At 45.6% G+C, this 110,287-nt stretch overlaps 4 protein-coding genes across 4 annotated transcripts; 2 read left to right on the top strand and 2 right to left on the bottom strand.

Moving 5' to 3' along the window:
- Positions 1-1,426: 1,426 nt before the first annotated feature.
- Positions 1,427-5,160, bottom strand: lefty (left-right determination factor). The gene is given in 4 exon segments (NM_001130253.1): positions 1,427-2,414; positions 2,696-2,935; positions 4,171-4,414; positions 4,837-5,160. Coding segments are annotated over 4 exon segments (1,098 nt in total). The 5' UTR covers positions 5,111-5,160; the 3' UTR covers positions 1,427-2,074.
- A 22,150-nt stretch (positions 5,161-27,310) lies between these two features.
- On the bottom strand, positions 27,311-33,437 carry sde2 (SDE2 telomere maintenance homolog (S. pombe)). Its single transcript, NM_001127056.1, is given in 7 exon segments — positions 27,311-27,721; positions 28,751-29,330; positions 29,602-29,713; positions 29,894-30,063; positions 31,297-31,408; positions 31,772-31,889; positions 33,315-33,437. Coding segments are annotated over 7 exon segments (1,410 nt in total). The 5' UTR covers positions 33,417-33,437; the 3' UTR covers positions 27,311-27,505.
- A 16,705-nt stretch (positions 33,438-50,142) lies between these two features.
- h3-3a (H3.3 histone A) lies at positions 50,143-61,583 on the top strand. Its single transcript, NM_001005101.1, is given in 4 exon segments — positions 50,143-50,171; positions 52,932-53,086; positions 59,168-59,321; positions 61,397-61,583. Coding segments are annotated over 3 exon segments (411 nt in total). The 5' UTR covers positions 50,143-50,171; positions 52,932-52,958; the 3' UTR covers positions 61,526-61,583.
- Positions 61,584-66,631: 5,048 nt separating this feature from the next.
- LOC100490733 (nuclear RNA export factor 1) lies at positions 66,632-107,359 on the top strand. Its single transcript, XM_004914799.4, has 24 exons — positions 66,632-66,765; positions 69,601-69,665; positions 75,843-75,983; positions 78,861-78,920; positions 83,512-83,562; positions 84,011-84,104; positions 85,574-85,657; positions 89,134-89,238; positions 90,719-90,832; positions 94,101-94,170; positions 94,878-94,966; positions 96,356-96,463; positions 97,360-97,469; positions 99,184-99,220; positions 99,670-99,735; positions 101,216-101,271; positions 102,068-102,175; positions 102,557-102,618; positions 103,399-103,514; positions 105,048-105,090; positions 105,472-105,544; positions 106,146-106,331; positions 106,749-106,809; positions 106,972-107,359. Exons 1-24 carry the CDS (start codon positions 66,733-66,735, stop codon positions 107,014-107,016), a joined length of 1,977 nt encoding a protein of 658 aa, XP_004914856.2. The 5' UTR covers positions 66,632-66,732; the 3' UTR covers positions 107,017-107,359.
- The last annotated feature ends 2,928 nt before the right edge of the window (positions 107,360-110,287 follow it).

Here is a 110,287-nt window from a genome sequence, read left to right as displayed (position 1 = left end):
AAATATACAGAGAAGGAATGTTCTGGGCACACAATAAGCTGTACCCCCATACTGTACTGTCTAAGGGAAACACTATGGCACCTCCCTCCCATATGTATAAATACAAATATACAGAGAAGGAATGTTCTGGGCACACAATAAGCTGTACCCCCATACTGTACTGTCTAAGGGAAACACTATGGCACCTCCCTCCCATATGTATAAATACAAATATACAGAGAAGGAATGTTCTGGGCACACAATAAGCTGTGCCCCCATACTGTACTGTCTAAGGCAGGGATCCCCAACCTTTTACACCTGTGAGCAACATTTAAATGGAAAAAGTGTTGGGGAGCAACACAATCATGAAAAAGATTTCTAGGAGTAGCAATAAGAGCTATAATTGGCTACTTAATAGCCCCTATGTAGACTGGCAGCCTACAGAAGGCTCTGTTTGGTATTATACTTGGTTTTTATGCAACCAAAAGCTTGCCTCCTTACCAGAAATTCAAAAATAACTACCTGCTCTGAGGCCACTGGGAGCAACATCCAAGGGATTGGGGAGCAACATGTTGCTCACGAGCCACTGGTTGGGGAACACTGGTCTAAGGGAAACACTATGGCACCCCCTACCCATATGTATAAATACAAATATACAGAGAGGGAATGTTCTGGGCACACAATAAGCTGTACCCCCATACTGTACTGTCTAAGGGAAACATTATGGCACCTCCTACCCATATGTATAAATACAAATATACAGAGAAGGAATGTTCTGGGCACACAATAAGCTGTACCCCCATACTGTACTGTCTAAGGGAAACACTATGGCACCCCCTACCCATATGTATAAATACAAATATACAGAGAAGGAATGTTCTGGGCACACAATAAGCTGTACCCCCATACTGTACTGTCTAAGGGAAACACTATGGCACCCCCTACCCATATGTATAAATACAAATATACAGAGAAGGAATGTTCTGGGCACACAATAAGCTGTACCCCCATACTGTACTGTCTAAGGGAAACACTATGGCACCCCCTACCCATATGTATAAATACAAATATACAGAGAAGGAATGTTCTGGGCACACAATAAGCTGTACCCCCATACTGTACTGTCTAAGGGAAACACTATGGCACCCCCTACCCATATGTATAAATACAAATATACAGAGAAGGAATGTTCTGGGCACACAATAAGCTGTACCCCCATACTGTACTGTCTAAGGGAAACACTATGGCACCTCCTACCCATATGTATAAATACAAATATACAGAGAAGGAATGTTCTGGGCACACAATAAGCTGTACCCCCATACTGTACTGTCTAAGGGAAACACTATGGCACCCCCTACCCATATGTATAAATAATTAAAAAAAAAGCAATGGAAGAAGAGACCCTGCTTATATTTCTCAATACAGACACAAGGCAGAACCTGAATAATTTCATCACAAACTTTATTGTTTGATTAAACTTTCCATTATATATATATATATATAGAATTGAAAAATGATGCTGAAACGATCTTCCAATAGAAATACCTCCGTCATTAATTCATATTTTATGAGCCATCTCCACGCCGCAGTGTTGGCTGGGTCAACAAGAGATAAATATCTATATCAGTCTATTTACAGGTAAGTGCTTCTCTAAATGCTTCTATCGTTCTGCCACAGACATTACTAAGATTGTAAATCGTCGCTGCTTTTTTTTTTTTACAAACTCCCGGGGGGAGCGGTAAGATTTTGCGCTGGGTAAAACCGTGGGCTTACGGTTCGGTTACTGACAGAGCTGCCTCGGGGTGGGTGCAAACAGGGGCGACTGCACGTCTCGTTTAAGCAGAAAAAGTCTGAACGTGCAGCTGCACCTATAGTAGTTACTATAGTAGTAGGGCATGATGGTGATAGTAGGGAAAAGTGGCAATACTAACGCATTACATCAGTTTGCCCAAACTGCATCCCTTCAGTTGGTGTTAAAGCACAACTCCCAGCACCCTCTTGACAGCTGGAGGGGCCCAAAGGTGCCACTTTATATAATGGGCCCCTGCCTGGTTACTAAGAGCACATTTGCAAGTACTACACACACCACCAATCATATGATAGCGATATTGTCCATGGTGCAACCGCATTTTTCAACTATCATATTGGGGAATTCCGCCACTTCGATTTCCGTGTAGTCGCCCTTTTTGACCAGGTACATGACGGGCAGCGGGGCGCTTTCCACCACAGCGCACGTTCGCTGCCCATAGTGATAATGGGACAAGGGGAACTTGGGTTGCTTGCAACTTCCTGTGCAGTGAAACGCGTTGTATCCCGCCGGTTCTATAATCCAGTACTGTGTCCAGGTAAGCTCCCGGAAGTTAATGAAATGTTCCTCCCTGCAGCAGATGTGGTCTTTTTGGGCACCTGATGCCGAGCAGTCGCCGCGGGCCCTGAACGTACAAAGAGAAATTGGTTTAGAACAAGGAAATAGTAAATGTATATTGGTATTAAGGCTATTGTATGTATGTATGTATATCTTTATAAAGTGCTACTTATGTACGCAGCGCTGTACAGTAGAATACATTAATACAAACAGGGGGTTATTAAGAAACTCATGACTAGTTTGGAAGCTAGGAGGCGCCATGGCCTAGCCCTTAGTAAAGAACATTCCTAGTCTGGTCAACTGTATGGCAAATCCTAAAGGGCTCCGAGTAACTAAGGATACACTTACCCATGCTCATCCAGGTTGAGTGTGTATAGAACAAGTTCTGGTTTCCCCAGAGAGTTATCCGAAGCGCTCTGGGTGGTGAAACGAACCAACTTTGCCATCTCAGACGCATGACTTCCATGTCGCTCCCCATCCACCCGGATCTCTAAGTGCATCGGTGACTGCCCCCCGCTCCTTGTCCAGTACTGCACAGCCTGGGTCACGTCAAAGCTCCTCCAGCCCGACTCCATGATGGGCACAAGCCTGCAAACATAAACGGGAAGGTGTTAGTCCTATTAGCATTATAGTCACCATGTTTATGTATCTGGGCATTCTATATGCAAGATTATAGAAGGAAGGAATTGGAAATACATATTATATTGGATAGATAGATAGATAGATAGATAGATAGATAGATAGATAGATGGAGAGAAAGATAGATAGATAGATAGATAGATAGATACATAGATAGATAGATAGATAGATAGATAGATAGATAGATAGATAGATAGATAGATGGAGAGATAGATAGATGATAGATAGATAGATAGATAGATAGATAGATAGATAGAGAGATAGATAGATGATAGATAGATAAATAGATGATAGATAGATAAATAGATGATAGATAGATGATAGATAGATGATAGAGAGAGAGAGAGAGAGAGAGAGAGAGAGAGAGAGAGAGAGATGATAGATAGATAGATAGATAGATAGATAGATAGATAGATAGATGATAGATAGATAGATAGATAGATAGATAGAGAGAGAAAGATGATGATAGATAGATAGATAGATAGATAGATAGATAGATAGATAGAGAGAGAGAGAAAGATGATGATAGATAGATAGATAGATAGATAGATAGATGATAGATAGATAGATGATAGATAGATAGATAGATGGAGAGATAGAGAGAGAGAGAAAGATGATGATAGATAGATAGATGATAGATAGATAGATAGATAGATAGATAGATAGATAGATGGAGAGATAGAGAAAGATGATGATAGATAGATAGATAGATAGATAGATAGATAGATAGATGATAGATAGATAGATGATAGATAGATGATAGATAGATAATAGATATGATGACAGATAGATAGATAGACAGATGGAGAGATAGAGAGAAATGATAGATGATGATAGATAGATAGATAGATAGATGATAGATAGATGATAGATAGATAGTCAGGAAGCCAAAGTAAAAATTTTTTTACAAAAAGTAATGTATATAATGATGCAGAGAGGCACTCAGGGACTTCAAAATAAATGTAAAAAAAATAAACCACTGATTTTTTCACATTTATTATGAAGTTACTGGGTGAAACCCCTCTGTTCTTTCTATTCTTGCTGGTTGAGAGGATCACTGACTTTACTAATCAGCATCATAGAATCACAAAGAGAGATTTCCAAGATAAGCGCTAATAATCCCTCCCTATGGCTCTGGCTATAGCAGCGAACAGGTGACTGTGTAGCCGGTTGGTCTGACCTACCTAGAGTCCACCAGGGAGGTTCTGTTGGTCCCATCTGTGAGCATCTCCACATAGTACACACTGACTCTGGCGTTATTGACCGGTCGGTGGAATCTCCTCTCTGGGACGTTCATGATTTGGGGGGGTTTCTTGAAGAGCTTGAGTTCAGCCATAGTCACCTCACTGTTCTCTGGGATTCGGGACTCCATTCCAAACACCAAGGTTTGCTTGCTGGAGTCTGAATACACAATCTCCCCGGCAATATCTAAATGATGGAATAAAGATTATTATTATTATTGCTAAAATTATTATTATTATGGATGACGTGTCTAGGTCCGGGATCCCCAGCCAGTCAGGGTGGAGCGGCCAAGTTGGGCCATTAGCATAACAACTGGGGACTTCCAGGCAGCAGGAACCCAGACATGAAAGGGTCAATTAGAATAAATCCCCATATACACAAAAAGTGCACATCAAGAGGTCGAAATATCAAAATGCCACATTCACCCAGCTGCGCAATCCACTAATGCCCCAGACTATCAATAGCCCCCTGTCTGGAAACTCCCTGCATTCCAGACTGACACACAGGTACCCGGCAATACAGAATAAATCGGGGTACAGTCGCCGCGACCGCAGTAACGTCCTATCCCAAGGTTACAATGAGCAAGTCGTGAATAGGACTCGGCATACCTGCATTGCCAGAGATGCCCCTGAGGATGCCGGCCAAGCTGGGCAGGGATCTCCTCTTCCTCTCCCTGTGAGTATGAAGCATAGACATGTACTTGGCTTGGATGTGCCTGGGGATCAGCAGCTTCTCCACGTCCCTTTTCTCCAGCTTGGGGGGCTCCTGGAGGTTGAGTTTTCTGAGCAGAGCATCTCGGATATGGTCGGGGCTGAAGGCGCTGCTGGCAGCCAGGCACAGGGTGCTGAGGATCAGGCAGAGACATGTGCTAGTGACACCCATCTTGCTGTGACAGTGATCAGGGTGCAAGTGCCTTTCACTCCTTCCTTCCCTCAAGGTTCTGTTGTAAAAGCCCTAAATCCCTGGCCCTTATATAGCAGCCCCCTCACCCCCCGCTGGGCTGAGCCAATAATGCAAACGAAGTTGTGTCGCTCAGACAAAAGCGCTGCAACACTCCCATTAGGAGACTGACACTTTCTGTGCCTTTCTTCTCCCCCCCCCCAGACTACTAATACACTAGTTACCTTAATATCTCATACATAGTTACCATATAAATATTGAAGTCCAGTTAAATATATATAAAGTTTCTAGTATTGTCCTAATTTATTTAATATAATTTATATCTAGTTTACTTTGAATTTGAACAATATAGTTTCTATATAGAGCTGGCATTATAGAATTGCATTTATTTAAACATAAACATACAGCATATTGCACCATGACACTTTGTATGTGTTTTATGGTTATTACATGTATCCAGAAGCTTTATACAATGTAACAAGCTGCACAGACATAACTATTTCTTGATTAAATAAATAATATTATGTAGCAACCTAGTTATAAGGAAAATACATCAATATGCCCTATATTCCTTATTTACAGTCCTAATAGTGCCCTATGTGTTCTTTGATTACCAAGTGTATGACAGTATAGCAGTAGGGTTTTTACAAAGGGTAACAGACATTAATATAAGTAATATATTGGACATTAGGACATATAATGACATGAATATAAGTTTCTTGCAGATTCCGTACAAAAGAGCTTACAATCCAGATATGTTGTGTTCACTATAAAGTTATGTCAGTGAGTTTTATGGAGATGCCACTGTCTGGCTTATGTGTATAGTGCTGAATAGAGTTAATTTAATTAATGTCAGGGATCACTATAAACATAAACAGATAGATAATAGATATATATGGATGACTGGACTGACAGATGGAATATAGACTGATAGATGGACTAGATTTATAAAGGAATATATATATGATTGATACAGACAGAGGAAACAAGGAAACACTGGGAAATAGATGATAGATAGATAGATAGATAGACAAGATAGATGATAGATAGATAGATAGATAGATGATAGATAGATAGATAGATAGATAGATAGATAGACAATATAGATGATAGATAGATAGATGATAGATAGATAGATGATAGATAGATAGATAGATAGAGATAAATAGATAGATAGATGATAGATGATAGATAGATAGATAGATATAGATAGATAGAGATAAATAGATAGATAGATGATAGATAGATAGATAGATAGATAGACAGACAAGATAGATGATAGATAGATAACTAGATAGATAGATAGATAGATAGATAACTAGATAGATAGATAGATACATTGTGATAAAGGAATATATATGATTGATACAGACATAGGAAACAAAGGAACATTGGGAAATAGATAGATGATACCTATAGATATATTGTGATAAAGGAAGATATATGGTTGATAGATATGAGATAGATAGATAGATTGTGATAAAGGAATATATATGATTGATACAGACGGAGGAAACAAAGAAACACTGGGAAATAGATGATAGACAGATTATATAGATAGATACACTGGTATAGATATAAAAATAGATAGATTGTGATAAAGGAAGTTATTTGATTGATAGATATGTGATAGGCAGATAAATAGATAGATAGATATGATATTAATATATATCAATTATTTACTTAATTATTAACTTTTTGCAACAGAAAAGTAAGTTAAGGAAGATCAGGAGGTGAGTTGGAGAGGAAGGGGGGCGGGGGTGTAGCTCCATCCCAGTAGGAGGATAATGTGTTATATTGGGCGGTTCTGCTGTTACAGGTTACAGATCTGTGTGAATAAAGGACATGGGTCTTTCTCTAAGTGTAAAGGATTATAGTACATTAGGGGATTAAACAAAAGCAAGGCCATGGGGTGGGAGTCCCTCAGTACTTGTGCAGCTTTGCATGCTGGGAATTACAGGCAGAGGGGGGTACCACTTAGAGTAAGGGGATGCCAGGATGCCACACACGTCAGCCTGCCAGTGCTCCCAGCCCCGCTGCCATTTGCTGCACTTCCCAACGCATCCTTAATTATTATTAACGCACTGACTGAAGTGTTAACTCTATGGGGGACTTGTCAAGTCTGCGCTTTGTAAAGATAGGAAGTGGATAATTTATCTGCAAATAAATGGGTCTGCCTCCCCTGCTCATGGTATATCTCTAATGTATGTGATACAGGACTTCCTGTCCCCCATTTCCCCCATATTGCTCAAGGTATAAGCCTTATGCCTTATCCTATTAGTGAGTATAGATTATATTATATAGGTGATGAGCAAGTGAAAACACCCCCATATCCCATGTTGTGCTGGGACTAGTAGTTCACAAATGCTTGTGGCACCTGCATAAACCTTAGTATATATATATATATATTTGTAGGAACCACTGATTCAGTCTCTAGATAACTATGGAATGAGCCCCTGGGCCAAAGCGCATCACAAATAGCAGATCCATGAGACACCTGTATGTCAGATTGTATACTGGTGCCTTTATACTATTATTGTGTGCTTGTGTGGCAATCTGTCTAGTTATACTCCAACCTGTCTACTTATACCCCAACCTGTCTAGTTATACCCCAACCTGTCTAGTTATACCCCAACCTGTCTAATTATACCCCAACCAATCTACTTATACCCCAACCTGTCTATTTATACCCCAACCTGTCTAGTTATACCCCAACCTGTCTAATTATACCCCAACCAATCTACTTACCCCAACCTGTCTAGTTATACCCCAACCTGTCTAGTTATACCCCAACCTGTCTAGTTATACCCCAACCTGTCTAGTTATACCCCAACCTGTCTAGTTATACCCCAACCTGTCTAATTATACCCCAACCAATCTACTTATACCCCTACCTGTCTATTTATACCAAACCTGTCTACATAGTAACATTGTAATATAGTAAGTTAGGCTGAAAAAAGACACACATCCATCAAGTTCAACCATAATGCCTATATATAACCTGCCTAACTGCCAGTTGATCCAGAGGAAGACAAAAACCCCATCTGAAGCCTCTCTCAGGGGGAGAAAAATTCCTTCCTGACTCCAAGATGGCAATCGGACCAGTCCCTGGATCAACTTGTACTAAGATCTCCCATACCCCTGTGTCTATTTATACCCAACATGTCTAGTTATACTCCAAACTGTCTAGTTATACCCCAACCTGTCTAGTTAGACTCCAAACTGTCTAGTTATACTCTAACCAGTCTACTTATACCCCAACCTGTCTATTTATACCTTTATACCGAACCTGTCTATTTATACCTTTATACCGAACCTGTCTAGTTATACCTCAGTCTGTCTAGTTATTCCCCAACCTGCTCTCTAGTTATACCCCAACCAGTCTACTTATACACCAACCTGTCAAGTTATACCCCAACCTATCTAGTTATACCCCAACAAGTCTAGTTATACCCCAACCTATCTAGTTATAGCCAGCAGTAGTAGCCCAGGCAGTGACCATGCCATGCTAGCCTTGGCAAACTCCGGTGCTGCCACAGGAAATGCACATCCTCTGGGTAAAACTTTAGTTTCTTATCACTTTAGTCAATGGGGGACCTGACTGATGGACATGCAAAGTCTCAGCCCAAAATGTTTCTAAATATGTCCCTGGTTTATGCACTTTATGTACTACCAGAGCCATAAAACAGACAGGTCTTTTTACCTTTAGCAACAGAAACCCATAATCATATCTCTGTGAATGTTACTAGTTGCTCTAGTAAGTCATTTGCATTTAGTGTTCCTTTTATCCATGGTCTCCCTATTGAGTGAGGGTGAGGTGTCAGATATGGACTGGTTAGGCTACCGTATGACCAGAGACTGATAGTATCACTGAGTGAATAGGACATGAAACAGAAAAATCAAAGGCACAGTCTGTTTGATTTAATTGGGTCCATATGTGTTTGATGCTATTGATTCTGAAGTTGACTAATAGGGCATAACTGGATATAAAGGTACTGAAGCTGTTGATCGATAATAGATAAATGATGATAGATTGATAGATAGATAGATAGATAGATAGATAGATAGATAGATAGGCACCCATTGGATCCTTAACTCTGGAACTTGTTGCAGTAGGGGGGCATCATCCCGGATGTGTTTAATGCTTTTAATTCTGAAGTTGACTAATCAGATGAAATAAAGTAGAATAATGAGAGATAGATAGATAGATAGATAGATATATTGATTGATTGATTGATTGATATTAGATAATGTATAGATAGAAGGATAGAAAAATAGATACAGGTACATAGGTAGGTACATAGAGAGATTTTCAATAAATAGATAGATAGATAGATGGATAGATAGATAGATGGATAGAATGACCAGCCATTGGGTCCTTGACCCTGGAATGATTGCAGTAGGGGGGCATCATTCCAGATAGCAAATAGCATTTAGTATTCTGCATTGTGTAGTCTATCCCCCCCAAAAAAGAGCAAATAAACTAAATGCACTGTGGGCTTGATGCTCGTGAATGGTTAAAATGCAGACGTCTGAGCCAGGACATTGTAATGGGCCAACCTAGTACAGCAAGTTAAATATTGGTATTTGCACCTGTGTCCATATAGGTTGGGGCATAACAAAAGAGGCAGCAGAGACAGTAGTTGCTGGGGGGGCCCAGTGGTACAGAGGGCCCAGTGGGGGTTCTGACTAATGCACACTTTAGATATATGTGAATAAAACAGTTCAGCTGAGGGTGGGGTAAATTTTCATTATTATAGTGCAGGTGGAATATCTGTACCACTCATAATACATTGTCCAGTCTACTTATTGCCCCTTAAATGTAGCAGTTCCTATAGTTACCTATGAATAGGAGCTACTATAAGGCTTATATTCTCCACTTAGGCATTCCCCATACTTTCCATGTAAAATAATTGGGGTGCCCAGAACAGTCCCTGTATGCATAAGTGCAATATGAAAATGAAATGGGGCTACTATATATCTCCCAGTTATGAAGTGCAACAGTAGCCCTATATATTAATGAACAATACTGGTTTGGTTCTATTTGGGTAAGTATTGGGAGCAAACAGTACGGCAGCTCCCACTTGCAATTTTTCTTTGTAATCGTAAGAAAAAGAGAATGGGGTGCAAAATAATAAAACAGTACCTGTACTTGATCCCAACTAAGATATAATTACCCCTTATTGGGGCAGAACAGCCCTATTGGGTTTATTTAATGCTTAAATGATTCCCTTTTCTCTGTAATAATAAAACAGTACCTGTACTTGATCCCAACTAAGATATAATTACCCCTTATTGGGGCAGAACAGCCCTATTGGGTTTATTTAATGGTTAAATAATTCCCTTTTCTCTGTAATAATAAAACAGTTCCTGTACTTGATCCCAACTAAGATATAATTACCCCTTATTGGGGGCAGAACAGCCCTATTAGGTTTATTTAATGGTTAAATGATTCCCTTTTCTCTGTAATAATAAAACAGTACCTGTACTTGATCCCAACTAAGATTTAATTACCCCTTATTGGGGCAGAACAGTCCTATTGGGTTTATTTAATGGTTAAATGATTCCCTTTTCTCTGTAATAATAAAACAGTACCTGTACTTGATCCCAACTAAGATATAATTACCCCTTATTGGGGGCAGAACAGCCCTATTGGGTTTATTTAATGGTTAAATGATTCCCTTTTCTCTGTAATAATAAAACAGTACCTGTACTTGATCCCAACTAAGATATAATTACCCCTTATTGGGGCAGAACAGCCCTATTGGGTTTATTTAATGGTTAAATGATTCCCTTTTCTCTGTAATAATAAAACAGTACCTGTACTTGATCCCAACTAAGATATAATTACCCCTTATTGGGGGCAGAACAGCCCTATTGGGTTTATTTAATGGTTAAATGATTCCCTTTTCTCTGTAATAATAAAACAGTACCTGTACTTGATCCCAACTAAGATATAATTACCCCTTATTGGGGGCAGAACAATCCTATTGGGTTTAATTGCTGTTTAAATGGAGATCTGAATTAGGGAAAGATACCTTATCTGCAAAACCCCAGGTCCCAAACATTCTGGATAACGGGTCCCATAGATGTAAATGGGCTATCCCCCCTTATACCTCCTGGGCCTCCAGCGGTCACAAGGTCTGCTTCCTTCATGGTAGAACCCCGGGATATGGCATAATAAAGGGCATAACCTCTTGTGGATTGCCCGTTGCAGTTAGGCTAGCCCCAGAAGGCCATGAAGTGGATATGTTTATTGCCTTTAATGGGGAGGTTGTGTAATTGATATGATATAGGACATTTTCTGAGAACTCAGACTGTCCTACATTGTCCATTTCAGTCATAGCTAGCCATAAAGGGCCATCAAATGCCAGCTGCTCATTGCCTATAATGGTGAGGCCATGCAACTGGCATTATATATATATATATATATATATATATATATATATATATATTTTTTTTTTTTTTGGAACCCCAGACCAGCCACATTGCCAATTACAGTTATAGCTAAGCCATCAAGTGCCAGTTGCTGATCGCCTTCCATAATGTAGGAGAACCTAAAACTAAGGCACATTGCCCATTCCAGTAATAGCTAGCCCTAGAGAGCCATCAGATGCCAGTTGTTGATTGCCTATAATAGTGAGGCTGTGCTACTGGTATAATGTAGGGCTTCTTTTGTAAAGCCCAGACTGAGTAACCCAGACAATTAACCATATAGACACTGGGTTCTTTTGACTGCACTTCCCCCTGTTTGCCTTTACTGGGGGCACAGGGCCGGGGCTAAATGCCTGACTTACTGGTCCCAGATCATGTATGTTCTTTTATGCCTATGGCCCAGGCTGTGGATTGTAAGGCAGGTTTACAGGCTCCACAAATAGCATAAAATGGCCGAGCAAACAGACTGAGCAGAGGCAAGATGTGTATTGGGCACTTTTCACAGTGTGGTGTTCCAAGCGCTGGATTTGCCCTTCTCTGCTTGTCATGCAAACAAGCCAACAGGAATGTGAAAAGGGCCCTTGTGCAGTTTGTGTATTGGGGGCTACTGGCTGCATTTAGCTTGTCAGACAGGAGATTAAATAGGCTGAACAAACTGAAATATGGCAGGGAAACAGCTTGGGGATATATTTGTGTTTAGATCTGGCTGCTGCTGCTGCTGCTGCATTCCTCTTTATCATCTCGATGTCTGATACCCCTCCGCTTTCCTGTCATCACCGCTCCTGGGCCATACAGAAAGTCTGATTTTCCTAAGGGCCCATCTGGGTTATGGCAAATAACTGGTCATCAATGTCATCAATGTACCCAACATCATAGGCACTCATTAACATTTAAGAAAAATATTTTTTCTTTTTCTGTATATTCATATTCATTCATATGGATGGGAGCTGCCATAGACAGTACAGTACGGGGGTACAGCTTATTGTGTGCCCAGAACATTCCTTCTCTGTATATTTGTATTTATACATATGGGTAGGGGGTGCCATAGTGTTTCCCTTAGACAGTACAGTATGGGGGTACAGCTTATTGTGTGCCCAGAACATTCCTTCTCTGTATATTTGTATTTATACATATGGGTAGGGGGTGCCATAGTGTTTCCCTTAGATATTACAGTATGGGGGTACAGCTTATTGTGTGACCAGAACATTCCTTCTCTGTATATTTGTATTTATACATATGGGTAGGGGGTGCCATAGTGTTTCCCTTAGACAGTACAGTATGGGGGTACAGCTTATTGTGTGCCCAGAACATTCCTTCTCTGTATATTTGTATTTATACATATGGGTAGGGGGTGCCATAGTGTTTCCCTTAGACAGTACAGTATGGGGGTACAGCTTATTGTGTGCCCAGAACATTCCTTCCCTGTATATTTGTATTTATAGTAGGAGGTGCCATACAGTACAGTATGAGGACAGCATATTATGCCCACAGAATACCCATTCGTGATTCTATTTATAGATGTTGGAGAGGGCTATTATATTGCCCCTCTTAGATCAGGGTATTTTGAAATCCTTCATAGAAATGATGGCAATAGCACCCCTTGTGGTCATACATAGAGACTGCTGTTGCAACTGGGGGTATTGGGGGTATTGTGGATATTGGGCAGATCTAAGGCAGCTGCCTGTCTGTTTGGTCTCATTAGGGCTGATTCTCTAATGTGTATTAATGTTGATCTGGCACTAATGTCAGGGAACACCCAGTGCATTGAATAGGCACAGACACCTTTAGAAGCAGCCCCAGCGGGGGGTCCCACCTCACACACATGGGGCTATTCCTACTATCCCCTTTAATGTAATATAATCCCACACATTATGCAATTCTACCCACAACTCCCTATAAATTCTGCATACGACCTCATCATAACATAGTGATGTCATCCCAAGTTGATTTTTAGTTTCCATTTGTGTTTTAATGCACCCATACCCATTATAAAGGGATTTAACAATCCCAGCTGTCAATCATATATTGCCTAAGGCATAGAGGCGGGGCAGATAATAACTTTAACTTCCCATTTAGTACTTCCTAGATGTCCCTGCACTTCTCATATACTCCCTCCCTCCTCACCATTTTATTGTGTAGCCAGTGCATAAACAAGCTTGCTTTACTAACAGGGTCCACAAAATGGCAGCCGCCTGCTTGCTGTGATTGTGTAATTCCAAGACCGAAGGTAACACAATTTATATTATTTATATAGTGTAAGTGAAGTTTATTTTTTCTCAATTAACATGATAGAAAGAAATTTGGAATTATTTCTTAGGGTGTCAGGTTCCCTTTAACACTATTTTATATAGATATATTGTATTTGCATTTCATGAAAGCAGAGGAACAAGATCTTACAAAGGAGAAAAATGTATATTGGCGTATGAGGGTATAGCTTAGTGTAAGCTCATAGCGTTTCTTTTTTGTTTTATTTAGCAGTAATGAATGGGAGCTGCCATGTTGTTCACACAGAACAGTATAAGGCTATAGCGTCTCTTTATATATGTATTTATACTATGAGTGAAGGTTTCTCTGTGAGCATTGCTTGTTATTAGTACAGAACTTTACTTACAGTAAAGTCAATCAATAAGAAATATGGACCGTGTGACTGCCAAGGGTCAAAGAGTTCTGACTGAGGGGCAGTTCTGATATATTATAAAATAATTTTATGCTGTGGGTCCAACTAACATCTATATACACCATCATTGTCCTGCTTATTCTGACATGTTCCCCATAAGCACTAATAGAACACTGCCATCTAATGGTCATCTGGATTGTACAGCCTCTATAGCAACTGAAAACAATATGGCATCTCCTACACATGTCAACTAAATTAGGGTAATGCTGGTTCATCATCTCCTTGATAACCCTTCAATACAAGTAATTTGGTCCAACTACTCCCTGTTAGTATTTGCACTGAACCAGGGTGGGGGTGGTCATTCTGGGAGTTATAATTTAACAACTAAAGGGCCCCAGTAGTATAGGATCAATAAGGGGATCCTATAGAGTCTGTTTTACCTCAGACACCACTAGGCAAGTTATGCCAGTTCCCATCTTGACACCTCAATTGCAGTTAATGCTCTTGAATAACAAAGATTTTCTAATGGGGCATTTATTCAATTACCCCTACTTGGCATTTCAAAAAGATATGTAAATAGCTTCTCTCAGATCCCCTGTCTCACCATTTGCAGCTCTCACCTGGCAAGTGAAAATGTACTAACCATAACATCTAATGAAGCAAGGGGTCCAGGATGGGTGGGGGCTGCCTGCCATGTATCCCCATTCTGTAATGGTAGCACCCTTACTAACACCTTGCATAGTGCAGTCCTGTTAACAGTCCATTTTAATCTGCTACCTACTACTACTACCTACAGCAGTTTGAGGGGGTAACAATACTGATGTTAGGTGCCAGAAATTAAAAAGAAATGACAAATACAGGTATAGGACCCATTATCCAGAATGCTCTGGACCAAGGGTCTTTCCGTAATTTGGATCTCCAGTCATTAAGTCTGCTAAAAAATCAATAAAACATTAATTAAACCCAATAGGGCTGTTCTGCCCCCAATAAGGGGTAATTACATCTTAGTTGGGATCAAGTACAGGTACTGTTTTATTATTACAGAGAAAAGGGAATCATTTAACCATTAAATAAACCCAATAGGGCTGTTCTGCCCCCAATAAGGGGTAATTATATCTTAGTTGGGATCAAGTACAGGTACTGTTTTATTATTACAGAGAAAAGGGAATCATTTAACCATTAAATAAACCCAATAGGGCTGTTCTGCCCCAATAAGGGGTAATTATATCTTAGTTGGGATCAAGTACAGGTACTGTTTTATTATTACAGAGAAAAGTGAATTATTTAACCATGAAATAAACCCAATAGGGCTGTTCTGCCCCAATAAGGGGTAATTATATCTTAGTTGGGATCAAGTACAGGTACTGTTTTATTATTACAGAGAAAAGGGAATCATTTAACCATTAAATAAACCCAATAGGACAGTTCTGCCCCAATAAGGGGTAATTATATCTTAGTTGGGATCAAGTACAGGTACTTTTTTATTATTACAGAGAAAAGGGAATCATTTAACCATGAAATAAACCCAATAGGGCTGTTCTGCCACAATAAGGGGTAATTATATCTTAGTTGGGATCAAGTACAGGTACTGTTTTATTATTACAGAGAAAAGGGAATCATTTAACCATGAAATAAACCCAATAGGGCTGTTCTGCCCCCAATAAGGGGTAATTATATCTTAGTTGGGATCAAGTACAGGTACTGTTTTATTATTACAGAGAAAAGGGAATCATTTAACCATGAAATAAACCCAATAGGGCTGTTCTGCCCCAATAAGGGGTAATTATATCTTAGTTGGGATCAATTACAAGGTACTGTTTTATTACTACAGAGAAAAATAATTATTTGATTAAAATGGAGTCTATGGGAGACGGGCATTCCGTAATTCGGAGCTTTCAGGATAACGAGGGATCCCATACCTGTAACAAATAATAAAAATGATAACAAATAATCATTTACCAAATCCATAGTTTTTGGATGATGTCTAATAAAAGATCCTCCATAATAGAATCAAATCTCTACTTTGTATAATAAATGTTAAAACTTTGTTCATTATGTAGTTGTTCTAATGTTCACTTCTATTTATAAGCAGATTTGAATACAAAATGATTCTGACAGGAAAGTGGCTTAGCTAAGCATACAAGATGGCTGACAGGAAATTGCACAAGGTTTTTACTGCTTGCTTAGGGCCTAAGCATTTTATATAATAAATGGGGGAGGGGCTCAGAGGAGCACAAATACTGTCCTTTTAGGGTCCAACTGGAATAAATTTACTTAACAAAACACCAAAAGGGAAGCAATGAGAAGGACTAAATCAAGACATGGGTTGAATGGACTCAGCAATGTTACAGAGAAAAGGGAATAATTTAACCATTAAATAAACCCAATAGGGCTGTTCTGCCCCCAATAAGGGGTAATTATATCTTAGTTGGGATCAAGTACAGGTACTGTTTTATTATTACAGAGAAAAGGGAATCATTTAACCATTAAATAAACCCAATAGGGCTGTTCTGCCCCCAATAAGGGGTAATTATATCTTAGTTGGGATCAAGTACAGGTACTGTTTTATTATTACAGAGAAAAGGGAATCATTTAACCATGAAATAAACCCAATAGGGCTGTTCTGCCCCAATAAGGGGTAATTATATCTTAGTTGGGATCAAGTACAGGTACTGTTTTATTATTACAGAGAAAAGGGAATCATTTAACCATGAAATAAACCCAATAGGGCTGTTCTGCCCCCAATAAGGGGTAATTATATCTATTATATATATCCCTCCCTACTATACCTGCTATCCCCCAGCCCCAGTCCCTTCCCAGAGGCTATTATCCCCCCACTGCTACTATAGGCACCATCTCTCCCTACTATACCTGCTATCCCACAGCCCCAGTCCCTTCCCAGAGGCTATTATCCCCCCACTGCTACTATAGGCACCATCTCTCCCTACTATACCTGCTATCCCACAGCCCCAGTCCCTTCCCAGAGGCTATTATCCCCCCACTGCTACTATAGGCACCATCTCTCCCTACTATACCTGCTATCCCACAGCCCCAGTCCCTTCCCAGAGGCTATTATCCCCCCACTGCTACTATAGGCACCATCTCTCCCTACTATACCTGCTATCCCACAGCCCCAGTCCCTTCCCAGAGGCTATTATCCCCCCACTGCTACTATAGGTACCATCTCTCCCTACTATACCTGCTATCCCACAGCCCCAGTCCCTTCCCAGAGGCTATTATCCCCCCACTGCTACTATAGGCACCATCTCTCCCTACTATACCTGCTATCCCACAGCCCCAGTCCCTTCCCAGAGGCTATTATCCCACTGCTACTATAGGCACCATCTCTCCCTACTATACCTGCTATCCCACAGCCCCAGTCCCTTCCCAGAGGCTATTATCCCACTGCTACTATAGGCACCATCTCTCCCTACTATACCTGCTATCCCACAGGCCCAGTCCCTTCCCAGAGGCTATTATCCCCCCACTGCTACTATAGGCACCATCTCTCCCTACTATACCTGCTATCCCACAGCCCCAGTCCCTTCCCAGAGGCTATTATCCCCCCCACTGCTACTATAGGTACCATCTCTCCCTACTATACCTGCTATCCCACAGCCCCAGTCCCTTCCCAGAGGCTATTATCCCCCCACTGCTACTATAGGCACCATCTCTCCCTACTATACCTGCTATCCCACAGCCCCAGTCCCTTCCCAGAGGCTATTATCCCCCACTGCTACTATAGGCACCATCTCTCCCTACTATACCTGCTATCCCACAGCCCCAGTCCCTTCCCAGAGGCTATTATCCCCCCCACTGCTACTATAGGTACCATCTCTCCCTACTATACCTGCTATCCCACAGCCCCAGTCCCTTCCCAGAGGCTATTATCCCCCCACTGCTACTATAGGCACCATCTCTCCCTACTATACCTGCTATCCCACAGCCCCAGTCCCTTCCCAGAGGCTATTATCCCACTGCTACTATAGGCACCATCTCTCCCTACTATACCTGCTATCCCACAGCCCCAGTCCCTTCCCAGAGGCTATTATCCCACTGCTACTATAGGCATCATCTGTCCCTACTATACCTGCTATCCCACAGGCCCAGTCCCTTCCCAGAGGCTATTATCCCCCCACTGCTACTATAGGCACCATCTCTCCCTACTATACCTGCTATCCCACAGCCCCAGTCCCTTCCCAGAGGCTATTATCCACTGCTACTATAGGCACCATCTCTCCCTACTATACCTGCTATCCCACAGCCCCAGTCCCTTCCCAGAGGCTATTATCCCCCCACTGCTACTATAGGCACCATCTCTCCCTACTATACCTGCTATCCCACAGCCCCAGTCCCTTCCCAGAGGCTATTATCCCCCCCACTGCTACTATAGGTACCATCTCTCCCTACTATACCTGCTATCCCACAGCCCCAGTCCCTTCCCAGAGGCTATTATCCCCCCACTGCTACTATAGGCACCATCTCTCCCTACTATACCTGCTATCCCACAGCCCCAGTCCCTTCCCAGAGGCTATTATCCCCCCCACTGCTACTATAGGTACCATCTCTCCCTACTATACCTGCTATCCCACAGCCCCAGTCCCTTCCCAGAGGCTATTATCCCCCCCACTGCTACTATAGGCACCATCTCTCCCTACTATACCTGCTATCCCACAGCCCCAGTCCCTTCCCAGAGGCTATTATCCCACTGCTACTATAGGCACCATCTCTCCCTACTATACCTGCTATCCCACAGCCCCAGTCCCTTCCCAGAGGCTATTATCCCACTGCTACTATAGGCACCATCTCTCCCTACTATACCTGCTATCCCACAGCCCCAGTCCCTTCCCAGAGGCTATTATCCCACTGCTACTATAGGCACCATCTCTCCCTACTATACCTGCTATCCCACAGCCCCAGTCCCTTCCCAGAGGCTATTATCCCACTGCTACTATAGGCATCATCTGTCCCTACTATACCTGCTATCCCACAGGCCCAGTCCCTTCCCAGAGGCTATTATCCCCCCACTGCTACTATAGGCACCATCTCTCCCTACTATACCTGCTATCCCACAGCCCCAGTCCCTTCCCAGAGGCTATTATCCCACTGCTACTATAGGCACCATCTCTCCCTACTATACCTGCTATCCCACAGCCCCAGTCCCTTCCCAGAGGCTATTATCCCACTGCTACTATAGGCATCATCTGTCCCTAAGTACTTTAACTGACTCAGTTACTACAGCTGTACTTAGTAGTCTAACTTGACATTAATGGGCCCTACAGCAAAATATTTTTAGGGCCCCATATATTAGGAAGATGCACTTTACAGTCCTGCCCCCCCCCCTGGCTTTACAGGTTGTACTATTGCTACACAAGTTGTGAATTGCAAGCTCCTTCATAGCCAGCAGCTGTGACTTTATATCAGCAGCAGATAAGGGCGATGGGGCAGAAGGGCACAGAATGATGTGGATTGTGAGTGTAATCTAGTTACATGGAGGAAGTGAGCAGCCAGTGGAATAATCTGTTTACTTGCCAGGAGCCCAGAAATCCAGATCCCAGGCTGTGCTGAGTCTATTCATTAGGGGGGGGGGCTTATTTATGTGCCCTGTGGGGGGTAACTAGGCACTTACACAGGGACAGAAGCCCTCATGCCGAGGCTCATGTTTACAGGTGGACAGAGGGTTACACAGAGCTACTAATTATACACTGTAATGTGCGTGGGCATTGGGGGTCCCTATCCCTGGGACTTGGGACTTTTTGGACCCAGGTCCCTCTTTCCTGGCCAATTTATTTTTTTCATTCATTCATCAAAAAGTGACTGCAGGGGAATGCAGGGGTTAATCTGAGTTGAGATGCTTCATGTTGCAAATAATGGGATCTGTTAACTCCTGCAATCTTGGGCAGTGACATGCAGTCAAAAGCCACTCCATGTGAACCCATCCAGAAATGTCCCTGTGTTTGGGCCCCAAGGTGCCCTTACAACTATAAGTATGTAGATATTAAAGGGGAACTCCAACTTCCAAACCAAAATTTGTTAAAGAGCCCCACACAACACAGAAACCCCTAATATCCGTATCCCTGTAATCTGTTCCTTCACAGTAGGAATAAATACCATTTTATATGCTGAAACCATTTTTGACCAGTGCCATTCTCTGGCTCCATGGCTACAATGACCAGTGCCATTCTCTGGCTCCATGGCTACAATGACCAGTGCCATTCTCTGGCTCCATGGCTACAATGACCAGTGCCATTCTCTGGCTCCATGGCTACAATGACCAGTGCCATTCTCTGGCTCCATGGCTACAATGACCAGTGCCATTCTCTGGCTCCATAGCAACAATGACCAGTGCCATTCTCTGGCTCCATGGCTACAATGACCAGTGCCATTCTCTGGCTCCATGGCTACAATGACCAGTGCCATTCTCTGGCTCCATGGCTACAATGACCAGTGCCATTCTCTGGCTCCATGGCTACAATGATCAGTGCCATTCTCTGGCTCCATGGCTACAATGACCAGTGCCATTCTCTGGCTCCATGGCTACAATGACCAGTACCATTCTCTGGCTCCATGGCTACAATGACCAGTGCCATTCTCTGGCTCCATGGCTACAATGACCAGTGCCATTCTCTGGCTCCATGGCTACAATGACCAGTGCCATTCTCTGGCTCCATGGCTACAATGATCAGTGCCATTCTCTGGCTCCATGGCTACAATGACCAGTGCCATTCTCTGGCTCCATGGCTACAATGACCAGTACCATTCTCTGGCTCCATGGCTACAATGACCAGTACCATTCTCTGGCTCCATGACTACAATGACCAGTGCCATTCTCTGGCTCCATAGCAACAATGACCAGTGCCATTCTCTGGCTCCATGGCTACAATGATCAGTGCCATTCTCTGGCTCCATGGCTACAATGACCAGTACCATTCTCTGGCTCCATGGCTACAATGACCAGTACCATTCTCTGGCTCCATAGCAACAATGACCAGTGCCATTCCTACTATTGGGCAAGGAACAATGTTTAAGGATTTGGTACTATGAACACATATATGCACTGATCTCATATTGTATTGACTGTTACCTAAAATGTATTGGGTACAGCAGGTATACACCCTCATGCTAATGTAACATCCGGTAGCACTATACATTGTGTTAATTATGAAACAGTATTTTGATGCTCTTTATATGTGTCCGGCTGTGAGCAAGCATACTCATTACAAACCGAGCAAGCATACTGGGTACAAACCGAGCAAGCATACTGGGTACAAACCGAGCAAGCATACTCGGTACAAACCGAGCAAGCATACTCGGTACAAACCGAGCAAGCATACTGGGTACAAACCGAGCAAGCATACTGGGTACAAACCGAGCAAGCATACTGGGTACAAACCGAGCAAGCATACTGGGTACAAACCGAGCAAGCATACTGGGTACAAACCGAGCAAGCATACTGGGTACAAACCGAGCAAGCATACTATACTGGGTACAAACCGAGCAAGCATACTGGGTAACGGCAATACTGGGTACAAACCGAGCAAGCATACTCGGTACAAACCGAGCAAGCATACTGGGTACAAACCGAGCAAGCATACTCGGTACAAACCGAGCAAGCATACTGGGTACAAACCGAGCAAGCATACTGGGTACAAACCGAGCAAGCATACTCGGTACAAACCGAGCAAGCATACATTTTGCATTGGCTGAAGCAATACTTGTAGCAGCGTTTGCTTTCCTGTGTGTCCTGGGCCATACCTGCCAATGAGATGCACATACTAATGACTGTTTTGTGGAAGAATTAAGGGAGGAAGGAAGAGCTTAGGCCTGAGAATAGTTCAAATTTAATGCTACGACAAGCAGGGGGAACTGGAGTTTTAAATAAACACAAATATCTCCTTAACCTTCCTGGTGCTGGAATGAAGTGTACAGGGTGCATAATGGTGCGGGGGCACCCCTGTGGGACAGAAGCCTAAGTCAATAGTTACAGAAATGCAAGTCAGGGCTCCTATTCACACACGCACCTAGGCCATTTCCCTTGGCTCGGCAGGGAGGCATCCCAACACTGAGAGGCCACCTGCATCCCAATGAATATCAGGTCTGGGGCAACCTTGGCTCCTCCGTTGATAAATCAGCTCAACCCCCTGCCGTGGGCAAGCAACAGGAACACACGGGAGCTGCGGCCCCTATACTGGAGGAAACAATTCCTTTTTTATACCATTCAGCTCCCAGAAAGGTTTTTTGCACCTGCTGCCCAATATAAAAATGGCGCCCCATGCCTACCTTTTCCCAGCATGCACTGTGGGCCTGCAGGGTGAGTAGCAGCTATGAAAAAAATAATAATAATGCCTAAAGGTGAAAAGAAGGTGCTAACCATATAAGAAAGCAGGCCCGGGTGTATGAACCCAAGTCAAATCAAAACCCGTACTGGCAATGAGAAAAACTCACCAAATTATGTCCATGATAACTGATTGTGGGGGTAACTTGCTCTAGCAACCAAGAAACAGATCAACTGTGAGCAGGCCGGACTGGCAATCTGTGGGTTCTGGCAAATGCCAGAGAGGCTGCTGTAAGGTGCCATAAGCAGTCGCTGTTTGGGCCCCTGTGTACTTGCTATACCAGGGTCTAGTTTGAGTCCCAGTTCAGACCTGTGAGGGTTCATTTTTATTATGATTAGCCGAGCTGAGAGGAGGGTGCAGGAGATCCTTATGTGACACAGAGCAAGTATGGAGCACAAGGAATTGCTGCACCCTCATCTGCCCCCAGAATCCCCCCACCATGCAGCCCAGTCTACATGACAACCCCCTTCCCATTGGTCAGTCTACAAACTAATCCCCTATTGCTCGCTCTGCACAGCCGCCATTTCCTCCCCACTGCCAGTCTCTTCTTGCTCTCCCTCCAATTACCCCCAGAATCCCCCCACCATGCAGCCCAGTCTACATGACAACCCCCTTCCCATTGGTCAGTCTACAAACTAATCCCCTATTGCTCGCTCTGCACAGCCGCCATTTCCTCCCCACTGCCAGTCTCTTCTTGCTCTCCCTCCAATTACCCCCAGAATCCCCCCACCATGCGGCCCAGTCTACATGACAACCCCCTTCCCATTGGTCAGTCTGCCGTCTAAACCCCCATTGCTCACTCTGCACAGCCGCCACTTCCTCCCCACTGCCAGTCTCTTGGTTTCCCTCCAGTTACCCCCAGCACCCCTTCCAGCCCTGGCAGCGGGGGTCACATAATGATCCTGCCATCCATGTGTAGCATCTAGAAAAAGAGAGCAGGTGCAGCAGGAAAATGTGACAGCAACTATCTATATAAAAGGCCCATAAAGGAGCCGAAACACTGTGTATAATGAATGATTTCTGTTGAGAGGCCACTAAATCTAAGATAACATTAAAAAAGAACTCCAGTGGCTCTTTCCAACCCACCCCCCTCACAAAAATAACCTGATTTTGCACCAAATAGCTTGCTAAGCTATAATACCGTTCATGGACTGTGGGATATCTTTACCTTTTTCCTTATTTCTCATGGTGTATCTAATTGATATTGATAAGACCCGCGCTGGCAAATAATAAGGAGGGAGTGCTAATTAACCCCCTGATGCCTGTTTACCTAACACGATGTTAACAGCACAAAGTGATTAAGTAAAGAAATCAGAGCAGATCATTTGCACCGGGGAGATAACAAGCCTTAAACAAACCTAACGAGAGGGAGAGTAATTGCCCCTATGCAGTTAATCCCAATCAGTGGAGAATGAACAATCAGCACGTGTTTCTCTAAACAAGCACCAAGTATGGGGGGGTCCTTTATATAGAGGCGCTACAGTGGGGTGCTCCGAGGGGGAGGTGGCAGTGCAGGCTCATAGGCAGCTTGCATACTAATTGGCTGTGTACTCATAGGCTGCTATATAGGTGTATGTTTATTGGCTGCCTGAATGCTCATAGGCTGAATGTACACTAAATGGTGTTTTGTATCTACTCATTGGCTGAATGCAGGCTTACAGAGTGGCTGCATGCTCATTGGCTTTGTAAAAAGCATAAATTTATTAATACACTGAGTACCCTATTGCACTCGGGGAGAGCAGTCAAAACACCACTTCATGGCTCTTATATTGTCAGTAGGCCAAGTGACAGATTGTAAGCTCTTTTGGGCAGGGCTCCCTTCACCTCTTGTATTGGTTACTGATTGCTTTATATGTTACTCTGTATGTCCATTGTATGAAACCCACATATTGTACAGCGCTGCGGGGTATGTTGGCGCTTTATAAATAAATGTTAATAATAAAATAGGCCAAGTAACATAGGTCACCAAACACCAGGGTGTTCTATAACATCCATTTTAGTAGGACTGCCACTCTGGAAAGCCAGATGTGGCCCTGTGTGTGTATATATATATATATATATATATATATATGGGATCATCCTTATTATAGCCTGTGGGTATATGTGCCCTCCCCATAGAAAATATTGGAGAGATCATATTAAAATATAAACATTAGCACTGTGTAGTGCCAGTAAGCAATATGGCCACTCCTAATCCTAATACTGTATGTGAGCAGGGATGAGAGAGGGAGGGCGCTGGTTGGGGCAGGCCTGAGGTGCCTGATCGGGTTGGGCCAGCACTGCCTGGGATCCATATAAATCTCTTGGAGAAGGGGCCACATCTTGCCTGCAGGCCTTCATTTGGGGTGAGGGTTTTGAAGTTGCAAAAAGAGTCTGCTTAATGGTGAAGACACATGGAGCTACTAGTAGCAGCTACTTGTCACGGCTACTAAAATAGACAATGCTGATCATTTACTGATAATTGTCTCTAACTGTGTTTTAGCAGAGGCAATTCTCAGTATTGTCTATGGCAGGGTGAAGACACAGGGCTACTTAGCAGCAGTTACTACTAAACGCCAGAAAATCCCCTGCCATAGACAATACTGAGAATTGCTTCCGCTAAACACACGTAGCAACAATTATCAGTAAATGATCAGCATGATCAGCGCGACAGGTAGCTGCTACTAGTAACTCAGTGTGTCTTAACCCTAACGGGAAACAGAGCATATGTCTAATTTTTGTTCAATGAAACATGCAGATATAGGATACTCTGTAGCCAGCGCAGTATTTATCTCTGAAACAGTGCCCTCCAGTGGCCAAATCATCACAAACATGATGGAAGTTTTGAGGATTAAGGTTAAACAACACCCTCTCACGGATACAGAATTAACTTTGATTTGCTCAGACACAAAAGCCCTAAATATTTATTATCTCCTGGATTTGTCCTTTTCCAAAAGGCTGACAGTAGCCATATAAGTAGCCATATATGAGGGACACAGACACAGAGTTCCCATATTCTACAGCTCAGCTGAAATTCATAGCAGAACAATATGTTGAGGATCTCGATAGAACCCTAATGTTTTGCATAATGCAACTTACAACTGAAGCAGCCAAGGACTGGGACTGCAGCACAACCTCACATCAGCCTTAGGGAGAGAAACAGCACCACCTTCTGCCCATACAGATGAACTACATTCACTGAGCAAGGTGTAGTACACAGTACCTGTTGGATGAAGCTCTTCTACACTTCCACCTGTACAGCAGCTCTGTGCGTGCATAATAGGAGCTCTCTAAACTCCTGGGCTTTGACTGAGTTTTTAATGGAAGTTCTCCCATGGTTTTAAGCACCTCCAACTAGGGCAGTATAGGGATTCCCCTGTACTAAGCACAATTCAGCAAGAACAGCCCCCTAAGTTTGCTCATAGCCTGTACAGAGAGATACCATAAAACTATGGCACATAGGGATTCCCCTGTACTAAGCACAATTCAGCAAGAACAGCCCCCTAAGTTTGCTCATAGCCTGTACAGAGAGATACCATGAAACTATGGCACATAGGGATTCCCCTGTACTAAGCACAATTCAGCAGGAACAGCCCCCTAAGTTTGCTCATAGCCTGTACAGAGATATACCATAAAACTATGGCACATAGGGATTCCCCTGTACTAAGCACAATTCAGCAGGAATAGCCCCCTAAGTTTGCTCATAGCCTGTACAGAGAGATACCATGAAACTATGGCACATAGGGATTCCCCTGTACTAAGCACAATTCAGCATGAACACAAATCAGCTGTACAAAATAGATGCCCAAAATATTTCATGCTGTTTTACTGGACAGCGAACCCAGACTGTTAGCTAGTTATGAGCACTTGATGGGGACTTTCTCGGGGACTAGGTTACTATAAAAGATACAAAGTTCTTGGACATCCTGGTGGCCCCTAAATTCTCAAAGAAGCCAATATGTGTACCTGTAAGCCTCAGTTTGGATACTGCCTCTCTGCACATCATACTGAAGGTTACTTTTAAAGGTAACCTTCTCACCTATGAAATGATATAGTCCTAAGCACTAAAGCCCTGATTGGAGCCAGTTTGACCCTCCAACCCTCCCCCCTGGCTAAAAATGCATGCCTTTTAAAAGGCACCTATCATAGCAAACTGGTTTCCCTCACCAGAGGTGCTACTAATGGGGCCTGCACTCTGGTTTGGGCAAACATTACTACATGTCCCTTACAAGCTCCATGCCTTCTGCATTTCGAGGGAGTACCTGATACAACTGGCCATGTTGGGGGACACGCATGAGTATAATGACGAGCGCCCCTGTTTGGCATATTACGCAGGTGCATGTGAAGTAGGATTTTTTGACCCCTCCCCCAGTCCTGATTAACCCCCATCGCAAAAAAGCCAATAGAAACTTTACAAGCCTAAAGGTGGCCATACACATAGCCATTTTGATCTTTTGTGCGACTTGTTCCCACCCCCCACCGACGTTCAGGGCTGAATCGTTAGATATGGAGGGAGAAATAATAGAAATTCTACCTCCTTCTGCCGATTTAGCCCTGAACGTAGATTTTGCTACATAGACTTCTGCGATATCAGTCTCCCCGTCGAGCCGCTATACACGCACCAAATATCATATGAAATGAGGTTTTGTACAATATAATCGGTGCGTGTATGGCCAAGCTTGAGACAGCAGCCATGAGTGAAGAGCTGAAGCAAAGCAAAACATAGGAAAGGAAAAATGACACTGTCTCTACCTGAGCATTTGGTGAGTAGTGGCTTATATTAAACACCCCTACAATATGTATTGCAATTTCTCCTTTAAAGCTGGTTCAAAATAACTTTATTTCCAGATGATATATTCCATTTCTGAAATCAGACGAGCAAAAGATGAGTCTGGGATAGATATGCAACAATGAGCCAGGAACTGTAGGTAAAAAAATTAAGCATTGCTGTAGAAAAATAAAAGATGGGGCTCATAAAAAGATGGGCAGTAAAAACTCAATGGAGCCATTTCATTTCTTCTTTCCTTTGGCAGGTTTGGCAAACAGCGACGGGTCAATCTGGTCTCTGGAAAGTCCGCGCACAGAAAACAGCCTTGCCGCCCGCTCTTGCAGGGTTCCGCCACATTTTAGGGCAAGAGCCCCCAGCTCCAGTTTCAGCTTCTCCAATCCTAGGGCTTCCAGCTCCGCCGCAGTCTTAAAGGCCAGGAGGTCTATAGGCAACGTTTCCTATAGAGAGAGAAGAGACCATTTGACTACAGTGCAAATGTAACGTACAAATGTCCTACTGTAATGTTCAGATCTAGTGACCTACGGTGGGCAATCAGCAGCTTTCATCACTGTTAACTCCAACTGCACCTTATAAACATAACAGCGGATTGGTTGATGGACTGGGGCAAAATGTAACTCCTGCTGTTGTTTGCAAGTAGTCCATTGGTAGAGAAGAGCAGAGTAACTGGCAGCTGCTACTCAGGTATAGTTTAGGGTGAAGACACACAGAGCTACTAGTAGCTGCTACTTGTCATGGCTACTAAAACAGACAATGCTGATCATTTACTGATAATTGTCTCTACCTGTGTTTTAGCAGGGGCAATTCTCAGTATGGCAGGGTATTTTATGGCGTTTAGTAGCCATGACAAGTAGCTCTGAGTGTCTTCACCCTTAGCGGTGACTATTTCAGGAAAGCAAGCAGACAAAGCAACTTGGTAAAGGCACAGTGAAATTCCTGCACGTTAGAAGCCGGTAACTTCAGAAAATGAAATTATATTTACTGAATTGATCGCTTTAACCTTTTCTTGATCATGTCTGAATGTCCCTTACTTTCTATATCTTGAATAGGAATTATCTTACATTCCACCTAAAACTATAGACTTGAGATTAAAAGGAAGGGGGGTTTGTTAGATGTTCCAGACAGGAAGACAGAAGGTTGTCAGTCATCGGTTTGGGAAACACAAGACTTTTGTAGGCACCAGTATTGACGCTGCAATAAACACTATACCTTTGGCTGCAAATTAAAGGGGAACTGTTGCACAAAATAAGTAATAAAAACTGGAAGAATCAAGTTAAATAATCAAGTTCTCTTTACTATTTCCCTCTCAGCATTTGTCCTTTTTCATTCTCTCTTCATGCAGAAGTCGGGGGTCAGATTTTGATTAACATGTAGGTCTAATACATCTTTTAGTGGGGGCTCCCTTTCTTAACACAGGGAGAAAAATGGATAGCAATCTGCACTGCACACACCACACTACATTTACTCACAGCGTTTGATGGCTGCTGAAGTTCCTGTTTGGATATCGGGATACTGGGAGATGCAGGTCTCAGCCCATCATTAGGAGTCTGTCCGTTCTGTCCAGTACTGCCTGGGCTGGTTACATTCTCACATTCAACATTGATTCCACTGTTGTTGAAAGCTGTTGTTTGTTTTGATTCATCTGAGCTGTTTTGAGACTCCATATTTTGTTCCGATTCTACCGGAATGGATTGCGACTCCTGAACTAGTTCAGTGCCTTTAGAACTGGATTGCCACTGCGCTCCAGCAGAACTTGAAGGCCCCTCTAGCATTTGGTCTGAACCACTGCAACTGGCTTGACCCTCCAGCATTTGGTGTGATCTATCAGAACTGGAATGCCCCTCTAGCATTTGGTGTGATCCATCAGAACTGCCTTGCCCCAGTTCCTCTGGGCTGCTCTGAGATTCAGGGCTTTGTAGTCTCTCTTTAATGTTCTCATAGTATTTAGAATCTGATGATGACGAAGATGATGAGCAAGGAGATTCATCAAGATCACTGTCACTGGCAGAATCAGAGCTTGAAGAGGTTTCTAACCCTTCCAATCCCGTCCTATAAAACATTAATCGCATATTACATATAGAATGAAAAACTGAATTTCTTTTTAGTAGCCTGTAATATCTTAGACATCTTTAAAAGCTAAGTTTCTCCCCAGGATAGCAAATGAACGTCAAACTTCAATCCTTATATTTTCCCTATTTAAATACTGTCCCCACCTCAGGAACCTGAAGAAAACCTTAACCCCCTGCCCTCTATAGATTTTGACATTTCCCTTTATAATTCCAATATTACCAGACTGCCCAAAGTGAACTGCTGTACCTACCAAAAGCATTTCTTTTTGCCAGGTGTCCCTTTGCTAGAGTACATGTCCTTCTTCCGTTTCCGGGTATCATCGGACTCTGCAGAAGCCATGCTGCTGGAGGATGCCTGTAACCCTAAACATACAGAAATACAAAAGGACAACTCTTCACTAAAAGGAGAAGGTCCACGCAGCCATTATGCCAAAAAAAAAAAAAAAAAAATGATTTTGTCCCAAGTTGAGACTATCTGCAGGAACTTTTTAGCCCTAAATGGCTGAGTGGCTAATGTATAAGCAAAACCATGGGGTCTCCTACCTTTAATTACTGCTTCTTCAAGTCTCTCGGACATGTCGTGGCACTGTTTGTGGTATTCTGGGTCAGTGAAGTAATGCTTTGGCTCTGCCAGTTTACGCTGTAGCCTCTCCAGGCGTCGCTGCTCTTTCTCTGCTTCCCGATCTGCCTGTTTCTTTATCCATTCTGCCATCCTACAGTCAAAAGAGGACAACGTGTCGCCATCTTGCCATAGTATGCCAGCTATTTACCATGCTTTCAACCAGGGCAGCCATCAGGGGGGCACAGGGGGGACAGTCGTCCCGGGCCCGGACGATTATAACTTTAAAAGGTGGCCCGGCATGTTTTCTTAGTAGCCCGGGCCCCCTTTAATCAGTTCCGGGCCCTGTCATTGGTGGTCAGCGGGTGATCCTATTGGTTGCGCCCCGTGCGTACATGTCACGTCAGTACGCATGGGGCGCAACCTTATAAAATGGCCTGTCTTCTTTCGGCACTCAGGAGTGCAGAGGTGTCCTCCAGGAAGGACTTTGCGGGGGGTCCGAAGCCACCCTGAAGGAGCCGCCACCGCTGAAGACGCCAGAGGAGCCGAACTAGACGCGGAGGGCTGTGCTGTGCTGGCTACCAATGTACTGGGGGGGGGGGGCCTGCTGGCTACCAATATACTGGGGGGGGCACTGCTGGCTACCAATGTACTGGGGGGGGGGGCACTGCTGGCTACCAATGTACTGGGGGGGGCACTACTGGCTACCAATGTACTGGGGGGGGGGGGGCACTACTGGCTACCAATGTACTGGGGGGGGGGGCACTGCTGGCTACCAATGTACTGGGGGGGGGCACTGCTGGCTACCAATGTACTGGTGGGAGGGCCCTGCTGGCTACCAATGTACTGGTGGGAGGGGGGCCCAGAAAATGTTGCCAGGGGCCCCGTGATTCCTGATAGCAGCCCAGCTTTCAACCAACAAAGTCTGCTCGGCCCAGCCCATGGCATTTGTGCACCAAAACTCTAGTCCCAGACAAACTTTTCATTTGGTCATCATTATTTATTTCTCATAGTTTTTAACTATTTGCCACCTTCTTAAAAAACTCTTTGTAGCTTTCAAACAGGGGTCACTGACCCCGGCAGCCAAAAACTATTGCTCTGCGAGGCTCCAGTTTTATTACTTTTCTCCCTATTCAGTCCCTCTCCTATTCATATATCAGCCTCTTATTTGAACCACTCCCTGGTTGCTAAGGTAATTTGGACCCTACCAACTAAGTTGTTGTTGTTGAACAATTATTACAATAATTGAAAAACTACAAATAAAAAATGAAAACCCATTACAAATTGTCTTGGAATATCCCCCTCTACATCATACTAAAAGTTAACCCCCCCTTTAAAGAAGAACAAGGAACAAAACCACAAACATACATAAGCATAAAGCACTCACGCTTTCTCGTGGTTCACGTCTCGAAGTCGCCTCCCACTGAGATCACGACAAGCCTCGCGGTTTGTGGTCTTTTCAATCTGAGCACCAAGTGCCCTGAGCATAGAACCAAAGCCTACGGCCCCAAAACAGAAATGTAGTTAAATTTTTGACAGGAGAAAAGAGAGTTGAAAGTCGCAGGCATACAGCGCTGGGAGCTGCACAAGTGCACACAACCATCCTCTACCTACGGCTCCTTTTGCAAGATTTTTTGAGCAAAACTTTAGTTCTGGAACTTACAGAACTATTATTTTTCATATTTGTGTTCTAGTTACCCTCCAGCATCACATAAATAAATAAATGTATTCTTAAGCTGCCCATAAATGCTTGGATTTGATTAGGTTGACCATTTGGGCAATGCAGCCACGCGTGTACATGGTATCATCTGTTCAGTGAATCTGCTCCTGCTAAGTTTTTGCTCAAAATAAAATGTACTCACCCCCTTTACCCCCACACAGTCGAGGTACAATGCTGTAGGTGCGTCCATCCTGCAGCTTCTCTTCAAGGTCTGCCAGGTGCCCATTACACGTGATATAAAAGTCAGTCAGTGGTATTGCCTATAGATAGAACAGTTAGTGCCAGTTAATGGACTGATACAGAGAATAATGTTGGAAAGGCACGAGGGGGGTACCCATATAAGCACTTACCCCAAATCCCCCCTAACTGGCCTTCAGGCTGGGCCCCCTTAGCCCATAACAAGGTTACAGATATATAGAAACATTGGGGTAACAGTCACCCCGCTATAGTTCCAGGGGTACCCAGGGCACAAATAAGCACTCACCCCAAATCCCCCCCTAACTGCCCTTCAGGCTGGGCCCCCTTAGCCCATAACAAGGTTACAGATATATAGAAACATTGGGGTAACAGTCACCCTGCTATAGTTCCAGGGGTACCCAGGGCACAAATAAGCACTCACCCCAAATCCCCCCCTAACTGGCCTTCAGGCTGGGCCCCCTTAGCCCATAACAAGGTTACAGATATATAGAAACATTGGGGTAACAGTCACCCCGCTATAGTTCCAGGGGTACCCAGGGCACAAATAAGCACTCACCCCAAATCCCCCCTAACTGGCCTTCAGGCTGGGCCCCCTTAGCCCATAACAAGGTTACAGATATATAGATACATTGGGGTAACAGTCACCCCGCTATAGTTCCAGGGGTACCCAGGGCACAAATAAGCACTCACCCCAAATCCCCCCTAACTGGCCTTCAGGCTGGGCCCCCTTAGCCCATAACAATGTTACAGATATATAGAAACATTGGGGTAACAGTCACGCTGCTATAGTTCCAGGGTTACCCAGGGCACAAATAAGCACTCACCCCAAATCCCCCCCTAACTGGCCTTCAGGCTGGGCCCCCTTAGCCCATAACAAGGTTACAGATATATAGAAACATTGGGGTAACAGTCACCCTGCTATAGTTCCAGGGGTACCCAGGGCACAAATAAGCACTCACCCCAAATCCCCCCCTAACTGGCCTTCAGGCTGGGCCCCCTTAGCCCATAACAAGGTTACAGATATATAGAAACATTGGGGGTAACAGTCACCCCGCTATAGTTCCAGGGGTACCCAGGGCACAAATAAGCAACTCACCCCAAATCCCCCCCTAACTGGCCTTCAGGCTGGGCCCCCTTAGCCCATAACAAGGTTACAGATATATAGAAACATTGGGGTAACAGTCACCCCGCTATAGTTCCAGGGGTACCCAGGGCACAAATAAGCACTCACCCCAAATCCCCCCCTAACTGGCCTTCAGGCTGGGCCCCCTTAGCCCATAACAAGGTTACAGATATATAGAAACATTGGGGTAACAGTCACCCCGCTATAGTTCCAGGGGTACCCAGGGCACAAATAAACACTCACCCCAAATCCCCCCCTAACTGGCCTTCAGGCTGGGCCCCCTTAGCCCATAACAAGGTTACAGATATATAGAGACATTGGGGTAACAGCTTTACACTCCCCTGTGCCGCTGCCAAACACTTACGGTTCCTGCCTGTGAGAGCAGATCCAATGCCGCGGCCCCCGGAGCCACTCTGACCAACTGCAACCTGCTACTAAGCGCATCTCTCACCCACACGGACGCCATATTGCCCAGCGCTTCACTGAGACTTTAGCCCCACCCAACTCTTACGTGTCTGTGACGCCTAATGAGGCGGAGCCACAGCGAGTCACCTTGACGTCAAACGTTCTTAGAGCCCCTCAGTCTCCATCTTCGTTATTGGACAAATATCGCCCACAGCCAAAAAGCGTTAGGTGGAAATTTCTAGAAACAGAAGAATTAGGCAATAGTTGGTGATGTAAACATACAGTTTAGGCTTAGGGTTACCAAATCTAGTCAAGATATAAACACTTGTACGAGGCTGATTTTTGATAGAAAATACTTTTATTTGAGCAGATACATTCGGGAACAATTGTTTTGTTTATTTTTTTCTGAAAGAAACGTCTAATCCTCCCCACATGAGGCTTAATTGCCCTTTTCCCGTAAGAAAAATGGCGGGGCCGCTTCTTAAACGTTGTTTACATGCGTACGTTTCCTGCGTCGTGACGTTTGAGTAGCTGATTGGCTCTGAGCCATCCCTGTGGAATAGAGAGGGGGGGCTGGGGGCGCTCTCTTCTTGTAATAGGGAGGGAAAGAAGGAATAGAGGGAAAGTGGGTCTAATAAGTGCTCTGGTGCATTGTGGCCGACTAGCTGGAACCGGCCTGGTAATGGCCGCTATGAGGGTGGGATTTGTGAGGGGAGAGGAGAGACTGGAGTGAGGTCATGTCAGGGCAAAGCTGGGCAGGAGAATGCAGGGAATAGGGGGAGTCTCCTGTCAGGGCTGAGCATTCAGAGGGCTGGTTATTACAGAGGGGGGAGAGGACTTTACCCAGAGGGAGAGCAGCTGGGGAAGGAAGGAGACAGAGGGGAGGAGGCATGTGGTGCCTGTGCTGCTGTGGCTTTAGAGGCCCATTAGTGACCAAAAACTCATCAAAAGAGGCAATTTATTGCTACCCACCAAGGAAATTCTCCTGTATTTTTAGCACCCACAAACAGTACCTCCCATTGCACAGATGGTAAAAACCCAAACAAGATAAATATGTGCACAAAGAGGTGTAATGATAGGTGGAGTAGGTCCCACAATCCCCTGTTCCTGCCCCTCCCCTCCTGAGTGTCGGTGCGGGCTGGGGCAGGCCTGCAGGTGTGGGTGCTGGGTGAGCCCAGGCCATTCTCCTCTATACTCTATGTACGTACATGTATAGGTAATGCTATGGAAAGCGTGTTAAACAGTTTAATCCAGGGAGGAGTTTTCCTTTAACCCTGATATTCTCAGACAGGGTCGCCATCTGAGTCAAATACCAGTAATTTACTGGAAAAATGATGGTTGATACCAACAGTGTTGGACTGGGACCCCAGGGGCCACCAGAAAACCTTAGGCCTTAGGGCCACCAGAAAACCTTGGACCCTAGGGGCCACCAGAAAACCTTAGACCCTAGGGGCCACCAGAAAACCTTAGACCCTAGGGGCCACCAGAAAACCTTAGGCCCTAGGGGCCACCAGAAAACCTTAGACCCTAGGGGCCACCAGAAAACCTTAGACCCTAGGCCCACTCTCCAAATTATTTTTCCTCCTTTCCTCACCCAACCTATATATTCTCCCAGTCTCTTTTATTTACACACTAGCATTTATCCTTCTATCTATTTCTCCTCTTTGTTCCCATTCAGAAATAGGGAATGGCCATGAAACAGGCCAAATGGTTAGAAGCAAGAGGGCCCACTGACACCTGGGCCCCCCGGGAGTTTTCCTGGTATCCTGGGCCAGTCCGACACTGGATACCAATGATATTAATAGTGAAGGATGGTCAGACTGGGCATAAGGAGGGCTCTATACAAGGGCCAGTAATCTGCCAAATTAGAGTCGGGGCCAAAAATCAACTATATCTGTCCGGCAAGTCTGAAAACCCAGTTGGCGAGGACCTTGCATTGAGGTGGTTTCTCGATAGGTCTCCCCCATTATGATCTGATTGTTGAATGACAGGTTAATGGCGGCGTTACGCAGAGTTACTAATGCAACAACGCTGTAAAGGTCTAATTTTGGATGATTTTTAACTGCCCAGGTATAAAGAGGCACAGTGACCCTCATGTGCAGACAGAAAGTGGTGCAAATTTGGAACAATGTAGTAGCCATAGCAACCAATCATATTTCATTTGGAAGCCTGACAGCGCTAGATGCGTTGCTGATTACGGCAGTTGTTGGAGGAGTAACTAAATTACAGGGCCCCGCAGAAAAATCCTTTTAGAGACTCTCACGTGTTCTGCACATAATTTAGTTCTCCTTATGATACCCCTAGCAGCAACGGGGGGCTGTTATTCACTTGGCTCTGTTTATCTGTATCTCCAGTCTGCCCTGGCACTCCGTTTCTTTGCGGCTTTTCTCTCCGCTTTGTTGCCGGTGTCTCCCAATAGGAAAAGCTCACACCATTGCTAAGTGCAGCGGCACACAGGGCAATTTCTGGTGCTTATGTTTTTAAGTATTTCAAAACTACCCTCATTAAATTTCATGTGGCTTGCCTGCCAACAATGGGCCGTCCAAAAGGTGCTGGGTCTGCTGTCTCTATTGTGATGTCTGCCATTGATATTGGAGGGAAAGGGGGGGTTTCGCCATCAGCATAGGGATACATTCTTTCCAGTGTAGCTATGAATTTGCAAGAGGGGATACAGGGACAGGAGGAGGGGAATAGAGATATGGAACAAAATCAAATCCTATTGCTGATAAAAGCATGGAAGTAAATATAGCCGGAGCCACTCAAGGGATTGTTAGACTTGGAACCTCACCCAACGTCCTCTTTATAACTCCCCTGATCTAGTGGTGTACCATGTAGTCTTTTTCTCCTTGTTTCCTTCAGTGCCCCCACTCATCCCTTCATGCAGGGGTGAATCACGTGACAGTGCAGTTAATCCCTCCGGCCCCTAAGAAGAGCTGCCAGCAGAGCATATGTTAGTGCATTAGTGCTGGCTGCAAGCTGTGTGCGCTGCAAGTCATTGGGAACAGCAGTGCAACTGACAGATTAGAACACATGAAGATATCCAAGCACAGATGACAGCATGTAGTCCATGATTTCATGTGTTTTACACATGCTGTGCCCATGTGTGTGTTTTTTTTTCAGCTGAAACCCTGGTACCTAGGTGGCAAAAAATATGGTGGACCTGTGTAAACTATAGTGATTTTTGTTGGCACTTCTGTCTGCCAAAGTCTGGGGCATTAATACAAGGAAGGCACAGTGTCCAGGCCTGGACTGGCAATCTGTGGGTTGTGGCAAATGCCAGAGGGGCTGCTTTAAGATGCCATAGACAGTCACTATATATTGGGCTGGGGGGGCTGTTTGTGCCTCTGGGTACTGGGAATGCCAGGGGGGCTGTAAGGTGCCACAGACAGTCACTATTTATTGGGCTGGGGGGGGCTGTTTGTGCCTCTGGGTACTGGAATGCCAGGGGGGCTGTAAGGTGCCACAGACAGTCACTATTTATTGGGCTGGGGGGGCTGTTTGTGCCTCTGGGTACTGGGAATGCCAGGGGGCTGTAAGGTGCCACAGACAGTCACTGTTTATTGGGCTGGGGGAGCTGTTTGTGCCTCTGGGTACTGGGAATGCCAGGGGGGCTGTAAGGTGCCACAGACAGTCACTATTTATTGGGCTGGGGGGGCTGTTTGTGCCTCTGGGTACTGGGAATGCCAGGGGGCTGTAAGGTGCCACAGACAGTCACTATTTATTGGGCTGGGGGGCTGTTTGTGCCTCTGGGTACTGGGAATGCCAGGGGGCTTTAAGGTGCCACAGACAGTCACTATTTATTGGGCTGGGGGGGCTGTTTGTGCCTCTGGGTACTGGGAATGCCAGGGGGCTGTAAGGTGCCACAGACAGTCACTATTTATTGGGCTGGGGGGGCTGTTTGTGCCTCTGGGTACTGGGAATGCCAGGGGGCTGTAAGGTGCCACAGACAGTCACTATTTATTGGGCTGGGGGGGCTGTTTGTGCCTCTGGGTACTGGGAATGCCAGGGGGGCTGTAAGGTGCCACAGACAGTCACTATTTATTGGGCTGGGGGGGGCTGTTTGTGCCTCTGGGTACTGGGAATGCCAGGGGGGCTGTAAGGTGCCACAGACAGTTACCATTTATTGGGCTGGGGGGGCTGTTTGTGCCTCTGGGTACTGGGAATGCCAGGGGGGCTGTAAGGTGCCACAGACAGTCACCATTTATTGGGCTGGGGGGGGGCTGTTTGTGCCTCAGGGTACTGGGAATGCCAGGGGGGCTGTAAGGTGCCACAGACAGTCACTATTTATTGGGCTGGGGGGGCTGTTTGTGCCTCTAGGTACTGGGAATGCCAGGGGGGCTGTAAGGTGCCACAGACAGTTACCATTTATTGGGCTGGGGGGGCTGTTTGTGCCTCTGGGTACTGGGAATGCCAGGGGGGCTGTAAGGTGCCACAGACAGTCACCATTTATTGGGCTGGGGGGGGCTGTTTGTGCCTCTGGGTACTGGGAATGCCAGGGGGCTGTAAGGTGCCACAGACAGTCACCATTTATTGGGCTGGGGGGGCTGTTTGTGCCTCTGGGTACTGGGAATGCCAGGGGGGCTGTAAGGTGCCACAGACAGTCACTATTTATTGGGCTGGGGGGGCTGTTTGTGCCTCTGGGTACTGGGAATGCCAGGGGGGCTGTAAGGTGCCACAGACAGTCACTATTTATTGGGCTGGGGGGCTGTTTGTGCCTCTGGGTACTGGGAATGCCAGGGGGGCTGTAAGGTGCCACAGACAGTCACTATATATTGGGCTGGGGGGCTGTTTGTGCCTCTGGGTACTGGGAATGCCAGGGGGGCTGTAAGGTGCCACAGACAGTCACTATTTATTGGGCTGGTAGGGGCTGTTTGTGCCTCTGGGTACTTGGAATGCCAGGGGGGCTGTAAGGTGCCACAGACAGTCACTATTTATTGGGCTGTTGGGGCTGTTTGTGCCTCTGGGTACTTGGAATGCTAGGGACAATTTTGAATGCTAGTCTGGACCTGACACTGTCAACTCTTCTTTTAGCAGGGAGACCAGATTTTGGCCCTCCATGCCATGACAAGGGCCGTGTTTCTATTTAGGCACCTGTGGGCCTGTGCCTAGAGCAGTAGCTTTGGCGAGGGGGGCAGCCCTTGGGTGCCTATATAATAGATACCACTCGCAAGGGGAAGAAGTGTGCGAATTGCATCACTTTTGCAAACTGGGGCTGGGGGTGGGGTGCATTTAGGTCCAGTGCCTAGAGTTCCACCAGGCCTAAATGCAACGCTGGCCATTATTATTAACATTTGTAAAGTGCCAACATATTCCGCAGCGCTGGAATGACCTACTTAAACTCCCCTCCATGTTTGCCGATTTTGTAGCACAGGCCTGAGAGGAAAGTAACCCCCTGTTGTAAAAGTTCTGCATTCTTTCTGGGCCCCCTACCAAAGCTGTGGGGTCTTCTTGCCCCCCTATCATTATGCCACTGATGAGCCATGGGTTAGACAACACTGATATAAAGTGCTACAGCTGCCATTTTCCACTATGGCTTGCATCTTGCCATTGTATAAACCACTTTCCCCTTAAACTTCCTACCTACAACTGGTCATTGGGACCACACTATGTGCAGGGTTCCTGGCTGTCTCCCCTATTTGGACCCCCTAATTAAATCACTATCTGTTATTTTTAATAGGAAATTGTCTGAGGGAGCCCAGCGGAAATCTATTCTCGGAGAAAGATACACAGGATCATGTTACCATTCTCTGGTCCCCACGGGTCTCTGAGCTGGGTTTGGAGACATTACGGATTCTCTGAAAAACAAGGATAAGTCTAGTTTATTGTGATAATTAAGTGTGTTTTTATTTATATTTGTAATAAACTAGTTTTACAGAAAAAAGTATCCAACTGACCTTAACAATCTGTATTCATACTGCGCATTGATTGCCTTAGGTAATTAATTGTGCTTGACATGTCGCTTTGTTAGAGCATTCAGGAGGTATATAATTATTAATGCACTGTATAGACACGGGAAGCAGAGTGCCGTAGCAATAGTCAGGTAATCTTCAGGGATTGGCTGGTGGAAGCATTGTTGCTTGGTTGAAGGAATCTTGTGGTTTCCAGGATGTTAATTTAACAATAAAAACCTTGTAACCCTGTCAGTTGCTCCTGTTTAAGACTATGCACCTAATAGGAGTCCTCAGTTGATGCATAAGGGTTATTATGGCACTGTAGATGTTATTTTATATCCATAAAAGGGAGAATTGAATACAGAAAGTTTATTTTGTATGAGTTTGTGTATGCTGGCCAACTATCCCACTCGATAACAATGTTCTACGTTCCAAAGAGATGGCTACCATGCTTGAGACCATATATGTTACGGCTGCCTTTCTATTTCACTTTCAAACCTGCCTGATCCATGAACTAATGTTCATGGATCAGGCAGGTTTGAAAGTGAAATAGAAAGGCGTCCGTAACATATATGGTCCCAAGCATGGTAGCCATCCCTTTGGCACATGGGCCAGTTGGCTGCCATCTGAAGAGCCACACACCCTATGCATATTGCATCACAGGCACAGGATGGTCACAACTGCTAAAATCTTTTTGTTTTGTTTGCAAACAGGACCCGGCTCTAGTGGGCCCCGGTGGCTCAGACCCGATGCTTGCTAGCACTCCCCCTGCCCGGCCAACGTTCCTCCCCTAACGCATTAAACTTACGCGCGCTCAGGGGAGGACGTCGGGTGGGGGGTAGGGGATGCGGCCGGCTGGGGCACCTGCAGGGCCCTGAGGCAGGAGCCCCAGTAGGCCCTGCACCCCCCAGTCCGACCCTGGCTCCATCCAGGCTATAATAAGCATAATTATTAACTTCCTGGAACCTACATTGTTGGGTAAAACTTACTAGGCCCGGACTGAGAATCAAAATAGGCCCAAACAGCCCGTCACCAACCCTATAAATAGTGTATGGCTATGGCATCTCTCTGGCATTTTCCAGAATCCACAGATTGCCAGTTTGGCTCAAAGCTGACCATATATGCGCTTATACTCCCTGCCCACACTGAACAAGTCAAGAGCCTATTTATGGGGCTAAACCAATAACCAGCTCTACGTGGGATTGGTCGTATATCTATCGGCAGGTTTAAAAACCTCATTGATCTTGATAGTTGGCCAAGGTGCCAAGCCATAGCCAAACAGAACAAAGACCTGCTTGTTTGGCTACTTCACCAGGTGAGATAATCCCTGCAAATATTCCCTGCTTAACCAAGGAAACCAAGATTGAAAACAAGTAAATTCCTTATGTCCCAGCTGGCTGGCTGACCACTATAAGACTTTATGGTTTTATTGCCACCACCTGCCAGAGATGCCTTCAGGCAGTACAATTAGGATTGACTGTTCAGGGACCATGGTCATAAGGGAAGCTCTGCAGAGAAGCAGTTAAAGAAAGAAACACAAAAAGAATAAGGGTGAAGACACACGGAGCTACTTGTAGCACCTACTTTTCCACGACTACTTAACGCCAAAAAATATCCTGCCATAGACAATACTGAGAATTGCCTCTGTTAAAACACATGTTGAGGCTGTTATCAGTAAATGATCAGCATTGTCTATTTTAGTAGCCATGACAAGTAGCAGCTAGTAGTAGCTCTGTGTGTCCTAACAGTAACATTTCATATTAGGGTTAACCAGGCAGCCCTAGGCAGCATACAAGTGACAGTGTTATATATTTACCAGCAAAGAATAGGGTGTTATCCCTTCAATACGTAACTTTATATTATATTATGCTTTGTGTCAATATCAATATATATCATTATTTGCTGTATTTGGAACCACAGCAAAACCTCCCTTAAATGAGACATAAAGCTTAAAAAAAGAATATGGATTAAAATGCCGGATTTTACATATTAAAGTTCCACAACACATCCAGCATTGAGGACTTCAAGGATGTCCACAACATCTTCTCACCTTCTTGTCTTTTGTGCGTCAGTGGCACTGCACATGCTCATTGTGCTCTTGGTCACGAGGCACCTCACCCCCTGGCAGTGAAAAGAGGGGAGGTTGTGGGGGGACATGGGTCTGAACTAGGGGCTGGTGACAGAAGTGGTACATGCCTAGTATCCCCCCACAGTTGCACCCCAGGTATTTGCCTCTTCTGCCTCCCCCTAGTTCCAGCCCTGAACTGGCACTTATATTGTAGTCACCCACTGTGACCTACAGCACTTATATTTGCCTATTTGTGTCTGTAAAAGTGCCCATACACGTGAAGATTCGCTCGCTTGGCGAGGTCGCCAAGCGAGCGGATCTTCACCCGATATCCCCCACCTACGGGGAACATGTAGGCAATAGGGCCGTCGGTTCGGGGACCGCATCAACGAGCCAATGCGGTCCCTGATCCGACTAAATCTTTTAACCTGCCCGATATCGCCAGTTACAATTGGCCCGTGTATGGCCACCTTTAGTTACCCTCCCATATAGATTGTAAGCTATACGGGGCAAGGACCTCCATCCTCTTTGACTTATTGCAACTGTATCTTGTATTTATTTGTATTTATTGTTATACTTTGTATTTATCTATTATTATCTTCATAACCCCCTGTTTGTATTAATGTATTCTACTGTACAGCGCGGCGTACATAAATAGCACTTTATAAATAAAGATATACATACATACATACAAAGGGAGCACAGACCTGTGATATATTAGATATATCTGTCCATCCAAAAACTGACTCTGATACCAAGCTCTATATGTAGAGAGACAGTCTGCCACAAAGTGGGATTATTGAAGAGTAACAATGATTCAGAAAGGGTGCCACATTTTCAATTAATCATATTTTAGAAAGTTTTTCTATGAGATAAAGCTCATATTGAGTCTTTGCTTGCATAATAGGTTCCCTTTTCGAACTGAGCGATTGGAATGATATGTGATCTGTAAAGGCTGCAGAAACACGTTATATAAAACATCAGGAAATAAATAATGTCCCTTTATGCTGTGAAGTCACATCAGAGTGTTCTAGTCCCACCCACTGCTTCAGTTAAAAACTCCTTGCCCCACCCCCTGTAAATTTCCATCAGCGTTCTAGTCCCACCCACTGCTTCAGTTAAAAACTCCTTGCCCCACCCCCTGTAAATTTCCATCAGCGTTCTAGTCCCACCCACTGCTTCAGTTACAAATACTTTGCCCCTCCCCTTGAAGATGCTATCAGAGTGTTCTAGTCCCACCCACTGCTTCAGTTACAAATGCCTTTGCCCCTCCCCTGTAAGCATCTACTCCAGTTTACTTTTTTCTTATTACTAGCACTTCACAGAACTTGCACCCTGCAATCATACTGCTGCGGCAGTGGGTGAGCTGGAAGGATGCTGTATGTGTAACCTGCTATGAGACAACTTAATTAAGCTGGTAAAAAAGTTGCCCAGCCAGTAATAAGAGTCATACATTTGTTCTTGCCCCACCCATTGTGATGCAACTTTTTGGTGAGTAAACAAACAAGTGTTTCTAAAATGCTAGTATGGGCAGTTGGACTGTACTATTTCCTCTAAACTGAATTAGTCACATGGCTGTATGTGGGGCAAGGTGGCCCCAACGTTAATGTAAATTCCCAGCCATTACTAACTTTATTCTTTTGGATATCAATTTTGAAATAAGATCCCAGGTCCCTCTTATGCGATGCCCTTGACCCAGGATCCCCAACCTTTTATACCTGTGAGCCACATTCAAATGGAAAACGTTTTTGAGAGCAACACAAGCATGGAAAATGTTCCTGGAGGTGCCAATGAGAGCTATAATTGGATATTGGTAGCCCCCTATGTTGACTGGAAGCCTGCTCTGTTTGGCAATTACACTGGGTTTTTATGCCTTTTAACCAGAAATTCAAAAACAAACACCTGCTTTGAGACCACCGGGAGCAGAATTCAAGGGGTTGGGGAGCAACATGTTCCTAACAAGTCACAAGTTGGGGATCACTGCCCTTGATCTTCCCCTGTCCACCCCATTTGCAGCCTATTTACCATGATTGTTTATATTATGGACACTTGCCAATTGGGTTGCCATCTTTGGCATGTTACATTACCAGTCAGTACTTGATAGGGGTGGCGTGTTAATTCATGGGATGTGTCAGGTGTGGGTCTGTGAACCTGGATGTGTTAGACTGTCCCAAAAGGCAGGGTTAGACTGTCCCAAAAGGTACCAGGAAAAATCTTGGTGGGCTTGTTTATCTTCCAGTGGCAGCAGGACCTTGAGGTCAGGTCCTCTGATGGGCACCACGTACCCTAGTCTGGCACTGGTGGTGAAGGCATGCATCGGGGCAGGTTGAGGCAGGTCAGGGGGCATAGAAGTGCAGGTAAATGAGGGACGGACAGGGAATTAAGGTGACCATACACTGTAAGAAGATCACCAAGCGAGTGGACCTTCTCCTGATATGCCCACCTAAGGGTGGGCGACCAATCAACGAACAATGCGGTCCCCGATCTGACGGAAAAATTAAACCTGCCCGATCAAGATCTGCCCAATTTAAGGCCATATGTCGGTGGGGGGCGCCTGTTGGTGGTGCTCATACACAGGATGAATTAGTCTAGAGCAGCGTTTTTCAACCACTGTTCTGCGGCACACTAGTGTGCCGCGAGATGTTGCCTGGTGTGCCGTAGGCAGGGCCACAATTTTTACTTTGAAAAAAAAATCCGGGCCCTGTCATTGGTTGCGCCCCGTGTGTACGGGTGACGTCAGTACGCACGGGGCGCAACGTTATAAAAGGGCCTGTGTGCGGTCACGTGTAGGCAGAAGTGCAGAGCCGGCGCGCGTGAGGGGAAGATGCTGCTGAAGCCGCCGAAGAGTAAAATGCTGCTGGGCACCAATGTATTAGGGGGGGCCACGGGGCACACTGACTTATGGGGGCACTGCTGCTGGGCACCAATGTACTAGGGGGGCTGGCTCTTGGCACCAATGTACTGTGGGGCACTGCTGCTGGGCACCAATGTACTAGGGGGGCACTGCTCTTGGCACCAATGTACTAGGGGGGCACTGCTGCTGGGCACCAATGTACTAGGGGGGCACTGCTCTTGGCACCAATGTACTGTGGGGCACTGCTGCTGGGCACCAATGTACTAGGGGGGCACTGCTCTTGGCACCAATGTACTAGGGGGGCACTGCTGCTGGGCACCAATGTACTAGGGGGGCACTGCTCTTGGCACCAATGTACTAGGGGGGCACTGCTGATGGGCACCAGTGTACTAGGGAGGCACTGCTCTTGGCACCAATGTACTAGGGGGGCACTGCTGCTGGGCACCAATGTACTAGGGGGGCACTGCTCTTGGCACCAATGTACTAGGGGGGCACTGCTGCTGGGCACCAGTGTACTAGGGGGCACTGCTCTTGGCACCAATGTACTAGGGGGGCACTGCTGCTGGGCACCAATGTACTAGGGGGGCACTGCTCTTGGCACCAATGTACTAGGGGGGCACTGCTGCTGGGCACCAGTGTACTAGGGGGGCACTGCTCTTGGCACCAATGTACTAGGGGGGCACTGCTGCTGGGCACCAATGTACTAGGGGGGCACTGCTCTTGGCACCAATGTACTAGGGGGGCACTGCTGCTGGGCACCAATGTACTAGGGGGGCACTGCTGCTGGGCACAGAGTTAAATTTTTTAACATTTTCTAATGGTGGTGTGCCTCGTGATTTTTTTCATGAAACAAGTGTGCCTTTGCCCAAAAAAGGTTGAAAAACACTGGTCTAGAGGGCTGATACTGGCAGCTAAAATCAGCCGCTGTATGGCCACCTTAAGAAGTGTACCAGCGGAATTAAAAATGTATCAGCAAGTACATTGTATGTATATTTGTAGTGGGCCAGACCTTATCTGGTGATTTACCTGAAGCCACTGAAACTCTAGCAACTGTACATGTATGGATAATGGATGAAATCCCCTTTAGACACAAATGCGTCCAAACTTGCAACTCATGAATCAAAATACAGGGACTCTTTACTAAAGCTGCACTAACCCCAGGGCAGTAACTCGGCAAATCATTCAGCAGTTTAGCTAGAATAGTGAAAGCAAATCATTGATTGGTTACTATAGGTTACTGCGCTGGGGCAAATATCCCCAGTATTAGCAAACGAGTGCCCTTCTCTTTCTTCTGAAACAGCCTGCAGCAGAATATTGTGTAATTCCGCAGCCAGCTTACAAGCCAAGGGGATGTTAGTTAATTAAAAACGTTTTTTTTAATTGAATACAAATGAAGACCAATTGCAGATTTTGTCTACTTCATAAGCAATTAAAGGGGATCTATCCTGAGCTGGGTGTATGTAAATATTTATTATAGGGATGCACTATTTTGGGATTTGACCGAACCCCGTAAGGTTGTGGAAAGGTTAAACAGGACTGCATTGTTAGCATGATTAAGTGCTTATGTGACAAAAAGTCACGTGATTTCATGGATTTGCATTCGGTTTGGCCAGGCACATGGATTTGGCCGAATTCTGTTGTGGATTTTGGCCGAATCCTGGATTTGGTGCATCCCTAATTTTTTAATACTTCCAAATCCAGACAATCTGTTCCCCATAGCCCCTTTTACTGAACTAAGTCACTGGCTCACCCAGCTACTACCCTTCTTCTCTGACTTCAAACAGGGCTAAAGGTGGCCATAGACTATAAGATCCGCTCATTTGGCAAGGTCACCAAGCGAGTTGATCTTTCCACTGATATGCCGACCTAAGGTGGCCGATATTAGAGTAAAGCCGGCCATACACGCACCGTAATTATCATACAAAACCTTGTTTCGTACAATAATCAGTGTGTGGATGGCGGCTCAAAGAGGTGACTGACAAAAGGCTGCAGATAGTGGTCGTCTTGTCGATCGGCCAGGTTAAAAGATTTTGATTGGCCGCCATTCAAGGTGCCCGAGCAAAATCTACGTTTAGTACTGAATCATCAGGTGGAGGTAGAATTTCTATTGTTTCTACCTCCATATCTGACGATTCAGCCCTGAACGTTAGTGGAGGGTGGGAACGATCTTTCGTGCTACGTTTATGGCCACTTTTAATCTGTAATCGAATTACAGTGACGGGAATAGAACCTGTAGGAGCAAGGGCCGCATCAATGAGACGATATGGTCCCTGATCTGAATTCAAACCTGCCTGATCGATATCTGGCTAATTTTCGGGCACATATTGGTCAGGTAGGCCTATTGGGGGTGGCCATACATGGGCAGATAAGCTGCCAAATCGGGCTGTAGGACCCAAATCTGTCCATGCATGGCCACCTTAAGTCCTGACAAATGCATTGTGGGCTCCTGAGACACTGTGTTGGCCAGCAACTCAGTTCAGTAATGAAGGCACAATAGAAAAGAGAGATGAGATCCCAGCTGAGCCTGAAATAGTCCTAACTGGACCCAGCCCAAACTGAGCCCCTCTGCTAACATCACAAGGATGCAAAAACCTCCTTGTAGATTGTAAGCTCTTTTGGGCAGAGCTCTCCACTTCTTGTATCGCTTATTGATTGCTTTATATGTTACTCTGTATGTCCAATGTATGTAACCCACTTATTGTACAGCGCTGCGGGATATGTTGGCGCTTTATAAATAAATGTTAATCATAATAATAAAAACCATGCTAGGGGCACAGCAGCAGGCACTAAAAGCTATGACACGCTCGTATTGTCATGGCTACAGAATACCCTGCCATAGACAATACTGAGAATCGTTTCTGCTAAAACACGTAGGTAGAGACAGTTATCAGTATTGTCTATTTTGTAATAAAAAAAAAAATACAATTAAAACATGATAAATCCCCTTTAAGAAGAATTACAGATGTTTTATGACTACAACTGCCAGCATTTCTGCACTAATCCAGCTGCAATACCTTGATTTAGCATCTGGAGTGCCAGGACAGCCTGCCCCTTATATAGAAAAGTCCCAGAATGCTCAGCTGAAGATTGTCATCAAGAAAACCATGAGTGCCACCAGTTTGACACCCCTAGCCTAGAGTAACTTGCCCCCGTTCATTCTGAAGGTCATTGTGCTGTTAGAATAGAAGATACGCAGCGCCGCTGCCTTTATGTCTGAGGATAACACACCTCAATGCGCTTTATGCCTGTTGCAGTTATTTTAAGCCTCCTTAATTAAAGCAATAAAGACATTAAAGTCGAGGCTTCAGTTACTTGTCAGACATAAATCTGAGCTTCCGTGTCATGACTCTGAATGTCATTTCTTTGCACTTTCCTTGGCCAGGGACAGTTATGAACAGAAGATGAATGTTGCCCTGTACCTACCGGATTCGGGCGAACCTATCCCAAACCAAATCCTGGATTCGTGTGTCCCTACCTGTAATGTGCAAAGTGGTCACTTCACTTATTTGCCATTTTCATTCCATACTGCAAAGTATTGGATCAACATTGGGACTTTCTACTAGTCCCAGGGTTGGACTGGGGGATGCAGAGCCCTCCGGGGCTGCCGCCAGAGGAGGCACCTTAGGGGGTGCATGGCTCCTGTGGCGGCAGCCCCGGAGGGCCCTGCATCCCCCAGTCCGTCCCCCTCCCTGCCCCCCTAAACCCCACCCCCGCAGGGGCCCCTGTCCGACGTCCTCCCCTGAACGCTATGTGAAACGCGTCAGGGGAGGACATCAGAGGCCAGAGGAAGCAGCAATAGGGTCGGGTCTGGGCCGCTGGGGCCCACTGGGTATTTTCCCGGTGTCCCTGTGGCCAAGTTTGACCCTGACTAGTCCAGTGTAATGTCCAGCCCACTAGCACAAAGCCAGGGCAAGCCTTAAGGTGGCCATACACAGGCAAATATTAGCTGCCAATCTGGGTCCTTTAAACCGATTCAGCATCTTATCTGCCCAAGTATGGGCACCCCTGACGGGCCTACCCCATCAGGGGTAAAAATTGGGTAGATCAGGAGAAGATCTGCTCACTTGGGGACCTCGCCAAAATCTTCTAGTGTATGGCAACATTTAGGCTCATGGCCCATGCACATGCAGTTAATCCTGGCTACAGCGGTCAACTAATCTCCCCAAAATGCCTTTCCACCAGCAACAAAGTGAATTACCAGTGGTGAGGAATATGCATCACTTCATTTTCCAAAGTTGTGTGAAGTCGCCTGCAGGAGGAAACTTTGCGTGACTTTGGAAAGTAAATCACCGCGTATGCCTTTTCAGCTGCAATTCACTTTATTGCCAGGGGAAAGGCATCTCATGGAGATTAGTCTCCCCCCCATGTAGCAGAGATTTAACCATGGTTGACTAATCACCTCATGGCTTTTAGCCTTAATGCCTTGATTGAGCAACACATCCCAGGGAAGACAGACTTACCTGAGAAATACTATAGGGCACGACCTAGTCCAGGGATCCCCAACCTTTTATACCCATGAGCCACATTTAAATAGAAAAAGTGTTGGGGAGCGACACAAGAATGAAAAAGGTTCCTGGGGGCACAATTAAGAGCCTATAATTGGCTACTTAATAGCCCCTATGTGGACTGGCAGCCTAGAGAAGGCTCTATTTGGCATTATACTTAGATTTTATGCAACCAAAGTCAGGAATTCAAAAATAAGCCCCTGCTTTAAGGCCACTGGGAGCAAAATGTTGCCCCTGAGCCACTGGTTGGGGATCACTGACCTAGTCACTGGGTCTGGACTGGGATTCAAAATGAACCCTGATATTGAGCTTACAGCAACCCCTCTGGCCTTTGCCAGAGTCCGCAGATTGCCAGTCCAGGCCTGTTAGTCTCCCTTGCTTGTGAACTTGGGGATCGTAGTTGCACCCTAACAATTACACATATTGGTGCTCACTACTGGATCCAGACCTAGATAGAAAGGGCCGAAGGCAGTCTCAGCATATGGCATATTAAATCACACTGCCCAATTCTTATAGACAGTAACGTCTGGAATCGGTTAACTCTCTTACCCCTCAGGTAAATCCCAGTGGCCCAAACCAATGCTGGTATGTAATGGGCTTAACCAGTAAAGAACCAGTAAAGGCAGCTCAGCAATCCAGTACAGGCAGAGCAGCAATCACACATAAACCTAGTAGTACAACCAGTCCAGAATCACAGTACCGCATAGCAAATTGAATTTAGGGCTCTGAAATACTGGTAAGCTGATATTTTTCTCCTGCTGTATATTAACATTACTCATTTATTAGGGTCTCACTGGGCCCCCCCGCAGGGTCTGCTTCCTCTGTAGTCACACCCCTGCCCCCAGTAGCCCAGTTCAGCACAGTCAGTCCAGAGCCCACAGTACAGGCAGCTCAGCCCCTTTGTACAGCCAGTCCAGGGCTTCCAGTATAGGTAGCCCAGCAACCCAGTCAGTCCCAGTACAGCTAGCCCAGCTTCCCAGTACAGTTCCAGTGTAAGCATCCCAGCACCCCCCAGAAGGACAGGCCGGTACCCCCCAGAAGGACAGGCCGGTACCCCCCAGAAAGACAGGCCGGTACCCCCAGAAGGACAGGCCGGTACCCCCCAGAAGGACAGGCCGGTACCCCCCAGAAGGACAGGCCGGTACCCCCAGAAGGACAGGCCGGTACCCCCCAGAAGGACAGGCCGGTACCCCCCAGAAGGACAGGCCGGTACCCCCAGAAGGACAGGCCGGTACCCCCAGAAGGACAGGCCGGTACCCCCAGAAGGACAGGCCGGTACCCCCAGAAGGACAGGCCGGTACCCCCCTAAGCAGCAGTGAGGAGAGTGAGTATGTGAGCGTGTCTTTGTGTTTGTACACAGAGCGTTGGTCCCACCCCCCATTGTTCCTGATTGGCTGAGGCGCGGGGAGGCGGTGCTTATGGGACCCGCCAGTGGCGGCCATTTTCCGATTGTGTGTGCAGCAGGCAGTATTCTGTGTTTCCAGCCAGCCGGGAATCGGTAAGTTTTTATGTGGGGGCTCCTGGGGCCAAAGCTACCGGAAACCCCCCAAACCCACGCCGGGGCCCCGCACAACCACCAGGGGCCCTACTTGGCCTCCATCTAGCGGCTCCCGGAAACTTTCCGGCCCGGGAATAGTTGGTGCAGCCGGGTATCCCTCTCCTGCTCTCACCGAGCTGCCTCGTCTGTGGCTCTGTCCCTCCCGGGCCCCTTCACTCGGTCACATCCCGCCCAACTGCCCCCTCTCACCCCCGGGGGGACCAGCAAGCTGCCCCCCGCACCCCCGGGCAGCCCCCCGGCCGGGCAGGAAGGGCTTTATATCGCGGGAAAGTGCCCCAAATCGGCTGCAAATGCCCCGGGGCTGTGCCCTGCGCTTCGGTTCTTGCTTCTCCATCTTGTCTCGGTCTCCATGTTCCTCCCCCCCCCCCCCAGCAACTCCCAGCCGCCTGGCAGCCACAGGCCGGGGCAATTGGGGCACTTATGGCTGGGGCTGCCCTGTGCTCACTGTACCCCACATTGTTATACTTACCCCTTCCCTTTATTGGGGAGCCCCCCCCCCACATGGGGCACATTGCTGCAATGTTACAGTCACAGGCAATAACCGGCTGGGGCAGGAGGGCAGAGTCAGGCTGGAATTGCCCCAGCCCCGCCCCTTCTTGGCACTTACATACCCCCCATAGTCCTACAACCCCCCCCCTTCCCTTTATTGGGGAGCCCCCCCCCCCATGGGGCTGCAGTGTATAAAGCATAGGGGTTAATGGGCTGGGGCAGGAAGGCAGAGTCAGGCTGTAATTACCCCCTTATCCCCAGCTTGGCACTCACATGTACCCCTCATAGTCTTAGAGACCCCCTTTACTATATTGGGGAGCCCCCAGCCCCCCCCCATGGGGCAGATAGCTGTAATGGTTCTCTGTAAGTCATATTGGGGCAGGAAGGCAGAGTCAGGCTGTAATTACCCCCTTATCCCCAGCTTGGCACTCACATGTACCCCTCATAGTCTTAGAGACCCCCTTTACTATATTGGGGACCCCCCAGCCCCCCCCCCCATGGGGCAGATAGCTGTAATGGGTCTCTGTAAGTCATATTGCCTAACAGGCTGGGGCAGGAAGGCAGAATCAGACTGTAATTACCCCCTTATCCCCGGCTTGGGCATTCATATGTACCCCTCATAGTCTTAGAGACCCCCTTTACTGTATTGGGGACCCCCCAGCCCCCCCCCCCATGGGGCAGATAGCTGTAATGGGTCTCTGTAAGTCATATTGCCTAACAGGCTGGGGCAGGAAGGCAGAATCAGACTGTAATTACCCCCTTATCCCCGGCTTGGGCACTCGCATATACCCCTCCTAGTCCTAGAGACCCCCTTTACTGTATTGGGGACCCCCCCTCCCCATATGGGGCAGATAGCTGCAGCTTTACACTGGCAGGCTGGGGCAGGAAGCCAATATCAGGGTCTACTTACCCCCCCCAACTGGGACTCCCTGCACTTGGTCTTCACCCTCCCACTACTTCCAGTGGCACCCCCAAAATATTGGGGTACCCTATAAGTGGGCCATAATTGCTGCTTTGTTGTTCTGTAATTTAGTGTCAGGAGACTATTGGGGGGCTGAAAGCCTTTTTCTGGGGTACCCTGGGTTTGCCTCTTACAGATACCCCACTATTAGCCCCCCATTTTGTGGGTAGATTGCCCCTCCGCTTACAATTGGGGTACAAAGCTGCATCGCATTGAGTGTGTATCTAATAGGCGGGAAGCCAGAGTCCGGCGGCTACTCTTCCTTATGGGATACTTGGGGGGGCTACTTGTGTGATCTCACAGGCACCCCAATACTACTGCTCTTATATTGGGGTACAGTACACCCCCTGACCCCCAACACACAGGACAGGGGTCTGCGTGACATGGTAACCCATTATATGCCACAGAAGTGTAGAACTGGCTTGGTATGCCTTGACTAATATACCCCTTACACCAAGTGATGGGGACCCCCCAGTTTTAGTGCACCCCTTGTTTTTTTTTTTAAATAGAGCGTTAGTTCTTTGCGGCAGAAATCTGCTCAGTATGTACTGTAGCCATTATTATTATTATTTAACCCATATTACTGGGCTCAGGGTGTCAGCGGAAGGCTACCCATATCCCACCCACCCCCCAGGCACCCCAGTTTTATACCCCCCCCACCCAATAAATGATACCATTATACTGCCCATTGCTTTACTGGGGTGCTGTGTATGTGATATTGTACTAGTTGTGACTTTAGCAGGACAGACAGTGGGTGCTGCATTTAATTCACTCCCAGTATATTAGTAGTTTGGGTGGGTGGGGGGGGGGGTCAGCTTCAAACACCCCCCCCCCGCCCCCCCCAATAATTATTTCTCCACTCATTTTCTGTGTATCAGGGAAATGCTGGAAGTGCTGAATGTTTCTCCCATAGCAGTGTGGGTGCCAGGAGCAGGGCTCAGGCTGGGGTTCCAGGGTCCCCCTTGTTCCCAGGGGTTGGAGGGATGGGTTGCCCCATTCTGAGGCGGGCTGTACCAATGCAGGGGCGGGGGGGGGGGGCAGGTTGGGTATCGGTGAGTAAAGGAGCAGGCTGATAGCGCCACTGTTTGAAATCAGCTCATATGGGATGAATGGAACCCCCGCCGCCGCCGCAGCCTGTGCCTTCCGCTCCCGTCCCGCTTCTCTCCTATTAATTCTCCTCTTCTGTTTCTGCCCCCCCCCTCTCCCTTATCTACCGGTACCCCCTCACCCCCTCTCCGCCACCGGAGCAGCTCTAGGACTCATCCGACTAAAGGGAAATGGCCCGTACCAAGCAGACAGCCCGTAAGTCCACCGGTGGGAAGGCTCCCAGGAAGCAGCTGGCCACCAAGGCCGCCAGGAAGAGTGCGCCCTCTACCGGAGGGGTGAAGAAACCTCACCGTTACAGGTACCGGGGGAAGGGAGAGCCGGGAGCACGCATGCGCAGTAGAATCTACCTGTTCTTATAGGATTTCCTAATGCAGAAGCGCTTAGTCCCTGTTAACCCATTCACTGCCGCACGGAATCAGCACAGACAGGCCTGTCTCCCTGCAGGCTCATCCCAAGCTGACATTTCCCCCTGACATTTTATTTATTTTTATTTTTTTTTACATTTTATCTTTTATGGAGTGTTTTTAAACCATTTTTAAAGCAATTTTCTTCTCAGGAATGAGGTGACATAGAATGGGTTTGGCCCCTGGGCAATGCCTGCAAGGCAGATAGGCCTCAGTCTCAGTGCAAGTCTATTGGTTGCACTATTATCGCTTCATTTGAGCGCATTACTAATGGCGAGAAATTATCTTTTTTTTTTTTTTTATAAATTTTTCCATTTTTTTATTTAAAAAAATTATTTTTTTTTGAGGGCTTGGGTTTGTTTATAAGTTGAATTATCCCATTTGCGCAGCCGGCGAGTTGTGACTATTTTGTAATGTCGGCAGTTTATATTTGGGTAGGATATTGGGTTTGCTCCGAGGTCCCCTCAGTCCGCCGGATCTGGCACCGTTCCCACCTGCCATGGGACTATTCTGTGCCGGAGCCGTGCCACAAGCAGCCACTAGAGGGCACCGGAGTGCCTGTAGTCTTACACTTTAACTCTGTCGATGCTGGAATGGCAATGTCTGGCCTGCAGCTGTTCAACTATAACACCCACAGTCCATCAGCTGCTTTCTTTAGGTATTGCTTGAATGAAGTCTGTGAGATTGAAAACATTTTTTCCCAATGTTTCCTAACCGCACCACATTATACTCAACCAGTAGCTGAAATGTATCTGTATTAGGCTTGTATTGAGTTGAATGTGCTGCGACCATGGAGTATTTGAGAACCTAAGGCCAGCAATGAAGACATCTATATATAATCAATCAACTAAAGTTTTCAGTGAAATAAACAACCATTTATTGGCTCCTCTGATGAAGCACCCAATGGTGCGAAACGCTTTAGGTGAGTGGGTACCATGAGGCACTGGAGATGCACCCTATCCATTGTTTGGTATAGTATCTTTGCTTTTTGAATTTTGTTTAATTTTGAGCCAATAAATGGTTGTTTATTTCACTGAAAACTTTTGTTGATTATGTATGTATATATATGTATAGATGTGTATATATATGTATATATATGTATATGTATATATATATATATATTCAGGACCTGTCAGTGGGATATAACTTACAGATTCTCTTTCTTAATCTATCAGTAATATTAAAAGACATCTAGAGTAGAATGTTTTGATTGGAAGGAATGTAGATTTTTTTTTAACTATACCCTTGTATGTTAACTTAAAGGTCAGTTATAGATAGGGATGCACGGAATCCCGGATTTGGTTCGGGATCTGGGCCGAATCCAGCCTTTTTTTTTTTTTTTTTGAAGGATTCAGTTTCAGCTGAATTATTTGCCTTCCTCCTGTACATCTTTACAGCTTTCAAACAGGTTGGGAGGGGTTACCGACCCCCAGCAGCCAAACTATTGCTCTGTGAGCTTACAATTTTATTTTTACTTTTTATATTCATATCCTGTCGGACCACTGCCTGGTTGCTGAGGTAAACAAGACCCTAGCAACCAGTTGGCTTCTGAAATTCCAAACTGGAGAGCTGCAAAAGAGAGTGGTTAATTACAAAAAACACAAAAAATAAATGAAAATCAATTGCACATTGTCTCCACATAGCAAAGTTAATTTGAAGGTGAACAACCCCTTTAAGGCTAGAGTCAAATGAGCTGCAGCGTTTAAATATGGCACGATTGTAGTTGGCAATGCTACCCGAGGGTCCTATTGGGAGCTCGCTTGCCTGTGTCCATAACAACTAGTGTTACCCTAGGTGCCCCCTGGAGAATGCCGGAGATGTGTTTAACCCCAGTGATATTTCCTTGCTGCTGATAATGTGCAGCTCCCTGTATGCATTGCTGGCTATGGGCAGTGCTGTGTGTAGAGCCAGATTAGCCATGGATGCACAGTGCAGCGTGTTGGTGATGGTGGGTTGCCTCCTGGTGTGCCCCCAGCTACAGAATGCCAAGGCTCTCTCCAGAGACTGTGGCTTGCTAATTACCTATACGCTTTACATAAAGGAGGAAATGCAAGACCTTGACCTTAATATGTACTATCTATAACTTTAATTGGCGAATTAAGGTGGCCATACACGCTGAGATTCGCTCGCTTGGCAAGGTCACCAAGTGAGCTGATCTTCTCCCGATATCTCCACCTACGGGTGGGCGATATCGGGTTAATTTGGTCGTTTGGCCCCAGGGAATTAGACGGGCATAGGCGCAGTTGGTTCGGGGACCGCATGTGGTCCTTGATCCGGCTAAATTTTTAAACCTGCCCAATCGATTTCTGGCCGATTTCAGGCCAGATGTAGGTCGGGCAGGCCCATCGTTAGTGCCCCTACACGGGGTGATAAGCTGCAGAGACGGTCTTAGGCAGCGTTTTTCAACCACTGTTCCGCGGCACACTAGTGTGGTGTGCCGTAGGCAGGGCCGCAATTTTTACTTTGAAAAAAAAAATCCGGGCCCTGTCATTGGTTGCGCCCCGTGTGTACGGGTGACGTCAGTACGCACGGGGCGCAACATTATAAAAGGGCCTGTGTGCGGTCACGTGTAGGCAGAAGTGCAGAGGCGGCGCGCGTGAGAGGGGAAGATGCTGCTGAAGCCGCCGAAGAGTAAAATGCTGCTGGGCACCAATGTATTAGGGGGGGCCACGGGGCACACTGACTTATGGGGGCACTGCTGCTGGGCACCAGTGTACTAGGGGGGCACTGCTCTTGGCACCAATGTACTAGGTGGGCACTGCTGCTGAGCATCAATGTACTAGGGGGGCACTGCTCTGGGCACCAATGTACTAGGGGGGCACTGCTCTGGGCACCAATGTACTAGGGGGGCACTGCTGCTGGGCACCAATGTACTAGGGGGGCACTGCTGCTGGGCACCAATGTACTAGGGGGGCACTGCTCTTGGCACCAATGTACTAGGGGGGCACTGCTCTTGGCACCAATGTACTAGGGGGGCACTGCTGCTGGGCACCAGTGTACTAGGGGGGCACTGCTCTTGGCACCAATGTACTAGGGGGGCACTGCTCTTGGCACCAATGTACTAGGGGGGCACTGCTCTGGGCACCAATGTACTAGGGGGGCACTGCTGCTGGGCACCAGTGTACTAGGGGGGCACTGCTGCTGGGCACAGAGTTAAATTTTTTAACATTTTCTAATGGTGGTGTGCCTCGTGATTTTTTTCATGAAACAAGTGTGCCTTTGCCCAAAAAAGGTTGAAAAACACTGGTCTTAGGGACCGATATCGGCAGCTAGAATCGTCCCATGTATGGAGACCGTTAGATTTGTTGCCCAATAATTCAATTTTCGTATCTCACTTGAATTACTATTTACTATGCTAGGATGAAAGATTAAACCAGTAAAGTATTGGCAGACCCAAACAGTACGGGGACCCATGTTTGGGGGTCTTGGCCCATAGGTTAAGAATCCTTTGACTATAAAATATACCTTGAGTAGTTCAGTTACTGTTTGTTCATATTCTTTCAGTATTTCTTGGTCATAAGCAATTAGATCAGCCCATTTTTCAAGGTCGTCAAATGAGCAGATTTTTATATGATTTGGCTCCCTGTGTTCTTGGCAAATTAGTCTAATACAACTGTTTGCCCACTGGGCCAGTGATCATATGCTATAGCAGACTGCATCAATGTACTAATGTGGTCCTCGCCCAAAAGGGTTTTCAAGCCTTCCTGATACATATCTGGCCTATTGTTGGGCAGATGTCAGTCGGGCTGTTGGAAGAGGCCCTTACATGGGGGCCAGTAAACTGCTCTCTGGAGGGGCTGAGTCGGCAGGTTTTATTGGGCTGTATGTGGGCAGCTTTAGAGAGAACCTTGTAAATCAAAACTGCCTTCCCTGCCCGCAGCTGCTTCGTTCCGTATGAATGAGTTCTGTGTTACCTATGGCTTACACTTGCACAGTCAGGGGGGAATTGCTAGGAAATGCCCAAGTCTGAGTGATCTCTGCCTGCCCACGGCTGCTGGAAGGAAAGGAGGTTTGATTGATGCTGCTTTTCTGAGATGGTGGGGATCAATGTGGTGTTCGCCGCAGGGCTAGGTTGTACTATTTGGCATCATGGAAGAGCTGCAAGTAGCCACATTCCAAATGTATGGCTTTATCTAGACCTTCAATCATTGGGAAAGACTGTTGTTACATAGAACAACAATGAAGGCTGCTATATTGGCAATAGGATTCATCAAACTCAGGGGTCCCCAACCACCGGTCCGGGGACCGGTACCGGACCATGGGCTGTGCTGAACCGGGCCACCTCTGGTCCCAATTACTTGTGATCCAAACTCCCTAATGCGTTACACAGCCATGACAAAGCCCAGGAAGATTTCTACTGATTACGACAAGGACCAAAGTACTTTATTAAACTGTTAACTAGCACTAGTTGTGCCTCACCCCCCCATCCCCGGTCCTTGGAAAAAATGTCTTGCTTGAAACCGGTCTGTGGTCCAAAAAAGGTTGGGAACCACTGATCAAACTGGCATGTAGAGGTGCCAGTCGGGAACAGTAAACCAAATGATGGAAAGGAATATTGTTTGAGCCAGACCTGCCCAACTGACAAAACAATGGATATCCCTAATGGGATTGTGGATTCTTTTCATTTCTTGACCTACAAGCCCTCATCCAGAAAAGTACGAAAATGTGTATTGAAAAGCAGAATAATATACACACCTAGTGCTCAGGTTATAATAACTCTAAATACTGTAACACATTGGCAGCCATTAGATGTTCAACATGGTGTTACAGGAGCGTGGTGTGTTTAATATATTCTATCCCTGCATATTCACTTGTGCCCAGGAGTGGGCGCTATAGGCTGAAATAGCAGCAGTGCGCAGAGGTCTGGTAAAACCCACACATTAGCTGACCCAATCCTACTGAAATCATTTTGCTTCACCTTTTGAGTTATGAGCAGTTTTTTTTTAGGGGACTTCACTTATGATGTGAGGGTTCTGAATTCCCCGACCCGGCCCAACATTTACTCTTGCTTTATATACCTTGGGGGGGTGCTCGTCTGTACTTGTCAGCGTGAACCCATGGGTGCCCCAGGTATCGACTGGCTCAGCCCACGCACCAGTAATCTCCTCCCAAAAACTGTTCTGTGTGTAATTATAAGCAAGATTCCATTGTACAATAAAGGGGAAATTCACCTTCAAAACACACAATTTAATTGTTCTCCTGAAATGCACCTTAAATGACTTTCTATTTTTATTTTTTTTCTTTCCTGAAAATGAGTTTTTTCATTTCCAACCCTCTGGTGTTTCTACATAGCAACATTACAATACAAGTATAGACCATTTGCTCTATTGATAAAAGGCGATAAATGTGTCGATTAGAAGAATATCAATAACTAATATATCAAATCCGACAGTTTAGGGATTTTGTAACTCCCCCCTTTTTAAACTGTTCCGGGAAACTCGAGAGGGTGAAAACTTTCATCCTTAAATCTTAGAAACGTGACTAATAAGCAGCTGGAAGAACGTTTCGGTGTGTTATCTGATAACCACTGAACCACAACATTTTTTTGGTTTTAATGTTAAATATACTAAACATTTTATCCGTTTCCTGGTTTTAACTCTTGACACAGTGTATAATTAATCACAGCCGGCATCTGCTACGGTCAGAACCAGAAGTGCCGAGAATATGCTCAGATACTGCTTACTGTTAATTGAACATTTTACAGACAAATATTAGTCATTGAAATTGTTTAGTGTATTGTAGATTGTAAGCTCTTTTGGGCAGGGCTCTCTTCACCTCTTGTATCGGTTATTGATTGCTTTATATGTTACTCTGTATGTCCAATGTATGAAACCCACTTATTGTACAGCGCTGCGGGATATGTTGGCGCTTTATAAATAAATGTTAATAATAATAATACTCAGTTTATTAGAATTACATTTCATTATACAAAAACAAAGAATCTTTACCAAGGTTTCTGTGCTCTTTTTCCCCAGGCCGGGTACTGTCGCTCTGCGTGAAATCAGACGTTACCAGAAATCCACTGAGCTTCTGATTCGCAAGCTTCCCTTCCAGCGTCTGGTCCGTGAAATCGCTCAGGACTTCAAAACAGATTTGCGCTTTCAGAGCGCTGCTATTGGTGCTTTGCAGGTAATGTCTTTTATGTTGGGCTTATGTACAAGAGGAGAACCCAAATGTCTGCTCGGCTTATTCCATCAGCTTCAGCATTGGGTTCTAAAGGGGGCCATACACAGGCCGATTTTAGCTGCCGATATTGGTCCCTTAGACCGTTTAATCAGCTTATCGGCCCATGCATGGGCAGGAACGACGGGCCTGCCCGACCAACATCTGGCCTGAAACATCAGGCAGGTTTGAAACTTAGTCTGATTGTGATGCGGTCCCCGAACCGACAGACACCTATACGCGTCATTCTAATTCAATTATTTGGCCCCAGGGCCAAACGGCTGAATTAGCCCGATATTGAGATATCAGGAAAAGATCCACTCGTTTGGCAACCTTGCCAAGTGAGCGGATCTTAGCGTGCATGGCCACCTTTACTCTTTCTGCCATCATTCAAGGTTGCAAATATCTTCACCCCCAGCAAGCGTGTATATTCTATATTCATGAGTGTGAGTAGAGGCCTTGAAGTCATCTTGTTTGTTGCTTACAGCAGACTTGCACAATCGTAGTTGCTGTATTAGCTGGAGAGGGTGACCGACTAATTTGGGGTTACCATGTAGAATGGGTTTGTGCTAAGTTTAAAAGTAAAGTTTTAACATTGAACTCAAAACAAACCCTTATCCGCACTTCATTGGTCCTTTATTAACATAGCTGTAACCCCTATAAATATTAACCCAGGTTATGTTGGTTTAAATGAAACATTCCATCACTTTACCCTGCTTAACCTCTTCACTGCTGCTCACCGTAGAATCACTGTTGGTATTGTTATTGTAAACACATACTCTATGGTATTCATATATTAAACCTGATAACCAATACAAATGGGTATAGAGGGCCCTGTCTAGAATTGCTGGATATGATCTCTGCTGGCTGGTAGCTATGGCAGCGTAACTGGCATCAGCACAAAAATAGTGTATTAGGTTAATTGCAGAGATCTGCTGGATACTGACCTCTTTATGTGCTGAAGGGATTAAAGGTAACTAATATAATTTTGCTGTTTACCTAACTTTATATTTAAGTATTTATAAGGCTGTATAGGAAATAATGTCCACTAGATGGTGTATGAGCTGAAAGCTGCAGGAATTGTGTCAAGTTTGGGAGGCAAATTACACACTTATGTCAACATTTTTAGATGATAAAGTGACCATTGTCAGGAGTGTGCAAACTAAAGGGCAACTGTATTACAGTTAAACATTACATTTAAGTGATAAGTATAGGACCAATTATCCAGAATGCTTGGGACCCGAGGCTTTCTGGATCTTTCAGTAATTTAAATCTTCATGCCTTATGTCAACTAAAAAATCATTTAAACATGAAATAAACCCAATAGGATTGTTTTGCCCCCAATAAGGGGTAATTGTATCTTAGTTGGGATCAAGTACAGGTACTGTTTTATTATTACAGAGAAAAGGGAATCATTTAACCATTAAATAAACCCAATAGGGCTGTTCTGCCCCCCAATAAGGGGTAATTATATCTTAGTTGGGATCAAGTACAGGTACTGTTTTATTATTACAGAGAAAAGGGAATAATTTAACCATGAAATAAACCCAATAGGGCTGTTCTGCCCCCAATAAGGGGTAATTATATCTTAGTTGGGATCAAGTACAGGTACTGTTTTATTATTACAGAGAAAAGGGAATCATTTAACCATGAAATAAACCCAATAGGGCTGTTCTGCCCCCAATAAGGGGTAATTATATCTTAGTTGGGATCAAGTACAGGTACTGTTTTATTATTACAGAGAAAAGGGAATCATTTAACCATGAAATAAACCCAATAGGGCTGTTCTGCCCCAATAAGGGGTAATTATATCTTAGTTGGGATCAAGTACAGGTACTGTTTTTTTATTAGAGAAAAAGGAAATCATTTTTAAAAATTAGAATTAATTTCATATAATGGAGTCTATGGGAGATGGCCTTTCATTAATTTGGAACTTTCTGGATAACGGGTTTCCAGATAAGGGACCTGTACTTGAATTTAAATGTAAGTATGAAAGGTGCTTTTATTACCTTTGCTAACGCTCTCCTTCTCTCTGTCTGTAGGAGGCCAGCGAGGCCTACCTGGTGGGTTTGTTTGAAGACACCAATCTGTGTGCTATCCATGCCAAACGTGTCACAATTATGCCAAAAGACATCCAGCTAGCACGTCGCATACGTGGAGAACGCGCTTAAACGCACCCGTGAGAAAACCCTGTCATCTTCAAACCTTAATAAAAAAAAATTTAAATCTCTTCTTCCTGTTATTGGTAGTTATGAGCGTTAGATATTTTTTCCATGGGGTTAAAAGGTACCTAAATATATGGTTGTGAATGGAGATTTAGGGGACAGAATCAGGTTTGGGGCAATTTTCTTCCATTTTCATTTGTGTGTGACTTTTCAGTATAAGTGCAGGGGGGTGTCATGAATAAAATGCAGTAAAAACAAAAAAACAAGGGGTTGGGGGGGAAACAATCATCCAGAGAACAATATTCAACCGTTTATAATGAATTACAAATGAAATCTGTTCGACGTTTCTGGACAATGCCAGCATTTGGGTTTTTTTAAACAAGTAAATTTCTTATCGATGGCAACTTAATGGTGTTTGTAGCATTTTTACCACATAGACAATTCCACCCATTCACAATACTTTTTTTTCTTTTTTTTTTTTTGGTTTTTGTTTTTTTTTTTTTCTAACTGAGTTGTCAGACATGCAAGTTCATGTTTTTAATGTTGTCTGTCTTCTGTGCTGTTCCTGTAAGTTTGCTATTAAAATACATTAAACAACTCCTTGATTTTGCCTTTTATTCAAACCACAGAGTGCAGAGGATTAGTTACCCTTTATCCCTCATTTGGGCCATTGCCTTTATGAGCAGGTTAGTGCCATTTGTCTGTCTATGGAAATGGCTATGGACTCACAGGCAGACAAAGTTGTAACAGAGCTGCACACTCACACAATATATGCAGTTGGGGAGCTTGCCCCCCCCCCCCCATTTATTGTGACCACCTTTGATCAATGTTTTTGGGGGTTTCAACCTCCCTTCATCCCAGAGAGGCATTTATGGCTTTATTGGGGGATGAGGCAAGTCAGAAATAACTTTTTAAAAAGTAATTCACCATCAAAGGGGTATCTTAACCCGAAAGATGAATTGGTTTAACTTGGGGGGTGATTTATCAAGGGCAAGTTCAACTTTTTTTTTTCTTTTCTCAATTCGAGTTATGTTTTGAAAACTCGAATGTCTGGTATTAAAGGAACAGTAACACTAAAAAATGAAAGAGCTTTAAAGTAATAAATATATAATGCACTGTTGCCCTGCACTGGTACAGCTGGGGTGTTTGCTACAGTAACACTACTATGTTTTATATAATAAGCTGCTGTGTAGCCCCGGGGGCAGCCATTCCTGCACTGGTACAGCTGGGGTGTTTGCTACAGAAACCCTACTATAGTTTATATAGATACCCCGCTGTGTAGCCCCGGGGGCAGCCATTCCTGCACTGGTACAGCTGGGGTGTTTGCTACAGAAACCCTACTATAGTTTATATAGATACCCCGCTGTGTAGCCCCGGGGGCAGCCATTCCTGCACTGGTACAGCTGGGGTGTTTGCTACAGAAACCCTACTATAGTTTATATAAATACCCTGCTGTGTAGCCCCGGGGGCAGCCATTCCTGCACTGGTACAGCTGGGGTGTTTGCTACAGAAACCCTACTATAGTTTATATAAATACCCCGCTGTGTAGCCCCGGGGGCAGCCATTCCTGCACCGGTACAGCTGGGGTGTTTGCTACAGAAACCCGACTATAGTTTATATAAATACCCCGCTGTGTAGCCCCGGGGGCAGCCATTCCTGCACTGGTACAGCTGGGGTGTTTGCTACAGTAACACTACTATGTTTTATATAATAAGCTGCTGTGTAGACCCGGGGGCAGCCATTCAAGCTGGAAAAAAGGAGAAAAGGCACAGGTTACATAGCAGATAACAGATAAGCTCTGTAGAATACAATAGTGTTTTATCTGTCATCTGCTATGTGCCTGTGCCTTTTCTCCTTTGAATGGCTGCCCCCATGGCTACATAGCAGCTTATTTATATAAATTATAGTAGACTTTCTGAAGTAAACACACAACTTTTACCAGTGCAGGCAGCAGCACATTATATTTTAGTTACTTTTATACACTTTCATTTTTTGGTGTTACTGTTCCTTTAAGTGCAAAAAACCTGAAAACATGAATAAAAATTCACTAAAAGCTTGTGAGTTTCTATAGAAGTTAATGAGAGTTGCCCTAGTCAAAGTCAAGCCATATTCTGCAATTTGAGATATTGGCATTTTTTTTTATTAATGAGCGAGCATTCGATATGCTAGTTTATTAACTCGAATTCACAAACTCGAAAATTAGGGATGCACCGAATCCCGGCGTTTTTTTAAGGATTCGGTTTCGGCTGGATCTGCGGTCCCTGCTGAACCGAATCTGAATTCTAATTAGCATAAATTCGCGTATGCTAATTAGCATTCCGAAAGGGTTAACTGGGCAGTGATTTTTTAACCCCTTTCAATCCTGCTCGGTGGGTTCGGCTGAACCCAAAATAGTGGGTTCGGTGCATCCCTATTGAAAATTTATAGAGAAGCCCATTAGTGTGGCCCTAAACACTTTAGCAGTTTACATTCATTTTCTATTTTAGCAGTTTCTGGGATATTTAAGTTTTAGGCTGCTTATACCCAGGCACTTGGCAACCCAAGGGTTAACTGGATACAGAAAGTGCATAGAGAGGCACAGACTGATAATGACAGGTTAAAAGCTGACACTCGGAACCTCCTGTGAAATGAATGTAAGCTCATAAGTTTGCATCAATTAGATTTAGATCACCTAAACGTTAAATGTTATAGAATGGCCCGTACATACATACACATACAGACAAGTTGGGGTTGTTTGTGCTGGAAAATAGTGGAGGATATGAGAGCTATGTATAAATATGTAAGGGGGTCATATAATCTCTAATGCTTTATTTACCAGTAGGGCCTTCCAGCAGACACGGGGGCACCCACTCCCATTAGAAGAAAAGAGGTTCCATCTCAATATATGGAAATATGTTTATATAGTGAGTGCTGCGAAGCTAGGACGGTATTTTAGCAAGTGAGTAGATACAGGGATATTGACTATAGTTCTTGGTACAAGGTGACCCAGGGACTGGTCCGATTGCCATCTTGGGGTCAGGAAGGAATTTTTCTGCCTTCGAAGCAAATTAGAGAGGCTACAGAAGAACAGCCCCCTAATTTTTAATTTTGCTGTACAGAGAGATACCATAAAACTATGGTGGGGGGGGGGGTGTTTAGCGTTGGAGTAGGACCTCTCGAATGGGGAGGTAGCCCCCAGGCCGTGTGCCCTCTCATTCCCCTTCTCTCTCCTTCACCCATCTCCGTGCCTTCTCATCCTTCTCCCCTGTCCTTACTCACCTCTGTTCTCTTATTCACTTTCTCTCCTTTATCCTTCCCTGTGCCCTCTCATCCTTCTCTTACACTTATCTATGCATTCTAATGTTGCTCCTCTCTTCAAAAATCTGTTTCATGTCATCCTTCTACCCTTTCCTTCACCAACCTCTGCCCACTCACCCATTGCCCTTTCCTTCACCAACCTCTCTGCCCACTCACCCATTGCCCTTTCCTTCACCAACCTCTCTGCCCACTCACCCATTGCCCTTTCCTTCACCAACCTCTGCCCACTCACCCATTGCCCTTTCCTTCACCAACCTCTGCCCACTCACCCATTGCCCTTTCCTTCACCAACCTCTCTGCCCACTCACCCATTGCCCTTTCCTTCACCAACCTCTCTGCCCACTAACCCATTGCCTTTTCCTTCACCAACCTCTCTGCCCACTCACCCATTGCCCTTTCCTTCACCAACCTCTCTGCCCACACACCCATTGCCCTTTCCTTCACCAACCTCTCTGCCCACTCACCCATTGCCTTTTCCTTCACCAACCTCTCTGCCCATTCACCCATTGCCCTTTCCTTCACCAACCTCTCTGCCCACTCACCCATTGCCCTTTCCTTCACCAACCTCTCTGCCCACTCACCCATTGCCCTTTCCTTCACCAACCTCTCTGCCCGCTCACCCATTGCTCCCTCTCCTTCACCAACCTCTCTGCCCACTCACCCATCGCCCTACCCGTTACCAACCTCTCTGCCCACTCACCCATCGCTCCCTCTCCTTCACCAACCTCTCTGCCCATCACCCTTCCCGTTACCAACCTCTCTGCCCACTCACCCATCGCTCCCTCTCCTTCACCAACCTCTCTGCCCACTCACCCATTGCCCTTTCCTTCACCAACCTCTCTGCCCACTCACCCATCGCCCTACCCGTTACCAACCTCTCTGTCCACTCACCCATCGCTCCCTCTCCTTCACCAACCTCTCTGCCCACTCACCCATCGCTTTCTCTCCTTCACCAACCTCTCTGCCAGGGTTATTGCGATATACTCACATACAGATGTTATATGATAGTACTCTGAGGACAGCAAAGAGAGGATGCACACCGGTTTATCCCACCTCCTTTAGAGTCTGGGCAGGGTAAATGCACCTGGTCAGCTTGGCACCCCAATGGAAGCAGTAAGGATAGAAACCTCAGGTTGAATACCTCTAGCTTTAAGAGTCCTACAGCTGACTCTGGATCAGGGTTTAGGTACTGCCTGTCTCCTATGTCTTAACTGTAGCCCTATGCTTAGGCAACAGTGCCTGTATGGAAGAGTACTTCCAGCTACTTTCCTTGGTGGAGCCGAAACTGCTCTTGCTTCCTTCCCTCTCTATCTCACTCTCCTAGTAAGTAACTATCTACTTGGTCCTCATTCACGGGGTTCCTGTCCCCGACTTCTCTAGAGCAGACGGTGGCTCAAGGGTACAGTATGGCTTTACTGGGGCCTATTCTGATGCCAGGCTCAGTGGACTTCACCTGAGACACAGAGTTAGCCAAAGAAGCCACATCCTCCTCCTAAACACTATAAGAGAGTGCAAGGGGTGTGGTCAACCCAAATAAACCAATAATGTATAAGGTAAACACTGAACTGATACATGGGTCTTTGCCCAGTGACAACATAAAGTAAGGAAGTTCTAGGGTTTAACTACACCTCCCTACACCTCTATACAAGAAAATGCCAATCCCATACTGGTATATTGTCTAAACCACGCCTGTTTTCTGAGTGGCTTAACTTTAATGGTTAATTGTTGATGGGTAGCAACATATTTACTGTAGGCTGTGGAGACAAAAAAGATGACGCTCAAAGAATTACATTTTATTCAACGCTAACTAACGTAACTTTATCAGCATCCGGGCAACTAACAGCTTAGAAAGCCCTGACTGCTATTCGGGGGCGGGGACTTTCTTTGATGCGTCATCGGAGCGGACGCTGCAGGGAATGGGGCGTCGCATCCTGGTGACGTCACTGCGGGTAAGTGCGGCTGCGCGGTGTGCGGTGCGTAAGGGCGGTTGGCTTGAGTTTCCCGCCTGACGGGGGAAGTTTAGGCCTTAGTTCCGAACTGATTTACGGGCAGCGGAGATTGGGGTTTGTAATGGGCTATGGGGCCTACCCTGTAGGCTTGCTAGGTGCTAGGCTGTCAGTATAGGGCATTACTGATACTGGCCAATTACACACTCGGCCCTTACTCAGGGGCAACCATGGGAGGTGTAGTTTATTCACTAGATGGTTATAGACAGGCCCCAATATAAGTGCAATTGCCAGTAGCAACCTGTTGGCAATTTGAAGGCAGGAAATGAAAACACAGGGTTGCTATGGGCAACTGCTCTGTTTTGACATGGTTAGTAGTTTTGGCTGATGGTGCATAGGTTTCATTAGATTGGGCTCAGTATTGCCACCTCCCATTCAGAAACTGCACACACCACATTGGTCCCTCAGTGGCTTATTCTCACAGAACAAAATAGCTGCTCCCATTTCCATAGGCTCTAGTGATCTAACTTACCCTTTAATCCCAATATGCCCCATATGCCATCAATGAGTAGTTTTCTGCTGGTCTTGGACATAAACCTGCCATTATAGGGTTACTCCATGCAAATCTAAGCATGACAGGCTGGAAGCTATAGTACAGAGGCACAATGGATATGCCAGGGTTAAATCTCACCAATTGCACCACACACGGGATGTCTGGGAAAGAGAGAGCAGTACACCCTCCCCCCTAGGTCTGGACTGGGATACAAAATAGGCCCTGGCATTTAAAGTACAGGTATTGGACCCATTATCCAGAATGTTCAAGACCTGGGGATCTTTCCATATTTCGGATCTGCCTTAGGTTTACTAAAAAAATCATTTAAGCATTAAATAAACCCACTAGGGCTCCCATTAAGGGGTAATTATATCTTAGTTGGGATCAAGTACAGGTACTGTTTTATTATTACAGAGAAAAGGGAATCATTTAACCATTAAATAAACCCAATAGGGCTGTTCTGCCCCCAATAAGGGGTAATTATATCTTAGTTGGGATCAAGTACAGGTACTGTTTTATTATTACAGAGAAAAGGGAATCATTTAACCATTAAATAAACCCAATAGGGCTGTTCTGCCCCAATAAGGGGTAATTATATCTTAGTTGGGATCAAGTACAGGTACTGTTTTATTATTACAGAGAAAAGGGAATCATTTAACCATTAAATAAACCCAATAGGGCTGTTCTGCCCCAATAAGGGGTAATTATATCTTAGTTGGGATCAAGTACAGGTACTGTTTTATTATTACAGAGAAAAGGGAATCATTTAACCATGAAATAAACCCAATAGGGCTGTTCTGCCCCCAATAAGGGGTAATTATATCTTAGTTGGGATCAAGTACAGGTACTGTTTTATTATTACAGAGAAAAGGGAATCATTTAACCATGAAATAAACCCAATAGGGCTGTTCTGCCCCCAATAAGGGGTAATTATATCTTAGTTGGGATCAAGTACAGGTACTGTTTTATTATTACAGAGAAAAGGGAATCATTTAACCATGAAATAAACCCAATAGGGCTGTTCTGCCCCCAATAAGGGGTAATTATATTTTAGTTGGGATCAAGTACAGGTACTGTTTTATTATTACAGAGAAAAAGGAAATCATTTTTAAAATTCTGAATTATTTGATTAAAATGGAGTCTATGGGAGATGGCCTTTCTGTAATTCGGGTCTTTCTGGATAATGGGTTTCCGGATAAGGGGGTCCGATACCTGTACACAGAGGCCCAAACAGCCCCCCCACTGGCCCAATATATAGTGACTATCTTACAGCAGCCCCTCCACCTCAGTTCCATCACTGGGTTTAGCTGCAAAAGCCCAACAGTGGGTTGGGAAGATTTATATTTATTTATTCTTATATCTAGGCACTGGCGGCTGGAAACTGTTAACCTGACTTCCCATTGGCCACTATGGCATGATGTGCTTACCTTATCTTCCTAATGACTGGAGTTTGAAACTACAGAAATTTGCACTCTTTAAGTATATCAATGCCCAAAATAAGCTTCAGTTTGAATGGAAACCTTAAAGGAGAAGGAAAGGTACAATAAACGGGTGGGTGCTAAAATATTAAGGACCCCCCAGCAACGTTCCCTCTAATTTTTTATAGGCTGTGTGCGCAAAAAATATCATCCGTGCGCATTTTAAAGCAAGATTAAATTTTTGTGCGCTACAGAATGTTTGTTGGAGTTCAGTTATGGGCATTTTTGCGCAGGTCTTTCAGTTTGTCTAAATCAAGTTACAAAAATTTAATTTTTGTGCGCGCTATTTTAATTTGTGTGCGCGGGTTCGGAAAGTCGTGTGCGCGCGCACACGCGCACAGCTTAGAGGGAACAGTGCCCCCCAGTGATTGTGAAGAGGGAAGAGGATCGCTGGCTCGCAGCTGCCCCGGGCTGGTGCTCATGTTAGGAGCGGGGTATCGGGTAAGCAATTACAATCTCTGGGGGTACTTATCATTTTGTCACCCCCCCCCCAGTGATTTTATCTTTCCTTCTCCTTTAATTATCACCTCCTTTATAATTTTCCTACTTTAGTATATATCATTCTACTTCAAGAGAAGAAGGCACACACGGCAGTTATAGGCTTTGCAATGCAAACTGCACTGGGTGTCCCTTCACAGGGGGCGACACAATGGCTCTGGCTGCAGGCAAGGAAGAAGGCCGATGCCAGCCTTGGGGTAGATTCTCCCCTACATTTTTCCACAGGCCAAGAACCCCATGTGATGTCAGCCTAAGAGTGTAATAAATGATGAAATATCAGTGTTTTCTGTTTTTCTTTTGCTTCTTTAGAATATAGCAGAGATGACCATGTACACCTCAGGCTTTCGTTCCAGGCACTCTTACCTGCCTTTAAGGTATGTTGGCAGAATATAAAGTAAAATTTATGTAGAACCATCTTCTGCATGTATGATCTTTTGTGTGGTTGTCTAAAGGTGGCCATACAGGGGCCGGTTCTAGCTGCCGATATGGGCCCCTTAGACTCTGCAGCTAATCGGCCCGTGTATGGGCAGTACCGACGGGCCTGCCTGACCAATATTTGGCCTGAAATCTGCCAGATATCGATCGGGCAGGTTTAAAAATGTAGTCGGATTGGGGACCCTTGATGCGGTCCCCAAACTGACCCGACGTTTTAATTCGATCGTTGAAAATTGTTTGCACGCATGTTGCTCTTTAACCCTTCTGTATGCTAATGTGGATATGTAAATTAGGATTCGGTTCGGTATCCGGTCGAATCTTTTACAAAGGATTCCAGGTTTGGCTGAATCCGATTCGGTGCATCCCTAAATGAACTTGATTAGGAACCGGACAGAATTTTTAATTAAATATATTTCTCTCACGTCCAAGGGGGCACAGGAACAGTGGGGTAAAGGGCCCCTCCCACCAGGAGGCAGGACCCTGTAGTGACGTAAGAATTGTAGCCACTCCTTCTCCCTATATCCCCCCTTGCTCGGCGAACCGCCTTCAGTTTTTTCTGTGTCCTCGTCACAGGAGGTATGGACTGGCCCTAGAGGGCCTCACTAAAGGACCTCATCGGTCAGTGATTAGCACCGACACCCGGGGTGAGACCTGAGCCAGTCTTCTGCCTGTGCTCCAAGTGTCAGCCCCCTGCGATGGATACCCTCCGATACCCTAGAGGTATATACACGGAGCAGAAAGACTCCCGGTGGGGAGCATAAAAGACATGTGCTTTGCACTGGCTCTTACATGGATAAGCTACCGCAGTGCCCCCCCCTGATAACCCCCATACCTCAGCCTTTCTCCCAGCGCACGCTCGCGCAGTGACGACATCGGCGCGCGCCGATGCGCGCCTGCGCGGTGACGTCATTGGCGCTCGCATTACAAGCCTTATACCAGCCAGAACTGCGCGCCTTAGCCATTCGCGCCAAAACTGTTCTACTCTGCACACGCAGCTCTATAGCTCTCTCCTTCTCCGCTCTCTCCTAGCTCCAGCACGGTAAAAAGAGTACTTTACTTACTAAATTATGGCTGAAGGTAGGGGGGATTTATTTATCAGGGGAGGGAGACAACTCCCAGCGGTGGTTTCATTTTTTGCCTGCGCTAAGTGCCTTAACAAGTTTAAGGAGGCCCAGCCTAGCCCCATTTGCTCATCTTGCAGCACTCGGGTGACCACAGCTGCAGAGCCCCCTGAATCTCAGTCAGCGGGTATTTATGAACAATCTCAGTCTGGCTCATTGCAGTCTACTACATCAGCCCCACAGGCGTCCTCTGATGCGCCAGCCTGGGCCATCTGCCTGTCTCAATCCCTACAAGCTATACCACAGCTTGCCTCCTCTATTGACAAAATGCTTGGCAAAATGGCGGAAGCCCCAGCTACCACAAATAAGCGCAAGCATGATTTTGGTAGAAAAGAAGCCACTCTAAAACTTCTTTCTTCCAGCCCCTCTCCATCTGAGGGTGAGGCCAGTGAAGGAGAGGTTTTTTCCTCCGATCATTCAGATTCGGAAGAGGGTGACACATCTACTGACCATCTCATAAAAGCAGTTCTCGAGGTATTGCAGATTGAGGAACCAGATTCTGTCGCAGGGAAATCAAAAGGCCTCTTTAAGAGACATAGCAAGGCTTCAGTGGCCTTCCCGGCCCATGAGCAACTTCAGGCAGTTATCCAGGAGGAATGGCAGACTCCTGAGAAAAGTTTCAGGCAACTAAGCGCTTTTCTAAGCAATATCCCTTTCCCAAGGAATTTGTTGACAAATGGAGCTCTCCTCCAGTGGTAGATGCTCCTGTCTCTAGGTTATCCAAAGCCACAACCTTACCAGTACCAGACGCATCAGCCTTTAAAGACCCCACAGACAAAAAGCTGGAGGGGTTCCTTAAGGCCTCTTTTTCTGCTTCAGGGTCAACTCCCTATCCTGGCCTCTGCCTGGGTTAGCAGAGCCGTTGAGGCCTGGGCCAACACCTTGCTTCAGTTATCGCAAGAGGAAGGGTACCCAGCCCAAATTCCTCAATTGGTATCTTACATCATTGAAGCCAACTCCTTTATAGGGGAGGCTGTTTTGGATGCAGCAAAGTTAGTGGCTCGCTCCTCGGCTCTCTCTGTAGCCTCTCGTAGGTCCCTATGGCTCAAACTTTGGTCGGCTGCCATCAGTTCCAAAAAATCCCTCATTGCTATACCCTTCAAGGGATCTAGGCTTTTTGGGGAAGAGCTAGAGAAAATCATTTCTCAAGCAACGGGAGGGAAAAGCACACTTCTCCCGCAAAACAAACCAAAACCTAGTTTTGGTGCTAAGAGAGGTGGTTCCTTTCGAAGCCAAACCTTTCGCAACTTCAAGAGTAGCTCTCCCCCGCGTGCCTCCTCCTCATTCAAACAGCGGTTTCCCAACAAGGGTAAATCTGCCTGGCAGGCGAAAAAGTCCCAGCACAAGCCCGCTAGCGACAAGAACTCTACTTCCTGACTACAAGGTGACCACTCCGGAAGCCCGGACTCTAGGGGGCAGACTTCGTTTCTTTGCAAAAACTTGGGCGATGCACACTTCAGACCCCTGGATCTTAAACACAATTTCCTTCGGCTATCGCCTTGAGTTCCGACATGCCCCGCCTCTGCGACATTTCTTCATGGCCAAACTTCCCTCACAAACTACCAAGAGGGAGGCCTTCTTGGCAATTGTCCACTCCCTGCTAAACACAGGGGTCATCGTCCCGGTTCCTCCGGCCCAAAGTTTTCACGGGTTTTATTCAAATCTCTTTATAGTGCCCAAAAGGGACGGATCTTACCGCCCCGTGTTAGACCTCAAGAGACTGAACAAACAAATTGCCTATCAGCGCTTCAAAATGGAATCACTTCGTTCGGTGATCTGGGCTATGGAACCGGGGGAATACCTGGCATCCTTGGATATCAAAGATGCCTACCTCCATGTTCCGGTGTTTCCTCAACACCACCAGTTCCTCAGGTTCGCCTACCAGAATCAGCACTTCCAATTTGTTGCTCTGCCCTTCAGCCTTACATCTGCACCACGGGTGTTCACAAAGATCATGGCCATTATGGCAGCATCTCTCCGTGTCCGTGGTGTGTCTATAACACCATATTTGGACGACCTCCTCATCAAGGCTCGTTCCAAGGATCTGGCGGAGCAGCACCTTCATTTAACAACTCCGTGCCTCCAAGAATTTGGCTGGACGATCAACTTCCAGAAGTCCTCTCTTCTTCCCAGCCAGAACATGGTCTTCCTGGGATTTAAATTCGACACCTGTCAACAAAAAGTGTTTCTCCCGGAGGACAAACAACAGAAGTTACTATCCTCCATAATGCGTCTCAAAACTGCACAGTACCCCACGGTTCAGACGTGCATGAGAGTCCTCGGTCTGATGGTCTCAGCCATAGAGGCAGTCCCGTTTGCCCAATTTCATCTCCGCCCACTTCAGGCAACAATTCTCGCACGTTGGCACAGAACCTCCCTGCACCAGAGAATATTCCTCTCAGCAGGAATCAAGAGGTCACTAAATTGGTGGCTGAATCCCAGCCGTCTCTCACAGGGCCGGATGTTCACAGAACCCTCCTGGCAGATTGTCACAACGGACGCCAGTCTCCTTGGCTGGGGAGCGACCTTCCAAGGGAGGTCAGTCCAGGGCTGGTGGTCCCTAGAGGAAGCTCTTCTCCCGATCAACCTATTAGAGATAAGAGCAATTCGCCTAGCACTACAGTCGTGGCAGTCCCTGCTATAACACAAACCGGTGCGCATCCAAACAGACAACGCCACCGCCGTAGCCTACATCAACCGCCAGGGAGGCACACGGAGCAGGGCAGCAAACCAGGAAGTAGCACCCATTCTGCACTTGGCAGAGAACAACGTCCTTCAGCTCTCCGCCATTCACATTCCCGGTGTTGCCAACTGGGAGGCGGACTACCTCAGCAGGCACCAGGTAGATCCCGGAGAGTGGGAACTGCACCAAGAAGCCTTCCAGCTGTTAGTCCGCAGATGGGGGGAACCCCAAGTCAATCTGATGGCCACCAGACACAACCGCAAAGTCCCCAGGTTCTTCGCAAGATATCGAGACCCTCTAGCAGAAGGGATAGACGCCATGACCATGCCTTGGCGCTTTCGCCTAGCTTACATTTTCCCGCCTCTGCCGATGCTTCCCCGGGTGCTCAAAAAGATTCGCAGAGAAGAGGCCAGGGTCATAGTAGTCGCCCCATGCTGGCCCCGGAGGCCCTGGTACTCAGACCTCCTAAGCCTGTCCCTAGAGGCTCCGGTACCGCTCCCTCCAAGGGACGACCTCCTTTCCCAGGGTCCCATCCACCATCAGAATCCACATCTCTTCGCGTTAATGGGGTGGCTCTTGAAGCCTCAATCTTAAGGGAAAAGGGCTTGTCGGAAGAAGTAATCTTGACCATGCTAAAAGCACGGAAGCCATCAACGTCCAAAGCTTACCACAGGACATGGGATTGCTACCACTCCTGGTGCGACCAACAGAACCTTGATTTCAGGGAAATCAGTATCCCAACAATTCTTGACTTCCTACAAGCCGGGCTGGCCAAGGGGCTTCGTCTCGGTTCCCTGAAGGCACAAGTATTGGCTCTTTCCATCCTGTTCCAGGAACGCCTAGCACTACATGAAGACGTGCGTACCTTCCTCCAAGGGGTGTCGCGAGTAGTCCCGCCATTCCGACACCCGATTCCCGCATGGGACCTCAATCTGGTACTTAGGGCTCTGCTCGAGCCCCCCTTCGAACCACTGGAGACGGTGGATCTTCATTTCCTCACGTGGAAGACCGTATTCCTGGTAGCCATAGCCTCCGTTCGGCGGGTTTCAGAACTGAGTGCATTATCTTGTTCACCACCCTTCCTGATTTTCCAGGAAGACAGAGTGGTACTACGTACGGTACCCAGTTTCCTTCCCAAGGTGGTATCCTCATTCCACATCAATGCGGAGATTATTCTTCCCTCCTTCTGCAATAATCCTCAGAACGAAAAAGAATCAAAGCTCCACTGCCTAGACGTGGTGAGAGCCTTAAAGATCTATACTTCACGTACCAAATCATTTAGAAAAACAGAGTCACTATTTGTACTCCCCTCAGGCTCTAGAAAAGGGCTCTCGGCTACCAAAACCACAATAGCCCGTTGGATCAAAGAGGCGGTCAGGCGGTCCTATCTGGCACATAAGAAGACACCACCCTTACGTTTACGGGCTCACTCTACCAGAGCATTAGGAGCCTCTTGGGCTCATAGAAACTTTGCGTCAGCTGACCAGATTTGCAAAGCGGCTACCTGGTCCTCCTTACACACCTTTACACGGTTTTACCAATTTAATACTTACCTCTCCGCGGAGGCGGCCTTGGGCCGAAAGATCCTCCAAGCGGTAGTTTCTTAAGGAGTTCCTCCCTCCCTTATTCGGGGCATCTTTGGTATGTCCCCACTGTTCCTGTGTCCCCCTTGGACGTGAGAGAAAGGGAGATTTATGTACTTACGGTTAAATCCTTTTCTCTCCAGTCCTAAGGGGGACACAGGACTTCCCCCCCGGAACTCTTGGGGTTCAATTCAGCTGTATATGTAGCATAAGTTCAATGGAGTTATGTTCCTGTTTGAGTTTGTTATTAACTGAAGGCGGTTCGCCGAGCAAGCGGGGATAAAGGGAGAAGGAGTGGCTACAATTCTTACGTCACTACAGTGTCCTGCCTCCTGGTGGGAGGGGCCCTTTACCCCACTGTTCCTGTGTCCCCCTTAGGACTGGAGAGAAAAGGATTTAACCGTAAGTACATAAATCTCCCTTTAGATGTTTTCTCCTAATAGATACACCAGCCCGGGGTAAAAGGTAAATGATTACAATCACGGGGGAGGGGTATGTAACATTTGTCACCCCCCCTCAGTGATTTTTACTTCCCCTTCTGCTTTAACTCATGCATTACTTTGTACTGGAACACAATAATAAACACTATAGGGGAATGTAAAACAAAATGCCCATTTGCCCTAATTCCATATCCTAATTTTTCTGGGGTGGGCACAGAACCATTGAGTTTGACTCTCACACGGAGATGGGACAATAAACTGAAAATACTCGATCATCTTCCGTACACAGGGTGCCTGGACCGCCTTGCCTCAGTTTGTGTCGAACTGCAGAAAGGCCCCACCTCACTAAGCAGTTCTACCCCAGCATGAGACTAGAGGTGGCAAAAAAGAAAAAACGTTTTCGGAAACAAAGCTGGTTCCACCGAAGAAGGTAAGTTCTTTGCTTGGAGAAATGTAGTTAATGGTAAATTCAGAAATCTCGTTTTCCTCAGCATGCCAGTGGCTAGAGGATCTGCTGGTCACATCAGTCTATTTAAATGCAGCAAAAAAACTGAGTCAAGGAGGTCAGGCGACCCTGTGTATGAGAGATGAGGTAAGATATTCATTAAACCCCCTTATTAAATAGCATTTAACCCCTCTGGTAGGGTATCTTAACACGTTTTATTACATACAGTAGTAGGTAGTGATTAAAACAGTATACAGCAGTGCTGTCCAACTTCTGCCGTGCCGAGGGCCGGAATTTCTCTCGCATACATGGTGGAGGGCCGCTAATGGAAGCCAGTTTTGGCCACTCCCCCATTTTAAACCACACCCACTTCAACCATCATTCATATGTTAAAGAATTATATTATGTTATATTAAGACACACCCTTAAATCTATATGCCTCCTCCCCTGTGGAGAGCACAGCAACCCCCAGCATATAATTACACACCTTAGGGACCATTTAATGTCTATTTCCAACTGCTAACAAACTCCCAGAACAAACCCCTGTCAGGTTCACCTCCCACAGGCAGCATAGGGTAGGCAGAGTATGGCACACACAGGCAGCACTCTGCCTACCCTATGCTACCTGTGTGTGCCATACTCTGCCTGCCCTATGCTGCCTGTGTGTGCCATACTCTGCCTGTCCTATGCTGCCTGTGGGTGCCATACCCTCCCTGCCCTATACTGCCTATGTGCCATACTCTGCCTACCCTATGCTGCCTATACACAGGTAGCATATGCCAGGCAGTACAAACAATGTCCGAGGTGTGAACAGGGGAACAATGTGGGTGATTACAGCCTGAGCCTGAGGTGTGAACACTGCAGGGGGTGAACAATGCAGGTATTAAAAGGTGTGAACAACACAGGGGATTACATGTTTAAACAATACAGAGGGATTACAGCCTGAATCTGAGGTGAGAACCATGCAGGGGGGCAGTTAATCTCAGTACTGACACCATTTAAAGCTAACACAAAGTTAAGGCATTAAAGCAGCCAGACAGGTGGGGGGCCACACAGAGGGGGGTCGAGGGCCGCCAGTTGGACAGCACTGGTATACAGTATACAGTAATACAGTATATTTTGGATTTTTGAATGGGGATCTAAAGGCAAAATAATCGCTAAATGCATTACAGTTATGGGACCTGTTATTCAGAATACTGGGGACCTGAGGTTTTCCAGATAAGGGATCTTTCTGTAGTTTGGATCTCCATAACTGAAGTCTGCTAAAAATCATTGAAATATTAAATACACCCAATAGGCTTGTTTTGGCTCCAATAAGGATTAATTATACCTTAGTTGAAAACAAATACAAGGAACTGTTTTATAATTACAGAGAGAAAAGAAATCATTTTTAAAACTTAATAATTTGCTTATAATGGAGTCTATAGGAGATGGCCTTTCTGTAATTCGGAGCTTTCTGGATAATGGGTTTCCGGATAAGGGATCCTATACCTGTATCTGTGTCTTATGGAACAGCTTAGCAATATATACTGATTGAAAAGCGACTACTGAGTCACAAAGTAGTCAGTCAGATCAGCAGGGGGCGGGGCTTAGGGAACTGTTCCAAACCATATTACATAAAAAATCAGGGAAGGCTGCATATTTTTTAATTGATGTATATTGCAAAGTTGATTCATAATGATGTTTATTTGTCAAAAAGTTGTGTTTGGGTGGAGTTCCCCTTTAAACAGCTGCCGTCTTTTAGTCACTGTCTGTTACCGGCATGTCTGGTTACTATATAAAGCTGTACAAAGCCCTAGGCACACTTGCAGTACTATTTATTGTTAGTTATGTGACTCCGACACATTTCCTCAGCACTTCAGAGGAGCTTACAATCTAAGGTCCCTATCCCATTCCCATCAGTCCCTGCCCCAGTGAGCTTACAATCTAAGGTCCCTATCCCATTCCCATCAGTCCCTGCCCCAGTGAGCTTACAATCTAAGGTCCCTATCACATTCCCATCAGTCACTGCCCCAGTGAGCTTACAATCTAAGGCCCCTATCACATTCCCATCAGTCACTGCCCCAGAGGAGCTTACAATCTAAGGTCCCTATCACATTCCCATCAGTCCCTGCCCCAGTGAGTTTACAATCTAAGGTCCCTATCACATTCCCATCAGTCCCTGCCCCAGTGAGTTTACAATCTAAGGTCCCTATCACATTCCCATCAATCCCTGCCCCTGTGAGCTTACAATCTAAGGTCCCTATCATATTCCCATCAGTCCCTGCCCCAGTGAGCTTACAATCTAAGGTCCCTATCACATTCCCATCAGTCCCTGCCCCCGTGAGCTTACAATCTAAGGTCCCTATCATATTCCCATCAGTCCCTGCCCCAGTGAGCTTACAATCTAAGGTCCCTATCACATTCCCATCAGTCCCTGCCCCAGTGAGCTTACAATCTAAGGTCCCTATCACATTCCCATCAATCCCTGCCCCCGTGAGCTTACAATCTAAGGTCCCTATCACATTCCCATCAATCCCTGCCCCAGTGAGCTTACAATCTAAGGTCCCTATCACATTCCCATCAGTCCCTGCCCCAGAGGATTGCAGATAATGCCCTGGCTGGAATTGACCTCAGGAATTCAGTGCTGCAAGTCAGAAGTGCTACCCACAGAGCCACTGTGCTGCCATTACAGTAGAGTAGAGAGTATTCAGTCAGTATGTATTGCAAAGTTTTTCAATATAACAGATAATGCATTTAGTAATGAATAATTTTGCCTTTAGATCCCCTTTAAACCTCCGCTTTCAGTATAAATGTAATTGAAAACACAACTCAATTCTATTGAATTAAATTGTTTGCTTTTTTTTTTTGCTTATTTACAAGTGTCCAGCTTTCAGTTGATGGAAGACGAAGAGTAAAATGCAATTTTATAGAATGCGACAGGTAAGTCTTTAACATTTATAATAAAACTTAACATTGTGTTCTATTGAATACTGTATGTTCTGCATAGAACCTGAAAGAAAGGATTCCCCCACCCCTGCAAAGGATTTTGTACATTGCAAGTAACTTGATTTGTTTTTTAAATTGACCAGTTAAGTGGTTGAGTTTTAGACAGTGCTGTTGGAAAAGGAAAGGGCATCACATGTATTTAAAATATATATATAATGTATTAGATTGTAAGCTCTACGGGGCTGGGACCTCCTTCCTACTGTGTCTCATACCCCATGGCACTTACTCCCTGTGTATTTATACTTATTTATTGTATTTATTATAACACTTGTCCTCCCTGTGTGTCATTGTGTATATTGTAAGATTGTACAGCGCTGAGTACCCTTGTGGCTCTTTATAAATAAAGTTATACATATATATATATATTTAAATGTTTTGCATTTTAGTTTGTTTACTGAGCTTTCTTATCAGAAGTGTCTCTCAGAATGACTATTTGCCTGCAACCTCTTCTCTTCTCTCCCCTTCTTCTGTTAATTACTGTAGCTTTCATAGCAGGCTTGCCTAGATTGGGGGACAAAGGCACCATGTAGCTGAGGATCCTGCCGCTGCATAGAGAAGATACTAAAAGGTTAAAAAAGCCCCCACCCCAGACACTTTCCTTAGTTCTCGATTTCTGCGTTGTGTCCTCAGAAGGAGGATGGACGCGTGACCAGGGCACAGTGGTCATGTTTTCATCCTAAGGCTACACCACCCTGGGTTGTCGCAACTTTGCCTCGCCAACCCCCCCAACAAAATGTTTTCTTCCCCCCCTTAGGTTGCCTTTTTCTCCCTGACCCACACCTACAGCCTTCCCACTCCACAGAGATCTGCAGGCTGGGCAGGATTGTGCCTGGTATATTCCCTTTTTTCTGCTCCCTATGGGATGCCAGGCCATGTTCTGGTAGGTATGTGTCGCAGCATACAGAAGCCTGCAAGCTATTTGGAGCAGGAACTTCCCTACCCCTTGTATAGATTATTGGTTGTTTGTGTAATCTGTATGGTCAGTGTTTACATCAATTTTATTGTACAAGGCTGCGGAATATGTTGGCACATGTTAATAAATAAACATTCTCTCTTGCACCATAGATTGTTCTTTCATTCCTTCTGCGAGAAGCTCAAACTGCCAAACCATTCCTTCTCTAAAGCTTTGGACAAATCTACTCAAGACAAATCCTTTGTGGTATAAAGCTCTGCTCTCCCGAGGAATTCCTTAAAGTAACAGTAACTCCAAAAAATGAGAGCTTTAAAGTAATAAAAAAATAATGCACTGTTGCCCTGCACTGGTAAAACTGGTGTGTTTGCTACAGTAACACTACTATAATTTATATAATATGCTGCTGTGTAGCCATGGGGGCAGCCATTCAAGCTGGAAAAAAAGAGAAAAGGCACAGGTTACATAGCAGATAACAGATAAGTTCTGTAGAGTACAATAGTGTTTTATCTGATATCTGCCATGTGCCTGTGCCTTTTTTCCTTTGAATGGCTGCCTCCATGGCTACATAGCAGCTTATTTATATAAATTATAGTAGGGTTTCTGTAGAAAACACCCCAGCTGTACCAGTGCAGGAATGGCTGCCCCCGGGGCTACACAGCGGGGTATTTATATAAACTATAGTAGGGTTTCTGTAGCAAACACCCCAGCTGTACCAGTGCAGGAATGGCTGCCCCCGGGGCTACACAGCGGGGTATTTATATAAACTATAGTAGGGTTTCTGTAGCAAACACCCCAGCTGTACCAGTGCAGGAATGGCTGCCCCCGGGGCTACACAGCAGGGTATTTATATAAACTATAGTAGGGTTTCTGTAGAAAACACCCCAGCTGTACCAGTGCAGGAATGGCTGCCCCCGGGGCTACACAGTGGGGTATTTATATAAACTATAGTAGGGTTTCTGTAGCAAACACCCCAGCTGTACCGGTGCAGGAATGGCTGCCCCCGGGGCTACACAGCAGGGTATTTATATAAACTATAGTAGGGTTTCTGTAGCAAACACCCCAGCTGTACCAGTGCAGGAATGGCTGCCCCCGGGGCTACACAGCGGGTATTTATATAAACTATAGTAGGGTTTCTGTAGCAAACACCCCAGCTGTACCAGTGCAGGAATGGCTGCCCCCGGGGCTACACAGCGGGTATTTATATAAACTATAGTAGGGTTTCTGTAGCAAACACCCCAGTTGTACCAGTGCAGGAATGGCTGCCCCCGGGGCTACACATTGGGGTATTTATATAAACTATAGTAGGGTTTCTGTAGCAAACACCCCAGTTGTACCAGTGCAGGAATGGCTGCCCCCGGGGCTACACAGCGGGGTATTTATATAAACTATAGTAGGGTTTCTGTAGCAAACACACCAGCTGTACCAGTGCAGGAATGGCTGCCCCCGGGGCTACACAGTGGGGTATTTATATAAACTATAGTAGGGTTTCTGTAGCAAACACCCCAGCTGTACCAGTGCAGGAATGGCTGCCCCCGGGGCTACACAGCGGGGTATTTATATAAACTATAGTAGGGTTTCTGTAGCAAACACCCCAGCTGTACCAGTGCAGGAATGGCTGCCCCCGGGGCTACACAGCGGGGTATTTATATAAACTATAGTAGGGTTTCTGTAGCAAACACCCCAGCTGTACCAGTGCAGGAATAGCTGCCCCCGGGGCTACACAGCGGGGTATTTATATAAACTATAGTAGGGTTTCTGTAGCAAACACCCCAGCTGTACCAGTGCAGGGCAGCAGCACATTACATATTAGTTACTTTTATACACTTTAATTTTTTGGTGTTACTGTTCCTTTAAGGCAGTCACCTGAGCTACTTTTGGCAAGTGTGGACAAAAATGTTTCAGGACCTATAGGTCCTTCAATATATATTATGGATATACAAGATTATGCTTCCCTCCGTCCCACACAGGTTCATCATATTGCAAATGGCCATTCAAAACCAAAATCCAAATAATTTGCTTTTCAAACTATTACTCTGATACGTGAGGTTCGTTAAGTATAATTAAATCTGTCCCACCTCCTGAACACACAAGAGGTGTCTACTTATTAGATCCCTAGAAAGGAGGGATCCTACTCCCATGTAACTGGAAGAGTCCCAAGCCGGACTTGAATTTCTTACTATTGAGTGCTATTCTGATACCTACTGGGAGCTGCTATCTTGCTCCCTTCCCATTGTTCTGCTGATCGGCTGCTGGGGGTGAGGGGGGGGGATATCACTCCAACTTGCAGCGCAGCAGTAAAGTGTGCCTTAGTCTGAGCTTTCAGAAGGAGCCAGCACTACACATTAGAACTGCTTCCAGCTAACCTATTGTTTCTCCTACTCCCATGTAACTGGAGGAGTCCCAAGCCGGACTTGGGTTTCTTACTATTGAGTGCTATTCTGATACCTACTGGGAGCTGCTATCTTGCTCCCTTCCCATTGTTCTGCTGATTGGCTGCTGGGGGGGGGGGGGAGGGAGGGGTGGATATCACTCCAACTTGCAGCACAGCAGTAAAGTGTGCCTGAGTCTGAGCTTTCAGCCAGCGCTACACGTTAGAACTGCTTTCAGCTAACCTATTGTTTCTCCTACTCCCATGTAACTGGAGGAGTCCCAAGCCGGACTTGGATTTCTTACTATTGAGTGCTATTCTGATACCTACTGGGAGCTGCTATCTTGCTCCCTTCCCATTGTTCTGCTGATCGGCTGCTGGGGGGGGGGAGGGAGGGGTGGATATCACTCCAACTTGCAGCACAGCAGTAAAGTGTGCCTGAGTCTGAGCTTTCAGCCAGCGCTACACGTTAGAACTGCTTTCAGCTAACCTATTGTTTCTCCTACTCCCATGTAACTGGAGGAGTCCCAAGCCGGACTTGGATTTCTTACTATTGAGTGCTATTCTGATACCTACTGGGAGCTGCTATCTTGCTCCCTTCCCATTGTTCTGCTGATCGGCTGCTGGGGGGAGGGGGGGATATCACTCCAACTTGCAGCGCAGCAGTAAAGTGTGCCTGAGTCTGAGCTTTCAGCCAGCGCTACACATTAGAACTGCTTTCAGCTAACCTATTGTTTCTCCTACGCCCATGTAACTGGAGGAGTCCCAAGCCGGACTTGGATTTCTTACTATTGAGTGCTATTCTGATACCTACTGGGAGCTGCTATCTTGCTCCCTTCCCATTGTTCTGCTGATCGGCTGCTGGGGGGGAGGGGGGAAGATATCACCTCATCTTGCAGCACAGCAGTAAAGTGTGCCTGAGTCTGAGCTTTCAGCCAGCGCTACACATTAGAACTGCTTTCAGCTAACCTATTGTTTCTCCTACTCCCATGTAACTGGAGGAGTCCCAAGCCGGACTTGGATTTCTTACTATTGAGTGCTATTCTGATACCTACTGGGAGCTGCTATCTTGCTCCCTTCCCATTGTTCTGCTGATTGGCTGCTGGTCGGCACTTGTAACCTTTTAGTATCCACTCTCCAGCCGTAAGATCGTCATCACAATGGAGCCTTGTGCCCCCCAATCTAGATGAAGAGAAAAAGAATTCAACAGTGAGTACAAAAATTCCTTTTTCTCCTTTAATCAGGGACTCGCAGGGACAGTGCCCACTATCTTTGGATGAATCTAATGAGATTGAGTAAGTATTGTCTCTGTGTAAGTAGAACTGCTACTCACATGTGAACTGGCAAAGCCAGGGGCTGGGATAGAAGCGTTAGCTAGAAGGTTAAGATACGCTGGGGTGTCTAAGCTTTGGCACAAAAGCAGCTGTTACTGCAATTTATGGTGCTACAGCCATCGGTGGGTTAAAAATTGGCTTTGGTTTCCCTTTACAAGTAATGTCCTACTAGTCCCCCATATATACAAATTGAATCTGTAAATAAGATTCTTATACGCTAGGTCTATATTACCCCAGCATTCAGGGTATCCAGTCTTAGAAATGGCTGAAAGAGTATAAAAAGGTATCTGTGGTGCCATACAGAATATTGCCAAGTGTTGTTCATTTCTTCTACACAAAGGTGTGAATGTTTTCTCTGGTTTGTTTAAGTGAAGGCTTAGCTTGAATAGTGTGCTTTTTGCATTTGCAGGGACCCATATGAAGGAGGATCACATTTGAATCCATCAAATGGCCAGCTTTATAGAGCAAAAAATGATAACACTCAAGTATGGTTTAAAATAACGGTGTGTATCCCTTTTCTCTCACTTGTGAGGGGTGTAACACCTATTGCATTATCTCTCTGCCTCTGTGTAACATTATCCCTTATAGCAGTGCTGTCCAACTTCTGCGGTGCCGAGGGCCGGAATTTCTCGCGCATACATGGTGGAGGGCCGCTAATGGAAGCCACTCCCCCTTTTAAACCACACCCACTTCAAACCACACCCATTTTATCAGTACATAATTACACACCTTAGGGAGCATTTACTGGCTATTTCCAACTGCTAACAAACTCCCAGAACAAACCCCTGCCAGGTTCCCCTCCCACAGGCAGCATAGGGTGGCACTCTGCCTGCCCTATGCTCCCTGTGTGTGCCATACTCTGACTGCCCCATGATGCCTGTGTCTGCCATATGCTGCCTGTGTGTGCCATACTCTGCCCTACCCTGCCTGTGTGTTCAATACCCTCCCTGTCCTATGCTGCCTGTTTGTGCCATACCCTCCCTGCCCCATGCTGCCTATGTGCCATACTCTGCCTGCCCTATGCTGCCTACACACAGGCCTGAGGTGTGAACAGTTGAACAATATGGGTGATTACAGCCTGAGCCTGAGGTGGGAACACTGCAGGGGGTAAACAATGCAGAGATTAAAAGGTGTGAACAGGGGATTACATATTTAAACAATACAGAGGGATTACAGCCTGAATCTGAGGTGAGAACCATGCAGGGGGGGGGGCCAGTTAATCTCAGTACTGATACCATTTAAAGCTTATACAAGGGTAAGCCATCAAAGCAGCCAGACAGGTGGGGGGCCACACAGAGGGGGGTCGCGTGCCGCCAGTTGGACAGCACTGCCTTATAGTATATAACTCAACCTGCAGCCTTGTGCCTTTATATGGGCACAGAACCCCTCAGTGACTGCTAATATCCTTATCATTTACAGTAGGGGGTACATTATCCCTTATAATACATGAGTGATACTCAGAGTTCCCTGTATAACTCAGCCTGCAGCCTTGTGCCTTTATATGGGGGGCACAGAACCCCTCAGTGACTGCTAATATCCTTATCATTTACAGTAGGGGGTACATTATCCCTTATAATACATGAGTGATACTCAGAGTTCCCTGTATAACTCAGCCTGCAGCCTTGTGCCTTTATATGGGGGGCACAGAACCCCTCAGTGACTGCTAATATCCTTATCATTTACAGTAGGGGGTACATTATCCCTTATAATACATGAGTGATACTCAGAGTTCCCTGTATAACTCAGCCTGCAGCCTTGTGCCTTTATATGGAACCCCTACTGCATCCTAGGAAACATTTTTACAGCTACAGAATTGAAATAAATGCAATGTTCATGTTTCTGCTCTGTTTAATAGCCCCGTTCTTGTCTCCATGCCGGTGTAAGCTTCAGCCTGTAGAAAGAAAAAGGCATAAGGGATATCGTTTATTGTGTTACGTTGTACATAAATGCTAACAAATCTTTATTATCATAGATCCCTTACGGAAAAGATTATAATAAAGACTGGCTCTTGAATGCTATTCGCGAGGAGTGTGGGCTTTTCTTTAGGGCTGAGCAGGTAAGTGTGTGATATACTGTAGGTATATGTGTGTATATATGTGTGTATATATGTATATATAAACAAAGGATGGCACACCGCTACATAACATACCTCGGCTGCTCGGTAAAGGGTTCCAATAGTATAAAAAAGACCAGCAACTCCGGGATTTCTTGTGAAAAATCAAAACATATATTCAAAGTAGCATAAACAGCCTGTTATATAAATTTTATATACACACAGAAGGTCTTCACTCATGTGTATAGGGTCATCATCAATGCAATATTTATACGTAATGATATATGATATGAAATCAAAGTGATTACCGTTATTGTTACAGCTATTATAACTATAGTAATTGCCTTTTTGGCATTTAGGAAATCGCCAGGATGCAATAACAACATTAAGTGTTCCATAGTATTGTTCTGATGGATCTTTATGCACAATTATGCACTTTAATATTTAGTCATTGATTAAGATATCTGCATCTATAGCAGGGGTGGGCAAACTTCGGCCCACGGGCCACATCAGGCCCGTTTGCCTTTTTAATCCGGCCCGCCGACTCCTGATTGGTTGCGCCCCGTGCGTGCGCGTGACGTCAGAACGCACGGGGCGCAACCGTATAAAACTTCAGATGCAGCGGGAGCCGGGGGACTGACACAGGCGGAGGAGGCAGGAGGATGGAGCCAAAGGAAGCTGTAGGTTGCGGGGGGAGCTGGTGGGAGGATGTTAAGGAGGATGATGGGAAGAACGCTGGGGGGAGCTGCAGGATGCTGGGTAGGATGCTGAGGGGGGGAGCTGAAGGATGCTGGGGGGGAGCTGAAGGATGCTGGGGGGGAACTGCAGGATGCTGGGGAGTGGAGCTGGAGGATGCTGGGTGGGGTGCTGAGGGGGGAGCTGGAGGATGCTGGGGGTTAGCTGGAGGATGCTGGGGGTTAGCTGGAGGATGCTGGGGGTTAGCTGAAGGATGCTGGGGTGGGGAGCTGCAGGATGCTGGGTAGGAGCTGAGAGGCCCCGTGATTTCTAATGGCGGCCTTGGGCGTAACGCTGGTCCGGCCCGGGCCGTCTGTAAGTCAATGTGGCCCCTGAGTCAAAAAGGTCTTTTTAGGTGTAGATTTATTTAATTAATTAAGTTATCACTAATTTGTTTTTGTTTTTTTGTGGTTTTTGAATTATTTGGTGTGTTTCTAATACAACTAAATGATATGTGCTATATGCAGGGTTGGCTGAAAACCCATGGCTATGTATATTTCAAAATTTTGATATACTTTGAGCTTGATATAGGGTTAGCTAAGCAACCCTGCACACTGTATATTGTAAATGCTAAGGGTATATAAGGGAAGTGACACAAGCAAACCACATGGTGCGAAACGCGTTAGGAGATTGATGTTTTATATGTTAGTTATGTTTTTGTTCATTTGAGCCAATAAATGTTGTTGTTTTTATTCCACTGAAATTTTTGCTGTTTATTCTTATACTGATTCAGGACTTATCAGTGGGATCTAACTAGTAGATTCCCTTTCTGAAACCTTATTTACCATTTATCATCATCGCCTGGGTGCAGGTTCAAAATGAAGCATAAACAATCTCGAGGAGGAATCTGCACTACTCAGGCCTTATGTCCAATATCAAAAAGGTTTAGAAGGGGAGTTTCCCTTCAATAAATCTTTTTGATATTGGACATAAGACCTGAGTAGTGCAGACTCCTCCTTAAAATGATTTGGATTTGGTTCGGCCAGGCACTTGGATTTGGCTGGATCTGAATCCTGCCGGAAAAGAGTCCCAAATGGAATCGTGGATTTGGTGCAGCCCTATGTGTTATAATTGAAATATTCATTTATGTATCTAACTTAGAATATAACCTACATGCTCATTTGCAGTTACAGTTAGTGACCGCGGGCTGCCAGGAGGCACATTTATCCTGAATTTAGCGAAGTTCCTACAGTGCAGCGTTCAGGTTTATACGTGTTTTGCATTAAAAACTATCCGGCCTGTCGGTCCACGTGCCGATCATAAACCAAGCGCAGCTGCAGGAAATGGGGTTAGCCTCACATATCCTGGGACATAATGGTGTAACTGTAAAGCCTGTTTTGGGGGGTTACCGCCATCCTTAAAGTTGTAAAGCAGCTGGCAGCCTGGTCTTAATGCGCCATTAACACTGCAAGTGTGTTTTATGCAATGTCCCTAGGGAGCTCAGGCATGAAGGGGTTAATGGTAGGGGTAAACCAGAGCTAGAGCTTCACTCAGATGCTCCTCCTTATCTTCTTTAACCTTACCAATTATTTTAAAATAAGCTTTTGTTTCCAAGATATTATTCTAATTATTATTTATTGTACAGCGCTGCGGAATATGTTGGCGCTTTATAAATAAATGTTGATAATAATAATAATTATTAGAATTACTTTTAATTTGAATGGATTTCGTTACAATAGCACCACCTGCTGGCCACTTTCCTGAACATGAAGTAGTTGAGGAAGTTGTCAGGAGAAAGAGCTGATCTGATGTTCTTCTGGTTAGGAAAAACTTTAGAAACCCCATAACTTTTCCACGTCTTTCCTAACCAAAAGAACATCAGATCAGCCCTTCTTTCTCCTGACAGCCTGTTCAACGAGGTCCTCCAATACTTCATGTTTGGAAAGTGACCAGCAGGTGGCGCTGTTATAACAAATTGCATTTATATTAACAGTACTTTACCCCTTAATATATTGGAATTAAAAAATAAATATTAAATGTAGACTGCAAAAGTGTGAAAATTGGGCAAAGGCACTGCTAGAGGGGTGAATAAATCCCTACATGGGGGATGGAGGGGTATTACAAAGCAATCGACTGCATAGATTTGGAGGTATAAGGCAGGTGGTCTCAGGAATAAACAAAGCTCCTTGTGTGTTACAGCTCACTCTTTATTCAGAAGTGCAAAATATTATTATTAAGTGACAAAATCAGACTTAATTATGGAAATGTAATGGCTAAGTCTTGCCACTGTGTATGCAGAATGTTTGTGCTCCAAGTCTACAAATACCACTGGAGTAGTTAATCATTTAGTTTATTTAGCTTTTTGTTCAGTAGCTTTTCAGCTGGGAAATTCAGAATCTAATTGGTTTCTAGGGTCCAAGTTGCCCTAGCAACCAAGCAGGTAGTTTGAATAAGAAGCTTGAAGATGAATAGGAGAAGGCCTGTATAGAAATGGAGTAATAAATGTTACAGTAACAATTGTGGCCCCACAAAGCTATAGGTTTTTTTGGCTGCCTGCTCAGTGACCCCCATTTGAAAGCTGCAAAAAGTCAAGAAGGCAAATAATTGAAAAACTATAAAAGAATTAAGACCAATTGGAAAGTTGCTAAGAGTTGACCATTCTATTATAAACTCCCTCTTTCTTCTTTTGTTCTTTTTTCTTATTAAGTTAGTACAAACTGACCTGGGCGGGTTAAGGTGGGATGAATGTTTTTGAAAGCACCCATTTCAGACCTGTGCAGTGTAATGATTTCTTTTATTTTTAGTTCCACTATGTTAAAAAGAAGGCAGTGTTCTTTGTGGATAAGTTTGCCACAGCAAAGGCGCTACTTAATGCATCCAGGAAAATCCAAGCTGATCAGTACTTCAAGGTAAGATAAAACCCAAGCTTATTGCCAGTTGGTGCTGATACTGGATGTTCCAAGTGAGCCGGTGTTTGCCTTGACCCAGGCCCAGACTGGCAATCTGTGGGTTCAGGCAAATGCCAGAGGGGCTGCTGTAAGGTGCCACAGACAGTCACTATTTATTGGGCTGGGGGGGGGCTGTTTGTGCCTCTGGGTACTGGGAATGCCAGGGGGGCTGTAAGGTGCCACAGACAGTCACTATTTATTGGGCTGGGGGGGGGCTGTTTGTGCCTCTGGGTACTGGGAATGCCAGGGGGGCTGTAAGGTGCCACAGACAGTCACTGTTTATTGGGCTGGGGGGGGCTGTTTGTGCCTCTGGGTACTGGGAATGCCAGGGGGGCTGTAAGGTGCCACAGACACTCACTGTTTATTGGGCTGGGGGGGGGCTGTTTGTGCCTCTGGGTACTGGGAATGCCAGGGGGGCTGTAAGGTGCCACAGACAGTCACTATTTATTGGGCTGGGGGGGCTGTTTGTGCCTCTGGGTACTGGGAATGCCAGGGGGGCTGTAAGGTGCCACAGACAGTCACTATTTATTGGGCTGGGGGGCTGTTTGTGCCTCTGGGTACTGGGAATGACAGAGGGGCTGTAAGGTGCCACAGACAGTCACTATTTATTGGGCTGGGGGGGGCTGTTTGTGCCTCTAGTACTGGGAATGCCAGGGGGGCTGTAAGGTGCCATAGACAGTCACTGTTTATTGGGCTGGGGGGGGGGCTGTTTGTGCATCTGGGTACTGGGAATGCCAGGGGGGCTGTAAGGTGCCATAGACAGTCACTGTTTATTGGGCTGGGGGGGGGCTCTGTGCCTCTGGGTACTGGGAATCCCAGGGGGGCTGTAAGGTGCCACAGACATTTACCAGAACTGTTGTACAGCGCTGTGGAATATGTTGGCGCTTTATAAATAAATGATGATAATAAATAACTAAGCATATAAGGGTTAAGGTAATAAAGGGGACTGAGCCTTCCCAGGTTAAGCAGCCAATCAGATGTATAATTAGAAACAGCTGACCAATAAATGCTTGCTGCTGAATGGTTGCTATGGCATACTAAACCCCCTTTATAGAGAAATGATGGCTTTTGTATGGGCAGTATTTAGTAATGCACATTTTCACTGTACCTCCTCCATGCCAAGCAGTCCATCTTGGATCTTTGCTTATCAAGAACATGGAACTTCAAGCAGCCTATTAGTGGAACCTTTGCCAGCAATCAGACGGAACACAGACCACTACTTAGGATGATAGGAAAGTGTTCTCAGAATATATTTAGTCCACACTTTTTTAGGGCTGTGTACAGGAGAGAGGTTATTTTATTCTGCCTGGCATATTTCCCCTGTATCCCGTATATAAACATAAAAGAGAAAACAGCTAAAGTTTCCTTTGTTCATATAAAAGTTGTTCTGTAGTTTGATTTACAGGCCTCTTGGTTAATAAGCGTTTTCTTTTTTTAACAGATAGTCATCAATGTAACTCCCTCTATGTATCGCCATCATGGAAACCCAACTCTGTGCCATAGGGACGCAAAAATGGGGTCTTTGTGTCCAGGGGATAGCCTTTACTGTATCCAGGTAAGTTTTTGTCGTGTCTCCATTTGATGTAAAGGGGACACGTTGTGTGAAAAACAATATTGTGCCAATGAATAGAACTCATCTAAATATAGAGGGAATGGGCTTTCAAAAGTAGTGTTTGAAGCTGCGTTTTTGAAAATTTCTGCAAAAACCGTACTAGTCTTAGCACACTGCACTGTAGGATAGGAACCAATCAGCAGCTAGACTGACCTGATAGGGAACTGAAGCCTGTCTGTGCTTGTGTGAGTGCAGGGCTGTAATTGGCTCTCCCCTCCTATTGTGCTTCTGGCAGGGACTGTTAGGACACACCCACCCCTCATTTGATAGTAACAGGGACCCGAGAGGATCAATATGGAGCTCCAATAAAGGGGCCATTTTGACAGATAGTGTAATTTTTAGACCAAAGCGAGACCAGCACCGTATATTATTCAAAATTGCCTACAGGGTTAGGGTTTTTTCATTTCAATTTGTCTCATTCAAGGGGATTATACACTTCCCTATACATCCTTCTCTTCTGAAAGATCTCTTTTCCTATATATAAAATATACACTAAACAGGGTAACCATTGCTCTTCAGTATTGGCTGAAGGCTACTGGTACATCAGGTCAGTGGTGCGTGTAGTCAGGACCAGCAGTGATGGGACTTGCAGAGCCCAGATATTGCTTACGAAAACAATTACTTGAATTAAATGTTGGGATTTGCCACTTTTTTCTATGCTAAGTTTGTGTAACTGGTTTTAATTTGGGGAAGGGTAATAGAAAAAAAAGTAATGCTCTTCTCACCGCACCTTCCCAGAAATGCAAGGAGAGGATTATTATTATTGTTAATAAGCTCAGTAGCAAGGGAAAGCGCTGTATAAAGTGCAGCTAGGGCATTAGCACATTAGGAAGCAAATCAGGACACACAAACACAGTCAGAGCTTTATTCAGTTCCCCCTCCCAGCGAGCAAAGGAACCTGCCCTTCCTGCCTCCCACCCCCCCTGCAAATATAGAAAATCCCACCTGGGCCCCACAGCGACTGGCAGGGGCACCATCTGTTTCCTTTGGAAAACGGATCTGCAGGCAGCCGCACAGAAGGCAGTTTGCGGGCACATAAAGGCCATAAAGTGAAACTGTGTGAGTGTAATGTGCTGCACAACCCTGTGCTGGAACCAATACAGACCCATTATTACTGCCAGATTCATTTGGCCCCACATGCACCAACGTTGGCACCCGTTTAACCTACTTCTTTCCTGGTACCCAAATAAATCTTGATCCCGGTGCCATAGATATAAAGCATAAATATTAATACAGAACGTGCATTATTCTGTAGCACAGACAGCATCTGGGATTAACTGGAAGCATTGCCAGTAGCCCTAAGCTCCATGTTCCTTTGAGTTAACATTTAGTATGATGTAGAGCAGGGGTGGGCAAACTTTTTGGCTCAGGGGCCACATTGACTAACAGACGGGCCGGACCGGGCCGGCACAACGCTACGCCCGGGGCTGCCATCAGAAATTATGGGGCCTCTCAGCTCCCCCCCAGCTCCACTTTCCAGCATCCTGCAGCTCCACTACCCAGCATCTTGAAGTTCCCCACCCAAGTATCCTGCAGTTCCCAACCCCAGCATCCTGCAGTTCCCAACCCCAGCATCCTGCAGTTCCACTCCCCAGCATCTTCCAGCTTCTCCTCAAAATCCTCCCACCAGCTCCCCCCAGCATCCACCATGACCTGCGGCTCCCTCCTCCAGCGACCCCCTGCTTCCTCCGTCCCGTCCTTCTGTTCCCCGGCTCCCCAGTGCAGTCTTTTATATGGTTGCGCCACGTGCGTGCTGACGTTGTGCGCACGCACGGGCGCAACCAATCAGGGCCCGTCATTCTTTTAAGGGGGCCGGAGACGGCGGGCCGGATTGAAAGGGCTAACGGGCCGGATGTGGCCCGCGGGCCGTAGTTTGCCCACCCCTGATGTAGAGAGTAAAATTCTGAAACAATATAAGATATAATTATCCCTTATTGGTGGCAGAACAGCCCTATTGGGTTTATTTCATGGTTAAATGATTCCCTTTTCTCTGTAATAATAAAACAGTACCTGTACTTGATCCCAACTAAGATATAATTACCCCTTATTGGGGCAGAACAGCCCTATTGGGTTTATTTAATGGTTAAATGATTCCCTTTTCTCTGTAATAATAAAACAGTACCTGTACTTGATCCCAACTAAGATATAATTACCCCTTATTGGGGCAGAACAGCCCTATTGGGTTTATTTAATGGTTAAATGATTCCCTTTTCTCTGTAATAATAAAACAGTACCTGTACTTGATCCCAACTAAGATATAATTACCCCTTATTGGGGGCAGAACAGCCCTATTGGGTTTATTTAATGGTTAAATGATTCCGTTTTCTCTGTAATAATAAAACAGTACCTGTACTTGATCCCAACTAAGATATAATTACCCCTTATTGGGGGCAGAACAGCCCTATTGGGTTTATTTAATGGTGAAAATATTCCCTTTTCTCTGTAATAATAAAACAGTACCTGTACTTGATCCCAACTAAGATATAATTACCCCTTATTGGGGGCAGAACAGTCCTATTGGGTTTATTTAATGGTTAAATGATTCCCTTTTCTCTGTAATAATAAAACAGTACCTGTACTTGATCCCAACTAAGATATAATTACCCCTTATTGGGGCAGAACAGCCCTATTGGGTTTAATTAATGGTTAAATGATTCCCTTTTCTCTGTAATAATAAAACAGTACCTGTACTTGATCCCAACTAAGATATAATTACCCCTTATTGGGGCAGAACAGCCCTATTGGGTTTATTTAATGGTTAAATGATTCCCTTTTCTCTGTAATAATAAAACAGTACCTGTACTTTTTTTTGGAATTTCTGACACGCTGAGAGCATTGTTGGTGGTTTAATAAGATTTGGAGTACCCCTTTAATTCTGTTTTGTAAAGATGCCATGTGTTACAGGACTGCCCTCTGCTGATCTGTCAGAACCACAGAAGCTTCTTCTGACACTTCCCTTCTCCATTGGGACAGGATCTGTCTGTCCCTGCCTGTTCTCTCTCCTGATAGTTCTGACATTGGAGACAGTGTAGCAAAGGCCGGCATATTAACAGAGAGCTATGAGGAAGCATGTAGGACTGACTTTGGCTTCAGTGTTTCAAGAGGGAGAACCGGCAGTGCAGACTAATTGCAGTTCTATTGGCACTCATCACAGATATCTAATGCAAATGGTCAGTAAATGTTACAAGGCCCCCATGTTATTGTATTGCAGGCGTGCCTCCAGAAACGATACGATGATAGGACCGCAAGCCTCGATCTGAGCAACCTTTCTATTGATCCAGGTACAGAAATCCTTTACTTCTGCCCAATTCTTTCTAAATCCCCTTTGTTTATTCTGTCTCTGTAAAAAATACATTTACATTGACTTAATGTAACAGGTCACTTCCCAGCAGAGATGCACGTCAGTCCTTCTTATAACACTTTGTGGCTTTCAAATGGGGGTCACTGACCCCGGCAGCCAAAAAGGAGGCTACAGTTTTGTTATTGTTACTTTTTATAATTTGATTTTCTATTCACTTTCTCTCCTATTCATATACCAGCCTCTCATTCAAACAGCTCCCTGGTTGCTAAGGTTATTTGGCCCTAGCAACCAGATAGCTGCTGAAATTCCAAACTGGGAGCTGCTGGACAAAAAGTGAAATAACTAAAAAAAACACAAATAATAATAAATGAAGACCAATTGCAAATTGTCTCAGAATATTACTCTCTACACATCATAGTAACTCTGTTGCCATCTTGTGGTGAGAATTCAGAATATGCAGTATAGTGGAGAAATACTATTGTTTGCTGTGCCCAAGGAAAGGGAAAGATTGTTGCCAGGCATTGCAGTCTACAAAGGAAAACTATCCCATGACTCAAAAAATTACATTTATTCATTGTTTCATAAAAAAAAATACATACATACACACAGACTCCATGGGATTCTGCCCAGGAATAGGGTCAGTACTTTAGTCCAATTTAACATCTGTATTTAACTTTTTCTTTGTAGAGTTGCAGTCAACAAATAAATGTTTGTGCTTGAACCAAGCGTCTGATGCCGAACTGATACTGCAGCTGATAGCAGAGCATTTCCCTCAGGTACAGTGTCTGCTCCATGCAATGTATCCCGGGGGGAGTTATGGGGTACATATAGCTGCTGTATCCCGGGGGGAGTTATGGGGTACATACAGCTGCTGTGTTCCGGGGGGAGTTATGGGGTACATACAGCTGCTGTGTTCCGGGGGGATTTATGGGGTACATACAGCTGCTGTGTTCCGGGGGGGGGAGTTATGGGGTACATACAGCTGCTGTATCCTGGGGGTAGTTATGGGGTACATACAGCTGCTGTATCCTGGGGGTAGTTATGGGGTACATACAGCTGCTGTGTCCCGGGGGGTAGTTATGGGGTACATACAGCTGCTGTGTCCCGGGGAGAGTTATGGGGTACATACAGTTGCTGTATCCCGGGAGGGAGTTATGGGGAACATACAGCTGCTGTATCCTGGGGGGAGTTATGGGGTACATACAGCTGCTGTATCCTGGGGGTAGTTATGGGGTACATACAGCTGCTGTGTCCCGGGGAGAGTTATGGGGTACATACAGTTGCTGTATCCCGGGAGGGAGTTATGGGGAACATACAGCTGCTGTATCCTGGGGGGAGTTATGGGGTACATACAGTTGCTGTATCCGGGGGGTAGTTATGGGGTACATACAGCTGCTGTATCCCGGGGGGGAGTTATGGGGTACATACAGCTGCTGTATCCTGGGGGGAGTTATGGGGTACATACAGCTGCTGTAACCTGGGGGGAGTTATGGGGTACAAACAGCTTCTGTATCCCAGGGGGGAGTTATGGGGTACATACGGCTGCTGTATCCCGGGGGGAGTTATGGGGTACAAACAGCTGCTGTATCCCGGGGGAGTTACGGGGTACATACGGCTGCTGTATCCCAGGGGGAGTTATGGGGTACAAACAGCTGCTGTATCCCGGGGGGAGTTACGGGGTACATACGGCTGCTGTATCCTGGGGGGAGTTATGGGGTACATACAGCTGCTGTATCCCGGGGGGAGTTATGGGGTACAAACGGCTGCTGTATCCTGGGGGGAGTTATGGGGTACAAACGGCTGCTGTATCCCAGGGGGGAGTTATGGGGTACAAACGGCTGCTGTATCCTGGGGGTAGTTATGGGGTACATACAGCTGCTGTATCCCGGGGGGAGTTACGGGGTACATACGGCTGCTGTATCCTGGGGGTAGTTATGGGGTACATACAGCTGCTGTATCCCGGGGGGAGTTATGGGGTACAAACGGCTGCTGTATCCTGGGGGGAGTTATGGGGTACATACAGCTGCTGTATCCCGGGGAGAGTTTGGGTTAGAACTGTTATTTCATTGAAATCTCAGCTTTACAGATTTGTAGTTGGAATGGATCTGGCAGAACAGGGGGCAGTCTATTGGTCTCTGTAGGTCTCTCTCTCTTTTATTTCGTAGCTCCTCTCTTTGGATCTTAGTTACAACAACCTCTCCAGCCTTACTGACTTCTCTGGCCTCTCCGCTCTGGCCCCCCAGCTACAGAGTATGAATCTCTCTTACAACCAGGTATTTCAGCTCTGCATAGTACTCACACACTGTACGTAATGAGCAACGTCGCCAACAAATGCATATCCAAGTACAAATATTATATATCAATATAAGGCCCCTCATTGCTACCCGAGGGCAGTGCACCTCTTAAAAGGACTTTTAGTGACTTCTAATATCCTTATCATTTACAGTAGGGGGTACATTATCCCTTATAATACATGAGTGATACTCAGAGTTCCCTGTATAACTCAGCCTGCAGCCTTGTGCCTTTATATGGGCACAGAACCCCTCAGTGACTGCTAATATCCTTATCATTTACAGTAGGGGGTACATTATCCCTTATAATACATGAGTGATACTCAGAGTTCCCTGTATAACTCAGCCTGCAGCCTTGTGCCTTTATATGGGGGGCACAGAACCCCTCAGTGACTGCTAATATCCTTATCATTTACAGTAGGGGGTACATTATCCCTTATAATACATGAGTGATACTCAGAGTTCCCTGTATAACTCAGCCTGCAGCCTTGTGCCTTTATATGGGGGGCACAGAACCCCTCAGTGACTGCTAATATCCTTATCATTTACAGTAGGGGGTACATTATCCCTTATAATACATGAGTGATACTCAGAGTTCCCTGTATAACTCAGCCTGCAGCCTTGTGCCTTTATATGGGGGGCACAGAACCCCTCCGTGACTGCTAATATCCTTATCATTTACAGTAGGGGGTACATTATCCCTTATAATACATGAGTGATACTCAGAGTTCCCTGTATAACTCAGCCTGCAGCCTTGTGCCTTTATATGGGGGGCACAGAACCCCTCAGTGACTGCTAATATCCTTATCATTTACAGTAGGGGGTACATTATCCCTTATAATACAATACTGAATACAGTAGCGGGATCTGTTTTGTAGATTTGCCAGGCTCAGGAAATCAATGTGCTACACAAGTTGGAGCTGAAGGAGCTCTGGCTGGAGGGGAACCCTTTCCTTGCATCCCTGGAGAGCACCAGTACTTACTACCGGTTAGTTCCTGCCTTTTCTACTGAAGTACCTTTTGGGACATGACTCCTATTATTTCTAGCAATGCTTTTATATAATATATATATATACATTTTTTTTTTTTTTTTTTATAGTTCTGCCGCAAGAATCATTCATTAACACATTTTTTTACACAAGTTAAAAGGCCATAATATCTGTTGTGCTTATCTCCCTTATGGTGGCCATACATGGGGAGATCCGCTTGCTTGGGGGGGTCGCCAAACGAGTGGGTCGTCTCCCCATATGCCCTCCTACAGTTGGTGATATCGGGCTAATTTGGGGCAAATGATTGAATTAAAATGGTGGGTATATGGGCTGTTGGACCAAGCACCATGCCAACGATGCAGTCCCCAATCCAATGGGAAAATCAAACCTACGCAATTGAGATCTGGCCAATTTCAGGCCAGGTGTTGGTCGGGTAGGCCTGTTGGGGGTGCCCATACATGGGTAGATGGGCTACTGAATTGGTCTGAAGGACACACTTCCATGATAATATGAGAGGCCCAGCTTCTAGTTTTAGCCTTTTATAAGACTGCACTGTGCTCAGGCTGATGAGATGAAGCCTTGCTTGAACCTTTCTGTGACTCAACTGTGGTGTCTCTCATGTAACACATTGTCTGCTGCTGTGACCCGATATCACAGGGGATGGGTAGCCAGATCCTTATTGCCATTACAGCATCTCTAGCAACTCTTACGTTTGCTCATATGCAGTGCAACACGAGATTCTTTAAAAGCCTCACTGTAGGGATTCCCCTGTACTAAGCACAATTCAGCAGGAACAGCCCCCTAAGTTTGCTCATAGCCTGTACAGAGAGATACCATAAAACTATGGCACATAGGGATTCCCCTGTACTAAGCACAATTCAGCAGGAACAGCCCCCTAAGTTTGCTCATAGCCTGTACAGAGAGATACCATAAAACTATGGCACATAGGGATTCCCCTGTACTAAGCACAATTCAGCAGGAACAGCCCCCTAAGTTTGCCCATAGCCTGTACAGAGAGATACCATAAAACTATGGCACATAGGGATTCCCCTGTACTAAGCACAATTCAGCAGGAACAGCCCCCTAAGTTTGCCCATAGCCTGTACAGAGAGATACCATAAAACTATGGCAGCATAGGGATTCTCCTGTACTAAGCACAATTCAGCAGGAACAGCCCCCTAAGTTTGCTCATAGCCTGTACAGAGAGATACCATAAAACTATGGCACATACGGATTCCCCCTGTACTAAGCACAATTCAGCAGGAACAGCCCCCTAAGTTTGCTCATAGCCTGTACAGAGAGATACTATAAAACTATGGCACATAGGGATTCCCCTGTACTAAGCACAATTCAGCAGGAACAGCCCCCTAAGTTTGCTCATAGCCTGTACAGAGAGATATCATAAAGCTATGGCACATAGGGATTCCCCTGTACTAAGCACAATTCAGCAGGAACAGCCCCCTAAGTTTGCTCATAGCCTGTACAGAGAGATATCATAAAACTATGGCACATAGGGATTCCCCTGTACTAAGCACAATTCAGCAGGAACAGCCCCCTAAGTTTGCTCATAGCCTGTACAGAGAGATACCATAAAACTATGTCAGAACACACATTAATTCCAATATTATCCACTTCGAATAATCACAACAGCAAGTTACTGGTAGCGCTTTAATGCTGACCTCTTACAACTGTTCTTTATGTGTAATTATCTAGGATTGTAATGAATCATTTCCCTTCAGTACAAATACTGGTAAGTGCTGCGCCTCTGTAATATCCACATGATCTGACCGTAGGGGCTTTCTGTTCATGGGGGGGGGGCGAGTAAAGGGAATCATTACATTCCTGTTCATTAAGGCTCTTTTAGATGTTAGTGGTTTAATTAAAGGGTATATTAGCCTTCATTATATTCAGATTTCAGACTTATAAATGTCCATCGCACAGGGCCAGCATCAGGGCAACTCCAGTAAGGGGCTCTGTGACAGTGGGGGGGGTCCACCAGATGGGGTGGGTCTTGTGGTCAGTGGGTGGAGCCTTCTCATAATGGGGTGTGGTCAGGGTAGAATAAAGGTGTGACCACGGGTGTATTTTAATATGGGACCCATTACTTGACAATTCGTGTTTGTCATTCACCTTAGTAACCAAGAACTGAGCATAGCAACAGTTCCCATGACGGTAACTGTGCCCGTTCCTTTCACTTAGGATGGACATTTCTTCAAGCCGGGATGCTTTTTTGGCAAGGTCCCTAGAAGTCTCCCCCAGATCAAGGTATTTGCTTTATTGTCCATTTTTATGCTTTCCTAATGCATAATATTCACCCCTAGAAGCAGAGTGGGCTGATAGGCTGATGGCCTCAGCTGGGGGCATGTAGCAGCGGATAATAGGTTGCCGGGGGTGATGGGATAATAGAAAAGTGTGTGTGTGAGGGGGTGCTGTTCTTATTTTTTACAACAGGGAGTACATTATATATACACAAGAGTCATGTGATAGAAATGACATCTCTGAGCACCAATTTTAACTGATGGGATCACTAAGAACCATTCATAAGGATATAACTTAGAGCAGTGCTGTCCAACTGGCGGCCCCCCCTCTGTGTGGCCCCCCACCTGTCTGGCTGCTTTGATGGTTTACCCTTGTATAAGCATTAAATGGTATCAGTACTGAGATTAACTGGCCCCCTGCATGGTTCTCACCTCAGATTCAGGCTGTAATCCCTCTGTATTGTTTAAATATGTAATCCCCTGTGTTGTTCACACCTTTTAATCTATGCATTGTTCTACCCCCTGCAGTGTTCACACCTCAGGCTCAGGCTGTAATCACCCACATTGTTCCCCTGTTCACACCTCAGACCTGTATGGCACATAGGCAGCATGGGGCAGGGAGGGTATGGCACATAGGCAGCATGGGGCAGGGAGGGTATGGCACAAACAGGCAGCATAGGGCAGGGAGGGTATGGCAGAAACAGGCAGCACAGGACAGGGAGGGTATTGAACACACAGGCAGGGTAGGGCAGAGTATGGCACACACAGGCAGGGTATGGCTTAGTATGGCACACACAGGCAGTATATGGCAGGGAGAGTATGGCACATACAGGCAGCATATGGCAGACACAGGCATCATAGGGCAGGCAGAGTGTGGCACACACAGGTAGAATAGGGCAGGCAGAGTGCTACCCTATGCTGCCTGTGGGAGGTGAACCTGGCAGGGGTTTGTTCTGGGAGTTTGTTAGCAGTTGGAAATCGCCAGTAAGTGGTCCCTTAGGTGTGTAATTATGTACTGGGGGTTGCTCTGCTATCCACAGGGGAGGAGAAGATATATGGATTTTAGGGTGTGTCTTAATATGACATAATATAATTCTTTCACATATGAATGATGGTTGATATCCCTGCAGTGAGGACCAAGCATTTGGGTTTTTTCTGCACTACCACCATTGTGATAAAATGGGTGTGGTTTCAAGTGGGTGTGGTTTAAAAGGGGGCGTGGCTTCCATTAGCGGCCCTCCACCATGTATGCGCAAGAAATTCCAGCCCTCGGCACCGCAGAAGTTGGACAGCACTGACTTAGAGAATATTCATGGCTCTTATGTATTATACCAAAAAGCTCCACTTCCCCTTTAAATGTCACATATTTGTATCTTCCTGAACCTTTTGTACTTGTGACTCAGTATTCCAAGATGGCGTCCCTTTTATTTCTTGCCTCTCCGCTAAAGTAGCCGCTCGTTTAATACAAATCTCGCTGTCGTCTCTAGGGCAGTTTCTTCGTAAACGAAGATCTCCGAGCGTTTCTGGTGCCGTTTGTGAGCCGGTGAGTCGGATCGTTTAAGTGGTCGTTATCTTGCACTTCTATTGGTCGGTAGGAACCGCGGGCATTCTACGTATATACTGTGTGTAAATTAGGGATGCACTGAATCCAGGAATCAGTTCAGGATTCAGCCTTTTTTGGCAGGATCCGGCTAAATCCACACACCTGGCCGAACCGAATCCTACGTGGATGTTGAACATTTTTAACATTTAACCCTTACAAAATCTAACTAGCATGATAATTAGGGTTCAGTTCGGTATTCGGCCAAATCCTTTACGATGGATTGGGGGGTTCGGCTGAATCCGAAAAAGCGGGTTTAGTTCATCCCCAGTGTAAATTACACTATGCACCGAATCCAGGATTTGGTTTGGGATTTGGAGATGATTTGACCTTTCTTAGGAAGGATTTGGCCAAATCCAAGTGTCTGGCTGAACTGAATCATGTGAGAGATTCTATTTAACCCTTCCGAAAGCAAATTAGGACTTGTTTCGGTAATTGGCCAAATCTTTCATGAAGATTCGGGGTTCCGCCAATTCAAAAATAAAGAATTTGGTGCATCCCTAACTGGAACCCACCCAATCACTGTCGCCCTGACATAAGCCACACCCATTATAAATATTGCCCCCTTTTGTCTTTTTACCCCTTTTTCTAATAAACCTCCAGTTATTTATTCATATTTAATTGCCCTAAAGCTGTGATTATATAGGTTGTAGATTAGAGAAGGGGCAATATTGCACACATGGCGGGGGGGAGACATAATATGCTCTGTATATATATATTTTATTTTCATATTTTTTAGATATTTCACAATATATGATTCTACTCAGCGCCAGCAGCTGCTGCCTCTGTACCATGAGAACTGTTGCTGCTCTTTCAGTTTGCCGAATGTTTTGCTTCCGCACATTTGGTGAGTATCCGAGGCTGAGATATTTGCTCTACGTTTCCTTTATGGGTGGGGGCTGCCATACTGCTTGCCCTGCCAGAGGCATTCTTTATTGCCTGCTAATAGAAACAGGGCCATGTAGGTATAGATACCTTGGGCTGCTTCCCCTCCTGACTACCTGTCTCACAGAAACCATGTCTCTTCCCCTCTAGCCGAGACTCCAGCTCCCACAATTCCTTGCACACACGTCGTTATATGTTTATACATTTGTGTGACAGGTAACATGAATCAAACACACATGGAGGAAATTGCATTGGCTTTGAGATTGTCTTTAAAAATCCCTAAAACAAGATAAAATCTGTATATTTCTGTTCTACAGAGAGTCCAGTAACTGTTTGTGTTTAGTGTTGAACAGGCGAAGGAGTACCTGAAAGAGAACCGGAACCTCCTGCGGGTTAAAAGAGCAGGTTTGTGTTTCTCATTGCCGTATCCCATGATCCCTTGCCCTATGGCTCATGTAACACACAGCCCATCCCTACATATGATAGGCACAGAATACACAATTACTGTATAAAGTCTTGCACTCACAGGTGAATTTGTGGACACAATCCATTGGCACACTGTAATAGCCAATCAGAGGGGGCTGTAGGTGCAACCAGTGACAACTAGCATTCAGGTAGTAGACAAGTAGTCCCTTTATCATTTAAGGGGGAAGGAAAAGTACAATTACTGAGGGGTGGCAAAATGGTAGGCACCGCCTAACCTGATACCCTGGGCGGGTGCTCCCATTGGCAGGAAACTGCACCGGCCCAGGGTGTCTGTGACTAAGAGTTCCATAGTAGGGTGATTATTATTATTGCCCCCTACGATTTTGGTACCCAGGACTGATGTCAGGGGCACAGAGGAAGAGGGAGCCCCAGACTGGCGGAACAGGGTTGGTTTGGGTGGGTCATACAGGCAATAGCCCAGCAGTGGCTCCTCCTCTACAAGTGGTTATGTTGCAGAACCAGCTTTATGACCCAAAAATTAGTTTAGTTTAGGTTAATATATTTAACTGGGGGATAAATGCTCACATTTTTAAGGGGATCATGGAGACCTAACAGAACAGCTTGGGGAGCCGAAAAGTGAACCATCCTTTTCATATGGCCGTGCCCTATTATTAAGCTTTGCACTCAAACTTGTGCTAAACTTTCAGCTTTATTTCCCCTTTATGGTCTGGTTTCTAACTCTCTTTGGGTTCTTTGTAGCACTAAGGCAGCAGCTGATGAAGTACAACCGACTGCAAGTGGTGGGATTCCTGTGCAACCTTCCCAGGACTGAGCATGACCTGAGCTCCTTCACTTTGGATGTCTGGTTTCAGACTGTAGGTACCCTAACATAGGAAATATGTGTTTATATAATGTGTGTGTATATAAGGTACATATGTATATAGTGAATAAATTACCCCCTATTGTAAAATATAGGGATATTATAAGTCCCCGAGGAGTTCCTTATAATATATAGTGAATAAAGTACCCCCTATTGTAACATATAGGGATATTATAAGCCCCCGAGGAGTTCCTTATAATATATAGTGAATAAAGTACCCCCTATTGTAACATATAGGGATATTATAAGCCCCCGAGGAGTTCCTTATAATATATAGTGAATAAAGTGCCCCCTATTGTAACATATAGGGATATTATAATCCCCCGAGGAGTTCCTTATAATATATAGTGAATAAAGTACCCCCTATTGTAACATATAGGGATATTATAAGTCCCCGAGGAGTTCCTTATAATATATAGTGAATAAAGTACCCCCTATTGTAACATATAGGGATATTATAAGCCCCTGAGGAGTTCCTTATAATATATAGTGAATAAAGTACCCCCTATTGTAACATATAGGGATATTATAAGCCCCCGAGGAGTTCCTTATAATATATAGTGAATAAAGTACCCCCTATTGTAACATATAGGGATATTATAAGCCCCCGAGGAGTTCCTTATAATATATAGTGAATAAAGTACCCCCTATTGTAACATATAGGGATATTATAATCCCCCGAGGAGTTCCTTATAATATATAGTGAATAAAGTACCCCCTATTGTAACATATAGGGATATTATAATCCCCCGAGGAGTTCCTTATAATATATAGTGAATAAAGTACCCCCTATTGTAACATATAGGGATATTATAAGTCCCCGAGAAGTTCCTTATAATATATAGTGAATAAAGGGCCCCCTATTGTAATATATAGGGATATTATAAGTCCCCGAGAAGTTCCTTATAATATATAGTGAATAAAGTGCCCCCTATTGTAACATATAGGGATATTATAAGCCCCCGAGGAGTTCCTTATAATATATAGTGAATAAAGTACCCCCTATTGTAACATATAGGGATATTATAAGTCCCCGAGAAGTTCCTTATAATATATAGTGAATAAAGTACCCCCTATTATAATATCCCTATATTTTAAAATAGGGGGTACTTTATTCACTATATATTATAAGGAACTCCTCGGGGGCTTATAATATCCTCATATTTTACAACAGGAGGTACTTTATTATAATATACAAGTTTTAGTGAGACAGAAATGACATCACTAAGCTCCGATTAAAACTGATGACATCACTAAGCACCATTTATAAGGATATAATTTACAGTTTGGTCCCATAAGGAAATTACCCAACTGTACATTATATGTATATAATGCATACTATAAGTGTGGGTAATAATATAATACCCAGTGGTGCTGCTTTGTGGGCCGGCCTACACACACTTGCAGCTGTTTGACCCAGGGTTCAGCTTTATCCTTGTGTGATTAGGAGAGGTTCCTGTCCCGTTAGCGGAACTTAATACTAAATGTATTGCTCTGCTATTAAAGCTTCATTTTTGTGTTTTTCCAGCCTTCACTCATTGGCTTTTCTGTGGCCGGAATATTTAAAGAAGGTAAGTTCTAGAATTCTTAGTTCGGCCAGAGGCTTTAGCCAAATCCAAATCCTGCTGGAAAAGGCTGAATCTTGGCCAAATCGTGGATTCGGTGCATCCCTAACAATTATAAATACAGTAACTCCCCATGCCTGGCTATACAGAACTGGGAATCTCTGGAAATGTATTTGCTTGTTGATTGGCCAGTTATTCCTATTATCCTCAGCCAATGAACAGTTCACTTTGCACATCAGTCCCTTCCTTTCCCTTATGCTCTTCTCTGTCCCATTACCCTGTATGTATGGGAGCTGCCCCCCATCTCTAGTCACAGTGACCCCCCACAAACCCAGAGACATCCTGTGATGCACTCATGTATTATATTTATATTAATGTATCCCACAGAGAGCCCGAAATGGAAGAAACTGTGCAGATCATTCAGAAGGTCCTTCCTGATTGTGCCGGCAATGGAAGCCTGGTGAGATACACACGTTTGCCCCTTAAGGGGTTAGTTATACACTTTACTGCTGCGCTGCAAGTTGGAGTGATATTCCCCCCCCCTCACCCCCAGCAGCCGATCAGCAGAACAATGGGAAGGGAGCAAGATAGCAGCTCCCAGTAGGTATCAGAATAGCACTCAATAGTAAGAAATCCAAGTCCGGCTTGGGACTCCTCCAGTTACATGGGAGTAGGAGAAACAATAGGTTAGCTGAAAGCAGTTCTAATGTGTAGCGCTGGCTGAAAGCTCAGACTCAGGCACAAGGCACTGAGATGGCGCCTACACACCAATATTACAGCTACAAATACATTTGTTGGTACAAGAATAAAAGGTTAAATGGCAGAGGGAATTATTTGCTGTGTAACAGTGTCATTTAGAGATAACAACTATCCCATAAATATCATGACCGTGTCCCCTTAAAAGTACCTGTTACTGTATGTGGGTCTGTACAGTGAATAACACTATGTGGCAACCGCGTATGAGGACGCTGGTGGGTTGGTGCCCTTGGGGGTATATGGGGGTACATCGCTGGGTGTGTTAGTTGTGCTCTTCAGCCAGTTTGATTTTCTCTCTCTCCCAGTGCCCAGATTTTGAATGACCAGTTGGTGATAATAAATTCCTACGTGGATCAGTATGAAGACAAATGTGGACCTGCGTCCCCTGACCCGGGCTCCCCTGGCAGTAACGTAGCGCTGTGCGATGGGAATATGGCCGTACTCAGAAATTTCTCAGAATCTACCGGAATGAAGGTGGAGTGGGCACTCAAGTGAGTTCGCTGCCTCCTTGTCATTGTCACATTTCTCCCTGCCTGTCCCCCATGGTCACACACAATCCCAGCCTCAGTGAGGTTCATGATCTGTAGCCATTGTGATTGGATGCCCTGTATGCGTTTAACAACACCGTAGGTATAAAAGCACCAATAGCGGAAGGTCTATTACTGCCTATAGAAATGTGTCTCTAATGTGGGAGGCAATATGGCAGCTCCCAGTCATATATAAATGCACTGACAGTAAGCTCTGTGGTCTAATTGTAAATAAAGTAGCTCTCGCTCAGTATAGTAGAACAAATGCACAAAAAAAGTCGATACAGAAAAAAGTTAAGCTTGGAATAGTCCTTCCGAAAGGTGTGGGTTAACCAATTAATTGCCTGGCAGCTTGTAAAATCGCAGTTTGTTTTGTCCCAGATGCCTTGAAGACAATAACTGGAATGTGGAACAAGCACAAGACGTATTCAGTCTCTTGAAGGTATTTTGTTTTAACCCTTTCAATGCTGCAGTATGTGTTGCCAGTACAGCCTAGTACGGTAGCATTGCCACGCTGGCACGATGGGACGCCGGTAACATCAGCTCCATGTGTTTTTTTCCATGTTCTCACTTGCTCGTTTCCACCGTGTTTTGTTTTCCATAGGAAAAGGGAACAATCCCTCAAGATGCCTTCCAGGCGGCCATGTAAGCCCCTTGTGCGTTGATCCTGCGCAACTCCATGCCCCGAGCTCAGAGACCGCTCATTTATTAACCCTGCTTCTGATTGGGCGCTCCATCCACAGGTGTGTGGCTTCCTGCAGCTCACTAAATAACTGCACTTCCTCCTTCCCTGTTGTTGCTAAGGCGGCGTCCCCAGGCTGCGTTAGGTATGAGTTGTTTCCTTTGAGCCCCGCAACACCGCCGGTTCCCTTGTTTGGAAATATAACCTATTGGTTTTTATGCTTTTTGTAAATGTTAAAAAAAAAGACCTTTGTGCAATTTGGTTTCTAAATATTATTTTGTTTGTCTTAAATACAATCCGTTAAAGTTGGCGTGGGAGTGTTTCATTGCTGACTCGCTCAATAGTAAGAAACCCAAGTCTGGCTTGGGACTCCTCCAGTTACATGGGAGTAGGAGAAACAATAGGTTAGCTGAAAGCAGTTCTAATGTGTAGCGCTGGCTGAAAGCTCAGACTCAGGCACACTTTACTGCTGCGCTGCAAGTTGGAGTGATATCCCCCCTCCCCCCAGCAGCCGATCAGCAGAACAATGGGAAGGGAGCAAGATAGCAGCTCCCAGTAGGTATCAGAATAGCACTCAATAGTAAGAAATCCAAGTCCGGCTTGGGACTCCTCCAGTTACATGGGAGTAGGAGAAACAATAGGTTAGCTGAAAGCAGTTCTAATGTGTAGCGCTGGCTGAAAGCTCAGACTCAGGCACACTTTACTGCTGCGCTGCAAGTTGGAGTGATATCCCCCCCCCCTCACCCCCAGCAGCCGATCAGCAGAACAATGGGAAGGGAGCAAGATAGCAGCTCCCAGTAGGTATCAGAACAGCACTCAATAGTAAGAAATCCAAGTCCGGCTTGGGACTCCTCCAGTTACATGGGAGTAGGAGAAACAATAGGTTAGCTGAAAGCAGTTCTAATGTGTAGCGCTGGCTGAAAGCTCAGACTCAGGCACAATGCACTGAGATGGCGCTATCCCCACCTACAGGTGGGCAATATTGGGCTAATTTGGTCGTTTGGCCCTGGGGTGTCAGTCGATCCAACTAATTTTTAAACCTGCCCGATCGAGATCTGGCCGTTTTCAGGTCAGGTATCGGTTGGGCAGGCTCGTCGGTAGTGCCCCTACATGGGCCGATAAGCTGCTGAATTGGTCTAAGGGACTGATATCAGCAGCTAAAATGGGCCCGTGTAGGGGCACCTTAAGAGCTGTAGAAGCGAGTGCCACATCACTGAGCCAATGCAGCCCTCCACCTGACCAGAAAATCACCTGCCCAATAGATATCTATGATTGTCAGGCAGATATCTGTCAGTGAGGGCCCCATACACAGGCGGATAAGCTGCTCAATTGGTCTGAGGACCTGAATCGCCATCTTAAATCTGCCCTTATACGGCCGCCTTAAGTTACTGAGAAATGAGACGTCAGGGTGTTGCTCTGCTTAGAACTGACCAGAAAAACCTCAGATGACTTCTCTGTTAACTTTATTTAATCAGCATCACAAGATTCTCCATTTTGGCCAACTGGTTACAGACGTGTGTTAGTTTGTGAGAAATGGAACTCGTGCTGATTAACCAATGAGGTTCATGAGCAGAGGAGTCATGTGACACGGCTATAGTTAGTCTGAGCAACATCACAAGATCTTCCGTTCCCCGTCACTTTGGCCGACTGGCTGCTTAGAACGCACCATAGAAACATCTGATGTCTCTTAAATAAAGAAGGTGCAGGGCTCAGAGCTCCCTCCTTTCAGAAGGCTGCAGCTCACTGAATTCAGGGGGGGCCTGCTAAGCAAGTAAGTACAGGGCTGAAGAGCCCCCTTTGGGGGGAAGGGTTGGTGGGACCCCAGTCTGACACTGCTTCAAGGCTCAACTGAAATCAAATCCAAGATTTTGTGCATCCCTTAACCCAAGTCATCTGCAACTTCATTTCCAACTGTCTGGAAATGAACAGCAGGTGGCGCTGCTGTGTACCCCTGGGGTCAGCCATTCCTGCACCGGTACAGCTGGGGTGTTTGCTACAGAAACCCTACTATAGTTTATATAACTACCCCGCTGTGTAGCCCCGGGGGCAGCCATTCCTGCACTGGTACAGCTGGGGTGTTTGCTACAGAAACCCTACTATAGTTTATATAAATACCCCGCTGTGTAGCCCCGGGGGCAGCCATTCCTGCACTGGTACAGCTGGGGTGTTTGATACAGAAACCCTACTATAGTTTATATAAATACCCCGCTGTGTAGCCCCGGGGGCAGCCATTCCTGCACTGGTACAGCTGGGGTGTTTGCTACAGAAACCCTACTATAGTTTATATAAATACCCCGCTGTGTAGCCCCGGGGGCAGCCATTCCTGCACTGGTACAGCTGGGGTGTTTGCTACAGAAACCCTACTATAGTTTATATAAATACCCTGCTGTGTAGCCCCGGGGGCAGCCATTCCTGCACTGGTACAGCTGGGGTGTTTGCTACAGAAACCCTACTATAGTTTATATAAATACCCCGCTGTGTAGCCCCGGGGGCAGCCATTCCTGCACTGGTACAGCTGGGGTGTTTGCTACAGAAACCCTACTATAGTTTATATAAATACCCCGCTGTGTAGCCCCGGGGGCAGCCATTCCTGCACTGGTACAGCTGGGGTGTTTGCTACAGAAACCCTACTATAGTTTATATAAATACCCTGCTGTGTAGCCCCGGGGGCAGCCATTCCTGCACTGGTACAGCTGGGGTGTTTGCTACAGAAACCCTACTATAGTTTATATAAATACCCCGCTGTGTAGCCCCGGGGGCAGCCATTCCTGCACTGGTACAGCTGGGGTGTTTGCTACAGAAACCCTACTATAGTTTATATAAATACCCCGCTGTGTAGCCCCGGGGGCAGCCATTCCTGCACTGGTACAGCTGGGGTGTTTGCTACAGAAACCCTACTATAGTTTATATAAATACCCTGCTGTGTAGCCCCGGGGGCAGCCATTCCTGCACTGGTACAGCTGGGGTGTTTGCTACAGAAACCCTACTATAGTTTATATAAATACCCCACTGTGTAGCCCCGGGGGCAGTCATTCCTGCACTGGTACAGCTGGGGTGTTTGCTACAGAAACCCTACTATAGTTTATATAAATACCCCGCTGTGTAGCCCCGGGGGCAGCCATTCCTGCACTGGTACAGCTGGGGTGTTTGCTACAGAAACCCTACTATAGTTTATATAAATACCCCGCTGTGTAGCCCCGGGGGCAGCCATTCCTGCACCGGTACAGCTGGGGTGTTT

Source organism: Xenopus tropicalis, chromosome 5 (genome assembly GCF_000004195.4).
Source record: "Xenopus tropicalis strain Nigerian chromosome 5, UCB_Xtro_10.0, whole genome shotgun sequence".
Lineage (NCBI taxonomy): Eukaryota > Metazoa > Chordata > Amphibia > Anura > Pipidae > Xenopus > Xenopus tropicalis.
The sequence above is the reverse complement of the archived record's forward strand: the minus strand, read 5'-3'. Positions and strand labels throughout refer to the sequence as shown.

Bases quoted from the DNA above. Each gene is read 5' to 3' on its own strand.
- LOC100490733 (XM_004914799.4), top strand. From the start codon at position 66,733: ATGGGGCGTCGCATCCTGGTGACGTCACTGCGG. The intron at 90,833-94,100 runs GTAAGTTTTTGT...ATTGTATTGCAG, and splicing joins ATAGCCTTTACTGTATCCAG to GCGTGCCTCCAGAAACGATA. The intron at 102,619-103,398 runs GTTTGTGTTTCT...GGTTCTTTGTAG, and splicing joins CCTGCGGGTTAAAAGAGCAG to CACTAAGGCAGCAGCTGATG.